We start from the raw sequence: 144,179 nt of genomic DNA, 5'->3' as shown, positions 1-144,179 counted from the left end.
TTAGCTGAGCTAGCACAGCATATGCATAACGCTGCTGGGGAGAATGGAAAGTGCTGCATGGCTTCAGTGGAGTCCTGTTACATGCACAGCACTGACAACTGCAAAAAGAACATGGAGAGGGACTGAAGCAGGCAGGGTAGTGTTGTGGCTAGTGAACGTCACCTTCATGGTTAAAAAAGGCACTGCACTTACTGCTTGACCCTCTCAAATAGTTCCTAAGGTGTGCCATCTCCCTGGCAATTTTACATGCTTGCTATGAAAAAGGCAACTCTTGTGAATACTTTCAACAACTTCTAATTGCCAGCTTTTGAAAAAAGCAGTGTTAATTTCATAGATTTCATATTGACCCAGTTGAGTGCCAGTCCGTGCCATACCACAAGACTCAGACTTTTCCAAAGAGGATGTCCCATCTTCTCTACATCTCCTTGTTGGTGAAGACAATATATCTCATATAGGCCATCTGGAGCACCTTCTGGTGCAGAGACACTGTCACAGGCACTGCAGCAGTAACAGAAAACACTTAAGTCTTTTAATCTTTCAGTCACAAAAGCTATCTTAACCAAAATTAACAAGAAGATCCCTATGGATTAATTAAGATAAAATCAACCTGAATGGATGCTGATGTATTCCCTGTCTGTGGCAGGGGATTTACAACTAGATGATCTTTGAGGTCCCTTCCAACCCTACACATTCTGTGATTCTATGATTCTACTCGGTGATGTAACTGGTGACAAGATAGTCAACTTTTGTGATACCTACCTGTGCCTGCTTTTCTTAACGTAAAGAAGTTGGTTCAAATTAAAAGGTGGTGGTTGTCGTTGTTATTACTGTTATTGTTAGATTGGTTGGCATACTAAATTGGTCTCCTAGGCTTATGAAAAAAAAAAGAAAGGAAAAGATTAAGGACAATGAAAAATTAAGTTGATCACTTCGAGAACACAAGCAAAATACACTGATGTCAGATACAGTTTATACAGATCCACACACATGTACATTAGCACATATAGAAGATATATACATTCTGTTTACACAAACCCAGTAAAATTTCTATTACCTAGATTTTTTTAAGGAATCTAAGAAAACCAATGCAGATTAATTTACTCAGTATTTGTGTTGCTAATTCCAAATGCCCACATGTTCTCAGCAGATTGTAAGCAAAATAAAAGTAAAAATAAAACACAGAAATTAATAAAATATTACCTTTGGTTAACAAAAAATTAAACATAGTTCACATTCTGATGTGCTGCTAAAGATGTGCTTCTCAGGATGTGGACTTTTCTTGAGGAATGTTTGACCTTGTAGCTGGGATTTTTGCACAAAAAAGACAACAATCATGAGAACAACTTCAGTCAAAATGCTCATAATCATCATACCAGTCATGAAAATGTGGAGAGCTCCAAAAGCAAAGACCAATATCTTCCTCTGAAGAAGAACCAAAAGTCCATGCAATTCCTGGAGATCAAAACTTGGAAAGTAGCCCAAAAAAAGATCTATTGCATTAGGGTACTGTACTGGTTGGTACATGTGGCACAGGCCAGAGGTAGCTGAGTAAAACGGTAACTATGAAAGTTTAAATATCTTGAAGTCAGCAGATCTGCCTAGCTTGCAGTCAAAGGGTTTTTAAAGTGGATCGGGGAACCTTCTGAGATACTGGATGTAATTTCTCAAGTTTTGAAGAACTGTAATGATTCCAGTGAAATATTAGGAAGCTAGTCTGCTGATATTTCAATGTGATAAATGGCATAAGAGGGGAAGTTAAAGGTCACCTATGGGTGATATTGATGCTGGGGAAAAATAATAGTGGGACACAATCAATAAACTGTTAAAGTACAGGAATTTAACAAGTGTTTGTTAGTCAATGAAGTTTCATGTAAAAGGGATTCTATGAAAATAACTTCACATTGTTCATTGAAAAGATTTCTTTCCTGGCTGACAAAGCTAATCCTGTTCATGTTGGGTTCAATTTCTTCAAAATGTGATTTAAAAATATTTTGAGTTCCGCTTAAAAATTAGTATTGTGCCAAGACACTATTGCACGTATTAAACAAATTAGAAACCAGCTAAATGACTGAAAAGTATTTGCTAACAGGGAATCTTCTGTAAAGAGGGCTGTGTCTAAAGCAGTCCTATAGAGGTCTGCTTCTGGTCTACCACTGTTGGGTGTTTTAACTGATAATCTGAAAGCAAGTATGAAAAGTATGTCTAATTGAGTTAGTTGATCACACAAGATTTATGGCATAGTAAGTGAAGATGGGAGCATTTGATGGATATAAGGAAAACTGGATTACTGGTAAGTCTGAAAATAGTTCGACATATATATGAAGAGATACACAGTGCATATACAGCAACAAAAAAGTGCAGATGACTTTTACAAGATGGGAACCTCATTTAGAAAGCAAAACCAGACAAAAACACTATGAAAGGACAGTAGAAGTGAAGAGATTGAGAAATATGACCAGATGAGAAGGCCTGCACTTGGGGGAGTGCAGTCGTGGGGGTGGGAAGAGGGTAGCACAGAGGAGTCAATTGGTGCATTATTACTTTCAGAGGGTGTTTTAGAATTATACCTCTGGGGAAACCGCTAAGATGGGAAAGTTCCTCTGTTGTACAGAAATCCCATATCCCTGAAATAAGCTCTTGAACTTCTCTGCTTTGAGCCTTATTACTCCTGGTAGGCTGACAAGGACTCTGTCCAGACTGGTTGGGAAGACAGCTGTAAGAATGCCTCCCTTGAGAGAGGTGGTGATAACACCACCAGAAGGTTTTTTCCTTGATATTTCTTTAAGAGGAAAGTGGCCTTTGGATGCAGCTCATGCAAAATAGACATCAGATTTATGGAAGAGAAAGGTTCCTTGCTGGCAAAGGTAATTCAATTTCTGATGGGGACCTGTGTTGTTGAAGGAAAATAAGATCATCTTTGTCTGAGAACCCAACATGAAGGGACACATTTTGAAAGCGACCTTGACCTGCCCTTGAAATTTGCAAGATCAGAGTTGCTGGCAGAGAGCAGAGATTTACTCTTTCCCATTTCTATAATTTGATTTTGTAGGCAGAGATAGAGTCAGTCCTTTAATACAAGTCAATACTAAGTTCACAAGCACATAGGCTATCCTGCTTATCTGCAAACAAGTTTACCATGTTTGAATTTTATGGCATTTGGACTTGTGATTTCAAAATAGATGATACCCTGTGCTTGCACATGGCTCAGGCGGGCAAGTGGAAATTCACAAGGCATTTTTGAAGCATCTTCCAATACTTGCATTTCATTCTCTCAAATAAATGGGACGAAAATTTGCTGGTAATCACACAGCCAGCAGAATAGCTGATCCAAATCCAGCAGGATGCTCCGAGTTTCACACTGCTATCCAGTTCTGTGGCCACACAGATGGAACTGACCAGGTAAAGAACAATTATGGCTAATTTTGGAAAGAGTTTGTGTCAGATGACAAAAATGTTTGTAAGCAAGACAGATTTCCAGATGAGTGAAGAGGCCAAATCTCTTCAGTGTAGAAAGGATAGATGGAGGAGAGGAAATGTTAGCAACAACAGAGGACATCTGTGAATTTGAGTGGTAGCATCAGATTTGAAAGTTAACCTAGGTGGATTTTTATTTTATTTTATTTTATTTTATTTTATTTTATTTTATTTTATTTTATTTTATTTTATTTTATTTTATTTCATTTCATTTCATTTCATTTTCACATAGATCCTATTGCACCCATAGTAGTCACAAAAATGTCTGAGGACATGTCAATAGTTATAAAAGGTTAATATTAGACACGGTGGAAAAGAACAGCAAAGTTAGGGTGGAAAATAATGTTTCTAAAATTAATAGTATGAACCCCTTCTCTTCTGTTGGCAAAAATGAAGAATGAGCTTTTCCTGTTACTCCATTTCACAGACTTGGCTATAGAAAGGACACAGTTAATTCCCAGGTCAAGTATGACAATTGTTATGTCCCTTCAGAAGTAACTAGGAAAGAAACAGTTTTAGCATGCAATACTCAAATGTAATTTTGTGGGTCATCAAGATCCTCCTTTCTGAAGTCCCCTTTTGCAAACAATCAGAATTTTTGCTGCTTCTGCTTTAACCATATCGTTGGGAATGTCATCATATCCAAAGCTTTTGAAAATTGAACATGATCCCCATAGCTTTTATCATTCCAAACTAAAACCTACTACTCTCTTGCCTTTCACAGCAGTTCCCATCAGCCTTTTTGTGGCATAGCTTCAGATGTTGACTTTGTTGACTTCCCTTAGATTAGAGTTCTCAGGCATTCCTGGAGATCAGAGTTCTTTTTACAAAACAAACCCAATGCACCAAATACCTCACCAAATACTCAGCTACCACTTTGCACTTATAGAAAATAACAAAGTTTTTTTTTTTTTCTGGAAAGCAATCTTGTGTAATAAACAGTAGTCAAAAGCACAAGTGAGTGTCCTAATACTTTGGAAATGCTTATGAAGTAACATTACCCTTCTAGTTGCAAAGAGAACACAAAGGAATTGTGAGACCACTAAACTTTGTATGTGATTTAAATCTACTGCATGCTACATGTCACTGCAATGTCTGCTTAATTCAGTGGCCTTGTGAAGCCTGTTGATAGTTCACATTCTCTGCAAGCCCAGGATAATCGTGAAACATATGTGGACATCTTTTCTGAGTAGCCTGCCAGACCAAGCATAAAAATCAAACCAGACTAAAAAGTTGCTAGTGCTAATATATACCTGTGAACTATATGCAAGCTCAGAAGAGATCTTTGAGAAAATTATTTATGAAAGAAGTCACATCAAGCCTGCAATGATGGGCCTCTCCAAAGATGAAGATATGGTAAATTATGGTACTCTTACTGCCCAGACCTGTACGAGACACACAGACCCTGCAGGGTGATGTGTTTGAAGAGGATGAACCAAGGTCACCAGGAGTGCTAACAGAGCTATGTAGCAACAGACTAAACCAGCTCAAGTGTTTATGGGATGACAGATCAGGCTGTCATATGATAGTTTATTATTACTTAAGGTTACTATCAAGAAGTTGATCTTTGTACTTGGAAAGTAAAAATAAATTATGAGAATCTTATTTCTATAATTTTTTAATAAGCAACGTAAATGCAAAAATACAAGTGATATCTAGCACCATATATAACTGGATTTACACTATCTTGATATGAAACAGATTTTAGTAGGATTTCTTATTTGTAATGCTATCAATATCAAAAAGAGGAACAAAATATGGCAAGGGGTCTTTTCCTGTAGGGTAGAGCAAGCCAGAAAGTCTTTTGCATATGGACAGAACTTCAGGGAATAGGCTGTAGAACAGAAAGTATAAGACAAGGAAGAAAATATCTCAGTGCAAGGTAGGGAGGAAGCAATTTAATGTTGATAACTTTCCCAAGCATAGGAACAGTTTCAACAGTTTTGGAAAATGAGTGGAAGATATTTGTAACATCTCAGATGCCTATTGCTTGCCATGAATCTCTTTAGGTATCATAGATTGGAGGTGGCTTTCTGTGGATGCTGGAAATTAGAGTAGAAAATTAATTTGAAAATGGGAAGAACTAATGCCAGCTTATGCCCAAGATAATAGTCATAGTCATCATAACAACAGCACTTATTAAAAAATATATACAAAGCTGGTGATACTCAAAGCAGTTTCTCACCAAAACCTGCATAATTCAGACCACACACTCAAGACCTGTCATGAACAAGCTGCATGTCCTGGAGCTGTACTGCCCCACCCCAGTCAGCACCCCTTTGTGGTGAGCATGATGTCATATGGCATGGAATACCCCCTTTGGTTAGTTTGGGTCACCTGTCCTGGCTGTATCACATCTCAACTTCTGGTGAAAATTAACCCTATCCTAGCCAAACCTAGGACACTTGGTGATGAACCTACAGCAGGAAAGACATTTCTCCCCAGAAGACTGACTCATTGGATAGACAGTTGGACTCAATGATCTTGAAGGTCTTTTCCAACCAAAACCATTCTGTGATTCTATGATTCTATGAATGGTCTATTTCTAGCACCCTGAGAGAAGGAAGCATAGAACTGAGTGCTGTACCCCAGGTCAACCCTGGGAATTTGAAACTAAAAGTTGCAAGAATAGGGTTTCTTTCCTTAAAAGTGCATAAGCAGCTATGTGTTTACCCTGTGCTTACATGAGTGAACTTGCTTCATGAAGTCTAGGTGACAGCAGCCAGTAGTCTGAAAAACTCTGATATAGACTAGATGTGTTATGTGAGTTGATGTGATCTGGTTTTGGTGGCCTGTGGCCAATGAAAAGGTTATAGGCAAAAAGCTGACTTACAGTGATGTATTTTCTGTCATCCCCCATGAATATGCTATCCCTCTTCTTGGCCTTCTGGTGGCATAGAAGTATTGAAAACCTCTCATACAGATGAAGATCATTCCATGAGGGTACTAAAGCAAATGGGATGCCCACAGGGGTTTAACAGCACAGGTGGAGCAAGCTCTGAGCAATCTGATTTGTTCTCACCATCAGTTCTGCTTTGAGCAGGGTCTTGGTCCTGGAGAGACCTCCTTCAGGTTGGTAGGATCCTATGACTATAAGTCATGGCCATATCTTTATCAAGGGACCCCAGTTTACCACTCTCCAGCTCCTGACTCCTGAGCACGCTCTATGTCCTGCTTGCATGTGTGGAGGACAGCTGGTATTCAGCAACTCCTAACCAGCCTGGTTTCCTTTGGAACAAGGAAGATGTGGTGTGCTCTAGTAGGTCTTCTGCTCTAGATAATGCAGGAACTTTAGGCACATGGGATTCCTTTATGGGTGGAAGTAACCGGAAGTGCTCAGCAGCCTCAAAGGACCTTCAGAAAGATGTGGTGAGCAATTACTGCCTTCTCTGTGTGATGCCCCGTTATCTCCACAGCTGACTCACAGCAGTGAGGGTCACCTGCTGAGGCTCAGTCTGTCATCCTCAGCCATACTAGGTCCCCTGGCAGTTCAGCTGGGAAGCAACCTCCACCGATTTACCAGCAGCAGAAGACAATTGCTACCTGAGTGCTTGTGAAGATTCGGAAGGCCTCACACATCAAGTGGGAACTGACAACACTCTGTTCTTTTATCCAGCCCATACTCTCAGGTATCTGAGGCTTATCTCTAGCACATTTTCTTCTGCTCCTGAGCCACCTAACCCAGCTACCTCCCATCCTTTGGCTGCTGAGCTCCAGCACTCCTGTGGAAAGGTGCAGCCCATTTAAATCAATTCTGACACGCAACACCTCTCTGTTTTCTCAGCCTGCCTGCCCTAAATATTTCCCTCCAGCCCTGACAGAACGGGTATTCACAGGGCAGCTCAAGAATAACAACTTTCCATTTTTGAGGCGGTTGTATGGGGAGCTTTGTGGTGTGGCAGCTGGCCAACGGGTGATCATTTAGCCAGGGGAGCTCACTACCCGGTAGTTAATTTGACATGCAGAACACAGTGGTTAGGCTCTCTCCAAAGTCCAGTCAGACACTTCTGAGTTCCCAGTATTAAATTATACCTGACATGCAACGCCAAAATATTGGCAATTGAGTGCAAACCTTGACTTCGGTGAGACTGATCAGCCCAGCAGTGGCTCATTCGCTCTGACACAATCAATTTTCTCCAGCAGACTGTGGTATCATTAGCTGCTTTAGAGAGATAGGCGAGTTGCACTAGGCTCTCCACAAACTCTGCATCACCAAGCTAGGAAAAAAAATTTTATATATATATATATATATAAAGACATAGTAGTGAGAAATAGTGGTGATGAACCCACAGATATGAGGCTGGGAAGGGTAGACCCTCTTTCAGTGGTAACAGCTCAGGCCTCCTACAAATTCATCCCTAGCAAGTGTAGGAATGAAAATGTGGTTGTAGAGATGGATTCCCACTTTGCACATGCGCTTTCTCCATCTCATTTAGGACTTGGACTGAATAATCGTTATCACCACATGGTAGCTATCAGGGGCTAGCTGACACGTTATAAAAGCCTAATGTAGCCAATACGCATTAGAGTCTTAGCCAGCACCTGAATTGTTTGCCAGAACACTTTTGAGATAGACTGTTCTTGTGGTATTTGTATCACTGGCAAGAAGCAGAAGTAGAGGAAATCTGGAAAACATTTCTCAGGGAAAAAAAAAAAATAAATCCATGAAGTGTTGCAGAGTCTAGAGGCAGATAGATGGTACTGAAATTCTGATTTCTTATTCAAATGACTGTGGAGCTTTGGAGTCTTTCAGGCTCTCAGAGCAGTATTTCACACTTTCTGATTGTGTTAGCAGTTATTATTGGTTGGTTTGTTACTCATCTTGCCCAAAGCCTGCATTTTGACATTGCTTTCCCTCTAAATAAGGAAACAGAAGGATTGTGCCTATTGAATTTAGCTGCTTGGAAATAAGGGGAAAAATATTTAGACTATTAATAAAAAAATGCATTAGTCTATTTCATGTGGCAATGGCCTTTCCTGTTTCAGTACTGTCCCCAAACTGCATGCAGCATCCTGAGATCTTTTGGGAGCGTTTTCTATCTAATTAAGTAGTTGCATATTAGGATAACAACTGGAACATAAATGAAAATAGCCATAAGGGGAGCAGAAGAGTCCCTCAGATAGAAATTTCTATTGCCATTCATATGCCTCTCTCACACAGAGGTAATTGTGAGAAGGGCTACAGGTTAGCTACTAGAGCCCTTTAATGACAAATGGAGAAAAAAAGCTGACTGTACAGAAATGCAATTGTAATCTCTAGCACTCATTCACCAGAAAACTCTGATATTTCAAAATATTTTTTTAATCTGGTGACAAAACTATTATGGTTTTTCATCACACCAGGAGTACTGATGCATCCTGATTGACCTCTGCCTGACATTTCTTACTAAGATTAACTTTTTCAACAGACCAAAACCATAGCTGGTTTATGAAAAATTGAACTGGAATGCTTCAACAGCTAGGGCTGGTCCAGCTGTTTTTCCAAGTCCCCAGGAGGTGTAATGGACCTCCTGGGACCCTCTGTGCATCCTTTGTGGGCAAGGAACTGAGTTGAGCTTCCTCTTGCTGTTGCTCTACCATGATTCTCCCAAGATTTTTCATTTTGGTGGAAAAATACTTGATTGATTTTAATCATTCCTCTCAGTTTTGGGAATAATTGCAATTTCTCCCCTGCCCAGGAAAAGAGAAACTCACAGAAGATCTCAAGCAATCTTTGTGGGAAAGCTGATGTAAAATATTTTTAATCAGTTGTATGGAAAGGAGTGTATTTTTCATGTAGAACCCTGTGGTCAGATAATTTTCAATGAGAAATATGAGCCTAGGACTCTTTCAGTTCATGCTTGACAAAAAAAGGACTGAATGTATTTATTTTCTTAAAATTTTATTCACTTCATTAGAAGTTTACAGTAGAAAACTGCATATTTACACCTTTTGCCTCGAAAATCCAATGGACCGCTGGATAATTAGTAAGACTGTGCATTTACAAGCATGCAAAGAACCTGAGTAAGCAAGAATGGAAAAATGCTTGAGACCCAGGGGTAAGAGGATGGCAGACGGTGCATCCAGGCAGAAAATGCTAATGCATGTATTTTGCTAGAAGAACATCAGGTGCCATGCTGAGAATTCCTACCACTTTGTCTCTCCTGACTCCACAGAGCACACACAATTTGGCCACAGTGTCTGCAGTGATTTTGGATGTTTTGTTGACTTCCTGTAGCCATTTTAAGACTTCTTAATAATGTTGAGATCACAGCTGCATTAGTCTAAGGCCAATGTCTCTCATCATTGCAGGGAGACTGCTTCAGGACCAGTCTTTTTTTTTTCTTTGTCTCAGACATTTGAATGGTCATCTTCAGCTTTCTATGTTCACTTCCATTGAGAATATCTTGGGATCTTCCAGTTGCTATGAAGCCAGAACAGAACTGGACTCTCATCAGGAGAGTCACTACTTCTGTTGGTAACACAGCTGTACCTGTGAGGTAAGTAAAGAGTCAGAAAGTGTTTGGAAGCAAAACCCTTGTTCTTCTGCTATTTTAAGCTGTGGTGGCAGCTAAAAGAGTAATCAGAATGGACCTACATGTTCTATAGTATCTTCTCTTAGGATGCTAATTAAGTGCCAGTGTTGGTGGTAGTTGGGCTCTTGACTTGCAGGAAAACTGTTTGTGCTACTCTGCCTTACCAGGGCTGAAAAAAAAAAACCAAACCCAAAACTAACCACACTGCAGTGGTCAGAAAACCCAGAAGGGAAACAGCAACAACCTGTGCCCTAAATGACTGTCTGCATTGTGCCACATGCTGGGTGCTAAGTGACCACGGAAATGCACACCAAATGGGAGCTGAGAAGCTGAGGAGTGTTGTGCTGACATGGCCCTTACCCTGTGTGGCTGGAGGCATTCAACACCTACTCTTAAATCTTTTGTTTCTGGCAGATCACCTTTCCGGGGGGTTCCTTCATCACTGGTAAATATATGGGGACATGTTACCAAGGGGTAGGCCTCTGTTATCTTTTAATTCCCTGCAACATGTGTAAGTCTATCAAGTTATGGATTGTGGATGTTAGTAGAAGAGTTGGTGTTCAGAGAGCAGTGGAAAAGATGTCTGGTTTTGGATGAAGTGCTCTTAGTGAGAGATTTTTGGAGCTAACTCTTCTCGGTGTTTCCTATCACCTTATGACCTATCACTTTCCTTTTCACCCAGATTAGTTTAATTTGAACATTAGTGTTTGTACCTTAACCTCCCAGTCTGCAGGGAGTGGGCAGAGGACATGCATCTGAGTAGAACGCCAGCAGTGGCTGATGCCATAAATCAGAGGGATTTTAGAATCTGATGACAAACCAAATTCCTGTCAGAAAAGAGCAGAACTGACCCCTCCCAAACTGTCATCGAAGTCGGGTCATAAAAATCACAGCTGTCACCAAAGCATCCCAGGCCTCTGGGTGACATGCCATCCTGGGGACTCATCTGCTGCCTCCACAGCCAAATTCCAAGCCCTCAGGCACATTCCACTTGACATTTTGTCACATAGCTTGCTGGTGCATCTGTTCAGGGGCATTAACTCTTCCTAAATCACATTATTCCTATTCCTTTTTTTCTCAGAAAAAAACAAGGCTATGGGAGATGTAGAGGTCTGAGCAGTGGTTTGTGGCATGAAACAGTCAAAATGTTTAAAAATTGGCATCCTTTGGGGTAACTAATCCTGTAGGCTATGTAGTTACAGAAATAGCATCAGAAATAAAACCTGTGTTCATATAAACTTCAAAAAATTATTTTAACTCACATTCATACATTCAAAACCTATGTATCATAGGAAATCATCCCAGTCATGCCCCCTTGATCTTTGGCCACAGAGAGACCTGCTTCTGAAGGAGATGGGTGAGCATGAAGTCAGTCTGTGGTGGTTATGGTTGACCTGAAGTGACTGTACAATCAGTAGTGGCATGTAAAAGTAAAGATGTCGAGGCATCTTTCTCAAACCAGTTGATGGGGTCAAAGTTCTAAGATGCCTCCATTTGCATATAACCACACTGGGTGAAAACAATCCTAGAGCCAAAAACCTAGCAGACCTTATAACTAGGATGTGATAAGTCTTATGGAAAGGGCATTAAAATTCACAACTAGAACTTGTCCAGCTGGGATAGCAGCAGAGAGACTGTATTCCCAGGCATCAGAGAAGCTGTAATGTATTGAGGAATGAGTATTGTTTCTGATTCACAAAATTTGAATGCATGTGGGCTAAAGGTCTAACTAATTTCACTGAGGATGAGGAATGACAGACATCTGGCTGAGACGAACCTGGGAAGTATTTGCTGGGCTTCTTATGTTACTGGTGACAAAACTTCTAAGAGTTTCTAAAAATAATAGGTGGTAATTTTTTTACATGCAATATCCTGCATCCGGGTGGAGTAGCTCAGTATGAACTGTTGTGCTGGACGAGGAGTTAAGAACTTACCTAAGGGTCATTGGTAGCCTTAATACCAGCGATGGCAAAAGTCAAACAGAATTGCAGTAACTTGTTTGTTGTGTTGAGGCTTTTTTGCTGGTTTTTTTTTTTTCTTTTAAAAATCAAAAAAGCTTTAAAAAAAACCTTGTATGTTTGTAAGTATTTCTGACTGGAAAACTCAGGAAAGCTCAGTTAAGCCTGGGAGTCCTCTGTGGATTCCCTGCCGGATGAATGCTCACAACACATCATGTACATGTGTAGCATGCTATTTTGTTGGGTATGGATGGAAATACAGCTGAATGGAAATCATTGTGATTAAAAGGTTATCTGAAAGCAGTAATTAAATAACAAACTCTGAGATGAAAAATTAGATTAAGGGAAAATAGCAGGTGGTTAATATGATTTATAAATTAAAAATACATGTGTGAGAAGTCAAAATAAAGCAGCTTTTGAAATAAAAGTGACCAGTATGGCTTTAAAGAGAACAGTTTAAAATATATCAGGGGAAAAAAGTGCCTTGCTCTGATACAGGTAGCTTTAGCAGCAAAATTATAACATCAGAGATATTCAGCCCACATTGTATTTCATTTCTACAGACAAAATAAAGCAGGGGGGTTGGGATTATTATGTATGATACTATGGATGGAGTAAAAAGTTTGCAATCTGTAGCAAAGAAAGGTGCAAGATGGAAGCTTTTAAAAGGCAAAGTTTATTGAAGTAGAGAAGGGAACTTCCTGAATCATACTCTTTTCACGAATTTAGGAATCTGGGAAAATTTTGAAATTTTGGAGTATTTTTACTTTTGCTCTGGGAGTTAACAAGAGGTAGAGCTATGGTAAGATCCCGAGACTCACAAATGCTTGTTTGGTTTCAAACATGAAAGTCCACAGTTTGGAAAGCAATGGCTCAGAGAAAGTCACATGCATTACTTTGCCCTAAGTATGCTGAAAATCCCAGCTGAAACCAGAGTACCTCTGGTTCTGTCTAGCTCTCTAAATGAGCAGCAACTGAAAGCAAATACAGCTTGTCAGATTTCCTCTGGTTTGCTGCAGGTATCAGAAGGAAAGTTTTCTTCACTGTTTGGCTGACCAGACATGTTGTGGTGTGCTTTCTGGCTTTTGGGAAAAGAAGTAACACTTATTTTCTTGCTTTGCTTTTTTTCTGAAGACTGAGAGATCACATAAGAGTCAAAGACAGCTCTCTGAGTGGGAGCTGATCTGTGCTCCACAGTGCTTCTGCTGTAAGATGCCAGGGGATGATATCCTCTGGCACCTTGTTTGAGGTTACAATCCCCACCTTACCTGAGGTGCAGGATGGGGCTTCCCCCAAAGTCACACTGGCATAGGCTTGGAGAGGTTTTCACCTTCTTCTGCAGTACAGAGCACCCTTCATTTGTTGGGCTGTTGGTTGTATTCATGGATCACTTCCCTGCTCCTGAAGGGATATGGGCATAGGGCTTGTCAGAGGCTTTGGTTGTGCTTTCCCCTTGGCTTTGGTGAGGCTTTGGTCTTGGAACTCAATATAAAAGTAGCTGGGCAAGGTGTGTATCCTAAATCAGAGGTATGCAGAAGGTCTCACAGACAGTCTGGTGAGTGCTTCTTCCCTGTGAATGTCTGAAAATACTTTCAAGATTAGCTTGAGAAGGTTATGAGCAATAACTAAAATTAAACATTTTAAGGTCCACAAGCCAGGTGTATTTTACTAAAGAGCTTAAAAGAGACTTGCTGAGGAGCACTTTGAGCTATTCCTGTTGATATTTCACATGTCCTGGAACACTGTGAGAGTTCCAGATGACTGAAAAAAAGCTAGTTTTTGTTCCTGTGTTCAAGAGGATAAATGAGATTGCTCAAGCAAGCACAGGCACATTAGCCTGGCATCAATCCCAGGGAATATTTTAGAAAGACTCAAAGGAGACATGACTGGTAAAGAATTAAAGGATACTGATGAAATTAAAGACCATTGGTGCAATAATATGGAGAGCAGATCCTGTTGGGAAAAATTAAGTTCTCTTTTTAGAGAGTGATTACAATGTAACTGATAAAAGTATGCTTGCTGGCCAAAGCACTTGATTTTGTGCAATGACTTTCTTCAGTTTGTACAAATGTCTAGGTTGTGTTTGTTGGTAAAGAATCTTCCACTTAAGCTTTTGTTCTTTTTTCTTTTTTAGATGGGAGCTTGGTTTATATAGGATTTTTCCCATTTGGAGAATTGAAACCATATGTTTTGGGTTTGGGGTATATTGAAAAATTTCACTTTTCTAAACAGAAAGCAAGCTGTACTTGCCCATGATACAGCGAAGTCTAATCACAAATGTAACTGCTATTCCATCCTAGGTGTAGGCTTTTTGATGTGGTTACACATCCATGAAACTTTCTTATGCCCATCCTGGACTGATCGCAGCTCTGTCTGAAATCCCATTCTTAGTGGGGAAACCCTGAGGACTCTCAGCACTTCCCTGGACTATTTCAAATTTAATGATCTACAACCAAATCACACAGACGGTGGATTCACTCAGAAGGCCTCTGGAGTTAGAACAACAAATCTAAAGAGCTAATCAATAACTTTGAAAGCTCCAGACCTCTAAAGTTGGCTTTACCAAATGGAAAAAAGAAAAACAAGGCTTACAGGGAATTTCCCCCAGTAGCATCTTATCTGCAGAGCCTTCTGCTGCAAAAGTTTTTGAAAGCAGGTGGTTCAGGCAATCATTGGAAAAGTGAGACATGTTGCACTACAATAAGCTACAACAGAAGCGCACAATGTTTCTGTGGCTTTCATAGAATATCCTGAGTTGGAAGGAACCCATAAGGATCATCAAGTCCAACTCCTGGCTCCACACAGGGCCAACCAAGTCAAAGCATGTGACTGAGAGCATCATCCAGACACTTCTTGAACTCAGTCAAGCTCGGTGCTGTGACCACTTCCCTGGGGAGCCTGTTCCAGTGCCTGACCACCCTCGCAGTAAAGAACCTCTTCCTAATATCCTACATACAAGGATTTATAACATCCTCTTTGCTCACACCACAGATTTGTACTAGCTCAGGCAGCCTCTACCCTGCACACCTCTGGTAGTACATGCCATGTGGTGGACAGGTCAGAGTACTATGGTCCTACACAGCACAGTAGAAGGAGATCAGCACAGGCACCCTTCCACATTAGCTTGAAGTTTGGTCTTTAATTCCTTTACATTTTCTTGTTTGCGAAGGCAAAAAGAGAGCACAAGGGCCTTCATTCTTGTTTCTCCTCATTCCTCTCCTTGTCACCTCTGTAGCTTTCTCTGTCTTCTCCCTCTGTTCAGCAACCCCCAGCAGTTCTTTCTTCCCTGCTCCCTAAGGTTCCACCTTCCTTCTCTTCATTTGGTCCCTTTCTTTTCCTTTCTTAGCCACCAGTCTCTCTACTTCACAGACTCACAGCTGGCAGCTTTCCACATTCCTCATCCTTGCTCCTGCTAGCCACTGAGTTTTAATCTCTTGGAAACAATCTCTTCTCTCCCATATCCTTTAACCTGTTGCATCTGGAAGCTGGTGCTGACACAGCTGCAGCAGCAGAAGGGTCGGCTAGCAAACTGCCCACTCCCATAGCTACCACTGCAGTCTCACAGCTGTTTCTCTGCTTTGCAGCTTCAAGGTTAAAGGGTGGCTTTTTTTCTTTTGGGGGGGATAGGCTGGGGTTACATTGCATTTTGCATCAAATGCCATTCACTGGTTACTCCTGAACTGTTCCAATCCAAAGGGAAAGGAAATCAAATGCAACTGTGTTGATCCTGGATTTGCCACTTTTATTCTTCAAAAGAAATTTAAGAAGTCGCACGCATATGGCAACGAAGAACCATCACAGACAGGGATAGCATGTTACATAGTAAATATTGACAGATAGGCAGCAGATATCTGTCCCACTCTGTGCTTTTACTCTCTCCCTTCCTCTCTTCATTCTTATATCTCAACAGCCAGCTCTGTTTCTGCTTTCTTCCATCTGGCAGCTCTCAGAATAATCTCACCCACCTGTTAAATGAGAGAACGTCAAGTTAAATTTACAGCAGGGCCTGGAAACAGGATGCTACAGAAAAGTATTTTAATTAAAATCCTCTAATTGAATGCATGCTTCCTTGTGAAAAGGGAGCTGCCAAGAAGGGCCTGATGTCACCACCTCTACCCCCATTTGCTACGAAGGGAGGGCAATTGAAACCAGCTCTCAAGGTAGAAAGAGAAAAGGGCATTTCCAGGGAGTTTTCCAGGGTCATGCTTGGAATACTGTTAGATAGCTCATGGGAGGTTTGCCCCTTTACCAGAATCAGAGCAGATGATGGTACGATAGTTCTCCTACTTCTGGTCAGGCACTGCAGAGTAACAAGCTGCCTCATGTGAATAAGGATGGGGTAGTATCTATGTGAAACCTGAACTCTGGGTAGAAATCTCTTGTGGAGATCACCATCGTGCAAACTCTGCTGGCAACGCTTGACACTCCGCTTTGCTAGGCAATCAAGTGGGATTTTAAGATGTGTTTTACTGCAGCTGCTGGAATAGATGCAAGAATGGAGAGCAACGTTTTGGGATGGAAATAGACAGCAAGACACATAAATGTCTGTGGTTCCTGTTTGGAGGGTCTGGATGGCTCTGAGTGGCAATGTCTGATGCTTATGGCTGGGGCAGTGAACCCCCATCTGGATGCACTGTCAGCCTGAAATCTGCTGCAGAATATTAAATGCAGCATTAATATGATAAACTGCCATTGTCTGGTAACTTCACAGTGCTTGGAGAGAGGAATAACAGGCTGGGTATGTTCAAACAAACAAGAGTGGGAGCCAGGAGGAAGTATTTGGGGAGAAGAGGGAATTAGCAAGTGCTGTAGAACTGCGTCACTGCCATGTAACTCTAACTCTTCTAAATACTATGCAAATCCATCGACACTATATACTTCCTGTAAGCATGAAACCTCTGACTTTTCTTTCCTTGTTAGACAGTAGTTAACTGTTACGAAAAGAGTTACAGAGAATAAAATGCACTGTACATGCGTCTATCTAAAGACTTAGTAATATTACTAACAATTCATGACATTCTGCAATATTTACAGGTTTTTCCATTAAGCTGCCCACAACACACAAAGGAGAAGTTTGGCACCACCACATTCCTGCACCTCCTGGCTGGTAAAGGTCATTTCCCAAGGGACTCAGGTCACAGAGGAGAAAAGTTCCCGGTGCCCTCAGGTGTTTGCCAGCCCTCCTTCCTTGACAACAGAGAATCCTTTCATAAAACACATTCATTTTATGTTTCAATATTTTTATGCTTCATTGGCCTATTTAGAAATTGGAAAATCTTACATCCCCTCTTGAGAAATCTGGCAGGCATGTTTGGTTCATGCTGGGAAAGCAAAACCACTGGCAAACCCTCCAGCCTTTGCTGAAATTTAAAATGGACAGTCCAAATGCTAAAGACATTTTGAACACCATTTGGGAATGCTGGGGAATCAAGCATAAAGTAATTAAGACCTAGGGAAAGCTATTTTTTTTTCCACAGCAGATTCTGGGGTGCAGAAGTGACTTCAGACCAACAGTACAGCTCCCCAAAATAGTATGGAGGTCAGGTTTTTAGGGTAATGAAGAATAGTGAAGCCAAGACTTTTGTCCTTTCAGCTTTTTGAGTCTCACCTACATACTTGTCAAATGTAAGCTTACCAGCAGCTCTGAAAACGTGTTGTTGAGTGGAGTAACTACACACTAGGAGCAGTATATGCCGATTCTTTAGCAATTCCTGTCACCAAATGTGCTCTGGAAAATTCTCATGCTTTGCTTTGGTAATGAGGAGCAGAGCTGGTGGGCCAGGAGTGCAGGGCCAGTGCTGCAGATGTCAAGAATATGAGAAGAGGAATAGGGGTTGGAAAGATGCTCTTAGGGTGGTTTGGAAAACAACTGCTGCCAGCCAGAGCTGATAATGCCCATTTGTATACACCTAACATCTACTACAACCCAAGATAATTGAAATGACCCGTGAGATACTTATGGTCTTTAAAGAACACCTGGTGAAGATGGTCCACTGTCTGAAGAACAATTCCAGTGTTAAATTGGTGCATGAAAATGGATAAATGCCCTTAGGAGACTAAAAGTTTCTGTAATAGCATTGCTTTATAGCTGCATTAACCATATTTTACAACAAAGGGTATAAAATGAGAATAGAAGTAAGGTTCAGATGAAACCTTCCTGTAGTTTGCAAAATTTGCATTTTCCTTCCTGTTAAAAATCTCAGGAGTTTTCCAGCATACAATGAAATATTAAGATTCTACCTAAAATCCTTTAAGTAATCTACAGCATTGTGAATGTGCAGCCATAGACTTAATTTGGACCACATGAAGCTCATGAGTCATTTTCAAGCAATCAGAAGGTAACAGTTCAAGAGCAAGACAGCAAAATATAGCTAGTGCTGTCTTACAAGCCTTGCACAGTATATGCACAGAGTGCCAGGAATATCTAGTCCTGCCCAGTTGTTATCAGGCTGTTAAGCTGATATATAAAAGACAGTGAGAAGTGTTGTCACTTGCAGTGGGGATCAACAAAGCTGACTGAGCTCCAGAACAGTGACTATGAGTAGGAGAGCCAGTGTCCCTTTAAAGGGAGTTTTTAAAGCAAAATAGAAAATAGGAAAGAAAGAATGAAAGAAAAAAAAAAATGTGGAGGTTCAGAGACAGCAGGGCTGAAAGGAACTTCCATGCAACTATGTAGTCCTTCTCTGAGGTCTGTGGTAGGGAAAAGCTAAACGAGACCAGGTGGCTGTTTTGGTGAAGTAAGTCCTTACCTGGTTCAAGGAGTGCCCAACTGAGGCAAAGGTCTGCAAGGGGAGGTGGGTGAGGCCAAATGGATGGTTGTTCTGCGTCTCCTGCTAAAGCTCAACCCTATGCTGCAGTTGAGCTAGAAAACAGGGGGGTTGCAATCAAAGGGCTTCCAGTCAGTAGGTGCCCATAAGAGACAAGCCTTGCCAGCATGCTGTGATGCTAACTGGCTGCCTTCTTGTGGCTTTTGGCAGCCTCGGTAATTGCAGACAGTGTCTGAGAAGGTTATGGTGACTGAGCTCGCCATTCACTTCTCAGAGCTGTCACTCCAAGTTGGGTGTGAGGCCAAGCAGTGTAGCCAGAGACCAGTGTGGGTGTGAGAAGCTGGCCCTGTCTTTTGTCAGCCTACATCTGCTCTTTGGGGACACAGCTCCAATATTTAAGTCTGCTAGCCTGATTTGTCTCACTGCTACACTGACCATTTCAGAGGAAAATGTTAATCACATGTATTAGTTACAAAGAAAAGACTGTAAAATCCAAAACACTCAGGTTAGTAGCATTGTCACTGGCACACTCTAAAGCCCAAGACACAACTGAGTCATTGCCATCAGCTAAATGAGTGTAATATTTTTATTGAGGTGGTGCTGCATTTTGCAAATGTTAAGGCATTTAATGGAAGAACCCACCTAGTGTGAGTCTGATGATGGAGATACCCCATTGTCACATATGAACTGCAAACCAGAAAATCCTGGTGAGGCCCTGGAACTCACCAGTTTGCAAGCAATCTGTGTGAAACCACCAAAGGGCTGGTTTGAAGATGAAAGTCTCCAGGCTGCCTACAACCGCAACTGGCTTTCTGCCCACTGCTAGAAGGTATTGAAGTGCTTGAATACTTTGGGGTGCTTGAGGTCTGGAGAGTGCACAAGCACTTTCCACTGCTTAGCAGTTTCTTACCCTTCTCCCAAAAGTAGGTGGGAGCTCCAGAGGACTGTGTTGGACCCATCATTCCTACCCTGCAGTTGTACCCGTCCTTCCTTCTGCCTGTCCAGGACCATGTCCTGGAGAGACTAGTTTTGGAAATCTGATAATGTAATAGAGAATCCCAGGTGGTGTTCAGAGGATAAGTTTGTCTCTTTCCCTAGCAAACGAGACACAGAGCTGTAATGAAAGCCTGCCTGCACTGGAAATTTTATCACATACTGTAAGTTCCCAGTTTGCCTTGGTGACCGGCTGTCTGGAGTTGAGCTGTGTTGCTGGGTCCTGGGAACATTTTTGCTTTTCTTTGATAGGTGATGAAGAGCTGGGTGCTCCCAATCCCAGCGATGCCGTTATTGACTTGTTTTCCAAGTTGGCTGTGTGCTCTGCACCCAGGTTTGCTCCTTGAACAATTGTGGCCAAGAACAGGGAAGCAACATGACCCAGGGTGAGCTAAGCCTGCAACTGAGACAAACTGAATAATCCCAGCTCCTAGACTCGCACCGCTCTCAACCATCTCATTTCATTTCTCCAGTTCTCTCTTAGCTGGGCCTTACACCGACCCCAAAGAAAGGCATGAATGGCAATTCACCATATTTCAGAAGTGCTGTATAACTCTGAGGGACTGAATTGCATCCTCCACCACCAGTGATCCTTTTTTGCTATTTGCAATGATGATTTTTTGCTATTTGTCATAATCAGCTAGTAAGTGTGGTCAACCTTATTCCAAGCAGTCACATTGGAAAGGGTAGCTAAAAAGTCCTCCCCACTTTTAGTAGAGAGTTAATCCATTAAGACTTGGTGTACTCCAGAAAATGCATTCAAACTGGGTTTTCTGGGAAATCCTCACCCATACTGAAAAGCCAGTATGCACAGCCTGTCCCAAAACTCTGCTAAAACTTACCTGTCTTGAGCCATGCACTCAGTTGTTTGAGCCCCAGCTATTCAAAGGAAGGTATGAGATCTCCACCCAGGCACTACTGATCCGAGTCAGAACCACCCTTTCTCCAAATCCCCTTTGAATGAACATTGGCCTAAGCATCATGTAACTAAACATGTGGCTTTCATTGCTTTCACCTATTTCTTCATTTCAGTGCTCAAAGGGACGTTTGCCCAATTCTTGACTTATATGTGGTTGTTTCAAGTTTAAAATACAGCTGTCAATCTTATATTAAACATGGGCTCTATTTCCTGTTCTTCCCTGCCCCCACCCGAGAGGGAGTAGTTGCTGTTTGTCAGAGTGCTTTTCCTTCTCTCTCACTGCATCCCTCCCAACCTCTCCAAGGCTCTTCCCTTTCCTTTCTTCCAATTTTCTGTACTGCTGTGCTTCCCTCCTCTCCTCTGTAGACCTTTGCTGTTCACACCCTCACTCTGAACCACTCTGCTCTGCTTGTGGTGCCTTGCCTTTCTCTCTGCTCACTCATACTGTCTGTCTTGCTTTTGGCCTCCTCCTTCCTGCACCCTGGACTCTCTTGTGTGTCCCCAGTCTGTGACTTTAGCTAGCTGCAGCTCCCCACACCACTCTTACTCCCTGTCCCTACTCCCCAGTCTCTCCCAAATTCTCTGCCTGGCTTTCTGAGAAACTGTCCCTTCCCTCTGCTCTTCAAAGTTCATTCTTTTCTAGCTGTAAGTGGCCTGCCAGCCTCTCAGGGGCTTTCATTTCTAGGAGCATCCAGTTGGTGGAAGACTAGAAGGATCTGGGATTGACTGCTCTGTTGGCCCAGAGTCCACAGGAAAATGCTGGAAGATGAAGACATTTTGGATAATGTTGATTTGTGTCGTCCAATCCTGAGGGGAAAAACATCAGTATTGGGTAATTCAAGTCTCATTAGACATGGTTATTTGTTGCATTCTCTCTCTTGTTCTTTACTTGGGCTCCCTGCTTTCTCCTGAAGGCTGTTCATCCTTTCCTCTGTCCTCCATGACTTTTGCTTTTCCTTTTTCCTGCAATATCTTCTCCCTGATGTTTAGGTTATAATGAGGGCCAAATTAATTAAATCAAAAACAAAAGAAAAATAATGAGCCTCAAAAAAAGCCTCATGACAATGTCCAATCACATCTATAAAAAAAAATGATCTTGAACTCCCTGTACACATCATGGAGAAAGACTCAAAACCAAACTGCATGTGAAATTGCAAACAGGGTGGAAAGGGAGAGCAAAAGGAAAATGCATGACAAATCCACATGAAGTGTCCCAGACAGCTTTTGTCTGTACAGAAATGGTTTTATGTGATTCTCTGCAGAAAAAGGAACAAAAAATTAAGGAGCTGAGTTCAAAAGATCAAGTTGCATTTTCATTGATCTCAGACTTGTAAGAGCTGCCCCATCAATCACAGTTGCTTAAAAATCCCTATTAATGGCCTCAAATGCTGAGGCTGCCCATATGGTTCATCTTTGTAACATTTGGGCATCTCCCTGAGAGCAGTGTGAGATCTGTCAGTGTCAGAGCCAGACACTCTACGCTCATCCCTACATTCCCACAAGGAAAAATACTATCACTACAACACTGACAAGCTCCATATGATCCAGGACAAAAGTAGCAGCAGAGGACAAGATAGAATAAAACCAAAATAATTTGGCTTCAGAGATACTGGGGACATCTGCAGACCTGGGTAAAAATCCCAGTGTGCAGTCCAGGAGGTGTATGACACATCTTCAAGCCAAGGTGCTTCATGGCACTGCACAGAAATAGATGCCTGTTTGCTCTTAAGAAGCTGAGAAGAACATGGCTAGTGGAGACTTTCAGGCTGGAAAGGAGAATTCCTCAATGTTATGCAGACTGTCAGGTACAGCTTGAGCTCATCTCATCCAAAGCAACAAAGTCAGCATGGTGGTAAATCTCTGAATGGTGATTTTTAGAGAGTTTCGTAGACGTACAGGCAGAAGCAGTGGTCCTCACTGGTAGCTGACTCATATGCATGGTCAGCAGATACGCTTTTTACTGAGCTGAAGACTTTGGCTGCAGGCTTTGGCATATGGACATCTGTGTTAATATGGACAAAGTATTAGGAATGTGCTTGATGATGAGCACATGTTTAAGACTTTCCCCTATTTCAGAGGACTGTCTCATCTAGCCAAACTGACTCCATGGCTATAATGCCATCAGTTTTTCTTGGAGACAGTTCAGATCCACAGCCAAAATTCAACAATCAAATCATTCTCTCTAATGGGCACAATTTTTTCATTGTAGTAGGTTCTTTCTTGCATTAGGGAAATTGTCATATTTTTTAAATGGATCTTCAACTCAAGGCCACATTGAAGCAACAAAATAACTCAGAAATGTGCACTGAAAATAATTATTCTGCAGTCTAACTTTGGAAGAATTAGAGTATTTACATTACCACTGTCCCAGAAGTTGTGACAGAACAAGTAGGCACCATTAATTCACTCAGGAGTTTCTTTGAGTTTGCAGGGTCTTTCTGCAGAGAAATATGCAAGGGGAGAAGAATATGAACAATCTTTACTCCTCTCATGCTCTCTATTTGCCCCCAAATGAGTTACAGTTTATTAAGAAAGGGGAACTATCTGTAGCTAAACAAGGTCAATGCAGTGTCGAAGAGTGATCACTTCCTCTCCAGGTGGACCAAGAACTATGTGGGATCCAAAGCTTAGGTGCTGCTCACACTGGGCAAGGGCTGAACAAAGATCCAGCCCCTGAGGTCTGAGCAGAGGCAGTGCAAGTAATGCCATGAGAAAAATAATTGTCCACAGAAGCAGGAGCAGAGCTAGAATGTCAAAGGTGTCAGCCATCTTCAGAGAGCTACCCCGCTGCAACTAAGTCCTACCAACCAGGATTAAACTCATCAAACTGAGTTCTGCAGCATGTGGAGGGACACTCTCCACTTCTTAACTTCTGTACATGTGCACCCACACGCAGATGCACACTTCCTTCACAAGCAAGCTGTTAACAAGCAACAATGATGAACTTTGGTGCGTATTCAGTATTTCACACATTTTAATTTGATCTCCTTTTTCTCAAGCTCTTATGCATCAAGGTTTTGAGGGGATAATAAATGTTGTCTACATTTTCTGGACATCTTTTTCTTGCTGGTTCTACACAGTTTCTCTCTTTGTAGCTTCAATAAACCACTCTGATTTAAACCTGCTTAGTGCTCGCACTTTTTCTGGTATCTGCCTTGGGATTCCGGCAAGATGCCATAGTCTGAGAGATGAGAAATGGTGACCTCATGAATAGGGGGAGGGAAAAGAGGGGGCGAGAATGAATTTTTGGTTTTCTACATTTAAATCCCATCAGGTTTTGTGTTTTCATTTCAAATTCCTTCCAAAATACTGTATCTATTTTCCTCCAAGATACTATGACCGAAATGACTTTATGCTTTGCCTCCACTGATTATTTTTCTAAATAGAAAGAAATTATTTTTCTTCAAAAGGATTTAAAAACTCATCCAACAAAAAGCATCCAGAAATAAAGTAAAAAGTGGGAAGATGTGAGTGCTGTAGAAACAGCAAAGCCACAGAAGAGTTAAAGATTTTTACACATGGCCAAGTAAAATAAGACCTGGAGGGACACATGGTTCTCCCCCCAGCACCCCCTGAACTCTGGGGTGTGGGCTTATGAAATGCCTGGGAGGCAAAGTTGGCCCCCATTGCATCTTGTTTAATTTGGCTGCTTGAAGTACTTACTTTTTTTGTAATTTGGCTCTTCCTACAGCTCTCACACCTTCCTTTAACGTAAATGTCCTTTACATTTTCAACATGCCTTTTCCCCAGCCCTCCATACCATATTGTTTGGACAACTGTCTCTTTTTCTCTGTGCACCTACACAAGGCTGCTGGCACAGGGCTGTGTTTATCCACACACAGAGGGGATGTAAAACCAAACTGAAGAGCACCATCAGCACAAGCACTGTGTTTCCAAGGGTGCACTTTTCTGCTCTGCGTGCTAGTAAGAAGCCATCGATTGCGCCCTGGAGATTTCCGCTGGCCAGCAGCAGGACTGCTCCAGACCAGCACGCAATGGTCAAGTTTTCCTGCCTGCGCAACCCACAGCTGTTGCAGCCTCAACTGGAAACTCTTTCACCACCACCCTGCCATGGGTCAGTGGTAAAATACTAAGCTTGGTCCCACTACGCCTGCATGTCTGGGGGATGTTGCAACAGCAACGTGAGAAATATCACTCAGGCTACCTGTGCTTGGCGGTCTCAGTCATCACACAACACGCTCTCCCTCCTGCCTGACTTAAATGTTGGAAGTATAAGAGGAGAAACATTACCTTTAATGCGGTACCAAACTGGCAAAGATCACAGAATCACAGAATTGTAGGGGTTGGGAGGGACCTCAAGAGATCATCAAGTCCAACCCCCCTGCCAAAGAAGATTTCTTAGGACAGAATGGGGACTTTGTCATCACTTCTACCAGTAATTATATTTTTGCAATAAATGGAACGGAGACTAGTGTAGGGGTATGTACAGCCAAAGGCAAGCGCAGTTTACTGCTATGTAAAAATGTAGTGCCTTGACCAGAAAGGAAGGTACAAGGATTACTTAGTTAAACTCTCCAAGTGTCTTGGGCATGAAACCAGAGGGTAAATTTTCAAGTACTATCACAAAGAGGAGGTTGTAGTTGTCTTTCTGGCTATATAAACCAGCAAAATTTTCTTCAAAATTAATCAACGTGAAATAGGATTCCACGGAAAATCTGAAATTAGGGGATTTTGCTATGCAAAAGTCTTTATTTAGGCATAAATGTGCAACAACTGATGAAGAGCAGTCAACTTATTCTCACAGTGAAGGAGATTCAATCTGCACTTGCAGCATTAGAACTGTGTTCACCTAAAGTGTATACCTGTATGAAAGGGCAAGGCCCAAAGCAGGTGAGAAAAATGCAGGAATACAGGAAATGTCAGCTGTTGAGACCAGACCAGAAGGGTGTGGGAACAAATTTATCCATGCCTGTGCAGAATCTCTTTCAAGGGGCTGCTGGGTCAGGGGACACCATATCCATGCCTGGAGACAGCACTGAGGACAGAACTTATATTCTTCCCACTATATGCCACCAAAACAGTCCTAGAAGAGAGGCTCCTGCTTCTGTGCCCCTTCAGGAACTAAAGAACAGCAGCAAATAACATTTTTCTTTCTGCTATTGCTGGGGGGGGGGAGGGGGGGAAGAGAAAAAAAAAGGCTTCAGAAGGAAATCTGAAAAAGTGCAGTGAGAAGCCAGTGGGGCCAGGAAATGGAAATGGATGGCTGGACACTTTGGGATTGTTACAGGCAGCTCTGGTTCAGTGAGGTTTGCTGGGCTGCTCCTTTGCTGGCCTGGGAGATGCATTAGAAAATGATATTTAGAAATCATAAATAATCTCATTATATTGCAGCTGTTAGCGTTCTGGGAAACACAGATTAAAGTAGTGGAGAACGGAATTAAAGAACCCCCCAGTGACACAGTTCTAGCAACAGCTGAGGGGAGAAAAAAAACATAGATATTATGGATGGATGAACCTATAGAATTTTTTAGCTTTGGATTCAAGCTCAATTGAAATTATGTACACCCCACTTGCCTTGTAGGGGCAACTCATAGATGCTGTATATTGCTCCTTTTGTTGTATTTAGAACTGGAAAATAGCAGTAGCACTAGTCTGCAGCCCACCCAGGATGCTCCTGCAGGACTTTCCTAAGCTTTAGAACTGTCACTCTATTCCACAGCTAAATTCAACTTGTCAAGCTACTTTAATTGGTAGTCCCCTAGAATTTCCCTCTTCTTGATGTAACTTCTCTTCATAATTTGATGCATATGATGAAAAGTAAATAATTGTTGAAACTTGGTGTTAAGGGATGTCAAACTGACTTGAACAGACTTCACATTGATTTGTATATGGCTGTGGACCCATTTCATAGATATTACTCATTGATGCCAATACAATGAACACTGAATGGTCCACCAGCTTAGCCCTGAAACGGATGGGCATCAGCGGATCCCTTCACGTCCGGTATCACAGCACACTCGTACACTCACAAGGTGAAATGAGACATGGATATTAGAAAGGAGAAGGCAAAGGACTTGGGCCATATGACAGCTAAACCTTGCTTGCCCTCTCTGACTCTTTCACTTTTTACTATTTATAAGCCTTAGTTCACAGGTTGAAGTATGGTTACATTAGACCGATGTTTCAGCCTTATGTTTCTCCTATGGCATTACAGAACCTCCCCACCAGGTCCTGCAAGATGGCAAACACAGACCCCAGAATTATTTAGTTCCCCAATTTGGATTTGTGCATGAGTAGACCTGAGACGAGGACAGGGTTTTCACTTTTCAACAGAAAACGAGTATCAGAAATCAAGAATCACCTTTAAACAAGTTTTCAACTCTCAAAGTTGTTTGAGTCAAATTGTTTCCTTTCCATATCATGGAAAATGCTTCCCAAGTCCCCTGCTACACAGACAGCTGAGATGATAAATATTAATACCTCGTGGTGTTTGTATCACCCAAAATAAAGAACAATTAGGCATGGCATAGTACCATTTATGTTTGTGTATATATATACATGTATAATATACATAACAAATTTTAGCACTTTTAATTGTGAATGTTTAGTGATTGCCTGATACATTTAGTAGCTATAAACAATCTATACAACAGTGTATACAGTGTATGCAATAAATTTAATAAAACACATTTTATGTTTAAGGGGACAATGTTTCTTTTCAAAGGCTGATTTTTTGTTGATATGATTTTTATCTTTGTGGTCAAAAGCTAGAGCATCACAAAGTCCTTTGGACAACTTCAAATTCTCCATTCTAGAATAAGCATGGTTTATTATTCATTATCGGAAAATATCTGAGCTTTTCATAGCACATCTTTACAGACTTTATGTTGTCTCTTTTGCTACATGTGAATGGCCAGTTCTTTCATGTTTTGGATGTATGCACTTTATCTTTCTTTTTTATGTTGGTTTCTTCAGGCTACCTCAACTTCCTTTTGCATAATCTTTTTTTTTTTTTTACTTTTTCCCCCTCAGTTCACCAAATTTTTGTGTTGGTTTCCTCTGGTCTTCTGTAAAACTTGACTTTATAATGTTCAGAGGGTCTGGAGTTGGTACATTATATGGGTAATGCTGTGACTGTAGGAACTCAGATATAAAACAGTGCAAGACTGTATAGAAGTGGAAGTGACTTTTATTTAGTTTTCTGAAAACATGACACTGCCAGCACACATATGGGATGTACAAGCTGCAAAATGTATGTCTCCCAGAAGTCTGGCCAGAATCCTTCACTTCTGGCTTTCTTTTCACTGGGCTTTGGATGGGTCTTTTATATATTATAGGAGTCACAGGTATTGATTGAGCTTTCACCCTCAAATCTTGGTAAATTACCCATTGTAAATCTTGGGTGGCATTGCTGCACCTTCCTCACTCGCTGTAAGAACTTGACTTTTTGTTGGGGTTACAGGACAAGAAATGGCACACAGAGAGTGCTGTAGTCTTGCTGCCATTCTCCCATTTCTGGATTGCAGGTTTTCTGCCATCAGCTCATCTGCGGTCTGATTTTAGTGAAAACAACACATTCCTCAGTGTTCACCAATTTCACTACTGTTGATCATGTCCTCGGGTATCAGTACAGGCCATTCTTTGAATCCTTGCTCTTGTGTTCCTCTGGTGCTTTTACACACACACACACATCTGCATTCACACTTCTTTCTAACTAATCTTAATATTTCTGTATACAGACCTTTGCATAGCAACATAAAATAAACCACAGAGTACAGTGCTGGCCGTGGTTTGGATGGCTGTCAGGTTGTACATAAGTCTGTGCTGGGTTAATTGCACTGCAACTTGTTCCAGCTTTACTGGGCAAGGCAGATGCAGGTAATTACATCAGGGCTCCAATCAGTAGACTGCATTATTTATTTCATACAATAAACTGCATTTTTTTCCTTTGCACATGTTCCTGGGCCAGTTACACCAGCTTAAAATGCAACTCTATTAATGTGTGATTACCTGACTGCACATTAAGGGAAATGTTATAAACCAGAGCAGGTAAGAGGAACCCGAGGGCATGTCACCCCTCCAGCCATTCCCCAGACACTCTTGATTCTTACAAAAGAAATGCTGGGAAGGTAGTGTGCATGGCAGCATGTCCCCAGCATACCTTCAGGCAGCGCCCTTTCTGGCTGAACCAGCACCACCCTCTCTGCTGTCCTAAGAGAAAGGCTAATGCTCTCTACTCACAGCCTTCAGTACTGCTGCATCCAGTCAGCTGGAAAAGCGTGCCCTGACATGTGTATGGCACTGGGTGCTCAAGGAAAGACATGCCCTAGCAGAGCCCAGGACTATTAGTGAAAGCATCTGAGATGAGCCCACAGAAGTCACTCTGTCTCAGCAGAGAAGGGCATTATCCAGCTCAATGTCAGAGCTTCCAAAATGCCCCCAAAATTTAGAACATTGCTAGAATAAGAACAGGATCTGTAAGAACTTCAACCAGTGCAAAATTACACAGGCTCTTAATCTTTCTCCACCATAGCATGCAATGAGTTCCACATTGAGTCAGGAAAAAAAAAAAAAGAGATGAGCCCAGTGCTCCAGAGATAGACTATTGCACAATCAACCCAACTGTGGAGGCTGAATGCTCCTCCCTGAATCAGCCAGTGCCGAATACTATCCAGCACAGAAGCCACACTCATCACTTGGCTGCTGCAACATGACAGCCTACAGCCATGTGAACCGCTCTTTTCCAGCTCAGTACTTCGTTCAGACAGGCTAGGATTATTAGAGACTTTTATTGTGGGAAAGAGCTAATATTTAAAGAGTTGTGCTCCGTACACTGCTCCTGCCATTTGTGGTCATGTTTCTCTTCTGGGGTAATGAGCAAGAGTTATTGACTTGGGGAAAAAAGAAAAAAAAAAAAACTTGAAGAGTTCCAGAGATTTTAGCTGCATCCAATACAGTTTCCTAGATAGCAATTACAGGCAAATTAGAAGGAGCAGTCAGGAAAACGAGTGAGCCCTTTTCCAGAAGTGTTTTGAGTCAGCAGCAGGCTACACAAACCCCTCCCAGAAGAACAACTGACAAGCTCTCAGAAATGGTCCCATCAGCTGGGTTAAAGACCTGGCCAAAATGTCTTGTCCTGCAGGCTGGCTCTCTAAAGAAGAAAAAGTGGTGGAGTCAGGTGTTTCTTGGAAGGAAACTGGCTTATTTATAGCAAATTATACATTGGCCACACCGTCACCCTCCTCACCAAGTTCTGTCACTTCTTTCACAATGGCGTTCCTAGTGCATCTGCAGCACGTAATTGGCATGTTCAGGCATTTCTCTGCCCAGTCCTTGGGCAATTTCATGTTGTTACTCTTTTGTTTAGAATGATGCCCAGCAAGCACATCGAGCAAAACTCATCTGCTGGTGCTAGTCTAACATGGGATGTGTGCTCTACATCAATGTACCTCATTGTGTTCGGAAAAAAAAATCTGAACACTGGTTTGTTTGGGGTTTTTTGTGGCAAATGGCCTCACCTAAATCAGTAAAGCTTCACACAGTGTGCAGTAAATCAGCCACTCTAGCAGATCATCCACTGTAATTTTTGCTGTAGTATATTTAACTTAATATCACAGGTAGTGTACCTTAATTTGCATTTGTGTTCACGCCCTGAGCATTTTGCTTTAGCACACAGTATTTACATTCCCCCCAAGAACACTATGTTGTACTGGAGTGCAATGTCCCATGTTTGCTGAGCTGCAGTGACTGTGGTCACGCTAATATTTATGTCCCGTGCCTGCCAGTGTGTTAAGGAATGAAGCTAAATAAACTCTGCAAAGCTGACAAACCCTCTCTCATTATTTTTGCCCCCTCCTCTTCATAGGTGTAACAAGTTGTCAGTTTTGCATTTAGAACAGCCTGTGCTGCAAGACGAGGGATCTCCTATCAGCGAGATTTCCACTGTGCTTCCTAGCATTTGGATCGGGCTTTTAAAAAAGCGTGCTACTTCAAAGAGCTACATGGTGTTTCATCTTTTAAATCTGCAGCATCTAACTGGGACACAGTGAACCTTCTCCTGGACTGGAAGCCAGAAGCCTGCATGGGCTAAAAGCAAGTGGGTCAGCTCAGGAGCAGTTTCTGAAAATCCCCTGGTTTCTGCAGCTCTTGGTAAATCTTCTGGTGTCTAATAACATGCATATGCAAGAGGTAACTTGGGGTGGAGGGCATGCATGCAGGATAGCTGTTCCTTGTGTGGCTGCTTTGAATGAGTAGTCATGGTGGCCTTCCTCGCACTGGGAAAATTAACAAGGACCCTGTCCTCCTCCCCTGTCTCTTCTAAAGAAACATGTAACAGCTTACATCTTTGTGACTGTGACCACACTGTCACAGCTACTTAAAGTTACCCAAGGGGTTCAAACATTCGTGGCGAAGTAGGGAAAGAGGGAAGGGGAGAGGAAGCACGCAACTGCCATCACTGCCTGCCATGCACACACACTATGCAAACGAGCAATCAAAGGGCTCCTGTATGAGAGCATGACTGCACCAGGAGGACTCTCAAGCACTGTGGCTGGGGCAGTTACCAAAGGAAAGGGAGTCTTCCAAGAATGGCTGCTGTGTGTACTTCGACCCAGGCTGCCCACCAGGAAAGCTGGTAACAAGCAGATCTCCCAGCCTGGCCCTGGTGCCTGGGTCCCATTACTCATTGCCATTGCCTCTTCTCTGGGAAGACTCAGTAAAAAGTACCAAATGTCTCAGAGCTTTGCGTCCCTACAGGCTGGAAGGGGGAGAAGAGCCACTGCTGTAGACAATATGCCTCTGTTACACCTGGGTGCTCTTCAGATTCAATGCTCATTTTGTGTTTGGGGGGGCCGGGGTGGGAGGGTCAAGGCTTTATGCAGGCTGCCTGTGCAGGGGAGTGTTATCCTGGGAGGATTTCACCTCTGCATCCAACTGAATACTAAGTAAATAACTTTAACATGCATTAGCCTGTTATTTTCAATATTGCCCTCCAAGCGCTGTTCTTCTACTGCTTCGTACCGTGACAACCAAAGAAAAAGTTTACTATTTTTTTCTCATTTCACTGTTAGCTTGTTCTTAATCCTCACAGACTGTCAGTGTAACTTTCACACCAAGTCCTATTTCTGTACTTACAGCTTTCTATCTTGGAACAGGGAAGCCTCTCACAGTGGGTTTTTCTTCCCTGTCCTTTTTCAGTCTCGATGCTGAATTTTCTGATCCTGAACCAACAAAACTAAATGCTTAAATGTATGCTAAGATGAAAGAGTAGCTATCAAGCTAAGCTCTCTCATTTTATATATGTGCCACATCAGTGCTAAACAAATATTTCTATGAGTATGGTCAATAAGTATGGTAAATAATTGCTCACCCTAAGGTCAATAAGTTTCATAGTGTAGGCCATTGGTCAGAGTAACATTATCTCAGTATGCTGAAGAGCTTGTTTGGAGCACTTTGAAGAGGATGGGTGACAATTTCAAAGCTCGTCCCCAAGGATTCCAACTAAAATGCATGGAAACTGAGATTCTAGTTCTTTACACGAATATTGAAGGTTGAGCCCTGCATCTGTCTTTCTTTTGCTTCTTCAGCAACTCTTTCCAGTGATAATTTTTTTGTTTTATTCAAGACCAGAAACATATATTTTGCTATTGAGAATGACATTGGTTTTGTGGAATCACATTCTTTTCTTAGCTGAAATACAAAATGACTCATAAAGAATTAAATTGAATAGATAAGAAAGGGCAATCTAACGTAAATCGCCAGCAGAAGAAAATATTGGTTCACACCGTATACTATTAACCTGTAGAAATCATTGCCACAGGATTGAGTGAAATCCAAAAGCACAACAAACCTCAAAAAAGAGACTGAAAAGTATTTCTGTAAGATTCTGAAAGGAATTCAGAAAAGCTATAAAGCTCCCTATTTCAAGATTAAACAAAGAATCAATTATTAGGGGTGAAAAGAAGGGCTTGATGATGGTAACAATAGCGTTGAATGGTAAAATGGGCAAGAACCAGGGGAAAAGCCAGCAAGTCTTATGTTACTGACCACCCAACCAGGACAAAGAAGCAGAAAATATGTTCAGCAATAATAGCAGCCAGGAAAAGTCTAGGTTCAACTAGGCCAAGTGTCGCAACAACCCCGTGCAACACTACAGGCTTGGGGAAGAGTGGCAGGAAAGTTGCTCAGTGGAAAAGGACCTGAGGGTATCAGTTGTCACCAACTGAATATGAGCTGGCAGTGTGCGCAAGTACCCAAGAAGGCCAAGAACATCCTGGCTTGTATAAGAAACAGTGTGATCAGCAGGACTTGGGGAAGTGACTGTCCCTCTGTGCTTGGCACTGGCAAGGCCACACTTCAAGTACTGTGTTCAGTTCTGGGCCCCTCACTACAAGAAGGTAATGTGGGCATGGCAACAAGAGCAGTAGTGGTGAAAGCAATAACTGAGGTAAGGCCGGGGGCTCAGCAAGAGATTTTGCTATAAAAAACCACAGCTGAACTAGTGGAGGAAAAAGTGCCGGGACAGCGGGTGTCCCAGCACCCTCTCACACCTGATGTAACCCCACCACCTACCCCTGCTCTTAAAAGGCACGTAGGAGGAGAGCAACTAGTTGCAGCCCACCCACTCAGCATGGGCAGATAAGTGGTAAGCTCGCATCAGACAGTGTGCAGTGCAGGACACAGGAAGCTCTGCAACCTCCACAGGTGAGTTTTATTTTATCGGGGCTGTGTGTGATGTGAGCAGACAGGTGATCTCCTCAGTCGAGCAGCACAGCTGCAAGATGAGATAGAAAAGCTCAAAGATGAAACAGAACGACTTAGGAGCACTAGGGAGGCTGAAATGGAGATAGATCAGTGGAGCCAGTCTCTGCCCCCCCTGCAGTGGAAATGGGAGCACCCTCAAGGTAGCATCCAGGATCAAAGAGAACCTGTATCCTGCCCCAGGCAGGTGGAAGGCAGAAGCCTAAATGAAAGGGATGAGTGGAGGCAGGTTCATGGTAAGGGCATAAGGAGAGCACCTTCCTTGCCTGCCTCTCCTCCCCTGCTTCCATTGAGAAACAGATATGAGGCCCTGGTGGAAGGTGACCAGCCTGGTAATGAGGTGGCTGATAGGGAAACTACTTCTGAAGTCTTACTGCAAGCAGATTGCCCTTCCAGCCATATAACACCTTCTCCCAAAAGGAAGAAGAGTTATAGTTATTGGAGCCTTGCTTCTAAAGGGAACAGAGGGCCAATATGCCAAATTGACCCTCATCATAGGGAGGTCTGTATTCTTTCTGGAGCTCAAATCAGGGATATTACTGCGAAACTCCCCAGCTTGGTGTCATCAGACTATTACCCACTGCTCATCTTCCAGGCAGGGGGGAGGAAGCTGCATCCTGTAGCCTAAAGGGAATGAAGAGAGAAATCAAGGGCTTGGGATAGTTGATGAAAGACTCTGGGGCACAAGTTATTTTCCCTTCCTCCTTCCATTTCTGGGAGATGACATAGGATGTAACAGAAGGATCCAGTCTGTAAATACATGGCTCAGAGACTGGTGCTCCAGGGAGGGTTTTGGCTTCTTTGGTCATGGCTGGTTTTATAAGACAACAGGCCTGACAGGAGTATTTGGGAAGGGCTTATTGTCCACAGGAGTAGGGTTCTAGGAAGAGAATTATCTGGCCTCATCCACAGGGCTTTAAACTAGATTCAAAGGGGGATGGGGCTATTTCTGGGTTCCCATAAGTGGGGAAGTATTCTGCTAATAATGAGAACCAGAAGACCTCACACCTCCCTAAGGCAAAAATGGTGTGCTTGGTTTGCTCCCTGAAATGCCTATACACCAATGCACACAGTATGGGGAATAAACAGGAGGAATTGGAAATCTGCATGCAGTTAAGGGGTTCTGACCTAGTCACAATTGCAGAGACGTGGTGGGACAACTCACATGACTGGAGCATGGCCACGGATGGCTGTGTCATTTTTAGGAAAGACAGGCCAACAAGGAAAGGACTTGGAGTTTCTTTTTATGTGAAAGAACAACTAGAATGTATTGAGTTTTGTCTGGGGGTGGACGAGGAATGAGTTGAGAGTTTGTGGGTGAGAATTAAAGGACAGGTTAGCATGGGTGATACAGTTGTGGGTTTCTATTGCAGGCCTCCAGATCAAGAGGAGGAAGTCGATGAGGTCTTCTACAGGCAGCTGATGGTAGCCTCACAATTGCAGGCCCTGGTAGTTATGAGGGATTTTAACTACCCAGATATTTGCTGTAAGGCCTGCACAGCCAGCTGCTCACAGTCCAGGAGGTTCCTCCAGTGCATCAACGACAACTTCCTGATGCAAATAGTGGATGAGCCTACTAGAGAGGAGCACTGACGGATCTTGTACTCAATAGCAAGGAGAGTCTGGTTGAAGCAGTGAAGGTTGAGTGTAGACTTGGCTTCAGCAACCATGAGTTAGTGGAGTTCAGGATCTTATGTGGTAGGAAAAGAATATCAAGTAGGACTGCAACCATGGATTCCAGCAAGGCAAAGTTTGGCCTCTTCAAGTAATTACTGAGGGAAATCCCATGGGACAAGGTACTGGAAGGAAAAGGAGCCCAAGATAGTTGGTCCATATTCAATGACTTCTTCCAAGCTCAAGATCAGAGCATCCCAATGGGAAAGAAATTAAGAAAGGGAAGCAGAAGACCTGCATGGATAAACAGGGGACTTCTGGGCAAACTCAAATGGAAGGAGGGGATGGCCACTTGGGAGGAATATAAGACTGTTTTCAGGGCACAGAGGGTGGAAACTAGGAAAGCTAAGACATTTTGGAATTAAACCTTGCAAGGGAGGTCAAGGACAACAGAAAGGGCTTCTTCAAACACATTGCAGACAAAGCTAACACTAGAGGCAATGTAAGCCCCTCTGTTAAATGAGGTGGGTGCCCTGGTGACTGAGGATAGTAAGAAGGAGGAGTTACTGAATGCCTTCTTTGCCTCTGTCTGTACTGCTGGAGACTGTTTTCAGGAGCCCCAGATGGCTGAAGCTCCAGAGGAAGTCAGGATAAACAATGAGTCTTCCTTGGTTGATGAGGACTGAGTCAGGATCAATTAAGCCATCTGGACATCCATAAATAAATCCATGGTTCCTGATGGGATGCACCCAAGGGTGCTGAGGGAGCTGCCAGAAGACATTGTTAGGCCACTATCTTTGCTAAATCCTGGGAAATGGGAGGGGTGCCTGAGGACTGGAGAAAAGCAAATGTTACTCCGGTCCTCAAAAAGGGCTAGAAGGAGGACCCAAGTAACTACAGACCAGTCAGCCTCACTTCCATCCCTGGAAAGGTGATGGAAAGACTTATCCTTGTTGCCGTTCCCATGCACATCAAGGATAAGAGGGTTGTTAGGAGAAGTCAACATGATTTTGCCAAGGGAAAGTCAGGTTTGACTAATCTAATAGCCTTTTATTAGGATATAACCAGATGGACAAATGATGGTAGATAGTTTACCTTGACTTCAGTAAAGCATTTGACACCATCTCCCACAGCATCCTCATGGCTAAACTGAGGCAGTGTGGTCTGGAAGGTCAAGTAGTGAGGTGGATGGAGAGCTGGTTGAATGGAAGAAGCCAACAAGGTTTGATCAACAGGGCAGAGTCTAGCTGGAGGCCTGTCTCTATTGGAGTCCCTCAGGGGTCAGTACTGGGACCAGTACTGTTCAATATAGATGAGGGAATAGAGTGTAACAATTAGGAAGCTGCTGATGTGACAAAACTGGGAGGGGTGGCTGACACACCAGAGGCTGTGCCTCTGTCTTCAGGAAGACTTAGACAGGCTGGAGAGTTGGACAGGGAGAAGTTTAATGAGATTTAACAAGGGCAAGTGTAAGGTCTTGCATCTAGGGAAGAACAACCCCAGGTACTAGTATAGGTTGGGGACTGGCCTGTTGGAGAGCAGTGTAGGTGAGAGTGACCTGGGTGTCCTGGTGGACAGCAGGATGACCATGAACCAGCAATGTGCCCTCATGGCTAAAAAGGCCAATGGCATCCTGGAGTGTGGTTAGTAGTTCAAGAGAGGACCTTCTCCCCCTCTACTCTGCCCTGGTGAGACCGCACATGGAATATTGTCTCCAGTTCTGGGCCCCTTGGTTCAAGAAGGACACAGAACTCCTTGAAAGAGTCTAGCACAGGGCCACCAAGATGATAAAGGGAGTGGAACACCTTCCTTATGAGGAAAGGCTGAGGGGGCTGGGTCTCTTTAACTTGGAGGAGACTGAGGGGTGACATTATTAATGTTTATAAATATGTAAAGGGAGAGAGCCAGGAGGACAGAACCAGGCTCTTCTCAGTGATGGCCAGGGATAGGACAAGGGGCAAGGAGTGGAAGCTGGAGCATAGGAAGTTCCATGTGTATGTAAGGAGAAACTTTTTCACTATGAGGGTGATGGAGCACTGGCACAGGCTGCCCAGAGGGGTTGTGGAGTCTCCTTCTCTGGAGACATTCAAAACCCACCTGGACGCGGTCCTGTGTGACCTAATCTAGGTGATCCTGCTCTGGCAGGGGGGTTGGACTAGATGATCTTTCAAGGTCCCTTCGAACTCCTAACATTCTGTGATTCTGTGATTGTGATTAAGGTGCTGGAGCATGTCCAGAGAAGGACAAGGAGGCTGGTAAAGGGTCTAGAGCACAAGTCTTATGAGGAGCAGCTGAGGGAACTGGGATTATTTGGTCTGGAGAAAAGGACACTCAGACAATATCTTCTTGATCTTTAAAACTACAAAAGGAAGTTGTAGCCAGGTGAGTGTTGGTCAGTTCTATCAAGTAACAAGCAATAGGACAAAAGGAAATGGCCTCAAGTTTCTCCAGGGAAGGCTGAGACTGAATTTTAGGGAAAATGTCTACATTGAAAGGGTTGTCGGTCACTGGAGGAGGCTCCTGAGGGAAGTTGTTGAGTCACCACCCTTGGAGGTATTTAAAAGACCCCTGGAGGTGTTTAAAAAATGTGTAATGTGGTGCTTAGAGACAGGATTTAGTGGTGGACTTGGCAGCGCTAGGTTAAGGGTTGGACTTAATGATCTTAAAGGTCTTTTCCAACCTAAACAGTTTTATGGTTCTATGAGAATGGGAAAGACAGGTTCTCTCCCACCTCTAGTACCTCCAGCACTTCTAAGCAGCATCCACAGCCAGACACAGTAAAAGCCAGAATACAGGCAGGTAGACTGGGTACAGAACTGGTAGTAGTACTGATCTATTTATCTTCCCCTGTAAAAATAAAAATTAAGAAATGCTTGCAGAATTTCTCTTTCAAAGTCTTTCTACTTTACTGGTGTTTTGTTCAATTCAGGAAAAAAAGTCTGTTGACACAAGAAAAGCTGTAAACTCTGCAGCCATAACTTCAATCTAGATTTGGGGGTGGTGGTGCTTCAGTTTCCCCACTGCTCTCAGAGCTAATGTCTTAATCTCATATTAGAAATGTAGCACAAATGAAAAATTGACACATACCCAAAAAATACATTTAAAAATGAGAAACAGATTATACTGATATTTTTAAACATTATTTTCTATATTGATTGAAAATAATTATTCTGAAGAGCTTTTTATTAGACTTTAACAACAAAAATAACAAGTCTAGCTATCCATAAGACACAATTCATGTGAAGGCAGGCATCTTGCAGATCCTAAGCACTCAATTTTCAAAATTTCTTGAGAAGAACAGAATTTCGATTTTTATTTTAATATTGCATGTACTCCACAATTTATCACTATGTCCTCATTTCCTCTGTTGTGCAAACACACATGGCAGTATTTTAAAAATGTCTGTCTCTAGAAGACCATTGAGGGAGCCTCACAGACAGAGAAAAACACAGAGGGAACAATTGCAAAGATTTATTTAGCGCATTCTGTGCTTGGCACTTAGAAACAGAGTTCCGTGCATAGGGCAAATCTCTATACACCTTTTTCTTCATACATATTTTACATACCATTTTTATTGCCCTCTTTTATATTCATAATATTGAATCCCCCACTAGGCATATAAATACATTTATCTACAACACCTCACAACAAATCTCAATATCTGTATTCTGTTACTCGGTATTTGCATTTTCACACAACTTAAATGCATAGCTTGCACCAAGCTACAATTGTTTTCTTATTTTTAAAGGATTTGAAGAAAAAAAAAAGAGAGAAGAAAAAAACAGAAAAGAAAGATGTCAAAAGGCAATTGATTAAACAGAGATCACGTGGCAGGCGGGAGGTTGGTGAATACTCAACCTCACTGTTACTGAAATGCTAATGGCAACTCTTGCATGCAAGGTGGGGGAGGCTTGGCTGCATTTCTGTAGATCAGGGATCTTTTCTCATTGCTCTTCCCCATGCGCTCAGTCTGGAGAGTTTCATCCCATTGGGTTGAGTGCTACAGGACACACGTTCCCCACAAAGGCTATTGTCTGTTTGGTTTGGGTGCATCATTTCAGATGACATCAAAAGGAGCTGAGCCCCCTCTCCCTCATGCATCTTTCTGAAGATCAGTCCCCACTAATGTCTGAAGCTCACTTGTGGATTAAAACTTTTTTCTCTTCACTCTCTCCCATCTCTGTCTGCAGGCTGGGTGCTGGTAAGCTCGACCCTCACAAAGAAACCGCCAGTCAGAAAGAGCCATGGTGAAAACACAGAAACCTCTTTGGGAGGAGAAGCTCCAGGCCAGCAGCACCATTCCTGTTCTACAGTGGGAGAAGGAGCCACGGGCCACTGTTGGCTTCAAAAACAGGCTGAACCGCTCCACGAATGAGGAACAGTCTGGAAGGGGGGAGGTCTTTAAAGCTATGGGCAGTGCAGCTTCAAAGGATGAAGCTTTGGGAGACTGCCTTTCTTCAACACTCAGAGGACACAGCACAGGGGCATGGATTTCTCCATGCCAAGAGCTCACACTAGCTGATAGTTAATGCATAAACGGTATATTCAGCTGCTTCTTTCCAGGTTCTCATGAAAATCATGCCCTTCTCTCTGTAATGTCCAGAAAGAGCAGCTGCTCCACACCGGGTCTTGTAGCCCTGGGTGCAGCAAGCTGCAATGGCTGTCAGTTGAGGCTTTCCACAAGGTTCGGTGGCACATACCTAGGTGGCTTGTGTTCTTATTTATCATTACAATACTAGTTCCACTATAAGTTTGAAGGCAAAAATGTACTGAGATGGGTTTTCCCACAGAAACGGTGAAGGTCCATCTACCTTCAATGCCAAGGAGAGGCATGGCTTGTTAGACCATGTGCACAGACATCTGTGATGAGGAGCCCTGAACTGCACCGTACTGTCTGTTGTCACAGGCATTGGCCGTCTGCTGGTTGCCAGAGGGAGGGCTGATCATATGCATCCCATGATCCATCCCTGTGGAAAGGTATTGCCTCTCTCCGAAGGCCCCACCGGATGGGGAAGAGCAGAGTAAAGTGCTTTGGGAGGTGGTGAGTTTCTCCGGGCTTGCTGCCAGCCTAGGGGAAGCAGGAAAATTGTATCCATAGAGGTTGTAGGGATTGTGCAGGGAGAAGGCATTGTAGGAGCTCTGCTGCATGTGGCCACCACCAAACATGTGTGAAGAGGAGGAGGTGGAGGCAGGGTTGCCTGCTTGCATAACATACTGAAACTGGGAACTGGGGAAGGACCCCAGCTGGCCGCTGTATGCCTCCATCTTGCTGTTGCTGGGCAGGGAGGAAGGAGTCGGCATTCCTGAGATCAAGGATGGAGTCCTCTGAGGCATGAAGGTTTCAGAAGGCTGTGACGCGGAAGCAGTACCGCTCTGCAGCCGGTTGTAACCACCGTCACTCAGCCCTGGGTAGCTCTGCAAGGCAGCCATGTTGCTTCTGGCACACGGGGGATAATCAGACAGGTTGAGGTTGCAAAGCTGACTCTCCCGGCAGCCAACGTTGAAAGTGTTTGGGGCCAGATGAAAGGCTGGAGGGGAGCAGGATGGAGAGAGAAGATGAGAGGAAGCAGAGGGTGACGGGGTCCCCGTGCTGGAGGTGGTCGGGGAGGTGCCTGTGCTGCCTCCTGCAAAACAAAACACATTGGGGGATGTTCAGACCCTGGGATCACATCTGCAAAACGAGATGGTCTCATTAAAAAACAGCTCAGTTTAATAAAGAAACAAGGGTGGTAAAATGGCCGCTGGAAAACTCAGCCTTTCTTGGCAAGGGCCCTCACTTTATTAATAGCATCCCTTGGTCTTTCCTGCTGCTTTTTTGTTATGATTTTATTTTTCAACAGAGGTTTTCTTCTGTTTTAAAATATGTGAGGGAAGCAAGCCTGCCACAGAGCAATCCAAAGCAATAGGAAAACCTACAAGAAAGCACTGCTCCGTCAAGATGGGGCATGCCATTTCTGGGCATGTTTAAAAAACCCGAAGGTTTTTTATCTCGTCTCTCCTGGCCTGCACGAGGATCACCAGTCAATGGGCTGTATGGCCCCACTGCAAACATGCTTTATTATGTGCTCAGGGGGCCTTTGCAGTTGGAAGTGGCTGAAAGCATGTTGGACTTCTGCACCATTCAACATTTTTTTCAGATGACTTCTGGTGAAGATGTTCTGGTTTAAGCCAGAAGCAACCCTGAAATAAAGGGACACAGTTTCAAGCTGTAGCCTGTTCTACAGAGTGGAGAAAAGGGTGTCAGGATTTTCAATCATGTGCTTGACTTTAGAAGGGATTCCATATGTTGCATCACTGGTTTTAGCAAAATATTAATATATATGAATGCCCATAGTATCAATGCATCACTTTAAGATATTAATAATATTTGAGATTTTTAAAAATTTATTTTAAAACAAGATATAAAAAAAAAAAAAAGATGAAAAACAGCCTTGGGTAAGCACAGCCTCGAATGACTGTGGTTGATAAAAGCAACATCAAGAAATGTATGTGTCTGATGGTAAGTCAAAGTAGTCAGTCCCATTACCAGCTATGGAGATGAATGCTTATTTCTAAGACAATGACTCCTTTTGTCTTTCATTCATAAGCCTAAAATAGAAGCGTTGTGTCAAATCGCAATTACAGTTAAAGAGAATTTTCAAATGGCATCATGTACTCCTCCCTTGACAACATTGAAATGCTCAAGCTATCTCCAGAGTTCAAAAAACTTTTCCGTGAATTTGTAATTCTGTGTTGATTTTAAGAGTTACACTTCCCTGCTTCGTTTAAAGCCTCTGACAGACAAACTCTGGTTAATTTTGTTGTGATAAATTAATATGGTCCCTCTTCCAGCTTTTCTCTCTCTCTCTGCTACAGGTTGTCAACATTGCAGGGCGATTGGCAGAAGGGAACATCTGTCTTTACTCGAGTAGCTTCATTGCAAAGTCTATTTTAGTTGAAACTGCTGATAAAGGTGAGACTGAACTGAGGTGCACAACTACAGACACAAATTTTCCTGCTAGCCATGCACTAAATAGGATAACCTCTGACAGAGAGGGCAGGCAAACAACTGAGTTCGTATATCATCACTTAGCTATTAAAGCCCAAATTAAAGAGGTCACATAATCACAGAACAAATACAGCACAAAGTATTTAACCCACAGTAATCCCACACTTGATCCTTTACACCACATATTTCATGAATGAACTTCAGACAATGACTTTCTTGCTGACAGTGTTTGGAGAATGAGTAAAAATACATATGTATATACGTATGAGAATTTAATGATCTATTTGAAATAAAATATGTAGAATAAATTATTAACTGCAATGTCTTCATTTCAGTCTTCCTTTACCCCAGAGTTAACCTTTAAAAACTATGCAGGAGAAGAGCACACACACCGGTTACCTCAAGCATTAGGCTTTAAACATCTGCTAAGGAGTTATGATCAAGGCATACCCATAACTGAGGCTTTAGGTCCACAGAGTAAGTGGAGGTCTCTGATTAGCAATGGCAAGGGTTGTTTAATGGTTCCAAAACTGAGAATTGCACATTTCAGGTTACCCCTAAAGAGGGATTGAAGTGATTCTGCTCTGAATTATCCCTGTTTTCAGGCCAAGATAAAAACCCTGAAGGGACAACAGAGCAATTAGGAAACAATGTCGGATTTTTTGTCTTTTTTCTCCATGACTTTAAAATGATGAGGACTTGAGCGATCCATCAGCAAGACTAAGTGCCAGAGCTGATGACTCTCAAGAATGCCTTGCTGCCGGTGCCAACCACAAGCACGGGGCACAGCACACTTCTGCTGCAATGAAGCATAACACTGAAGCCTGAAGTTCCTGATCATCTGCAGAATAATCTTTACACCTTTAAGTGGAACAGCAAATGATACAAAGCAAGGCCCATCTCAGCTCCCTCTCTTCAGAAGGCAAACAACTCTACTCTGCTGTGAATGATATTACTGATCCATCTTTGCTGGCAGCACTAAGTATGGGCCAAACACAACCTGGACTTTTGTGAAGTTATAGCTTGGACTGTAGTTGCTACAAAGTCAGCCAAATAGCCCTAGAGATGGCAGCAAGCCCAGCAAATATATCCACACCATACTACGGTCTCCGATACACAGATGTGTATATCATTTTAATGGAAGGCATGGATACAAACCAATCTAGTTAAACTGATACACAAGGCTATGTTTAGGTCTGGTTCAAGTCAAGTAAAGCCACATTTAAACAAGAATAGAAAGAACTCCTCAATAATTCTTCTCTGTTCTTTTCTCTACCCACCGTTGCCCCTAGAAATAGCTGCCAACACCAACAGCATTTACCAGTAATGTCGCAGTATCTCTCACCTCCACCCTTATGATGATTCCAAAGTGATTAATTATTATTGTGACCGGTCTCCAGAAGATAATTTCTGGCCCTGCATACATCAGTCACACATATGTGCAGTTAGCAAGTCACAGTGCTATAAAATACAAGGAACCTGCTCTCTTTCTGGGCATACAAGTGATAACTAGGTTGGCCTTATCAAAAGGATAGGAGCATTTCCAAAGAGGGAGAGCAGAGAATGTTCTAGTGCAAGAAATATTAGAACTGGCAAACTGGACCAAGAAGCAAGAAAGGTAAGGAGGGGAGGCAGGAAAAAGAATAATGAAATCATGGTGGAAGACAGAGAGACCCTGTGGAGACGGTAGAATGTAAAGGCTAACCTTCTTTCCCAAATCAGTGTTCCCTCTTCTGACACCCTATGGAAGTGCTGCCTGTGCATCAGTGTCAAATACCTGCCCATAAAGTGTAGGGAAGAAACTAGAGCTTCTTATCTGGATACAGCTTCTTATCTGGATACAGATAAGAACTGCTGTTAAAATTTCATCTCAAGTAGTGTATAACCAGCCTTTCCTTCCTGTTGTGTGTGCCCTTCTAAGCCATGGTAACAGTGCTGGCTCTATATATGTTCCAAATAGACCCTTGATATTGCTTTTACCTAGATTGAGGTTGTGTTAAGACAATTTCAGGATAAACTGCAAGACTAAACATACTCAGCCCAAGGGTAAGATGTGCCCTAAGAGGAGGAACTAGAGTATTCTTGAAGATCTTACTATGCCAGGGTGTCTGAAAGGCAAAGAGGACCTCTTTCACACAGGGCAGGTCACGTAGAGAACTTCTAACACTGCAGTATAGATGGAAAACACATCTGCCAGCATCCAGTGTTAGCCAAGGGAGCTTTCTGGCAACAGGGAGATAGCAGGGGGAGCATCCATGCCAAGGGAGCCTGAAGCAATTGTGCATGGAAAAATTTCTGGGATCTCTCTTATAAATGACACCACACTAGCCAGTTGACCACAACTTATCCCAACCTCCTTTATCTGAAAGGTGGACATAAATCACGCTTTGGACTCAACCACAGCCCACTTTCCTTGCTAATCTTTTCAGGCATCAGTTGCTACCATCACCTGCAGTGCCTCCGTACAAACCTCTTGGTCCTTGAAGTCCTTGCTTAGTGCAGAGGAGGAGAGCAGGCACAAGCTGAAGCTGCAGTGTGCTACCTGAATGCAAGGGCCATGCCCTGTAAAACAGCAGAGTCTCATCCAACAGGTGCATGCAAGAGCTTTAGAGTAGTTTGGGCAAATTGATCACTGCCATTATCCAACCACCTGGCAGCCTCCAGCTCTTGGTGTCATTGGGTTCAGACAGAGATAACCTGGCATTCACTGTCTTGTTAAGAATAGATGTGGCTGAGGGTCCTCAGAGCTTGTGCCTCGACTTTCTAACAAGGATGGGAACTGCAAGGTGATTTAAGATCTCACATTTTTATGTTTCAGTCAGCACAAAGTTATTATCCTTTGATTGCAAACACTTCTTAAACAGCTCAGCCAACTTTCACCTACAAGCTAGTTGAGCTTATCATGGCTACAGATATGGGCTGCAGGTCAGTATGGCAAGTCTCTGGGCTGTACTCAGCCCAACAGGACAGTGTCTGGCCCACAGCCTTAGCAGAACCATCCTCTCCCCCTACATGTGAGCAGGACCTGTCTCAAAGGCCAGATGCTTGGGAGTGGTATGTCCACAGCCTCATTGATCCGTCTCATGGAGGAGCCACATCCTCTCTTCTGACACGTGCCCAACACTTTGGCATCTCCACCGTGTAATAGGCATGTTTTCAAGGACCTGAGGGTGCAGGAAAGAGGGGGTGTAGCCACTAGTCATTCATTTGGCTTACAGCTCTCCTCTTGGCACTTAACTTAAGCTAGTAAGCCCTCCTGAGAGGCAGTTCATATTCACTTGGGCAGAGAGCCATGCTTAATGCAGCTCTCCAGCTTTCCAAATGGATCTGGCCAGGACTTGGCATGAGTTTGGCCAGCGTGGAGCACAGACAGAAGAGCCTGTCCATGCAGATGTACTCTTAAGTCACTCCTGAAAAGTCTGTTTTTTTATGAAGATGCTACAAACAGGTACACATATATGCAGGAACTTTCCAAAGTATGGGAGAGATCAACCCTTCACAGTTTTTTGCAGTGTTCTCCCCTTGGACACAACAGTAAAAAAATGTAATGACATGCAAGCAGGAAAAGAAATTTGAACTAAAAGGTAAAAACCCTTTCCTATTCTCACGTATACACCCTAAGCATGGCCTATGAAATTTAGTCCCTGTCTTCCAATTTGCTGCACCTTTTGCCACAGAACAAAAATTAAGCACTTGCCTAATGAGGAAAATCTGAGACAATAATGAAGGAGAATTTGTGCTGACTGTCAGGTGATAGGATTAAATGCCAGAGGGTGCCACTGTAATCATCTGATATCATGTCCTTTAAGAGCCAGGCCTTGCACAAACCTAGATTCATTCTTTCTTCAGGCAGCACACGTCCCAGCCCTGCTCAATGCCTTCTTGCATCTTAAGGCATCTAGATGTCACAAAATCACATGTCACTCCTGCTCCTACATAGCATGACAACTTTTGCCTTGTACTATGACTGACAGGCTGAAGTCTCTCTGCCTGTTCCTAGATTTCCAAAACTCAAACCTAAAACCTTCAGGACTGAAAGATTCTTCATCACGTCCCTCTTGCACCACCACTACCCCTCTTGAGCTGCCTCTTAATCACCTTGGAAAACTAAACTGCTTTGATGCTTCTTCCTCATCCTCTCATCATGCAAGGGCAGGAACAGCTGATCTGTGATGTGCTGGGCTCTCTCTTGGCTCTTTCCCCATTTCTAGGGATGAAAACTTTGCTTTTTCATGGGAACGAGAGCCATTTCTGTCTCCATAAAGCATAGCTGCCTGTTTTTTCTCTAGAGCCCTTGGCCAATTATCAAATTATGAATCCGCTGGTAAAGTCTTTAAAGGGCCCAAATGAGACCCAAAATCTACTGCATGCCAAGTTGCTGGGTTTGTAGGGGAAATATAAAGAGAGCTTTGTAGTTTTTTGAGATACAGTTCACAGAGCAGAAGAATGGCTACAGCAACAGATTTAAAGGGGAAAGTATGAAGAATGAAAGGAAAATTTATTTAAGAGAAGGATCTTTTATATAAGTTTGCCTCAAATCATAAGAATCACTGGAATTAATGGTAAATCTAGAACAACTCAGAATTACTCTCTCCTTTAGCTGTTACAGACTTCTGCAACACAAACTGAGCAAGTTAGAGATGAAACTTAAATCGGTCATCTTCATATCATAAAATATTTTCAAGTCCTACAAAAATTGTACGTTTAAGGACTTCTGCTTTCAACACCCACCTATATTCAGAGCACCAAGAGAGCCTTCCCAAAAGAGACATTATCCCCTATCCATACAAATACTCTTTAATGTAAGGGGTTCTGCTCCTCATAGGAACACACAGTATTCTTGAGCCAGCTCCATGCTGCCTCAGGACAAGGCCTGTTGGGTGTGATTTTGTGTCTTGGGTACAGACAGTTGTGACATGGCGTATGCACCACTTTGGTGAGATGTACACCAGCTCCTACAGAAAACTTTCCCTTCTTCAAGTACAGTCAGGTCAAATCACCTCAGGCTTGGAAGATGATGAGCACCCCACTTCAGTGGAGAAAATTGCTTGTCAGTTATAATTATGCACTTACCCTCAGATGTACAACTATCAGGGGCTCACAGTAATGGACAAGAGGGTCATATAACGACAGCTACCCCAGGAAATGACACTGAATGAAAAAAGATGCAGAGAAGGACTGTGTGTGGCACAAATCCTTCAGAAAGTCACAACAGAAGCTGCTTCAACTTTGTGTCTGGGATTAACTTGATTTGTGATTATTTCTTTAGTGGTGGCAAAAGCAAACTAAATTGCAAACCTCTCCTGCCAGTCTTGATGGAGTAATCTTTGGGCCAACACAGGCCCTGAAAGTTCCAACATGTTACATGATTAAAAAAAAAATACAATAAACAACTATAAAACCCCAGAGGTACTGTGGTTCATAAATTCTGAACTGAGAAAAATGTCTTAATATTGTGGCAAACTCAAAGTACATGCCACTATACTCCTGACAAAAATGTTTCTCTGAGGAAACTGAAAATCTTCAAAGTACTCAGTGTCTCCCTCAATTCATTCATGTGAAATCTGATCACCACCCATGAGATAACGGCGATTCAAGCTTCAGTAATTAGACTTCAGAGTAAACACCTCCCTGCACTGAGTGCTTAGGGCTCCTTTCAGGAGCTCCTTTCAACCCACATCTGCAAGGATGTGTTAGCTTTTCACTGTGAATCGCTTGGAGAACCAGAAGCACCCCTTCCCTAAAGAAAAACTGCAGCTCAACAAAGAAGCTGGAACAGTTTGTACCCTGTTGTTTCGCTTACATGAGGCAATCTACTAGCCATTTTAAGTATGCAGCAGAAACCAGCCCTTGATCCCAGTAACTGTGGCAACAACTCCTCTGTTTCCAATCTCCTCTTCAAGGTCAAAAGAATCAGGAAGATAATTGCGACCAAACCCTGATATCTGACCTTTGCCAATAGCCTAGACAGTTCACAATTGATTTTGAAAGGAAAGCAGCATCCGGATTATCCTGGTGGCATTGCTGAGAGAACCGATGGCTGCCATCAGGAGGCAAGTGGCCAAGCAGATGTTTGTAGGTTGTTCAGCCTCCTTTGACATAAGATCTTTTGGGAAGTGCTCTTTTTGGTATCTGGGAACTCAGAGAAAGCCAAAAGGATCTTAAGAGCTATTTGTTTCTTTCTGCTTCAAAGGCCCCTCTCATGCCTTCAGCTGAAGTTCTGGAGGGCTCAGTCTTGACACCAATGCACATTTTTGCATTCACAATATTGTTGTCAGATGGATGCAATCAGGACAGCTCTCTGAGCACCCTGACACGGAGAAGAGTGTTATACCAAAGAAGACATAAGTAACAAGCAGTACAGATAAACTTTGGCAAAACAGAGGTGATGACTGCCGGAAAAGGGTAAGTCTACTGGCAGGGAAGTTGGAAAAGCAGCAACACCTCAGCTCAGGGTATGTTTCCCATCTGCTCATATATCACGCAGCCTTAAGGTCTGCCTGGACTCATTGCTACTATAAGAAAACATTGTTTCATTCCAGCAGTACACGAGCAGGTTGAACCTCTTCCACCCAGGAGAGAGGGAGCCTTTTTGTGTCCTTGGTGACACAAGAGGACTGCAGCACTATGATGTTCCCTCTTAGAGGAAAACAGTAGGAGCTGTACACTATTGCCAGTTTGCACATGCATGCTGCTCTAGATATAGCATTTCTGTGCCTACCAGAGATACCTGATGATACCAGAGACAGTAAAAGCTGCCTTACTAGTAAGAAGCACACCCCCCTCTGCCTCTGGTACCATTTTAACTTCAAACTCTTGATGCGAATGTCAACAAGCATTAAAGACAACTTTGCAGACTCTAACAGGTGACCTGCCTACCCCAGATCTCTGGCCCAAGATCAACATAGATGTTCAAGTTGATGGAGAATGGGTTGAATCTGCTGAAAGTAATCGGTAGAGTCCTCAGCAAAGGCACTTGTTTAAGCAAAGAAACAAGTATTTGAAAGGAAAGCCGCCTTGAGAACTTACCAGTCAAAGCTACAATGTTTGACTCTTGCAGACATGGTATGCATGTATCAAAACAGTAATTTAATGGTGATGTAGAATTTAACATGCTGCAAATCTGCCGATATACCACAACATGTGATTCTCGTCCTGGTCCTGAAATTCTGCTTAGGAGGTAATTCTTTTAATCAGCTGCCAGGATACCTTCAATTTTACCTTTGCATAAATCATCAGATTTTATAGGAAAGATCAGATACCGATCACTGTTCTAGTATTTTCACAGTGCCTTTCTAGTCTCAATGTCCTGGCAAAACTTAAGAGTCAGTGATAGCAATCTGCTCATCTCATATCTTGTGGGAAACTGTGTATTGTAGGAGCCAGCAATGGCTCTTTATTCTTGGAAAATGACACAACCCAGAGTTACTGAAACTCTTATTTTCTTTCTTCCTCCCCCCCCCCCCGCCTTTTTTTTTTTAATGTTCCTTGTTAAAATCAAGAAACTGAGCCACATATTTCTAATAATGAGAATCTGGCTGAGGTTCAATCTAAATTTTGACAATATATTCCAATTAAAGACTTTAATAGATTCTTGGCTTTCCGTACATCTCATCACCATGTGCATTCAATAATCCCAAGCCCCCTTTTTCCCTAGTAATAAGTAGACTGCAGAGTGGGTGACATCATTCTCCAGAAGGTCAGCCTTCCCTGGACTGCCATTTTCTGAGCTTTTCTTGCAAAGTTTTTGTTCGGGGAGGACTTTTTGGGTTTTTTCAAACTGGATGCAGATCTGCAGGGATTGTGTCAAACATGGTGCTTGCCCTTGTAAAGCTGAGATGACCTTTTGACTTTTTGATTGCATGCTACAAAAGAGAGGTTTTGTAGTCAGGTCAGAGTGTTTCACTGATAGAAAGGTCATGTTCTTCTCCTGGCCACTCAGGTGAGAGACCTGCAGAGACTTAATGATGCTCTTTACTTCCACAGCAGCATGTGCAAATAAAGCTTGTGGACCACCAGTGTCAGCCGCACCAGGCATCTGTGTGACTAGTCATGATATCTGGCTCTCCAGTTTGTGTGGCAGCTGAAACCTGTCATTGTGTAGATTAGAAAGTTATTTAATCCCTGTATGAAACAGCTGCATCCAGCGCGCCGAGTATCAATTCGGTGTGTCACCGTGGCCCTTGCTCAACATACAGCTTGGGCCAAATGAATGAGCAAAGCACTGGGATGCGTGTTGAATGGGAGAAAGGGTAATGTGGAAAAAATTATAATACCTTTAGATAATTGTATCATGTGGATGCATCTGGAATACTCTATGCAGACTTGTTTTTTAAAGAAACGATTAAGGATCTGGAAAAATTCCCACTTGAAGAGAAAATAAATGACTGGCGCTATTCACTGTGAGAAGCATGGAAGGACATAAAAACCTGTAAAATAATCATAGGAAGGAGGTGGATGAGGGGAAAATTCTGTTCTCCTTATCTTGTAATATTCCACAAAAAAGGATGAACGTTTGGTAGGATTAGAAAAATCAGAGCCACTGTAATGAAGCATGCTCCACACAGCTGTGTTATAAAAACAGGGACATCACAGCCACAAGAGTTTATCAAGGAGTGACATGAAACTACTATGTATTCTTTTCTGCTAAATTCTATAGGCCATAAAGATTCAGTACTTGATCTTCTTTTTGATTAACATTTTGATTTCACTTTCAAGCATCTTCTTAACAAATCATTCCATGTTTTCTTCCCTGAATCCTCTTTGATATTTTTCCACTCTTTAAAAATATTTACATATATTTTAATGCCTATTTGCAGCTATAAAATTGTCTCCCCACTGCTTACCACTGCTTTTTTTCTACACCAAAGATTGCACGCCACTTTTTATCACAGGATTACATGCGCTGTCCATTGCCTATGCAGTGGCTTATCTACTGAGACTCCCAAATTTTTGTCAGTGCCAACACTTTCCATCACACTCAGTGAGTATGTATGTCCTATGTTTTGTTTCCAGACACTCAGTAATCCAGCTGAACTAAAAGCCATACTTTGTTTGAATGCCTGCAAGTGACCAAACAATCTTTATTGCCCTTTGTGTTTGCCTCCATCGCCACTGACCACTTTACAGTCTTTATGAGATTTGGAGCTATTAGCAACTGGATGGGTTCATTTTGTTCTGAACAAGTTCGTACTGGGACCAGTCTCTGCAGAGCAGCATTGGGACTGTCCTTACTGAGTGGTGTTTTCACATTAATCACATCAGTTTTGAGATCAGTCAGCTACTCATTTCTTAACACATGATAATTCTAAATTTCCAAGCTGGCACATATGGCAATAAGTTAAATGGTCTTCAAAAATCCATCACATACTTATTCAGTCAGATTTCTTTGGACTGAAGTGTTTTGGAAAAGGAAAGTATCATTTATTTAATGAAAAATTACTAAGTGACAATATAATAGCTAAGAATCCATAGCAATACTTAGCACATGAAAATCCAGCTGGAAATCAGCAAAGGCATCATATTTGTACCACTGAAGTCTCAAGCATCTGCCCCAGAAAGCATAACTCTTCCTACCGTTGTAAGGGGGACTCATCCCTCAAAAATCAGGGCTGAATTCCACAGTTCCTACAGGTGACCTGTTCCATTGCTTTGCTGGATTTCATTTAACTGGAGTCTATTGCTTTTGTCCTATCCACCACAGGCAGTATCTTATTTCAGAACTATTATGTCCTCTTTCCCCTCCAGGCTGAACAAACATAAGTCATTCTTCATCAGTGATGTTTCTTTCCAGGTATGTGTCCATTTTTACTACTCACACCTTGTCTCTGCAGTAAGTGTGCCCTCCTCTTAAGTTGCAGTGAGACCATCTAGGCTTCATGTAGAGCCACAGCAGAGATGAGAAGTGTGGAATAATAGTTTACACATCCCAAAAGTCTCCTGTAGCCCCAGACCAGTTTTCCAGAGCCAGACACATAGCACTCTTTCCTGATAACAGCTCCCAAGAGTTGCTTTGCTTCTCATCCTTAGCCATAATTAGAAATATGCATTTTGGTGTCAATCCCGAAAAACTTAATCCTAAACCAGATGCAACCTATGCCAAACAATTCAAGGGATAACAGGGGGGCTTGCAATTTGTTTATTTGGAAATGCCACATATTCACCCAGCTTTGGGGACAACAGCATTATATAGAATTAAAGAGTCTGTTCATTAAGTTAGTACCCTAAAAACTTCTAATTCATTGATATGCAAGGGTATGGGATGCAACTCAGGGCACTGAAGCTTTAAAGTGGGAAAGAGGAGTAGTGTCCCACTTAAAGTCCCTTTCATGAAAAGGCTGGCTAAGGCTCAGAGGATCTGAGGTGCAATAGCTTATGCTGAAGTCAGCTGTTAAACACCAATGATTTACTCACCTGTCACATCACACAGCTCATATGCTTGAAAGAAAGGAGATGAAAAAGTATGGACACTGTAGATCCTGGTCATCTTAGGTTTGGTGGGAAGAATCCCATGTAGCTTAAAGCCACCTGAGCATTTCTTGCTCTTTCTGCCAGCAATTCCGGGACCTCCAGACTGTACATTTGGCTGGCTTTTGGGAGCTTTTCCAGCAGCCAGAAATTAAAACAGAGTGTGTTTGTACCTTGGCTTTGCACCTACCCCTAAGACCAAGGGTCAGCTTGTTACAGCTACCACTAAAGATGTGAAGACTATGATGGAAAGAGTATTTCTGATTCATTGTCTTGAGGTCATTTGCATGGCTAAACACAGAGCTCGAGAGCACTGCTTTGTAAACAGTTATTAAGTTTTGAGACCAACCTGTGAACAAAACTTTAGCTAACAGCTGCCTTAAACCTAGTGGTCTGTGGGGCCGTGGTCTGCACAGAGAGTCTGGTCACAGGGTACTGGCTTGCTTCCTGGTTTTTCAGCTGCCAAACTATATTAAAACAAGCTAAAAATACATTAAATATTTTCCTTTCCTAATATTACCTTACCACGTAAGCAATTGCTGGACTTGCCACTAGGATGTTATCTGATAACCAAGGGGAGGGGAGGGGAGGTGTGCAAGCCCAAGTAGGGGGTGAGACAGGGGAGGGAGGCTGCTTCAGCAACTGTGACTAGGAGAAGAGGCTGTCTATTTAGGTGGGTGATGAAAACACTTGTGAATCCCTGCTTTAACCCATCTCTGACCACACACCTCACTGTAAGTGCTCCTCGAGACAAACCCCCGAGCTTTTGTAAAACCTCTCCTGTCTGGTGATAGGCATCCCTGCAGGCACTGCAGTTTCCCTCCCTTTGGGGGAGACCATGCCATCAGCAGATGGATTCAAGGTCCAGAGGGAAATTCTGGGGTGATGTCTAGCTTATATGTGAGAGGCTGGAGAATCTGCTACATAGGGCATGCATTTGGTTTTTATTAACTTCACAGGTGCCACGTTTGAGCACAGCTTTGGATCGTTTATTTTCTTGCATTTATGCTGGAATTAAAAACGTACCAGGTCACCCTAATACCTCTCTTCCCAGTAATCACTGTGTTCTTAACTAGAAATAGCTGCAACGAAGTAAATGGGGAAGTCCTATTAATGGAGAGAAAAAAAAAAAGGTAACACAGACTGAAACTGGAGATGAAAGCCCTACTTAACAAATGAGAGATGTAAAGGGCAGAAGCTATGAAAAGACACAGCATGAACAGGCGGAAAACACTTGGCCTGCCCAGTTATTCCTCCCAGACTTGCACTGACAATCTCTCCAGCAAGGCCACCATGTTTTGAAAGCTAGGCAGTGTGATCCTGGTGGGGGGGGGAGGGGAGACATTTCTGGTCTCCTAAAGCTTGCAGAGGGCATACACCCACTTTTGTTTCCACACAAATGGCAAGCACTAACTGTAGACAGAGAACATGGCTGACATGCCAGATCATTTCCTCCACATTCTCTATACTTTCTTCATACTCAGCTTATGCCATGTACTTGGGCCGATTCTCCCAACCCTGCGCTCCTTCCTGCTCCTTCTAATATTTACATGCACTGGGGACACCAGGGAGATGAAGTGGCTGCATTGCACCTCATAAGGCAATGTTTGTCCACCATTTCATTGATCCTTTCTGCTTGGTGTCCATTCAGAGCAGTCAAGAGCTCAGCAAGGTGCATGAACACCACATATTCCCCCAGCCACTGGACACACAGCAATGTGCACTTGGTCTTACACCCTCTTTTGGTCTTTCTACAGTCCTTTGCATGCCCTTGGTACTCTCACCTTGCTGCTTCTGCATGGTAGTGAAGTCTTCAAAGGTGAGAGTGCGCACGGGGGGCCTCCAGAAGGCGTAGGTCTCCATAATGGCCTCCAGCCCTGTCCTGTGCAATGAAAATAAAACAAGGAGAGAAGAAGAACGTCAATCAGCTGGCAAGGGCATCAGTGCCAGGGAACGAAGGTGCTGATCTCACTTGACAGGCTGCCAGTGGCCACCAAAAAAAGTGACCTTGGCATCTGTGAATTCCTCAAGCGAGCCTTCCCTCACAGGTGCTGGGCACTAGAGTAAAATGAGATTTCCCCAACCCAGGATTTCAAAAACTCCTAACAGTCTCCCAATACCTTTTTCTTTCTTCAACAAGGATCCCAAAATTTCTCTGTGCTTTGCAGGGGACACGTGACCATCAGCTCAAGACATGCTTGATTGTAGAGCTGACTGCTACACTTGGTCAATGCAAGCTGTCATGCAAACATGGGAGGTCTGGGATTCAGCCTACAGAGTCAGAGAGGTTTTGTGATTGCCTTCCCCTGCCACCTCCCAGTTCTGGACACTGTCCTGAAGTACTACAGGAAGCCATCAAAAAGGAAATCTCCTTGGTTTTGAACTTCAACTAGAAATTTATAAGAGCCTTTTTATTAAAAGGTGAGTGGCCCCTCTGCTTTGGGTCCTTAACTCACTGCAAATACAGTACCAAAGAGAAAAGCCAAAACGCAAGTGAGAGCAGCTTTTCCTCTTGAAGGACTGGGGTCTCAGATTTGGTTTTATTTTCATTATAGAATGCTAGCACTGTTGACAGTCTCTAACTCCACAGGCTCAGTGATGACATAGGTGCATTATCAGGAAATTACTCTCGTGCTCTTTACAAGACAATCCCCTGGATTCTTTCACAGGAACACTTCCCTTCTGTGGAAGCTGCATCTTACTTTGTTCCCCATTCCTCACCCTCCCCTGCCTCTTTTCCAGCAGTAAGTTATAGCCCTCACACTGACCGTACATGACTAGAGACATTTCTTCAAACATGAGGACATATCCCCTTTCAACGCAAAAGGCTCTAACATCCCCAGAGCCTCTCATCAGATGTTGAGCTGATACTGGAGCTGCCTTTTGCTTCTGAAAATGTCTTTCTGCACGTGCCTCCACTCACTCAGTTAACTTTCCAAAGTCTCCCCGGAAGCTCAGATGCTTTAAATACATCGGAGTTGGCAAACCAAACTCTATATTTTAAGAGGAGGTTTAGAAGAGAGGTTGTTGCATGGTGTTTATTAGCTGCTAAGCTGTTAGAAGTAGAAACAGAAGACATCTCTGCATAGCAGTCTCACACTAGTGCTGAGCACATTACAACAAAACTATTTGGTTAATACAGTGGCCTCTGCCAGCTCATGGGGCTCAGAGACAACGAGGCAGCACAGAATGTGAACCCATCTGCTAAGCCGGACTCTGCGTGCAAAAGCAGCTCTTCGACTATCGTTACCACCCCCAGGATTTCCTCCACTCCGTCTCCGAGAAAGCCACACACGTTCAGCCTCTGTCTGGTTCCCGACACACACCATCAGAAAGAGAACAGTGCCTTTTTGCACTCTTATTAAATCTAGCCCAAAGATCGAGGGAGGACTTTCTGGTACTGCTCATCCAACAGACATAAAATGCCCCGAGCAGGTTGCAATGCAGCAAGACCTGCTGCTGAAAGGACTTGCCTTGATGATTAAAACTCAGTAATACATCCAGAAAGGCAGACTGAAAGTTCCAGCTGTGCTAATCCAGCTACTCTCTGTCTGCCACAAGGATTGTAGGGAGGCCAGCTCACTAAAACCAGTGTTCACACAGTCTGGCTCAGTCGTTAGATCCCCACTCCACACAAGCATCTCACTCCTAGCTCTGATCTCACAACTCCCTTCCAGTAAACCCCAACCCCTAACAGGAGGGGGCCCAGGGAAACTGTGAAGACAGGTTAAAGCTGTTTGCTCTGCCTGGAGCCTGCATCACTCTCAGCTCAGCTTGATTCACAGTTCAGTTTCTTGCCCTCTGTCTACTGCTTTCCCCTGCATCAATACAGTTCTTGCAAGTACCATATAATTTGTATATCTAAAAGAAAAGGGTAAAAGGGAAAAATCAGGAGATTAAATAACATAGTAAATTAGAAATAACATATTGCTTTCAGGGGTTGGGCCCCACCGTGCCTGTGAGGTCACAGAGGATAAATGGCACCACTGAGTGTACTAGAGCAGCTTGTGAAGATGTTCTATTCCTGCAACAAAGACCAGAGAAAGAAGCTCCCCCACCCAGGACCCACCTCTAGAGCTGGTCTAGACCAGCCTCTTTGCTACAGACAGGGCTCCTGTCACCCTCCTCTTTCCACACTGCAACTGCTGACAGCAACATCACAGATAGTCATGTAATGCTCCAGGCAGCACTGCAGCCACATGTTGTGGGTGTTTCTGAACTAGCATGTAAGTAGAACACCTCCTTACTGAACTTCCAGATTCTCCCATGCATAAGACAACACCCATGAGACAGCAGCCTCTTGTGCTAACCTGCTAGGCACCTACCACACCATGTATGGAGTATTGCAGAAAACCAGCATGCAGCCATACAAAAAACAGCTTGGGTCAGTACGTACACCACCTTTGTGTGACGGGTTTTACAAGCTGATCCCTAACCTTTAAATATAATTTTTTTCTTCTACTTCCTGTGATGTGTTCTTATTTTTGAAAAACAATGGTGGGGTGAAGGTGTGAGGATCAAGAAACTCCATTGCTGTCAACTTTAGCGACACTCTCTCCCACAGCAGTTTGTGACGTTAGTGTGGTACCAAGCTGTCCAGAGCCACATCACAGACCACCACCACAGGACAGTGGTGCTCTCCTTGTCAGCAGAAATAGTGGAGTTCTAGCCCCTAACAGGGAAAACAAATCTAGCTTGGGCAATGAAGAGACATTTTGTGACAGCAGTAAATGCTGACCAGGAAAAATTTTTCTTTTTTAGCATTTCGGAAATCTCAGCAACTTCTTCTAGGCTTTGGTGAGGGCTGGTGGAACCAAGTATGGTAAAAATTATCCATGTGGCATCCACTTTCTCTTCCAAAAGAAAGGCATTGAAAAATTTACTTCAAACTGTCTATCAGGCCATAAACCCTCCCCTCTCACACCATCTTTATGAAGTAAAAAAAAAAAAAAAAAGTATCAGAAGAGGACTCACTGCCAGCTTTATTTAATAAGGTCAGTCCTTTAAAAGGTATCCAAAATTCACTCGCTCTTTTTCATTCATTTTTTTTTATTTTTAGTGCTATAAAGTTTTAATAATAGGCAATAAATGAAACCGTTCCATTGTCTGAAAAATGAAAAAAGATGTACGAGCTATCTGTGCACCACCATAATCCATCCCATATGGCCGACCTTGCCATTCCTGCTGCACACAAGATTCAGGTCATCGTTTCATTGTTCGGTGGGGGATCTAAGCACCCTCCTCATTCTCTTACCCTAAACAAAAGCTCAAAGAGCATTTCCAACACAAACAACTCTTATCTACCTCAGCTGCCCACATCTGAAAGGAAAGTGCTGTTGCTTGCCCTCAGCTTAGGTTGTTTTTCCTTTCCTCGCCCTGCTGAGTTTCCTGACTGTTGCCCCCTCTAGCTTCCTCCTAGATAAGGAGCTCCCCCAAGCATCCCACTGTCAAATGAACTTTACTCAGTCTCCAAAAATAGGCTCTGTGGCATTAAACCTGCACCCTCGCTACACAAACATTTGGTCAGCTGAGCTCCGTATGTCAAAACTCTGGTTCTCAGTCTCTTGAAGTTCAGGAAAACAACCAAGTAAATACCTGCCCTGCATGTACGTTACATAGGTACCCTTTCACCGTCAGAACCAGTTCTCTTGTTTCACTTCTACAAATACTTCATGTACTTTCACAGACAAAGCAAAGAGGGACCAAAACTCAGATAGAGGGAACCTCTAATAAGAGGGAACTGGGACTCAGCCTTCTAGCACAGGCTAGTTCCCTAACTCATCGAGGCTGATAGCTAGATTTTCTAGTTGACACAGTTTGAGAGCTCCCAGACTGCAAAACAATGTCCAGCTGCTGAGATGTTCGCATCCTTCCTGCTGAGATACCTCACTGCTTGTTCCCCCGGGACAAGGACTGAGACAATCAGATGAGAAGGGAGACAACCATGCAAGCAACTGAAGGAGATCCAAGAAGGGATCCATGAAAAGATCACACCCCATGTGGATACAGATGGTTACACCGTGATGGCTGTGTTCCCAGGGCAGCAGGATTTTGGTCATCTCTCATATTAATGAAGGCAGAGCACAATGATAAAGAAATATATGGGAATCTTGTGAGCTGGTAGAAGTGAAAGATTTTGAAGGGAAACTGGTTTTAAAAAGTCAATCCCATAATTTCTGCAACAGGCAACAGAAATAAACGCAGTAAAAACATCCATCTCCATTTCATGGAAAAACCTCAGCACAAAGCAGAAAGGAAATGTCCTAGGGAAGAAGTGAGCCAGGAGTTCCTCTTCTCCCATCATGCCTTGTTTTTTTCATTAGTGTTGGGGTCTTTAACTCCATCATTTGCTGGCAAACTTGAACCACGACTCTGGTTCAGTGTCCCGATGTCACTGCCCTGAAGCAGCCTCAGAGATTCTGTGGTCCCTGACGCTGCCATGCCTTTTTTATTTTTCTCCTCTTGTAAGACTTTACACAGAAAACCTCTTGGATGCTATCTACACTTGCCTGCTTCACAAACAGACCCTTTCACAAATTACCCTGTTTCCTTTTCAAAGGAGGCCTGCATTGTCAGTGGGATATTCTCCAGCTACAGCCTGATGCACTGTAGCTGACCAAAGTTGTTGTGGGGATGTGGGAAACCGCAGAGCATCCCAGTCATCACTCCAGTGGACCAGTGGTCCTGACAAGATTAGAAAGCCCTGAGGGGAAGAGGAGCCAACCAGCATAGTTAAGTCCCATTTGGAGAGTCCTTTTCACACACAGCTTGGACCTTTTCTCCCTCCTGTATCTACATCTATGTCCTCTTTAAAGGCAGCAGCTGAGCATTAGTGTCCCCTTGACTAGTTGACAACAGCAGCGCAACCTTAGCCAGACCACTGCTTGTGAGGCAGGCGCCTGACTGCTATATATGCTTGCAAATACCTTTGCCTGTTTCTTCTTCCTAAAGCCTCAGGCTGCTCTCTTTGATGTGTAATACCTTAAAGATTTTAATTCCTCTTTACATCAGCAGAGAGCCTTACTGAGCCCTCCCCACAGCTGCAGCCGTGTAGCAATTTCCTGCCCTTTCTTAAATCAATGAGCTACAAAGATCAGTAATTCCCAACCTTTTCAGGAAACTGTCCAAATTCACTGGGCTAGGACCTTATTAATGCCTTCCACGTTAATCCAGCCCACCATGTACCTGGAACTGCATCAATCCCCATTCTAAGCCCAGCCCCCAGTGCAGCTGCATCTCTGCACACAGGGAAGACCTTGTACTCAGAGCACGTACTACTTCCCACACAGGGTAGAGGAGAGCAGAGAAGTCACATATGCCTGAAGCACCAGAACAAGTGCTCACAGAGAGAATTAAAAAAGGGTAGTAACATCTTTTCACAGAGCTAAGTTAAGGTGAGGACAGAGGAGCTGAGCTAGGAAGTCACTAGGTCAGTCACGTCTTTTGTGTGATTGTGGAGCATGCAGCTTCTACACGGGCAGTGGGAAACACAGTGCAGTTGCCTATTCACCAAATAGATCCCATACCAAACCATGAATGAGGTACCAGTCCTGGTGAACACACACAAGAGGAGCACACAAATGAAAACTGGATTATGGTGCCCACGGGGTCAGCAAATGGGGGCTATGCACACAACTTTCACTCTGGTCTACACGACTGGGATTCCTGCACCGTGGTCTTATATGTCTAATTCTATGAATAGTTTAACATTGAAAGCCTTTGCCATGCCAAATTAAAGGATACCCATATTGTTTAGAACTGGAATATTTATATTTGCTGCATACTGTGCTGGATTCATGAATGGCAGAAAAAGTTGAAACTTTTTGTTTAGACTTTCTTACTCTGTAATGTCTTTTGCTAATACAAAAGGTGTTCCTGGTTTACTATTTGTGCTGTTAAAATATAATGTATTCTAAAAAAAGTTTAAGGTGTTCTACTTGGTCTTTTCATGGAAATACTCACAAAATTAGGCGACAGTCAAAGCAAAATAATTTTTTACATCATTGGAGAAAAACTGAAATTATTTGAAACTAGAACATTTTTGCACTTTTAGCCTAAAAACCTAATCAGAAACTTTTTTTTTTTAATGTAAAGCCATAACTTGTGCTCCTTCTGCCAGCTCTACATGTAAGAAAGAACAAGCAAAAGCGTATTGGTCACCACTCCTGCAACTTTCATTACTTTGCTGAATTTTAGCCTGTGATCTATTTGTCTGTTTTACAATTAGCAATCCTCCATTTTTCTATCTCTTTTCTTCATTTTAGTTACAAAAGTGGTTGTGTTTTTTTTAAAGAAAGGCTACAATAAATTTAGAAGCTTGCTTATTTTACCTAATTTATTGGATATCATAGCACCATATCAGTAATACATGAACAGTTTACTAATAACTTATCAGAGATGCTAAAGAACATTTTAATTGTTTTTCTCAACAACAAATGGAAAAGCTCAGAGAAATGTGAAAATAATAAATGACCATAACAAAACTAATTATCCACCAGGGAAAAAAAAAAACATATGTACAGAAGAAAACAGCCTTGAAAGTAGTGGTAACAAAAGGGGTACTAAGGTGGCAGCGAACAGGTAATTTTTAAAATCATGACAGCAAAAATATACAGTGATAGAAAAAATGCTGTCAAGGAGGACAGTGATAAACTGTCTTTACAAATATGTTGTCTAAGAATATCTAAAATCCTCTGTCAGAGTCTGGGACTGCAGGATCCAGGCAGAGATGAGAGTAGCACTGAACAAGACTTCCAAAAATAATCAGAATCAGTCTAGCTGGCTAACCTGGGAAGTATTTAGTAAGGAAGTCATTGTTATACGTTGGATTTGTTTAGGCAAAGTAAAACAGTCCTAATTCCTCTAAGAACTAGTCTACAGCAAACCTCTATAAAAAATAATCAGGGTCACAAAATGCCTTCCTCAGCTTGAGACACATGCCTTGTGCACTCATCAGGGGAAGAAGAAAGGAGATCAGTGAGGAAACACAAACAAGCTCCTGTTACCTGTTTCTTCCAGAATCTCTGAAACCTTTAGCGAAGGGGTTCCTGTCAATTTTTAATCTGGTGATCTACAAAGGAAAAAAAAAAAGAGAATTAGTTGATCTTCTGAATAGTGCCAGAGGCAGAAGCCTAACAGCATTGGGAATCATGGCACAGCTGGGCCTGAGAAGCTGTTCCTGAAGAAGCAGCACACCTTGGACTCAAGTGCTATAACTCATCAGTGGCCATGTGGTTGGGGAAGCTAGACCACTTGGTCCTGTGTGCAAGGTGTTGCTGTTCTGATCAGCGTATGGGTGGCCCTGCAGGGGTTTTCTGGTCTGGAAACTATTTTTTTCCCCTTTTTATTAATTTTAATATTGAGATTTTGACCTTGCAGCCCATGATTTCATTCTCCTTGTCAGCTATTTCCCAACCTGGTGGGTTGGGAAGAGCTTCCCTCTGCCAGCCTCACCTTGTCCCAGATATTATGTCTCTGGAGTGAGAAAGAGTGAGACCTCCAGATCCTACCAAATTTTATGGGTTTTTTTGCTGAAACGTCTCAAAAAGAACTAGTTTAATACAGAATGATCTGAGGTGGATTTGCAGGTGTTTTGCTTCTGTCAGAACCAAGTCCTTACTCTGGATATTAACCTCAGATCTGGAATGCAGCTCCTATTTTTGCAGAAGCTTAATTTGTGAACTTAATTTCCGCTAGCCTGACTTTGCAGCTGTCCTGGGACTTGTGTGTACAGAGACAGATATGTTCTGCGGAGGATGCAATTACAGCAGAGGGAATCCCTGGGGTGGATTTGCTAATATTTTACAATTGTTTCCAGAGACGCTTCTCCCAGTAAGGCAAAGTTTTACAGCCACTGGAAGGTACACAGGCAGATTCAGGGTATTTAAATCTATTTTTAATTAAAAGGTTTCTCCAACCGACCAGAATTTCCTTTATTGGTATCATTAAAACATCCCACCTCCATAAAACAAACCAAAACAAACAACAACAACAACAATAAAAAAGCTGAAATATTTGGAATTCAGAGAGACAAGAAGAATTTTCAGTGCTTCTTTACATTGAGGTGACTTACAGAGCCAGTGCCTGACAGAGATCCGTCCCTTAGTACCTCGCACTTCTCTTACCTGTGTAATCATGTCTTATAGGTATGGTCGTTAGGGAAGAATGACGGGCTTATTTCCTGTCAATTTTTCTCCATTATCTTCTTTCTATGCTTGGTCTACAGTTAAATGTTTGTGGAGTATATGGATTTGAGTGAGGGGGAACAGGAAGTTTTCAGTGCTGCAGTGACAGCAAAGCTATCATTGCGTTGTGATATTTTTTTCTGCTGGAAATAGTCAACCCACTTTGGATCCTGATTTAAGTCAATTCAAGGGACCAGACTGAGAAATGTTGCAAAATAAAAATTCTGTAACAATTCACAAAATTGTTACAATTCACAATTTTTATAAATTGGCTTCAGTATTTCAATTTACCCTAAGCTGGTTTGACATGGGTCTATCCCTCAGTCCAAGAATAGTAAGTATAATGACATCCACCAAGTTCATGAAGTCATTATCCAGAAACACAGATGTTGTACACGAACAAGAGAAGAGGAGCACACTGAGCCCAATTCATGACAGAGGTTTTGTGAAGACTAATAGGAATCCCTTAGGATTCTGGCTGATGAGTGATACATAAGGAGACTACGAAGGTAGATATAAGGAGCTCTCAATGTGTGCCTGCAGAAGCGAACCAGCAGGTCACCTCCTCAAAGACTAGAACACCAGCTTTCACTAGCCACTGAAGGAGAAGGGAAGAGAAAACATGTAATCCACAGCAACCCTTTTCCAGAACTCCTTTCTTTGCTGGTGCCTCAAATGCTCATGTTTCCTAGCAATTAGTTTCTTCTAAAATATATCATATCTTTGAGGAATGTAGGGATAGACAGGGAATTCTAGAATCAAATGCTAGTGTAGACTGAAATTACATTTCTTAGTGCCATGAAGTCTAGTTTGAGAGAAAGGGCAGCTTGGTAACAAAGCTCAGTAGTCAAAGCTCCTGCAGATAGGATCCCACTGTGGCAATATATTTCCTTATGATATCTGGGGCCAGTAGTAACACTCTCCACTAGGAACTGTGCAAGATCTGAATTAAATGCAAATTATGCATGAGAATTTTAGTTCATATACTATACACGGACTGCTATTGCTTATGGTTTTTATTCACTAACAGTAAATAAAATCCCTATGTGTTTGTGAGAGAACAGATCTGCATTAGTTGTAGTGCCTTAAAATTACACTGGGGACAGGACAAGGTAGTTTGTACTGCAAGGCAGCAAGAAAAAGCGGGCACAAACCATCTCTTTATGGTTGATCTCACCTATTTCCTTACAGTAAAATCCAGACCTGTAAGATGGTTTTCTGGATAGACACCTCATGTCTACACACAACCCCATAGTATGCATTTTCTTTTGGTGCAAGAAAAAAAAAATAGTGAACCTGTAAAGCGTACACTCTTCTTGAGCTGCCTCTCTTAAATAAGAATGTCTCAAACACAAAAAGCTCACTAGTATTTTTATGAACACCCAACACAAAAGGACCCTGAAGGCACGCAGCTTTACCTGTTGATTTTGGTAGGCTGTCACTGTGGTGAAGACAGTCTCAGGGAAGTTGAAGGTTTTCACCCCATCTCCTGAAGGGACTGGCTTTGTAGGAGAAAGGTCACTGCTGAAATCCTTGCGGATGACATGAACACGAGGCTGGTACTTATGCATTGAATGCAAGATTATCTGAAGAGAAAACAAAAGAAGGAAAAGATTTCTTCCTTTTTTTTTTGTTTCAAATATTCTACACTACATTCAGATGAAGCAGAGGCAGAGTTAGGCTAACATGAAAAAAAGCACCCTTTTCTTACCCAAACACATATAACGTGAAGTATGTGCTGTGTACAGGAAGAAAGCTGCTTTATCAGGTCACATAAAATTTTGAAAAAAAGCACTGAAGACTGAAGTTTGGAGGTAAAAAAGCGCTCCCTAGATCTGGAGAGTGGCAATAAGCAACAGAGGAGCAGCAACATCACCCTTTTAAGTCTGAGTTCAGTGAATCTGAGGCAGCAGGCACCAGAATTAGCTTCTAACTTACGTGGCCTTGATCATCAAGCTCGTTGTTGGTCAGCTTGAGCTTGTCAAAGCTGACCACCTGCCTCATCCAGGTGTCTCCAGAAGCCAGTGAGTCTGGGTGGATGTAAACCCTCGGGGGCACTGGGGAGTCAGCATTGCCAGCCACCATCCACTTGGAGCTGTGATACACATATCTAAAAGAGGAAGGGGAGATGTCTGAGGGAAATTGTCACTCACTGGAGGAACATTTCCAGGGCTCCCCCTCACCTGCCACCCTACCGCATGCACCCCAAGCTCTCATTTGCAGTCAGGGGAGAACGTGCTTTATTGCAACCGCCTACCTCCTAAATGAAAGCCAGATTACCCCTGAGCCACTTGTTCAGACTTGATTCCTTATTGAAACCACCTTTGCAGTTATTTTCCCTGTAAAACTCTACCACATGTGCCTTCTCAACTCCTTAACCCTCTCTGAGCCAGAATAAGAGGCTAGAAAATACAGATAAACACAGCCCTCTCGGAAAATGCTAATAAATGCCCTGTAATTTCTGGAAATTTGCACTGGCTGCCTTGCCAGACTGTGCAAAACACATGTGTCTTAATCCTGAAAGGGCAAAATCCAATGGATACCACTAGAAGAACTGATTAAAACAGAATCCTTGTTTGAAATGTTGTAAAATAGAAAATTCCACATAGTGTTACAAATGTTTGGATCAGAGGAAAAAAAATAATTTTTGTGTTCCTGACCTTTGGTGGCCTTTTGTGTTCCTGATCTAGCCATCCTACATATGCCATAAATTTCTCTACCACAGCTTTGTCTAGACACCTTTTTTTTAATTCTGTCCTGTGGCTATTTCAGCCTCAGGCATTCCACAGACCGTCCTGCTAGAACCTCTGAGTTCTGCCCTGTGCTGCCCTTCATTGGAGCTTTATTGCCCTTCATTGAGCTTTACTCAGGTCTGCTAAGCTATTGTAGTCCTTACCTACAAACAGTCATTCATTTAATGTATTTTCAAAAGAAATTTAATATTTTTTTAAAAAAAATCATTCCTTTCACTGCCAGTTTGCTTTATGTGGCAGCACAAGCTAACAAGGACAGAAACAAAGTCTAAGAGAGTATGTTTATTTTTTACATAAATTCTGTTAGAATCACGCTCTAAAAAGGGGACAAAACATCTAGTTGAATATCAGAAACTACCTTGATGCTTTCCAGGGAAAGCATTTTCCTGAGAAACACTCTGCACAACCTGAGACCAAAACTGTAATGTTTAGCATTGAAGCAGAGGATCAATTCTTGAATCCTTTAAATGTGGTGTGATCAAGACTTCTGGGGTTTTGTCTGATGATTGTGGTCAAATCAGCTATGTTGGTTTAAATGAACATGCTCCCCCCAAGCATACCTTTGTAATACTGTGTAATGGCACCTGTCTTTCCTAGGCTTTCAGTGGCACTAAATTATCATGATGTTCCTTCTTCTGCACCTAAGAAGCTTACCTGTATCTCTTATTATCCACAGGGACAATGTCCATGGCAATATAATACTGCTGGTGGGGATCCAAGCCTGTAATTTTCACTCTCATGGCTGGGAACATTCTCCTAGGAAAAGAAGAGTAGAAATAAGGAAGAAAATGGTAAATAAGGAAGCTGAAAGGTCTCCTTAGACCCCTCTCTGCCACCAAGAGCACATTACTTTACACAGTCCAGTTCTTGGTATGGCTCCTCTGGGCTTAGTGTCAGTAGCAAAGGCTGTGGTTTAAATCTCAATTATTTTTTTCCACTTAAGAAAAGGGGTAACAGGATAACCTGCAACCTGTGGGTAACAATCATAGAATCATAAAATTCTCTTGACTGGAAGGGATCCTTTAGATCATCAAGTCCAACCATCACCCTAACCTTCCAACCATCACTAAACCATGTGCCTAAGCACCACATCTAACCCTCCCTTAAATACTTCCAGGGATGGAGACCCACCACTTCCTTGGGCAGCCTGTTCCAATGCCGAACAATGAAACACTCCCATTTGAGCACTCTCTCTGTTCCCAGTTCCTAGCAAGTTCTGTCATGCTCACAAATTTTTCGCTCCAGGCATTTCAGTACTCAGATGTGCAGCATACCCTCTTTCTGCTGTTTTTCCCATTGGTTCTCCATCTAGAAGCATTCTCTCATATCACGTTAAATGCAGGATCACTTTAGTTCTCTTTTTTGATAAAATCACATTTCATTATGGAGTTTGATAGTAATGGGGTCATATTTAAAGCAAATCCATTATTCTGAAAGATCCTTTTGCTCTTATGTTTCTATTTATTTAAGGAAGAATTTCTTTCACATTAATCTGCTTATTAGTCATATACTTCACATTTAACAGAACTGCTGACATTACTGTCATGGTTTTCTTGAAATCTAGGCAGCATTTAGTAAGTGTTGTCTTTTCTACAACAGATGATCCAGATTTGACTTAAGCATTTTCTCCTGATAAGCAAGTTACAAAACTCTACATGAGCAAGAGTCAATTCCCACCCTTTATTTTTTTGTCTAAGCACGAGCTTAGCTCTGGTGTAGAAAAGTGTACAAGGAATGTTTGCCTACTGGTTCTTGGACCATCCCTAGAAACCATTGTGACACTTCTGTCTGATGAAGGTTAGTGAAATGTCAGAGAAGAATATGTAAATCTCATCCCAAAATTTCTGTTTCTCAAAATACTACCAGTTGACATAGGCTAGAGGAGGATGAAAACAGGAAAGTTCACATCAATGTCTCAAAACAAGTCTCTAAACATTTACACTGAAGGGATGTGGCTATGAGAAACTATATTGTTCTTTCCTATCCAGGCCACATATACCCACTTGCAGAAAAGGGTGTGAAGGAGGAGGTCAGTGCTCTACCTTCGTTCTACCTGCAGCTCTTCCATTTAAGGCCACTGAGATGAATAGCTGTGGGGACTAGGGAGAGTGCCACCCCACACCTGTCAGGGTGCAACTAACCAGAGCTATGAGAGACCTAAAACTGTCAGAAAAATTGTCTGCAGAAATTCTTCAAGGAGAGAGCAGATTTGTGCAATGGATGGTGTGAATTTGCTGGTTGAACAAACTGGGGAGGAGAAAAAGGAGTAATGGATTAATCTTTGGTAGCTTGAGGGCATTACCTTGTTTCTACCACAATGGCTCATTAAATCTGCCAAGCCAAATGGGTACAGCATGTGGCATTTTACAATCCAGCCCTCCTTAATTGGAGAGAGGTGGGTTGGGAGCAGCTTAAGAGGTAGGTCATGTTTCAGAGGGTTGATGAGAAACCCAGAACTAGCCCCAAGTCTCCTTGGGTCTAAGTCTTCTCATGGTATTGGGAAAACCGAATGCTGTGTGTTCCAAGTAGCTCTCTCCAAATCTGTAGCCCTGTGTAAAGTTGCAGTATAGCCTATGGGGCTGTTTGCTTATGCAATACCTTGTAAAAGATTACCACAGACCATTCAACAGGCTTAGAGGCTAATCTCTAAAATGATCAGAGAGCGCTCAGCTGATCCCACTGCTTTGTTTAAGTGTACTTCTAAAGTTTTGTAAATTACTACTGTTTTTTTACATTTTCTGTGGGTGCAAAAGTAACTCAGGTTTCTCTGCCATAAGGATGTGGCCTGGAACTGTCACAGCAGGTCTCCAGCAGCACTGCTGCATGGGAAAGGGAAAATGGAAAAGGCAACCACTAGCAACTTTGGGAGGTATCAGGTGGAATCCTGGTTAAGTCTCTGTGTTCTGTGTTCCTCTTGGTGGGCTCTTGGCTCCCCAGAGGCATCAACCCTATAGAAAACTGGAGGTTCAAAGGTTTGGAAGGAACTCAGGCCATTTGGATATTGCTATAACTAATATACAGTCAAGAGCCTTTCATCTAGAAAGATATCGGCTAGTGTTATAGTCAGCAGATACAGCCACAGAGGCCGTCTGTTTTCACAGGGAGCACGTGATGACATCTGATATAGTTTAGGAGAAGATTTTATATCAACAACAGTTTGGGATGATTAAGTTATTTATATGTTAGCTTTACCACTCAGCAGGAAAACAGTGTTCCTAAATTTAGACTGTGAACTTACACACAGTACCCTTTTAGGGGAAATATGATGTGAGATGAAATAAGTTATTACAGTTATTTTAGGACCACTTAGAAGTGTCTTGAAAAGCATTTTTGTAACAACCTCGTGCCTCAGTCTACTCAGTTCCTCCCTCCTTCAATAAGAAGAATGAGGTTTATGAAACTCTGAATGTGAAGAAAGTGTCCAAACCAGGACATCCAGGCAGCAGTTTGGTAGCTGTAGCTTGCCAGCTGTCACTCTGAAAAGTCCTCTCCACATGACCCTTCAGCATCTACAGATCTTCCCAACAAAATCCCTGCTGCTGTTTCTAACTGAAAAGCACTGTGGGGCCCTTCCTTCCTTCAACTGGAAATTAAAAAATACATATCAGTAATGTAAACAGTCTTAAATACACATTTCAAACAATTCAGACTCAGTGTTTCAGGGAAGCAAAGAAACTCCAGACAAAATACAATTTACCCTATCAGGAGGCACAGAGGAGTCAAGAGAGGACAAGTTCTCCTGTACCACTCACTGTTGGGTTTTTCCCATTGTTATTACTGAGCTCTGCCTCAGCACCCAGGTTTGAGCCATGCCACTGTGCAGCTGTGAAAAGTACGATACAACAGGTGAGATTATTTCCCTCATTGTTGAGAAGAAATGATGGGTCTGTGGCAGGTAGAAGCTGGGCCCTCAGAGGAATACCTCCTGGCTGTGTTTCTGTGCTTGATTACCCTTGTATAACCACTTCCATGAACAGTAGGCAGCGCTTTCCTTCAAGACAGGACTCAAATCACTCTTTATAGGGTGCCACTAGTAATTAATGCAGATTGCTTTCACCTTTGGGCAGCACTTCTATGCAGTGTTACCCCTGCAACTCAGGTGAATGTGGACTTTAGCCAAATTTCAAATTCCTCTGCTGATGTTACCAAGGTAGATGAGTGACCACCATCAGTGAAGGAAACTAGAGGAAAAAAAGTTAAGTATGGTTTTGGGACTAGTTGCTTAGATCAGTATGACCTGGGAATTAAGTTGAATTTATTCTGTTTTGTGTAGAGTCTAAGGTTAAACTTCAAACAAAAAGGAGGTAAAGGGGATTACAGATTTGAATGCACTGCAGCTGACAGAAACCCATTTACATCTTTTGCACAAAGAACAAAGGAATGTTATTATAAGCATTTTATTGAATTCTGAATAATGATGTTCTGATGGAAAAGAAGAAAGGAAAAATTCTAAGAGGACTGAAGTAGCTTTATGGAAACATACAAAAAAGGCATCTATAAATATAGCACAAAGGAAAAAAAAAAACAAAGCAGAATTAAATGGGAGTGGGAGTCTGAAATTTGAAAAGTGTAGTAGGCCTTCCATAGGCAGGATATGGCTTCAGAAGTACGTTTGAAATGAGAACTTAGGTTAGAAGCTAGCATTATGAAGTAAGAGCAAAAGGAGATTGTGGTGTCAGGCAGGAACCAAACAGTGCCTTACAAGTCATAGAAAACTAAAGAGCAGATGTAGTTATAGGCAACTGAGCCTGTAATTATAAGAGGTTTCCAAACAAGAAGGCCTTGCAGGACTCAAAGAAGATTTCCAAAGTGAAAGCAATAAGAAGAGCAAAATCTTCCCTGGGGAATGAAGAAGTTATAAATGACACTGTGCATCCTTTACTATTTCAATAAGTAGTAGGAAACCCTCAGTAAATAGCACCAGTTCTGCTATTTTTTTGCCAGAAATAATACAATCTAATCTATGAGAGACCTCATATATCATGGATTCTTTATGGAGAAACAGGACTGCTGGCCTCAGCTCACATCCATCATAGACACATCCTCTCCAAAACAAAAATGTTTCATCTGAGGGTATAAATATTTATTTTGTGACTTTTATTATATCTATAAGATGTGCTACCAAAAGAAACTGACCAGGTCTTCATTACACTTTGCAATGCTCAATCTAGACATGAAGTCATCACATAAAACCCCCAAACTCACTAACCCATGCACCCCCCATCCCTTCCCGCCACCCCTCCCCCCCCCCCCCCCTCAAAAAATACCAAAACCAAAAAAATTTCCCATATTTTTAACATCACTTCTGGAGAGGAATATCATCAAGCAGAATAGACTTTGAGTGGACTGCCAATGATGAGCCAGTTGGCCCTTCCTTTCAGTGAGGAAGAATATTATTTCAGTTTATAAAGAATATATGATTTGCACAGTAAGTTATGACTTGTGTTGTGGTACACAGTGTCTCCTAAGTGGAATGTCCTGGCTTTGGCTAGGATAGAGCTAATTTTCTTTCTAGCAGCTGGTGTAATGGTATTTAGGAGTTAGGGTGAGAGCAGTGCTGATAACACCCTGATGGTTTAGTTGTTGCCAAGCAGTCAAGGACTGTTCATATTTCCCTGTTAATGAGAAGGTGGGAGGACACCCAGGAAGCTGGGAGGGGGGACAGCCAGGACAGGTGCCCCAAACTAGCCAAAGAGGGTATTCCATGCCAATTATGTCATGCTCAGCATAAAGGGGGACTTGTGGAGGGGGGAGAGTGCATGGCTTCAGGACATGTGTGTCTTGGGACAGTCCAGCTTTGGGAAAGCTCTGAGCTATACAGCCTGAGTTGCACAGTTTGGTGAGAAACTGTGCTGTGTATCAGCAGTTTCATATATTTTGCTATAAAATTCCTATTATTGTTATTTCTCTCTCTGCTGTCCTAGTAAACTATCCTTATCCCAACCCACAAGGTTAGCCTTTGGGTATTTTTTTTCTTTTCCCCTTCCCTTTTTCCCCCACCAGAGTGAGTGGGGGAAACCCACCATGACAAAAAAATTACCAAGCCTGGAGCTTACAAAGGCATTTGAGAATGCTATTAATGGTGTTACAGCAAAAAAATCTTGGAACGATAAGTATCCTTTACAATCCTGGCAGGTTTCCCTACCTCTATCCCTTACTAAAAAGTATGAATATACTTTTTTTTCTTACTCCTTATAATAAATTTAGGCTGTCTGTCTTTCTTAATGTGTTGTTAGACATGTCTAAGAGTTGCATTAACAGGGAAAGAGATATTTCTTCAGAAAATGCAGATCAACCAAGGTTTTCCTCAGAGCACAGTGATCTCCTCAAAATATCTGACCAAAATCTTAGAAAATCAATTTTTTTTTTTTTTGGGGGGGGGGGGGAAGGGGACCTGCTTTGCAGGTAGAAGCAAAGAAAAAAAGCAGACCAATGAAGTGAGCCTGAATGTTTTGGTTTGGGATACTACTTTACTAAATGGGGTTCACTTTTCCTGGCATGATGCTGGAAATGTAGTTCAGCTGCATCAGGCACATACATGGAAGTAACTATGTACATCTCACAATAATTCTTCATCAGTTTCCTTTTTTTACAGTGTAATCAGGGATATATATCTCCTGTTTGTTATGATGATGCATGATGAAGGAAGCTGTATTTATCAGAAAGGCAATGCAAATGGCAATTCCGTGAACAATTGATGAAATACAACATTTCAATTCATCAATTTCAGAACAATAGTTTTGTATCAAAAATGTCAAAATGCATACATCAGACAATTCCAAGCCACAAACAAAATTTATAGCTTGAAGACAGCAGGTGATATTTTTTAAGTATTTTTTTTTTTAAAAACTGCAATGTTTTCAATGCTGTAATTTCCTTAAAAACCTCCAAGAAACTACAGAATCTTCTTTGGATGTGTCAGTCTGACCAAATAGAACTTTTTCAATTTTTCGACTGATAAGGTATTTAATTTTATTATGTTATATATCTCCAGAATATTTCACTGTAGTGTTTTTCCATGAACACTTCCTTCTCCAGGACCCTTGCCAATACTATCAAGGCTTTTGTGAGAAGTTGTGTTGAACTACTGTGTTGCAGTGGCAATGATCTTGCCAATTTTTTTCATAATTTCTTTTAAGAAACCCTATAATCGTGGTATGGTGTTTTAAGGTCACAGAAAGGTCAGCTTCTTTAATCAGAAATGTGTGAGCTGCAAATATATTCTTCATAGCACTAAGTTCTGGGCATTTTAGTGTGCATTGGTGTTGGTGGGCTTTGAGATATTTATGCTGCTAAATCTACTCCATGTATCATAAGAAAATTAATCATAGATAATCCAACAGATATCAATATATTATTTTAATTTTCTGAGACAGCATGGCCCAGGGCAAGAGAGTCAGAAGCGAGAAACTAGGTTCTTCCAGTGTTGTATTTAACGATGCTGAGCAGATCACTTGATATCTCTAGAGCAAAGTTGTTGCATAATAGCAAGTGCTATAATTCCAGTTACTTTGCCTCTTTTGTTTGTGACAAAGGCAGAAACAGCAGCTCACTCTGTACTGGTGCAAAGCAAGATGCTTCCTGTGCCAGTGAGATTGTATATCTAAAATCAGGAGCTAATCTGATTCTGATAATCTTCTTCATGGTTTATCAGCCTTGTTTGTCCAATACAACTTTTCTTAAATTGTCTGGACTCCCTGGGGCTACAGAGCAATCATGCCCACTTCACAAGAACATGAGATAACAATTCTAGCTGTTCTGGCAATTTCTAAGAACATGGAGATGTAACAAAATTACAAACTATACATATACTACACCATGGGGTTTGGGGGGGGGGGGGGGGGGGGGGTGGGGGTGGAGCTCCCCCCAAAAAAACGGAAATTATCACTTCTGACTGCCCAGGGAAGGGATAGAACAGCTCCCGGGACGGTCACGAGGCTCTTTCGCTTTAATTGGCTCTGTCCGTGGTGCTGACATTCTTGTCCGCGGCATTAATCAGAATTAAAATATCATTAGGTGGAAATAAGAAACATTACGTCAATGCAAACGTCTAAAAAAAATCTGGGATCGTTTATAGTTTGAGGGATTTGGAAATTTACAGCTAGTTTCAAGTTGCATTTCCAGTGAACAGATTTCTAGCCATTTTTTAATAGCAGGCAGTAATGAAGATCTTACGCTGGGCTAACAGCAGGCCAGTGTGAGTGTTTAATTCTTAAAAACTCTTGCTTATTACTGACTCCTCCTAACGTTAACTGACACGGTGTTGGCTGCAACAGCAGAGAGAAACATTCAGCCTGCACATTTTTTATGCAGAATCGTCACTAACATTTTGTCTATTCAGAATTGCAGGAACAGATCCATTTGTTGCAAAGGTGAGTTTGAGTTTCACTATATTTGAGATTAAATCAACTGCCTTATGAAGTGCTATTGGAACTTGAAAGGAAACTCAAATGACTCATGCCCAAATTCATAACTTGTCTTAAATTCACTACAGCTAACAGCACAATAATTTCCTGATTTATTTGCTCAAAGAAACAGTTTCCTGCAGCTGCCAGTTTTCCTTTGGAGCTACTGATTCAAGCAGTAATATGAAAAAAACTTTACCTGTCTTAAGAAACCTATCAGGATATACAGCTGTGAAATTCTGAAAGATATTTGATTTTCCCTGCATGTTTATTCATTTGGCTTGTCAAGAAGAAGGAGGGAAAAAAAAAAACACACTTTTTCTTAAAAAAAAATCATGTATTCTGTTATGATCTGGGTTTTTAACTAGACAGAAAGCAGATATCTTACCTGCCTGCTTTTGTGATGATCATCTCTGTCCCAATGTCATGAAATCTTTTCCAGAGGTCAGCGCACTGCAGCTCTACTTGGATCTCTTCCATGGATGAAGGTGGAGGAGGCTGAGGCCCTGAGCCACCAGATGTAAGGTCAGAATGGGAGCCAAATGAGCAGGACGTCCTTTCTGCCAGCACCTCTGTGTCTGACCCAGTGCTCTGCTCTGAGTCTGCAAAGTAAACACAACAGGTAAGACACTTCAGTTCTACCTGCTGTGAGTGGTAAAGGGAGGGAAGAGGGAATCGATACTACATGTATGTATATAAAATACATGCACACACACATATATATGTACAGACATATATATTTATGGTTTATTGTGATTTATGGCCTGATTTGGGGCTTTGGGTTTCCAACATGACATCTGATGTTTATGTAAAGCTTTAGGAACAGCTAGGAAAAGGTCCATAGACACAAATAGTAACAAACATCACCATAATGCTGGGGATGGAGTACAAAATATAGATGAAAAAATGGAAATATAAAATATATAATTCAGCCCATAATTTCAATACAAGATTAGACAGTCATACTGAAAAACTGCATTCCATTTAATTGAATATCCTCCCACACTACTATTGAAGACTAGGTTATTTTTAAACAACACATTTTTTTTCTTTTAATGTTCTTGTCATCAAAAATAATGAGTACTTTTTTATTTTGTTTTTTGGCAACACTATTTTGCAAATGTGTTTTATTTGTTCCTATAATATCTTTTTTGGAACAATGATACTTCCTGTGAAAATAAACTTGCTGCTTTTGGTGAGGAAAATGCTCTAGGCTACTGAAGGACAAAAAGGGAGATAGTAAACATATGGAATATATTACCAAGGAAAGCAATTGAAGCAAACTACAGAAAAGAGCACATGAAACAATTAACTCTATGGAGAAGAAGAAGAAGAAGGCTTGTTCAAAAATAAGCAAGCCAACAAACTGAGGTTCAATTAGTTTAAAAGTCCAGGATGACTTGCTGAGTCTGATGGCCATTTCTTTGAAAAAATAGATATCTCATGTATGGATTAGGGAGATAGGATATATATGTGGCCTCAGCTCTCATATGATAGGCCTAAGATGGAATTTTGCAAATAGCATGCTACACCCACATTACATCAACATAATTTAATGCGTTTACGTTTTGAATGTGTTTTTTAACAAATTCACACTAGTATTATGTAGATGATTGACAGAGCAATAAAATTATGTGAGGCACTTGGTCAAATGGCTCAAGAAGAGCTTTGTATATTTCAGAGATGGTACAGAAATGTTGTCATTGATCACCTAAATACCAGCATCCCAGTGAAGGAAAAAAATGGCGATTCATATGTATTCTCTGCACTTTAAGAAAGAGATATCTCTGTCTCAAGGGGAAATTTAAGAAGTAAAAAAGTAACAATCTACAATAAAAATGTGATGAAATCACTCCAGCTAAAATTCCTTCCATACCAAGCAAGTGCCAGAAGCTTTTTCATAACCCTGAGGTCATGCAGACTGAGTCTCAGATTTACAGTGTTGCCAAGAGATAGTGTCTCATGGAGCAGCTTGTACTCCAGTGCAGAGGGCCACAATTAGGAAGAGGCTAGAAGTGAAGATGACACATGCAGAGCCCCAACTCCTGCCCCATGGAAACATGTCTGGAAAAATCCATGCTGCTGCGGTGGCATCAACATAAACTGGCTGATAGTGTTTGAGAATCTTACACCCCCGGTGCAATCAAGAAGCCTTTATCTTCTGTGCAAACTCTAGGTGAACATGTCATGGGATAGTGGACTTTCTTGAAGGATGTTTTCAGTAATCTTTGTGAACAATTTAGACAATCTGCCCGTAACAACGTAGAAACTCTGTAGGAAAGTTTTTGTATTATTACTCACAGTCACTTTGAATATGGAGTCCTTTACGCCTCCCACTGACTTACAAGTTGGGCTGAAGCACTAACGGGTCCACCTCCCTAAAGGAGTACCACAAACCTACAAACAGGATTGTTAAATAGAGAAATACTACACCGAAAACTGAGATCCTAGACATGAGCTGATTTAAGGTAATACGAGGTAACCTGCTGGGATTCTCTGACAGAGAATCAATCCGAGCGTACAGAGGGGCTGAGACATTTTCTTCCTGCTTCCAGAGCTCAGTGATGCAGGGGCAAAGTGATGCTTATCTCCTTCCTCTAGCTCAAATTATTCCACCTGAAAATGTTGGAGCACATAAGCCTGAATGAGGATCATTATGTTTACAATATTTGTTTTCCCAGTGATGGTTAATCACTTTATACTTTAAAAAAAAAAAGCCAAATTGTGCTTGACAATTCACAGTAAGTGGGGTTTTTTGCTTCTCTTCATATGCTGAACAATTAACCAAATCTTCTCTGAGGTCCTAAGAAGGTATATGTAAACTACTCTGGGGGTCTGAAGAGGCTGGACCTAGGGAAAACCATTCGTTATGGAGTCCTCCTCCCCAAATGAGATACTAACCTGCAAGTATGCATCTAAAGAGACTTTTAGGTCACACCATCTGTGTTTGGTTCAGGCAGTCACCATCAAAATGTGTGCATTCTCTGAAGCACTATGGTAAATGGCCAATAGATGGCACTTGGCTAGGTGCTGTCCCCACATCATTCCAGCATTTTTTGGACAGCCTTTCTAACTGGACATGTGGCTGTAGTCTTGAAGATCTATGGGAACTGACTGGAATTATATGCAGCAGAAAATTAAATACTAGAGGCTGAAGCCCTCTGTCCCTGATTTTATGTCAATGTTATTCCACTAACTTTAGCAGAGTTTCTTGGGGGGTTCTTAACAATGATGCAAGTAGGACAGCCACATCTTTGGGTATAATTTGGCTTGCTGGTGCAAATAAAAAATTACCAAAAGAATTCAGCAATTACTGATACGTCAGTATCTACCTAGCCATGCAGCACCACACACAGGAGGAAAAAAATACTTCTTTTCTTCTAAGGACTATTATTTTGTGCCCTGTATTATGACCTGTAATTACCCCCAAATTAGTGCACAGAACAGCAAGTACCTTTTCTTCCTCCAATTTTGGAAATGGGAGAGGGGGAAGTCACAAGTGTTGCTGATCTTAGTTCAGGTTCAGTAGTCACCGTGATGTTTTTTGGTGTTCATCGGCCTTTTCTGACCTAAGCCCTCCTGAATGGTGTCATCCAGATGGAGACAGTCAGTTTATTCCAGATCCAGGGAGTTGAGAGGAAGTTAAGTGCATCTGATGTTTTAAAATCATCCACAGTGACATCTCTGTAAGACTGTGGCTCTTAGCTAGTTGTCTACATGTATTAGGAGTTTGGATTCTTCAAGAGACAGGTGTCAACATCTGTAAGTAAGCAACCTACAGAGGGGTGCAGAGTGAACCACTTTCACTATGTAGTAATGAATTGTGGCACCTGGCAGCTAGCACAGCTCAAGCCACTCTGCTGCACGTACTTGCTCATAATGAAACAAGACAGGAAGAAGATTTGAGTTTTCTTCTGACGTTCAGACTGGGAGCTGTTATCTTCATGTGCAGGACTTCTCAGGAACATGAGCTTCCCATAATTTCTTCTATGTTCAAAGTGGCAAAATTATACTCTTTGCCTTTTCTTAAAGAGTTGCCTTGTACAAAAGCTCATATGCTGAATCTAAGGTCCAGCCAGAGGGAAATGCAGATGACACCATCCCGCTCCCCGCACTCCCCCATGCAGTGGCTTCCTTTCAGATTTAGGGGATATTCTCATACTGCCATAGGAATGCTGGTCTCTGGTGCCATGTTAGATTTCAATCTACACCACTTTTGGAGTATGTTAGGCAAGCAGCAATTAAAACAGTTTTATGGTTTTGTCTTCCTAGGGTAATGTATAGTAGTCCTTGAGAAAGGATACTTCAAGCTACTCCATTTCTGGCAACTAGCAAAAGTAAGAGCAGATGCAACTGAGGTTTCTAAACCTACAGTACTCCACTGGACTTGCAGTTGAGACAATCTCGGGTCAAAATGTCCCTCATTACTCTTACACACGTCCGTGAACTTGCATCTTCTGATCTTACCTACTTTTCTTTACAAGATCCTCATCTTTCCCTGTTTGCTTAAAGAAGAGTCCTTCCATTTCCACTCTCACTTGTTGCTTACATTCTATTTTTCTAATGTTTCCCCTGATCATTTCTGCTGTTGTATGGAGTGATGTGTACTCAGAAGAAAACACAGCCCTTTTGGTCTGCGTGAATGACCCACTGACCACAGGGGAATGTCAATGGTTAGCCCCTCCAGCATAATACTCTCAACAGCCACAATACAGAGAAAAGTTCTTAAAATACTGTCCCTTCTTACAGATAGTTTGCTGGACAAACAAGCTGACAGGTTTTTGGCCATGAGACTTGGCCTGATCTGTAGAAAAGAGACAGGCTTTTGTAAGCATTGCATTCCAAGGGTCTTGAAAACATCTGATGGAACACTACTGAAAAGTTCACAGGGAAGACCCACAGGTTCAATGTGAAAAAAAAGAACCTCTCAGGCCTGAAGGACAGCTCTCTTTCTCTGCCACTGTGCAGAAAGCCTGTTCCCTTTCTACTCTCTCATTGGATGGCTTCCTATCTTCCCTTCTTACCGCACTGACCAAGTATCCAGCTACTGCTGTTTAACAGTGTTGGACCTGGAGAAGAAGAAATTTCTCGGCACTTTTAGCAACATTTGAGCCAACCAAGAAGACTACAGGGACACTTTGAGAGCTCCCAAGAATACCGTGGCCATTGCTGAGATTACAGAGGAACATTAAACTAGTTCAGATTTTTTATTTAATCCCTTTCCCATTTCTACTGTCTCCAGATCACCCTAGAAATCTTCAGCCCATAATTTCTTTTGATCCACAAATTCCCAGGCTTCCTGTTGGCAGATAGGAAGGAAAACACCATTCTCACAAGCGTGTTGACTCTGAGGTCAGCATCCCCACTGAGTGCCCCACAATGATGGAAAATAACCCCCAACAGCTTCCTGCATCAGCACTATGTGTCCCGGGATTGGTGCCCTTTTACACAGACCAGCAAGCTGCTACTGTGGGACTTCATTCCACAACTCAGCTGCCTGGTATTCTTCACGTATATTCCCTGCTTTTTCACCAGTGCAGTACAAGAGGCAAACTGGTATGTGTGACATTAGAAGACATTAATTTTCTAAGCAACTTCATACAGGCATCTTCAGCAGAATTTTCTCTGCAGCTGGAGCACAGCAGGGATACTACAGTCCATATTTTACCACTAAAACAAAAAGAGCTCAGTTTAGTCCTTGGACATATCATGCAGCTCATGTACTTAACATTTTTTACTCCAAGGTATCAAAGAATGTAAAGTCCAGGAGTGAGAACAATGACCAAAAAAATTATATACGTAAAACAACTACCCAGAGGAGCCCAAAAGATTTATCTATTTATCTTTTTTTTTAATTTTTTTATTTTTATTTGCATACATACAGCTATCTAATGTAGATCCTGTCAGATTTCATTAGCATAAAGATTTCTCTTGGGTGGAATGTGACAGCTGTTACAAGCTGTTAGGGTGCGTTTTTTAACTGTTTATTTTTGTTTGTGAGGTTTGTGAACATCCAGTGCAACAGGTGGTCCTTCCCTCTACCCTGCAGTTGATTTACTGGCAATTAGGGTCTTCAGACTACAAAGAAGGTACAAAAACCCTGTACATGCAAGGGCAGAGAAAATTTGGGGTATATCTCTTTTTTTCTTTCTTCTATGAACTCATCTGAAATTAAGACAGAGCTGACACCTTGCTTTTGCTGCTGGTTGCAGACAGATCTCATGGTTCTCTAGATTTCTCATTTTCAAACTGGCTACTTCCATCCCATAAAATTGGCAGCATGAGAACAATGTGACACTGACATGTGGCAGCATTGGTAGTACTGTGACGTTACTAGAATCCAGATACAAAATGTCATAGCCCTATGAAAGAACAGAAACTTGTTAAGTCTGAACAGTTCGGAAGAATGGAAGGTCACTTGGCCATGGTGTGGTGGCAGCTGGTGCAACTATTTCAGGTACATTTTCCCTTGGTAACTAAAACTTGGGCAGAAACTAAAACAAAGACCTCAGTAACTTCAAAATTATACGAGAAGTCCAGCTATGGCAAAGGCAGGGGTTACAGTGGAGGTGAGGCAGGTTGGACTTCAACAGAGCCATTCAGACTAGCTTGGTTGTGTTTCACACAGCAGACGTAGCAATTGCTCTCACTCCTGCCAAGGTTTCTAAATACTTCCTGGGTGACTGTAGCCATATACACATGCTGCACACAACAAATAAGACAAAGGTAGTTCTGCAGGTTTTCTTATGTATTGTCTTATTTCCCTGAACTGTTTTCCATTCATTCATGTGCCCTACTATATTGTGCCTTCTTCCAGCGTTAGGCCCATTATCAACTACATGCAGCTAGAATTTGTGACATGTTTATTACAGAGTTATTAAATTGTTTGGGTTGGAAGAGACCTTTTAAAGATCATCTACTCTTATCCCAAATAATACTTATTACATTAGTGACTACAAATTGTAACCAATATTCAAGCTCATACAATCCCAGAACTTCATCAATACTAATGCAGCATTGCAATCTCAGACAGCCCGAGGAAGCACTCAAGTAATTTCCAGGCTAAGACCTTTTTATGATACTGCAGCAGAACAAAATGGCATTAATACCAGCAAGGCTCAAAAAGACAAAACTATACGATGTTGCATAGATGGGGAAATGTGGCACAGACAAATAAAGAGACCTGACAGTCACAAGGGAAATCAATGAGAGACAAGCTGATTCTGAAGTGAAGAATTCCTCTGGCATTTTAAACTGAAATACTTCTTCATCCTCCTAAATTATACTTTTATATGGTGTTTTTATAAGATTACTCAAGCCAGCAAAGCTTGTAAAATCCACTCAAGCTGATGGCTGCTTTTATCAAAACAAAGACTGAGTGAATATAAGGCCAGTACGACATGGAAATACTACACATCGATATCCCCATGACAAACACAAGTAGGAGAACATAAAAGCAAGCACAAAGACAAAAAGCACAGTGTCTTTGGCTTTAAATGCAAGTCTTGCATCAACCTGACTGTGCACTGCCAAGAGATGACTGCCTCTGCCTTGTCTTATGCCATGTTAAAAGTCAACAAAGGGACACAAGACCCAGCAAAGAAAAAAATCACCGTGATTCACTGGTATGCTCCAGCTGCTCTGCTCCACTCCAGCAATGCAAAACAGCTGTAAACCTGGTTTAACCAGCAAGTTAAATTAGGTTTATGGATTCTTAGCATTAGCAATGTAGAAGAAAGCAGCTGGAGTTTACTGGTATACTTAGCCTTGGGTTTGCCCTCAAAAGTTAAATCTTACTCCAGCCAGGAGAAAGAATATCAGTTATAGTTTAAAGTGTTTGGGCTTGGGATTTTTTTAAATCTCAGAGTCTATTGTCTTTTTAAAGGATACTGAGGAAAACAGAAACTTACAGATTTTGTCCACATAGGGTTTTGGACCAGACATTCAAGAGGCCAGCTCCATTTTCAAGCTGGTGGCTGCTTGGGTCTGAAGTCATCCTTGGCAAATACAAATTCTCATTACAGAGGTGTAAGCTAGGTAACCTAGTGTTCTGAGTAGTGTCACAGCATAGGATTTCTTTGTAGAATTCATACCCGATCCCAACACATCCTATAAAGAAAACTGCCTGCAACTCATCAGTCTGCTTCAGACTGTTCATCACAATTAAAAATACCCCATCAAATGGATGTCAGCCAAAACCCTGTTCTATATAGTCTCCCATCTCTGGATTGAGGTAACTTTTCTGCTTTAAAGAATTTTATAAGCATAACCTTTCCTCAGCAGAGGCTTCTGGAAATCATATTTCAGGAGAATAAACCCCACCGAAGTACCAAAACTTGGACTCAACATTTGATGTTGTGGTATTGTCTTCCAGAAAGTAAAAAATAGCTCAGGTCTTCAGTGTCTCAGACTAGCTTCGAGGAAAATGCAATTTGAAATTTCAGTAGACAAGAAACCAAGATATCCCTAAAATTCCCTGAGGAGATTCTCTGCAGCTATCAGTCAGCATTGCCTTAGGATGAGGAATCATCATCACAAAATACCTCTCAGTAGCAAATATTCAGAGAACCCATACTTAAAATGACAAAGAGCTTAGAAAGACCATGTAGAATAATAAGATTCAGTTAAATCAGTATAAAAATTAACACAGAGAATGGCAGCCTTTAAAAACATGAGAAGTACCAAGGAGAAAGTGGGATGTTATTAAAAGAAGAGGGAGTTGAAATTGCTGACAACTTTAATCTGGCCAAGATCCTGAACTGTACAGACTACAAAGAATTTGTCTGGCCAATGTCCAAGAGTTTGTGTAAAATTAAAGAGTGGAAATGCACTTGAAAGTTAGGGAAAGCTAAAAAAAAAATAAGAGACCAGGCATTAGATGCATTATATGCTGTACCCGGTAAACATAGAGTCATTATTCTTATAAATAAAGCCATACAACAAATATTTAGAGACCAGGCTAAACCAAAATGTTGGCTCTAAATAACCACAAATTGTGCAGGAGTTTGAAACTAGATCATAGTTCTGTGGCAGGCCCTTCCCCAGTGGAGCAGGCACAAGCTCTGGGACAGTCTGTGTCTGGATTTGGTGGCTTGGACAGTTCTCTGCCAGCCAGAAAAAAAAAAACATTCTTAAAAAAGGAAAACATGACACAAGATTAATGCTGCAGAGGTATCTGTTCTCTCTGAGACCAATGTGAAATCACCAAGAAATTTTAAATTATTGTAAAATATGGAAAAGATTGCTCTGTTTTTGTAGGTATGAACACAGCAACAAATGAAGATTAACGTTTCAAATATCTGCAAGCTGAAGATATTCGGTGGCCTACAAACCACAGGGAAAGAGACATTATGTTTCCCTATACCATGGTGGTTATCATGAACAGCAGTATCAGGGAGCCAGCTGGCATCTTTAAAATAAGAAATGTCCAACTCTTTCTGGAGCCCTGCAGAGTTCTTTGAGCTGCTATCACACAGCAGTGAGTTCCACAGTGTAACCATGCACACAAGAAGAGTCCTTTTTCCACTTTAAAATGTGTTGCCTTTTTAGTTTTAGTTTGCACTCATTTGCTGCATTGTTGTAAGAAGATAAATACAACTCTACGCATTTTTTATTTCCTTTGTAAACGAAGCTATTTCAAAAGGCAATAGTTAGGAAATTTCCATGGGAAGGGTTTAAACTGGTCATTTTGTTCACAGTTCACAATTTTGTTATGGGAAAGCAATAATTGTAAGGCTAGTCCTGTTGAACTGATATTTGGATTTGTAACAGTTAAAAAAATCATTGAACTACATTAATTTTGTCTACATGCTACATTATCCAAGCTGTTGTCCAGAACCCCACACCCCTTTCTGAACCAGACTTTGGAAGACTATCTAGACTATCTACCCTAGTGAATTTTGATTGCTCTCTATCTAAACTTCTTGATTGTAACCCAAATCCTTTTGGATTTGTTTTTCGTAACAGTTCTGCTCCTTGGTATGATCTGCTCCTAAATATTTTAATTGTTCACTCTCTGAATCTGTTCTATTTTTATTACATACATGAGTGCTCACACACACACAAAGACACATAAGTATCTGCACATGATTTAATTCTTAAAAACGTATTTGGCTTTTAAATCAGTGATCCATCACTGGCTTACATAGCAGAAATCAGAAATTTCAATGGTACTTTCCACCAGGAAGTTTATTGCAACTTAACGTTCTGTTTGCTGTTTCGATCACCTCTGCAGAGTGACCAGATGTTTTTACAAAACAATGACCCTGAGGTATTTTTCACAAGTGATAAACATATTCTTCCTTTCATCTGCTTCACAGCCAACAGACTTGCATTCAAGCCAAACAATTTTCCTGCCTCTGACTATGCAGGTAGGGTTGAGAGAGAAGATTGTCCAGAAGCACCTGAGCATGGTGCTGATTTTTTAATTCCTAGTGTTTCAACACTGAGCAAGGAGCATAAAATATTACTTTTAAAAGTGAGAAAACGGGATGGGGTTGATGTGAGTTCATGGGCTACAGAAGCACAAGAGACTCAATAGTCACAGTGCTGCATTAAAAGAGTAGGGTGTATGGACTTGGAAATGATGTATTAGGGCCTTTGATCCAACCTGTGCTATGAAAGACAACACTGTCATATAAAACAAATTTAATTTGAAGTCTGAAATCTGAAATGCACGTGCCAAGCCATAAATACAATCCCCCCTTCAACTACAACCTCATATCAATTTGAATCTGTTATCTTAGCAACTTTAAAATAATCAGGGAACTTGCAAAATTGAACAGTACTTAAGATTAGGTTATTCACAGAAAGCATTAAAGGAGTAAAAAGTTTTCAAAGTTCAAGACTTGGTGCTTCACTCAACATCCAGATAGTGATACCAGGCATTGATGTTTAAGAACATCTTAATAACTAAAGTACTGCCCAGATAAGCTTAAAAAATGAGATAGACAGCACATGAATAGCAGCTGTAGTTGACAGAAGACAAGGAAGGGGATTCTGGAGGAGACGTAGGGGTAAGAAAGGACAGATGAGTGAACTTCCATGCTATGTCATTTGACCGGACAGAATAACCCTGTGCAATTCTGGGCAGCACTTACAGACAATACTTCAGTGAGAGCCAGGCTGTGGCTGCATTTAGCAACCAGGGCAGAAGGAAACCCTGAAGCTAGAGACTCCCATTTCACACACGGTAGAGGAAGGAAGTACTGAGTTAGGTTCCTTCTCAATCTCACAGGCAGGCAGGATGAGGAAGGGATGGGGACAGAGGAGAACAAGCTTCATGTCCATGCCCAGAGGTGGCACAAAAGCGGGTATAAGCTGTTAGCAGCACAAAAAGGAATGAGTTCATGGCTGAGAGAGACTCCAGGCCCTCCCCAGCTCCAGAGCAGCAATTAAATTACATTAACCCTACTCAAAAGACAGTCTGAACAATCTGGACATCAGCTCTTGAACCCCAACCATTTTGCCCTTCAGATCTGCTCCTGTCAGTCTGCGTGACTCATCAATGCAGATAATGACAGCAACTTAATTATCTGAAGATCAGTACTCTAAAATCCTACAGCTTCCATGTGCTTCCACAGAGAAATAGCAGCATAAAACTGGTGATTTAGGCTGGAGTATAAGTCTCAGTGTACATAGCCTTTCCTTTTCCCTTAACATCCGTGCTCCCTGGATGTGTATTTGTGGCTTGGCTTTTTCTCTTTTCTCTTACAGTCTTCATCTCAAGCTCCCAAAGTCACATCCTGACATACTCTGCCAACCACAATCCCACACGTCAAAATCCCTCCATGCAGTCACACATCTGATTGCAGGAAGTGCACACTGCTGGACTTTGTTGACTTCCACTGAGCCACCCTGATTTACGCCTGCTGAAGCTATGGTCCCGAGTGTAATAACACCTACACTGCACAGTTGTCGCACATGTGTGTATCCTATTATCCAAACAACAGATGCACCAGCATGCATGCACATACATACTCCAACATCTGGAGATCACAAGCTAACTGTAATAACTCCATGAACTCCATTCATCTTTACAAAACTCACAAACACTTCATCTATACTTCCACTGAAGAGGTGTATAACCTTTTCCACTTCACTCAAAGAAGTATGTGCTCTTAACCTAGCATTCAGAGTCACATGGGCAGAAATACGTCCAAGCACTTGCACTTAAGTCTTAAAGCACACGCTTAGTCCCTTCTGAATAACAGTGCATGAATGGCTTTTAACATAAACACTTCACAGATGTTGCACATAATATGTGTATACATATACACCTCTCTACTGCTCAGTTGTACCTGTACATGTTTCTATTTGCCCTGATGTGCTGTGAGACTCAATTTTCCACATTCTGGCTAGAAACCATGTCAGAATACAACTGGTAAAAGGGGATTGAAGAATCACATCCAAATACCTGTTTACTTAAAAACATCCCACTGCTTGATACTAAAAACTGATACTTGCACAATCCAGCATTTCTGGATTTTGGAAATGTCCTTTCTTTCTCTTATCCACATCTAATATAAAAGATAAATTCAAGGAGTATATGGGGGAAAAAAATTCTGATATTTTATGTTTGGCATATTATGAAAAAAATTTTTAATTCAGAAAGATTATGCCTGCCTGGCACTCAGTTTAGTGCACTGGAAACAATGGATGGGATGCCCCCTGTGATGCTCTCAGCAAACTCTACGTGACAGCAAAATATGCTGGAAAAAACACAGTCTGGAAATACTGAGGTTGCAAATGTCTCAGATTTGCCTGATTGCCCAACCACTCATGTCAACACATCAGTGATGACTTCAGAAAATGCGTCAGTGGTGACCTCAGAAACCTGTGACCTCAGAGAGCATCCTTTATGGAAGTCAAAAACAGGGGTAGTCATACGCTGTGTGTACAAATGCCCACATATTTTCAACTATGGAGAACTAAATTATTTCATAAACCCTTCTTTTAAAACCTTCCAAAATCACATACTACACTTGGAAAATTATATGCATATTTTAAGTCTATTGAGGTGGGGTTTTTCAACCATTTTTTTCTCTAAAAAAGTTAGGGGGTTTTGACAGTAGGAGGAATGGCTTGCTGTATCTTACCGCAGGTGAGAAGAAATGTGATGCATTCTACTGAATTACTGGAGAACTTATGGTTAGAAAACAAAGGTGAAAATTTTCATGTGGGAACAAAATCTGCAAAGTTCTAAATATTTTTATTCTCAACATTTTCACTCTCAACTACAGATAAACAGGAGAATATTCCTGTAGTAGAATATATTTGAAGTAGAAAACAAGAATTTACTTCGCCATTAACTTCTACCTTAGCCTTCAGGATACAAATTTAAAATAATCAACTTTCCAGATCTCAAGTGTGGAAAAATCCCTGACAGTTAAATTAATATACTTTAATATAACAGCATCTTCTTGGGACTCTGGATATCTTGGATTATAAACTCTGAACGATGTGGTTTGTTCCACATATTTCACTGTGCTATTAACTATGAAAATGAAGGGTAAGTGTAAAAACATCATTAACCATTGCATTAATAAACAGAAAAATAAATAACCCACTGATTTTGCAGTCCCAAAAAGCCCTGTTCAATCTCACTTGCCATCCAGCATTGCATACTGAGAATCCCCTCCTGCAGTCAGGGGTTTCCATCACAAACAACTGTGGCACAGAAAAAGCAGAAATTACACAGAATGGAAAGTCAAAAGCATTCACACTGGAGCCCAGAGATGGAAAGACATCCGTGGACACTGGTACAGCAAGAATCTCGGTGTCTAGGAGTGTTTGTTACCATTTACTATGTTCCACATGAAACGTCTTAATGAAAAAGCACATGACTTTTGTGATATACTGAAGGTCAGTCACATCCTTCCCAGATGTCACGGTAGACTTATCTTGCTAGTGAGCTCAAAAGTCTCTCAGAAGAACAGAGAGACACAGCAGAGTTTTAACTGTCCCTGGGGTTTCTTTATGAGTAGACTAGAAGTGCGTAATTAACATATCACTTATTGGACCCCTACACATATTCTATCACATAATTTATTCTCTCTGGTGGTTTTGTCCACCCTCCTATGCCCTCCTGAATACCAAAATGCTGCCATATGTGCCTCAAAAGTTCCTTTCAATCTTTCCCATCCTTCGTCATGCAGTGGTCAAAGAGAAGCACAAAACTAATAGGAAATCCATGATTTTTCATGGGGGAAAAGGGAAATACAGTTTCAAAAAAACATACTTTCCTCACCATCTCTTCACCTTCCCTTCAATCATACTTCTGTCACTTTCTTGTGTGGTAAAATTTGATGAGAAAAGCAGCCCAAGCTTGTCTCTAATGTTGCTGATCTTGACCATGTGGCCACAGAGGGAGGCAGCAATTTCCTCTCATAGTACAGTTGCAAAGTCCCACAGTGATGGTTCAAAGCAAAACTGTGACCCACCTCTTCCAGCCTGGAACCCAGCAGGGTCTGAGAAGCAGCTGGGCTGCCCTTCCCTGAGATGTGTTGTGGAAGGCAGGGAAAGAGAGGGAGGGAAGGGAAGAAAACAGGGGTAAAACGCGAGTTAAATGTACAAAGCTAGAAATGGGAAGAAAGAGACTGGGGATTAGGCCATCTTAACGGAATTGGCGCCACGACACCAGTAAGAAGAGGACAGTCCAGCAAGCATTACAACCCACACCTTACACCTTTTCACAAAACACCTCAGAGGTGCAGCAGGTGAAGGAATGACAGCGAGCCAGGTGAACGCCCTAATGCTATACAGTTCTTTCCCTCCCCTCCCACAGCTTTTGTCAGTCAGTCTTGCTTTCTGTTGCTGGCTGCAGGTCTGATCTGCTCAGAGCAGAGCAGATGATTTCTTCCACTGTATGCCAGGTAAGTACGGACCTCTTAATCCATCTCAGCAGCTTGCTTGCCCACTATCTAGTTCATGTTGGAGGAAAATATGAACATAATAAAGACATGTGGGGCTGCTTCAACTGAATACCTTTTGTCATGTGAGGCTCCCAGAACTCTAGCTGGAGAGTCCTTTCTTTGTTTAAACCTTAGGGTGTTGAGGTGTAAAGAAGCAAGTACTAAAAGCCTTTCACCCATCTGCAGACTCCTTCTCCCAGCTCTGAGCAGACAGCACGTCTCACGACACTCCTCACTAACAACATGGTACAGTTGTAGGCAAGTTCCACTGAGGCATAGAGGAAAAAAAATAAAAGAAAATAGAAGTGTCTGGCTGAAATTAAATGGTTATTTCCATGGCTGAATCTCAAGGTGTCTTTGCAAAATGCCAGTTTTGCAGCCACAGGTATCTTTTTACTGCTAAAACAAGTTAGGATATTTACAGAAAGGTAAACTAATGCACTTTGGCAGCCTCACTGGAAAGTAGGAGCAATGAGTTTTCCCCAGAAGGTAGCAAAGCAAATCCAACATTACATCTGTTACATCCCCTGACTTTCCACTACTTTCTCTGCAACAGGGGTAGACCCCTCACAAGCTCATTATATTAAGTATTTTTCAGCTAAGTCCCTGTTATGTATCTTACTCTAAAAAATATGTCTTTCTTGGAAGGAAGACACAGCTAGACAATAATTGATTCCACTGTTTACTGAGTGGGAGGAACAGAGAAGGTCACATCCATGAGACATGCTTTGTGTAATAACTCTGGTGTTTCTAAATCCAGCAAGGCATCTCCACGTGGACTTACAGGCCACAGATACTTTCGGGTTACGTAGACAGCAAGCATGATGCTGGTTTGGTTCTTTTCTTGAGTAAAGAGTATCTTACACTGATAGGCAATCAAAAAAAACCTAGTCAGAACCTCCTATGCTGAGAAGACCTCAAGAGCACAAGGCAAGTGTCCTGTGTGGGATATTGCTAGGGCAACCTATGGCATCTCACCCATCTCCATCCCACCCACCACTGCCTGCACTCATCTGCCCTCACACCCCCAAAATACACACTGGTCGGGTCCCTTGTGTTTCAAGCAGCAAGTGGCCATGCAGCCCTCCTTGGAGGGACAGATGGCAGAGTGCTTCCCATTCCTTTGCACAGCCAGGAGGCACACGCTGTCCCCATCACTGGGGGGACAGGTTGTCTCCTGCACAAAACATAGGGCACATGCATCAGCACACTCCTCCTCCAACCAGCCAGCTGTGCTGCCCCTCTGAATGTCACATTATGCTGTTCCCTTGCTACACTTCACCTAACACATTATACAGTAATAATGTTGTCAGCTACACATACAGAAAAGGAGAATGCATATTAAACAGGGCTACAAGACAGCTGCTCCTACCACTAAGTAAAGGCACTGTTTATTTGTTGTTTTGAAAAGCTCCCCCTCCTCTATGAAGTTCATGCAACTCAAATTTTGGTCTTTCTCATCACAATACTTCATCCAAAAGTCCACCACAAGCCTTCTCAGCAGCATCTTCGCCCTGACCCTCAACAAGTGTCCAACCCTACCCACAAGGTATCAAGGGGAAATCTGACTGGAAGAAAGTTATTAAAAATTCACCTCTAGAAATCACACTCCAAAGCTTTTCCCTGACATAGTTTGCCTAGCCTACCTCACAAAATATTCATTATGCACCAGGCCAGAGATTCAAATGCTGTAAAATGACTGATGTGAATAGCTTTCTGTAAGCATCACATCTGCCATGGAGCAATTTTGGCCCTGGTAGGAGCTCTTATGTCATGGTCTACCTGGACTTAGGCAATCATTATGCTAAAGCCACAAGACACAGAGGAAGAGGCCATCTCTGCTGCAGATGACAAGTCTGAGCAGCCAGTTTGTGCAGCAGGAGGAAGAACTGAGATTTACCAAGCTCATCTTAAAGAGGGACAGTTGTGCATCCATGAAGTGGGGGATAACTGTTATACACCACAAGCTGGGCTTAATCCAGATTCTGGACTGGTGCTGAAAGAGTCTGTAAACCACTAGCTTCCCTAAAGGCCTGGCAAGTGCTAATATTACATCTTCAAAACTGAGACTATTTTTCTGGAAAGAAATTAACTGAACCAAATCTGCAATCTTAATAGCCTACCCAAATGGTCTTCTATTCTCTCTGCATGACAGACAGCATCACCTTCAGGCCGACATGCTCTGTTTGCCACCCCCCTAGCCTTAAATTAAAACTGCACACTTGCAAGTAAAACACCTAGCATAGCTTTCACAAGTGTATGACACAATAACATGGTATTAATTACCATAGGAACATTGCACTTCATTCTTTTTTTTTTCTCCCAGCAAAATATACATCATTACTGAACTCAGGAGGATGGAAAGAGTAGCAGGGCTTTAAACCAAAATGTTTATACTTGCACCTACTTTTATCCAACTCTTCGGGCAAAGCATACAGGGGAGCAAGTAATAGGTAAGACGTATGTTGAGCTGGCCAGTGCTGTATTTTGCAGTGACCAAAACACTAATCTACTAGTTAAAAAATAGTGACCGTCAAGTTTTTAGCTTCTACCACAGGACTAGCACTTAACTAGCACATGAGCAAACATAATAAAGTTCTATGAAGACTGCTAGTCAAGAGTTCAAGGGAAAGCTGGAGAATTGTGGAAAAATTGTCTCAGGCCATATCTGGCCTAAAGAATAAATCACTTTTCATGTAGCACTGATAGAAGCATCAAGAAGAACTATGTGTAGGTCATCTTGTAGAGGCTGATACATGGTCCTAACAACTATTAGACAAGATAATTAAGCAAAAGGAAATCATCTTCTCAGAACTTCTTACTGTGGAACACTGCATTTAAAAAAAAAAAAAAAAAAGAGAGAGAGAGAGACTTAACTTTGCCAGGACAAACATCTCAATTTCCAGCTGTGAGAGGTACCCACCCTGCCTGTGGATATGCGAGGAGCCGTTATCAGAGATTACCCATACCTGGAGGCTTGAGACCCAGGCTCATAAGGAGAGCTGGAGCTTCCTCTGGGTTTCCTGCATAACACATTTCTTCACAAGCCTCTGAGAAGTCCTTTGTCTTTGACTTGATTGCTTAAAAACCATGTGCAGCCAGTAGCCTGTCTCTGCATTGTGAACTGATGCAGCATGAGATCAGTGAGGTTTCTCACCACCAGTATTCATAAGATTTGTCAGTACTGGCATCTTGCTCACTGCAAAATCATTTTTTTCTGGGACCCAAAAGAGTCTTGTCATGGCTACACTTGTGGAAAAATAACATTTTGAAGATAAACTTCCTGTCTTGTCACTTGACCCCTCTGCTGTATCACATCCCTCCGCTCTCTTCCCTTTTCCTATTAAAGCACACAAAAATGAAAATTCCTCTCTTTTCAAGGACCTGCTCAACCTTTTCTGTTCTCCTCCCATATGCACAGAAGACACGGAAAGGCTCTCAGTGCCAGCAGTTATTCCCAACTACAAAGGGGTTACAAACCTCAGCAAGCACCTTTGTGACTTCTCCTGTGGCACTTCTCACACATAGCAGGGAACATTTACACACCTCATAATTCTTCTCCCTCCAATCCTTGCCCCCACCAGACCCCTGTGAGAGCCCTGGGAAGAGTTACAGCACAGCTGAGCTCACCACTGTCACCCACTGATCTGATCAATGTCATGTCACGAGGAAAAAGCTCTGGCATAAATGATGCCCCTGTAATTAGACTCCTACAGTCTAGTTTAAGCATAATTTCCATGAACACACACGCACACCAGCAACTGTGAGTGAAGGAGATCATCTGCAAAAAAATACGTCACTGTCTCATTAATTAACAGACTAGGTACAGTTGTTCTGGGGCCACACTGTAGCATACAGGCTCCAGAGGCTGGAGGGCAGAGCTGAGACTGATCTTATAAACTTTTCCCCTGCATTTTTTGCCTGTAATGCTAATTTTCTGTGAAATTCCACTAATGCATGAACACCAATATTTGCTTGCAGGAGGCACTGTATTTAAAAGGATAACTCCCAGTTGCCTCAGTTGAGTCAGGAGATGCTCCACAGACTTCAGTATCCCTCTGTGGTCCCCCCACTCTTGCAGGACCGGGCAGAGTTGCTTGGAAACTGGCAGGGAACTAGGCAGGAACTCCAAACATGAAAACCTTAACACAGTGAATACTGCTTCTGTCCCAGCCCCACACACTGACCCACTGAATGAGTCCTGCAGAAAGCTGATGCAAGGACTGTGTGCTACTATTTCACCCTCACAGTGAGAGTGGCACAGCACTCAACTTCAGAGGAACTAAAGTATGTGCACCTCCAGCTATAAAGTGTTTCTGTAACTGCTATATTGAGCTGCTGGAGTGGAGCTAAGCAGCCTTCAGGCTGCTTAGCACCTGACCCACTGTTTTTTCTGATTTTATTATATCTCTTTTACAGTATCATTGCTATTTCACACTTTATTTCTTTCACAATCCTTAGACTGTCTGTGCACTCCTGGTGATTTACTGCATGTGATTTCCACCCATTTATTTATGCACTCAAATACTCCACCACATTTTATTTCAAAGGTTTGCAAAGTACTCGAAAGAATCTGCCAGAAATGTACAGCTCTTGAGCAAAAAGCACATTGCAGTTCATACAAATCAGTCACACAGGCCAGTACAGTCTGCCAAAGAATGAACAGAGCTTTCAAACTTCCTAAGGCAGCATGGTTGTCTTGGTAGTACAAACCTCCAGCACGCAAAAACCTCTGGGTAGCACAGACTGTTTTAGAGAAGAACCCAATAAATGCTTTAATTTCTGCATAAAATGTAAAGGAATTCTATGCAGAATTTGTCAACAAAAAAAATTGTATATTCCAGTTTCATTCGTAATATGCAAATATTATATTCCAGCTTCTTCAATTAATTCAATAAATTCCTTACTTATTTTAGAAGCAAGGTTGATTTTTACACAAGGGTTACACATGGCCAAGAGCACAGACACACACCTCTACAATGTCCTCAAAGACCTGACAGGACTATTTTCCTGTGCTTAGCTGTGCTAGATGCCTCCCGGGGAAGTCCCAGCTGCGTCACACTTAGCAGACTTTCTCAGATCTGGGCCATTCCCTTACAAGGGCTGTGATTAATTCACAGTTGCTGCCTCAAATTAACAGTAAATCCATTTACATTCACCATGCACCAGACTGCCTTCCAGTATGAACACGAAGGCAGTGTTGGGCTCACTGATAGTGCCTGAGGACTTGCATAAACCATGTCAAATTATTGCTTACAGCCGTGCTACCAGCTTTATAGCAGATAGATCCACCACAGATTCTTAAAACTGTACCACGTTGTTAATGCTAGCACAAGCTCAATAGCTTCCAACCCACATGTTTCACTGTGAAAGGATGTCTCTCCCAGGTGTGGAAGGAAGAAGCCAGGCTCCAAGGCAAAAGAGATCTGAAAGCCACCATGGGCAGGAGGAGCCTGGGCGGTAGATCCTTCTCCCAGTGTGTATCCCTTCACACTCTCCCCTACTTCCTTGCCATAGGCAATGGCAAGTGGCAGCTGCTGATGCTCTCTAAGGCCATGTGTTACCTGAGCACATAGCAAAGAAAACCACCACATCAGGCAGCTTGCTTTCCCTACTCCCAAAGTCAGAGCATCCAGCAGGGTCTGTTACGGGAGCAACGCAGGTTAATTTGAGGTCAAACTCATTTACTGTCTCAGGAACTGTAACCTTCAGGCATCCTAAGATGAACACTCCAAACTTTAATTTCTAATATGATAAAAACCTGTTCTGTAAAGGCATGTGTCTCTCTTCGCTCAGTAGCTTTAAATGGAGCAAGCAAAGTATGACAGGGACAATAGGAGCAAGAAGAATACAAGGAGGAAAAGAGTGGAAGCAGCCAGATGAAAAGGACCTGGAAGGACACAGAGGGTAGAAATAGATGATGTGGTGACATTATGGGGAGAAAAATAATTTAAGGGGTGGGAAAAGAAAAGTAAACCAAAAAAAACCACTCAAACCCCAAAGACGTAATGAAATAAAGGAAAAGGGGAAAAACCAATAAGAGAAAATCTGCCCCCACACAAAATAATTTAGTGACTGCAGACTTAAAAAGCAACCAATTAAGTCACTGAAACCATTCTCAAGAATTTCATATGTGTCTGGGAAGTCAATGCAAAGCAAACAGTCAGGAGCCACCACTCCTGCCACAGGGAAGGGTACAATGCTTTTTACTGAAATTAAGGCTTTGATTGTAGGATTTTCAGAAAGACCTGTTGGTTCATATTCCCTCCCAAAACTCTTAGGACTGTCCCGAGTTCAAGTATTTTCAGAGGAAACAGGTAGAAACTTTGCAAGTAGGAAAGGGGAGAAAGCAGTGGAAAAGAATAAGAGAAACCTAAAGAAACTGGTGCGAGAAGAGATTAGAAGAAAAGACAGTAAAGAACTGTAACAGCACAGCTTTGAAAAAGCATAGAACAATATCATAAAGCAAAATAAGCATAAAGACATTAAAAGAACATTAGAAAGACATAAAAACATGAAAGAAAAATATAAACCGAAAAGAGACTACGGAAAATGCAAGTCAAGCTGAAATTCAGAAATTACTCTGACACTGCTAAATGGTTTGAACAGCTTCCCAGTGCTCCCTAGGTGTAGTTTCTATACCTCTGTATAATTCCCACAGTGCATGAAACACACAACCACATTCAGGTAGGCACAAAGCCACATACACTGGATTTTGGAGGAAATCTAAGAAACTCCTGTAATATTGAACCTTAAGCCGCCACAATATTTCTTTGTGTGCATTTAACTCAGTGCAAAGAAATTCCATTTCTCAGTCACAACAGTTACATCTACTGACATCAGTAGCATTTCTCCTCATTTGCAGTGATACTAGAGATTTCTAATTATTCTCCATTGTGCTCTCTTTCTGCACAGGTACAGCTCAGGCAGCAAACTAAAGGAGAATCAGCTCTCCAGTGTAGTATATTGGAGAAAACATTTCTACATAGAATGATGGAATGGTTTGGGTTGGCAGGGACCTTAAATATCACCCAGTTCCAACCCACTGCAATGGGTTGGAACACCCTTCACTTGCCCAAAGCCCCATCCAACCTTGCCTTAAGAACTTACAGGGAGGGGGAAGCCACAGCTTCTCTGGGCAACCTGTTCCAGTGCCTCACCAACCTCACAGTAAAGAATTTTCTTCCTAATAGCTAATCTAAATCTTCCCTCTCAATTCAAAACCACTATCCCTTTTCCTATCACTGCATGCTCTCATAAAAGGTCCCTCTTTGGCTTTCATCAACTCAGCTACTTGAGCCGAGCCTTCAGTGCCTCTCCAGCTTTCAACTGTTCCAGCCACTCACACAGCCAAAGCTTGGGTAGAAGCTTTTATGGATTTAATTGGAAACCACGCAAAGACAATTTGTAAGAGAACAGATGATAGCATGAAACCAGTGATATCATTTGGCACCAAACTGAGGTATCACCTCTCTTCTCCACCAGCAGAAGCCTCCAAGAACACAGGAGTTAAAAATGCTCAGCTGCCCCAGCTTTTGCAGCTGTTAATCCAGCAGAGGAACAGGAGAAAACATTTTACACAGCCTTCAATATTCCTCTTCAAAAGAGAGTGGTTCACACCGCCTTATACAAAATGAACAGTAACAATAGAATTTATTGAGGTCCACATTATTTCTCCCTTGCTTCCTCATCCACTACTACCTCTTGGTCAAAGGAGATTAAGTAAATGCGAACAGAAGGTTTAACTTAGTCTCATGGTCCTTTGACATCAGTCTCTAGAGGGGAAGCCTGTAATCAGGGTGCCTTACAAGGATGCACACACGATAAGGTAGAGATAGAAGTAGATGGACCATGACACAAATCTCATGTCATCAAGACCAGAAGTTGGGTGGCTGCCCACTGCCCAGTCACAGGGATGAGCATGCAGGTATGCATGGGAGTATGTGTGCATCTGTACCTGCAGCAAAAGATCCACTGAGATAAGAAAGGCAGCAAAGAGGCTGCAAGTTCATGAACTAATACAAGATACCAGAATTTTTTTTCACTGTATGTTGTTCTAGTCCACTTGAGAAAGTGATTGCTAGTGAAACTATGACTGAATCTGATCAAAGAATAATGACGATTATATAGTTTTTCTTCAGAAAGTATAAGTTTGCAAAGAGATTTTATCAGAGGAATTGTTTTTTGTAATTTAAATCATGTCTAATTCCAGTTTCATTTTGATGAGTTTTGTACTGATATTTGTAAAAATCTCAATGTTATCACATCCATATATTTTGCTGAAAAGTCTTTCATATTCCAATTTACTAAACTATTTTAATCTGATCTATACACAGTGATACAGGAAACAGAAAAATAAGGTAGATACCAGGCTGAATGGTAGAGCGAGAACAGATGCTGACTGCTGAAAAAGTAAAATGTCAGCAAGACATTTGTGGTCCCCACTCTTCAACCATTCCTAGGTTAAATCCATGCAATTGCTCAATTTACAAACAGGTTTGGGGTGGGAGGGTTTTGTCTGTTACTATTTCTCTTGGTTTTGCAGGGACTCTAGCCTTACAGGCTGGCCTGGGATTTGAGACCCAACCTTAGCTCCTTCCAAGAGATTTCCCTCCACTGAAATAGATTTTGTTCTTGTAACTGCAGCAACACCTTTCCTGGTGGAAAGCAATCTCACTACTCTAGCTACTCTGGCTCTACTTCAGCATCACAAATAGGAGGTTGTAAAAATATTTTTTTTTTCTTTTTTTAAAGCAGAAATTACTCTGAGAGCAGCCCACCACAAAATACACAAAATAGAAGTATTTGCACACAGTGCTGCTAAGAGTACAAGAGAATTTTATTTTTAGCATGGGTTTTTGTTTATTTGTTTGCTTATTTGCGGAGGTACAATTTATAAGCAGCAGCTCTGGCCTCTGACTAAGAATCACTCTTAAATGACCTTCAGGACATAACCACAGAAGTAAACAATGTTTTAGAAAGTACTAACTCATTACTCTTCAATTCCTCAAAAAACCTGCACTGCAGCATGATCTTAAAACCTACACAGTGCTCTCTGTAAGTGTACCATAATGCAAAGCAAAGGCTAAAGGAAAGCATTTTCTTTGCCGTTAACAGGGAAGATCAATGTTTTGGTGCCATTCACAGCCATTTCTTCAGCATTCCCTCTGCATATCCAGCTTCTTAAAACTCCTTCTATGGAGCAGGCAGCTGACAGTTGTCTGCAGCGACCTCCTGTCCTGCTGCCTTATTTTTCTTTGAGTTTAGTGAGGGTTTCTTTTTCTTTTTTTTTTTTTTTAGCATGAGATTTCGACGAAACTGAAAATATCTCGTAGCAGAAACACCACAGCGTGCTGTGAGTAATTTACAGCTGCCAAAACCATCTAAATCAAATCCCAGGAGGGATTCTTCTTTCTTCAACCCATGCATGTTAGAAAACAAAAATGGCCAGCAGCCATCCTCCTTCTCCTCCTCCTCTTTCTCTAAGCAGATTCCTGCAGCTGGAGCAGTGTCATTAGAAGCTGTACTTACAGACTCCAGGGCAGAAGCAAGGCACAGTTTAGATATGCAATACAAGCTGTTTGATTCATAACAACAGCCTTGCCTTTCCTTTCCCCTTTCCCCCTTCCTTTCCCCTTTCCCCCTTCCTTTCTCCTTTCCCCCTTGTTTCCCTTTTCCCCCTTCTATTCCCCTCTCCCCCTTCCATTCCCCTTCCCCTTTTCTCCCCCTTTCCTTTCTTCTCCTCTTTCTTTTTTCCTTTTCCTTTCCCTTTCCCTTCCCCCTTTTGTTTCCCTCCTCTCTCCCCTTTCCTTTTCCTTCCCCCTTTCCTCTTACCAAATTGGGGAGTGGAAGGAATTCAGAAGTGAGCCCTGTAGTTTGAGTTCCCAGCATTGTCCAGTGTGCTGGCCATAAAATTATTTACCATTGCTGTACATCTGACATCATGGGAAGGCAGTTTGGGCATAAATGAGGATTTTGTGTCTAACTGGTGTTCTGCCTGTATGGTTTTTGTCATTGTGCTCAATTGAAACAGGTTTTTAAGGCAAACACTGAGAAATCTATAAAACATCATGCAAACAGAATAAGCACACATAGAAATTTGGGGTTTTCCTCAAAAAGAAAACCCCTACCCCATCAGTGGTTTTGAGAAAAGTGTGCTTTGATTTATTGTTTGAGGAATCTGTTTCTAAGGAGATTTTTTTCCCTTCGTTTTTCAATTTTTAAGCTCCAGGGAGAAGCCTCAGGGCTTCACACGAAGGCTAACATGCAAGGAAAATGCTGGATAACATCTGATTGAAAACCAGCAGAAGACTCAAAGGATTGGGTGAAGTCCTGGACCATACAGAAGAAAGAGAAAGCAATGGCTAGGCAGGCTGACAGAACACTGCTTGACATGCGTTACCAAATGAAAACAGCAAAGCAAGCAGCAAAAAGAAACAATATTAAAAGAGGTTTCCAGGGAAGGGGGGAATCTAATTGCAAAACGACTCAAGGAATTTTAAACTTCATGTTTCATGACTTCAGGGCAAAATTCCCCATCCTGTATCATCACTGTACTTGCTCAGTGCAAAGGGCTGGGGGCATGACCTGGGGCTGTGTTGGGCCCTGAAGAGTGGGCAAAGGTGGCAAGAAGGACAAACAGAGAGGTTGCTGCCGGCTGCACCTGCTCAGGTGCTGCTTGGCCCAAAAGAGACTGGGGGCACTCTGTGGAGAAGGTTCAGAGCAGTCCCCAGGTTTTTCCTTCCCCCACTCCTCCCACCCCACTTCCCTGTTCACCACTTGGCACTACTGCTGGGGCCAGGTGCTGAAGTAATTTTGGTTTCTGTACAGTAGTTATTCCAAACAGCTTTTGCTCTCTGTTAAAAGCCAATAACAGTTATTCTGTAAATGCTGGCAAAATAAATGTTCTCCTCTGAAAATCTATATGGGCGTGCTATGAAAATCTACTCTGCAGCCTGGCTATAAACCACTGGGTTGGTTGTTGGGTTGGGGTTTTTTCAGCATCACACTCTTTTCCTCAGCTGCAAAGCAACAGGCAAGCTTTCCTTTGAGTTTGTCCTCCTTTAGAGGACAGAAGGATCCCAGCCTTTTACTTTTTCTTGGAAAACTGAAGCAGTGAAGCTGTTCTCCTCCTGCAGACCAGTATGTGATACATTTCTTATTCTCCATCAACACTGCAGAAAATATTGATGCTTCTTCCACTGCACAAATCAATAAGTCCCGTGGACCACTCCACAATGAAATGCAAACTAGATTGTTTTGGGGTTTTTTTTAAAGCAGCTTCTCATTGTTTTCTGTGTCTCCCAAGCCAAAAGCAATTTTCTCCAGCATTCTTCATACCACTGCCTGCATGAGTTGTGGTAAGAGTTCTTATATTTGTAAGGTCCTATTCAGACATATTTTCAGCACAGCAGAAAATGAAAAACGTTTTAACAGAGAAGGAAAAAATTATCAACATATTAACTAAAACTGACTTCAAATTTAGAGCAATCAGCAACCACTGGTATGGTTAGTACAGAATACCTTTCCAGTTAAGGTTTGGTTTTGCATTGTAATTTACTCTTACATATCAATGTGACCTGAATTATGACTTCCTGATGACTCCCTTATGCAGGAGTATTTTTGCTTTTCAATCTTCCCAACCCTGTGTTTTCCATTATTTTTATGATTAAGTTCTTTTTTGTAACACTTTTCTCTCTATGATGACTTTTATTTCATCATGAAAACTTCTGTACATGTTAATTACAGTGATTTTCATGCCTCTACTGCTTTATCAGGACAGCAAACTGCAATTCCAAAAGAAAAGCTTTCTGCAGAACATCTCATTTAGCCTCCTCCCTCCAGCCTTCTACAGCCTGAAGACGTTTCCATCTTGCGTATATTATCCCCTCTTTTATCACCAGAAGCTTGCCTGGATGTAATCTGTATGTGAAAAACTCTTTAGCTTCAGAAACATTCCATTAGAAAGATTTTTTTAACAAAGTTACTAAGAAAGCCAACACTAAGCCATACAGGAAACTCTCCAAGCTAGGTAAAGAATAGATTGTTCACTTTTCCTTAAGTCACTTCTTTATTTTCTTAAATCAATCTCAAGAAAACTGGGGAGGAAAAATAGTCATGCCATTCACCATTACATGAATTCTTCTTCAGGGAACTGCCTACACAAAAGCATTCAGGGAAACTACAGTAAATCAATGAAGTTTGTAACCTGAAATGGATTTGCTAAACTGCATCAGGTCTCTGAAGTGGAAATGCCTACTGAGAATTAAGATTACTCTGATGTGATTTTACTTATTTCATCTCTAGGGTATAGCTGCTCAGCATTTCCACATAAATTAGCCAATACATTAAAAATTAATTCATATTAACTTTCTCACATATGCCTCTTTATCTAAGCCCTTAATTAATGTACTTCCAGTATTACCATTCAAGTTCAAAAGTTTTCAGGAGCTCCTGAGTGACAGTTTGAGTGCCTAGCCACTGTGTCAATGAAGACAAACTGTAATAGACTAAATTTGCTCTCTTAACCATGACGATTTAAGAGTCCTTAAACCCTGCCATCTGTGGCGGTGACTTCCCAATTATTCAGCAGATCAGAAAGCCCATAGTCACATGAGATAAATGCATAGGATGGAGACAATAGGAAGACAGGTCCAACAAGAAGACTGCAAGTGGTAAGTGGCCAAAACAGCTCTTTTCACCTGAACCCCGTTCACTGTCCAAGTCATGGGGGGTCATTGGAAAAACAGCAGCAGAGAGGAATTTTCATGCAGAATCTTTAATTGTTCTGAAGGTCCAGGCATACACTCTATAACTAGGTTACCACTTCTGCACTCCCACACACTCCCCTACAGTCTGCTAGGGGATGCTCTGTGCCTGCATGTTTTCTGCAGGAAAGGCATCAGACCCCTCCAGCCATGTATCCCTGTATGTCCACATCTAGAGTTTTGGTCCTTCTGTCCCACACTCCTGATATTTGGATATTATTTTTTTCCCTGACTTATCTTTTAATATTTTTTGTTTTATTTTCACCATCTCTTACCATCATGTTACAAATGTAATACATACAAAGTTGTCTATATACCAACAGTGTGTACAGAAAGGATTGGGATAATATTTAAGTTCTGGGTGCTTTGGAGGTGGAAGATCAATGTTTGCTTGTGAAAAATCTCAGTCTTTCTTGCTGTCCTCATTCATTGCCTGCTGTTACTTACTCTGGCAGACTCAGAAATCCTTACGTTTTTCTTGGTAATATAAGGATTTTCAGCCTCTTAACACTCTAAGTACCTCTAAGACGAGAAAAGATCTTGTTTGTGCTGCCTTTCATGATTTATGAGGTAATGTGGGTGTGTGTTGTGAAAACCTTACATTTTGGATCTGGTTTAGGGTATGCTGTTTTCTTAAGTGAAATGAGTGAATTTGAGCAGAATGCATGCCTGTTTCTAAAGACAATGTGGGGTTTGGGGATGTGTTTTACGTGGAAGAACCATGTTCCAACCTACAGGCCTGCAGGAAAGGAGGGAGATTTCTGTTCTAGGATGTGTAAACTGCTCACTGGACCCCCACCTTGCCTCTGCAAACAGCTGGACCGTTTTTATTCCAGTTTTCAAAAGTAAAGAAAAATCACCCCTGAGCAAGGAGCAAGCACCATAGATTTCAGAACAGCTCCCTAAGATTGCAGTAGAGACCATGGTGCTACCTATATATGTATTTATATATAATATTTCACAGTCACATTTTGAGCCTTTACAAACAATTTCACTGTGGGGAAAAAATACAAATATTCTGTAGTTTATACATGTTTTACATTTTTTTACTGCAGACATACCTGGAGTCCTCAGTTTGCTTGTGATCCCTGCTGCTTGTACCAGGCACCTTGTTCTTAAACCTGTCTCCCTGTTTTTGCATAACTAGAGTCACAAATGTACCTTCTGTCTCCTATTCATCAGATGGAATTTACCTTTTCGTTTTATACTGAGTAGTTGCAAATTTTCAATCACAGAATCATAGAGGTTGGAAGGGACCTCGAGAGATCATCGGGTACAACCCCCCTGCCAAAGCAGCTCCCTAGGACAGATCACTCAGACAAGCATCCAGACGAGACTTGAATATCTCCAGAGAAGGAGACTCCACCACCTCCCTGGGCAGCCTGTCCCAGGGCTCTGTCACCCTCACTGGGAAAAAGTTCTTCTGCATGTTGGTGTGGAACTTCCTGTGCTCCAACTTGCAGCCATTGCCCCTTGTTCTGTCCCCACAGACCACTGAAAAGGGGCTGGCCAATTCCCCATGCATCCCATGTCTAAGATATTTATAAACACTAATTAGGTCCTCCCTAAGTCTTCTTTTCTCGAGACTAAACAGTCCCAGTTCACTCAGCCTGTCCTCATAGGGCAGATGTTCCAGGCCCCTAATCATCTTCGTAGCCCTTCGCTGGACTCTCTCCAGGAGGTCCCTGTCTTTTTTATACCAGGGAGCCCAGAACTGGACACAGTAATCCAGGTGGGGCCTGACCAAGGTAGAGTAGAGGGGGAGGATAACCTCCTTCGACCTGCTGGACACACTCTTCCTAATGCATCCCATGATCCCATTGGCTCTCTTAGCGACCAGTGCAGACTGCTGGTTCCCTCCTGTATGTGTTTAAATCTATACACTTAGAGTGGTACTGATTCCCAATTGCTCGTAAGAAGAGCAGGTTTGGGAAGAAATCAAGCCTATGGAAATGATGTTTCATTCTCTCAACTATGCAAACATCATGATCTCCTCCAGATTTGAAGATGGAGGAAGCACTCTGCCATACAACAGGGATGACTTGGTAGCCACCAACCCTAGGTCCCAGGACTAAAAAATGAAAGTTCTGTATCCACGTGAACAGCAGCAGGACCAAGACCCTAGCCCAGAAGCAGCTGCAATTCTAGTATTACAGCAAACTATTAGCACACACCAAAGCTTCCTGACAGCAAGTGTGAGAGCTTCCATTGAGATCATCATGTTCATAAAAATAGTTTTCTTGGTGGAGGGGGGCAGAAGATTAACACTTTGTGTGGTTAACAGTTTAAGGGTCAAATTGTGTTCTCAAGCCTGACCTGAAAGTTGGTTAAAAGTGCACAGTCATTTGTATTTAGAAAGAATGCATTTTGATTTTTCAAAACAATTTGGATTTCCAGAAGAAAAATATTTGGGGTGCGTAGGAACCCATAGCATGAGGGAGGCAATGGGCAAGAGAGGCAATTTTGGCTAGGGCTTTAAATTACCCATGACTCATTCAGATAAATTATCCAAAACCAGCAAGGAAGTCTGTTTTAGTAAGTATTAAGTGTATCAGAGAATTTACAGGCATAGCATTCTTCATCAGAAAACCACAATAAATATTAGCTTGTAGCCCATAAAACAAAGAATGCTAAATTAATATGATCAAATCAATATAATACACCAGTAAAAATGCAAAGTAACAAATACTCATGCCTGGGACTCAGAAGCAAGCCAACACCATATAAGAATAATGAAGAATATTTATTAGCAACAGAGGAGGATGCTAGATAAATTCAGATCAGTCCCCTAGGAGTAAGTATATTCAACTTGGCAGGCCGAGACCACTTGTGCACAACAGTTCTAAGACACTTGGCTGAAGAGATCTCTGGCCTGCTGTGATGGTCTTGAACACATCTTGGAAATTCAGGGGAATACTGAAAGACTGAAAGAGTGTCAGTATGAAGTGAGATGAGCAGAGGAGCTTTGCTGATGAGCCTGGTATTCCTTCTGGGCAAGAAAGACTTGAAAGCCAAGAATGGATCCATTCATAAAATAACCAAGCCATAAAGATATAAATAATTATATGGAACATAAATCTTGTTAAACAGGGCATGTTAAAGCAGGCAACTCCAAAGACGTATACTTAGGAACAAAGAATTGGAGCCAAACCTACAAAGTGAGGGCTGTGTTTTAAACAGTGGTGTGTCTAAAAAAGGAGAGGGGGTGGGCCACAGTGACAAGCAACACATGAATACTCAGTGCGATGCGCTGGGAAAAACAAGTAACTGTGTTTAAACTGGGAAGCATAAGTGGGTCTTGAGGTAGTTTTAATCTAGATTTTTAAAGCTTCTTAAAGTAATGGTACTACTGTACACAGTCCTACACATGCCTTTTCTAAACATTGTTTAAAAAGCTTAATGGAGTAGAGAAAAGAAACAGCAAAATTAGTTCTAGGCTCAAGAAAAGTGTGTTAAAGATATCAAGAACTCTGTCTGCTCCGTATACTGAAGGAAGCTAGGGTGAGTTTATTATAATGTAGTGCTATGCTTACAACATAAAACATAAAAAACAAGAGAATTCTTTAGTTTCCTAGAGGAAGCAATGACAAGAACCAATGCTGGAAGATGCAACCCTTTTCTGAAGAAAAGAGAACACATGTTCTTAGCAGTGCAATGATATTTCCTGCAGCAGGCAGCACTGAATCCTCCGGCTTCTGAACATTGCCAGTAAAGCTTGTGTGCTTTCCTAAAACATACTCTTTAGCCAAATAGACGGGTGACCAAGTAAGATGCTACAATCTGTGACAGATGGAAGTGTAACGGTCTCTTTGGTCCTTAAACATCAAATATCTAAACTCGTTACTGATATCATTATTAGAAGGTAGTTAGGTCTCCATGGATTTTCATCAAAGTAACCAAAAACATTGTTAGGGCCCATGGTGGTCCAGCCCCAAGCAGCAGCTGAGCACGACATGCCACTTGCTCACCCCCAGAGGAGGAGAGACAGAGCCTCCGTGGGTTAGGATAAAGACAGTTTACTGACAAAAGCACCATAAAAGTAGAACAGTAACAACCAACTACACTCACACCCAGTGATAACTCAGAGTACCTTATTGACCAGATGATTACAGAGTGCTGCACACACAAGGACCAGCCCAAATCCTGGCCACATTCAGACTGCCCTGGAGGCACCCAGGAACACTCTTCCCCAGTCAGCCTCTTTTATGGAGGAGTGATGTCAGGTGGTATGGAAACATCCCAGGCTAACTCAGCTCACCTGGCCTGGCCAGAACCAGGACAGGGCCAAAGACTATTTCTGCCTCCATACAAGGATAACATAAAGCTACAAGCATCACAGATTATTTCCTCATGCTCATTGAATTTAGAGGCTTTTTGTATAAAAGCATTGAAAAACAAAGAAGCTGTTGGCTTTGGATAATAATGATGATGATTTCAGGGGGCTTCATGGCCCATTTACTGTGTGAGGCTTTGACTATCTTAATACTGAAAGAAAAAAAACTAAACAGAAGTTCAACATTTTTCCTAATAACATATGACAGCAAATGTAGAAAAGGTGAATATTGCTTTGCATTGTAAATGAAACATGCAAGCTGCTAATGGTATTTATTGGTAGAAAACAGTAAAGTACTATAGCTAATCAGCATAATACCAGAGAAATCCTATAAAGGCCACTAGAAGCCATCAGTAGGCCATTCAGTCTATGTTGTTTGTGGCCTGCACCATATCCCAGCTGCTAGTGGAGACTGGTTGACGTGCAGTGTTAAAGTACCTAATGTACTTGTGTTTACTCGTATTAAAAGTAAAAAGCCACTATTGTGAAAGAAAGTTATTAAAGCTAGAAAGCCAAAAGTTCTCTTTGAGTTTCACTATGGAAAGGATGCAGACATCACAGGAGTGATCAGTTATCTACCCTCTTCAACTCCTCTGAGCTTCGAAACCAGCAGGAGTTTGAATCAGAAATGAAGATGAAAAAACATAACCGGAGAGGTAAAGCAAGTTCCTTTTCCTCCAATGCAGACCGACCTTTGCAATACCCTTCACCTTCCCCCACCCACGGCACAGATCCAAAGGATCTCTGTCGACAAAAGAGGTATTATTGGGACTGCACATCTGCACCAGCTTTCATGCTAAAGACAGCCCTCAAATACATCAATATGACAGTAAAATTGCAGCAAAGCCTGTAATAGTAATTTAATGTTTGCATTAGGTCCTAAATTAGGTTGATTTGCTTATTTCCCTTTGCCTCCAGAAGCATTTCCTGTTGTTCTAGCTTATCCTACACACTCCTCTGTAGGCTCGCATGGAAAGAACAGGGAGAGGTACTTTTCTGCTTGCACATTTGTCAGACTTTACATCTTGCAATGTTTATGGCTTTGATGTGACTTTTTAAGGAAAAGCTTACACTTGGCTTTGCGTGGGTAAATTTGCCACATTCTCCCACTTCACGATTTCATCCAAACCATACTCCAGAAGCTCTGGTTTTAATAACCTAATGCATTTCTTTAGTTCAGAATCACAGAAAAATCAATACACAGGAAAGCAACACCCTCAAACTATATAGAGTTCCCCTGTTAAATTAACATCTTCAAGCTCTCTTGATCAGGTCTGATTTCCCTTTTAAAGTCCTTTAAAATCTCTTATGAGCCCTGGAGATCACTGTAGAGCACATCCTGCTTCCAAACATGCATTCACAACTGCTCACAGTTTCAGAGACTTAATAACAAGCAGCATTTTCCCCGTCTGGGCAGCAGAAATCTCTGTAGCGAGGCAGGGTGCCTTCCTTGCCTTGATTTTCAAAGAGAGCAAAAGCTTTGGGGACACCCAAAGTCTGCAGTGCTGCCAAGTTACCCCGGATGCTGAGGCCCTCTCCATCTGTACAAAATAAAACTCCTAGCAGACACCATCCTCTTGGTAGCAGGCATGCAATGCACAGTCACCATCTCCAATGGGGCACACTGCTGCTCCACTTCAGACAGCTTCTTAAACCCTGTCCTTATCTTGTTTTGAATGATCTGCCACAGATGGGCAGGTGAACAGACACTTTTTGTGTAGGCTGTCAGGCAGGTTAGCAATCAAACCCTGCTGCCCAGGTCATTAAACTAATGATGCCATCCCTTCCCTACTTTCTCAGCATCTCTCTCCATTTGCAAGCGCCTTCCACTTTATTGGTTGGTACCTCCTGTTAATGAGTAGTTTCTGGTCACTGGGATTTACAGTTGTGCTCCAAAGGGCACAGGACACAGCAGTGTTGGAAACCCAGAAAAGTACCAATAAAAGATTTAAGAGAAGAGAAATTCAGGGTGGCTAAAATTAACTGAATGAATGTTAGTGCAGCAATATAGAGTATAAAATGCAGGAAAAGCAAGGAAGCAAACTGAGTGCAAGAAGCTGCCTGAAAAGTTATCTGAAGATTTGTCATGTCCTCTGTCAATAAAAGGGGATACTTGCTATTGCAACAGGCAGCACTGAATCGTTTATGAAAGTATCAGCTGAAAGGAGTAGAATAACAGCCTTTAAGTGTTAGAAAAGCAACAGCTGGAAAGCCAGTAGAACAGATGAACCAATTCAAATGATGCCTTTAAATGTTAAACGGTTGACCAGCTTAGGTCAACAAGTTTTACAAGCAATAAAATATATATATTATAAAAACATGACTGTACAATGACAAGAAGCTCCTTTGCAGACGAACAATGAAAGCTGCTTGATATGCAATACGAGAACAGACATCATACTGCTCTTCAAGCCATCAAAAGGAAAAGAGATGGCAGTTTTATTAGTCAAATACCTTCTTTTCATCCTAAAAGCCTGGTGTTTGAAGATGGCAGATACATTCTGATCAAAGAGCCTTAAAAGAGCAACTTAAAAGTGTGCATATTCCATACTGTTCCATCCAGGGACAAGCCTCTTTCATTTCACTTTCCTTCTTTTGTTTTTAAGAATTTTTAATAAAATTCAGGACAGGAGAGAGAATTATAGTCAGTGCATTAACCCAGACATGGATAGACCAAGGTGATCAGGATTTGCAGGTAAGAAGGTAACTTAAAGCTAGTCACCTTGTTAGATGCTGTTAATGTCTGAAAGACGGTAAGCTCTTAACTCAGTGGATGCTTTTAGTGTTGTCAACCATGCGATACATATTCAGACACTGATGTCTTCCCTGTCACTAGTAGCTTGTTAAATCCTGTTACTTTGATCTCTCTGGATGTAATCAGTCAGTATCCTCATGACCCCACACCTAATTTTAAAAGACTGAAATTTAAAACAAATTATATTGATGACAACTGGATGGAAGTCCACTTATAGCTTATGGCAAAATAAATATCTAAGGCTTTTTCAGAGTTATCTAAAAGAAAACAGTAAGCTCATTGAGGTAAGAAAACTCTGTGAGATGCTTTTAAGGCAAGGATAATTGGTAAAGTTACCAGGAAAGCTTTCCATCTTAACAAAAAAAATCAAGAACCAGTGAAGAAAAAGGCCTGGTGGATCTGTTTCTGTCCAAGATAAGCAGAAAGGTGCTAAAAAGTTTTGTAAAAAAATTGCTTAAGTCCACAGGGATTGGAGGGACTGGATTTCTTGAGAATATGTTAAACAGAACCAGTCTAAAAATGCATAAACCAAAACATTATATATGGGAAAGATGGGGGACAGGCTTTTTAAAAAACAGATGATATGGCAGTTTCTTTAAAAGGGACAGCAAGGGACATCTGGTAACATGTTGAGAAGAAATGCTGGGTGATTTGAGACCAAAAGGGTTTATTGATTGCTGGTCAACTCTCCAAAAGCCAACAACTTTTAGAATGCTTTAAGGATTTCTTTCCCACAGAGCCACAAGGAAAATACAGAATTCTTGGATAACCCACTTAAAAGGCAAGAGTGACTACTACCAATGAAAGCCTGAATGCAAATAAGGCAGCAGGAACAGATGGGTTTATGACCAAATATGGTGTCATCAGACCTATTTATCAAGATCATGCAAAGAAGTAGTATTTTATCTTCCAGAAGAAACAATTAAGCTAAAATTTTAAAACCCAGATAGTTGCAAAGCTTGAAAATTAGACAGGTTGGATTTGTCTCGATATAGAAATATATTTGATTAACAGGAATTTATAATCAGGCACTAGAAGTATGATTTTGAAGATATGTTGAGGTCTAGCACTTATGTTCTATACAGATCCTACAGCTCGTTAGTGGGCTGAATGTCTTCAATGGGAAGATGGTTGACAAGGCCCTGCTGACAGCTGTTGGCTGTCCATTTTGGCCAACAGGAATTAAGCACAATTCTCAAAGTAAAGCAACTGTTGGACAGATCTGAGACAAGACCTGCAATAACCTCTGTGAAACCTTCAGCACAAGGTGCCTCATAAGCAGTGTTGTTCCAAACATGCAGATACAGCTTGGCTTCTATACATGAAGTTGTTTGATAAAAGGAAATTGTTGATTTTCTGCATTTCCCTGAAAAAAGCTTGGATACAAAACTAATGCAGATTAAAGATTCAGTGAGATACCTGGATGTGTCATGTCTTTAAATATGTTCACAGTCTATTGATCTGGTCCAAAATGGAAAAAAAAAAAAAAAGAAAATAATAAAATTTAAAGAGACATGATGGGCTAATAAAAAAAACCTAAAAATATATATACTCCCTTGCATTCTTTTCCTGTTTCACCACTTGTATGTGTACCAGACCGCCCTTTAAAGACTTGAAAAGCTGTTGTCATGAATTTCATCTGGCAATAGGCAGAGCCAAAACCAAACAGCTCTGTACTGTTGAGGCCTCCCACAAAGGGAAACCTTACAGGGCTGAAAGAAAAAAAACCCAACCATAACACGTCTTTGTATGTCTTTCCTTGATATACAAAGATAAACAGGAAAAAAATCTTTTTCTTTCATCTTTCCTTGTTTACCCTCTTCATTAAAAATGAATTCTCTCAATGTAATGTATAATTCCGTTTGCATTATGACAGCTTTCACGTGTTTAGATTAACTCTTTCTGAGGAGGATATTAAAATCTTATTAAAAGACTTGTGATCATAAAGTAAGAAATTCTCTCTTCTATCAGCAATAGCAATCAGCAAGAATCAAACAAGAGCTCTCATCTGACCTTTTTTCCCTTTTGAGCAATTGATGTAGATGAACTCAAGGAAAAATGGAGTAATTTCTAAAATAATGTGCAATTTTAATGGAGAAATAGATACAGCAGCATGAGAGAGAAAAAACATAAGCTACTCATCTTCCATATTCAGTTTCCTCAAAAGCAATTTTAATAAACAGTATTTCTATCTCTGTATCTCTCTCAGTAGCAATTCAATGTATGTTCTGTGGCAGTGACTTTTCCCACTGAAGAATCTTGCATCTGAGATGCAAGCTCATTTTTTGTCATCCTGGGTTGCTCCAGGGACCCAAATATTCTGAGTGGACCTAATCAGAGCCCTAGCCATTGCAGCAGGCAGCAATATCCTCTCAGACGCGCTGGGTTGCCTACTGCTTGCTTAGAGTTCACTTGGTGCAGAAGGAAGAGAGGATGTCCTTCTTGCTGTGGGACCTTAAGTGTGAAATAATCAAATGTGGAAGACACCAAGTCACCTCCTTGAACCGCCCCCCTCCTTTCCTCCTTAAAGATGCAGCCTTTAAAGCCTTAAAAAACTGCTAATTTGGGGATGCCTTGGTAACAGAGGGAGAACTCTATCAGGTTGCATCTCTAGAAATTAATCAGAAGAGGAAAAAGTTTGTAAATCCACATTCTGGTCTTTTCTTTCACAAAAGGTAAAAATTCACCAGGTAATAAGCCCAAGTCACTAGCCATTATATTTTAATATAAATACATATTTTTATTATTCACATGCTACTTTACATTTGTTAACAGGCATAATTCTTCCATTATGTGCATTGCAGCATGTTAATGTGTGAATCCTGAATATCTTATTTTGCAATTTTTGCATGTTCTAGCTGTGTTTTAGTCTGGGTTTTTTAGTTGTCTAAACAGAAAACTGTCTTTGGTTTTGGCTTTGGGTTTTTTTTTTTTCTTTAATAGAAGGTAAATAGCTTTGAAAGTGCCTGTCCTGATGGTTATGTGCCAGACAACATCTGGAGAGAATTATCAGCAATGTTGCTGTAGGCAAGATGGTCTAAGAGTATGAGCATGGTGAATTTTGTAGGGAAATGCAAAGAAAGAGGATTCTGAAACAAAAGGGGAAAGCAGGATGGTTGGGGAAGAGATAGTATGAAATAAGATGGACAGAAAGTAGCTTAAAACACCTAGGAAGAAGCAAGGAGTAGAGTCGATGTACCCAAATAATCTATCTGTTCTAATGATGGATACTTCTTCCTAGCCATGCAAGTACATCCTTGACAGAAAAGGTGTGTCTGGCCAGAAACCTTCTTCTGTGTATCTCATCCCATTGTGCTTCTCTGCAAAACCCCAGAGCGAGGAGAAGAGATCCTACAGTGCACTGAGGAAGTAAAAGGCGGTAGGTGTGCAAGGTCATATTAAAGCCTCGAACCCACGCCTCATGTTCCTGTAGATTACTGACAGGCGGTCACAGGCACACAGAAGAGATGCAGCCCAGCCTGACCTCATCTGTATGACTTGCACTGTGTATTTCTTAATATTATTGAACAAAAATAAAAGGAATTTGTCTCAGATTACACAGATAATGCCTATCTCGCTGCTGTTCTGCCCAATCGGCTACCGTATTCAGCGTTGTCTCTTTCTGGGTCATCCTCATATAGTATCAACAAGGAAAAATTCACTCAGGTCACTGGAACTGATTTATAGCCACAAGAATGTGGATTTTGTCTTTGTTTTCCTTTATGCTATTTCCCTTTTTGTCTATGGTATTTTTTTTTGTAAGATTTTTCCCCTATATCATTCTTGGGTTTCATGTGCCTGATATTGCAAGGGCAGATACAGCTAACTTCAAAGACCAGTCCAACTGCTGTCATGGCTTGCATGGTATGGGTCTGGCCTGCTGAGCTCATGAAAGCAAAGTTTCATCTGTTTTGTGGATCGGGCTCTTGACCTGCCATAAAAATGAATGCTATCTTCTACAGTTATTGAATGGTAGACTGTTTCTTGTTACTACTGTGGTATATGTGTCTCTTCCATATGCCTGTCATTAAAAATAATAAATTGGGTTCCTTTATCTTATGGAAATCTCTTCTTTCCCTCCCTGCCCCATCCCCTCCCTGCCCCTCCCCCCCCAGATTTGGTCTGTTCATTTCCACATAGTCCTTGCTGACAGACTTCAGATGAAAATGAAATGCAGTGGTCTTTTTTCCTCTGACAGTAGAGATGCTAGCAGTTCACACCTTCATCTGGTGTTCCCCTTAACCAACAACACTCTTTGAACATGTAAGGGAAGCAAGGTAAAAGATCCTGCACAATATAAGAGGAAGCTGCATGCAAAGATGCTATTCCCACTACTCTTCAACACTGTTAAAAAGTTAATTGATTGTTTAATATGCTGCCATTTTGTGTTGCTCCTTGTTAATTAACTCTCCACATACTCTTCCTATGCCATGAAAGTGCAAGAGTATATTTGCATTGTCCAAATGCTGAGCAGGATCTTGAGTCTTTTAGAGATGGAACACTTCGCCAATAACAGCGTTGCTGCTCTGAAATGAACAGTTACCTGTTATCACTAATATTTTCCACATAGTCGTTTAATTGACATACAGGTGACATAGTAACAGTCCTCCAGGTTTTATTCATTATGCTTCCTCCAGCAAGTGTTACACTTCACAGTGATTGCATCACAAGACACTGCCTAGTTATTCACCAAATAGTTGCACCAAACTCATCAAACCTCCTTCTACTTCTGTATGCAAATAGATTACAGTAAGATTATTTTTTGACATATGAGAATCCATGGATTTTGCTGCACCAGAGGAGATGTCCTTTGCCCTATCCCACACCAAGCACATAAAATGTCCTATTGATTTTACACCATTGCACATGGTCACTCATGCACTTTTCAGTGCATCCAAAGGCACCTTCTGTGTTGAGAATTTCTCCTTTTTACCCTTTCATTACAGCTAGCTTACTTCCCCAGTCCTAAATTACTCTTCTGTGAAAAAGGCGGTTTTTAAAGCCCTTAGTTTCTTCCTGTTCAAAAAAAACACACCATCCTACATTTCAGACGGTCTCCTTAAAGTCTTAGACTATTTTTTAAATCAAAGCAGCATCCAAACATGAAAAGCAAAGCCTCTTAACTTACAGTACTAATCACTGCGATTGTATTTTTCTTTCTTTCATACTGGCCACCACAATCTTATTTTCACAGCAGAAATCACACTATGTCTGAAGCTCTGCTAGTCAAACGCATGAAAATGTGTTAAGTTGTGCTGCTCAATATGAATTCATCAGACATGTGAGTGTGCCAAGAAATTATCCAGGAACTTTTCTCATCTTTTTCTCTACAATTGGCCACCCAAACTCTTTGAAAAAGGAACAACTCATGGACCAAAACAGATGATGTTGCCACAATGGTTTTCCCTTACAATAAAAAAAAAATTAAAAAAGCAAACATTTAATGTTTATTTATTACTTTCATTTTCACATCTTGTTTTCCAAACACAACTATACTTGTGTTTTCAGGATGTTTCATACATGACCCATCGGTTCAAAATCACTGCTATCAAACATAGCGACTGCTCCCATTTACTGTCATCCTGCTACCATTAACTCATAGGTGTAGAAGATGGCTCAGTTGCAATTACATGGAGAGTCATTTGAGCAATGTATGAATTAACATTATCAGCGATTTTAACTCTGTTTATATTGGACTCATCGTCTGAGCATCTCTTTACATCCCCTCCATGGCATTTCCATGCATTGTTCCCCTCTCTCCCCAGTGTTCAGCTAGAAGGACAATGGGAGAAAGTAGTTCCACATTTCCATCTATCTATACACAGAGTCAGCCCATGCATTCTTTTTTCTTATTCTTTTTTTTTTAAAAAAAAAAAAGCTCCCAGGGCAGGAAAGGAATGCTGGATCAGGCCTGTCCATAGTCATGTGTTCCCTAGCATCCCACAGAGGGATGTTGTTGCTATTATTTTAACAGCAGATCTCTGCTGTTGTTGCTATTTTAATGGCAGATTTTAAAGCTTCCGCTGACATTGGTACAGACCCTGAAGCTCAGCTAGAGAAACAGAGGTGGCGAGCAGATGGTGATACAAAGGAGGAATGTTGTATCTATAAATATTCTGGTGAAATTCATATCCAGTGTTCCACACGAGAACCAACAAACTATACTAAACCCTTCATACGGGGTTTAAATGAGTCTTATGTGGTAAACAGGTTCTTAATCTGGGTTTCTCTGCAAGAGATTTTCAATCAGAAGATGGAACTATTTATTTAAAAAAATTATGGAATGTTAATTATGTATTAATTATAGTTAGAAAAATGTTAACATTTTCCAAATAAGGGGAGATGCTTCCTTTTGAGTTGCCAGGCCATCTAAAACAGCCCAAGGGAAGGGGCAGTGGTGCAGGCACACCAATCTCTGGGAAAATGCTGCTGAATGGTTTGTCAGAGTCAGCGTTAAGGTAGTGTTACAACATCAACTGAATGTGTAACAACTCAAATCTCCTTCCAGAAGAACCAAGGAAGTGAAATGACATTCATAAAACCCTAAAATGTTTTAATAACGCAGTTTAATACACTGAACTTCTCAAAACAGGAGTTAAGACTGAAGTTTTGTATTCAAATGGTAATCTTTATTTCACCACATTTGAGTGTGCGTTAGGTATCAGGTAATGGTCTCACACACACGGAGGTTTATTTACCATTGACTGTATACCCAAACAGCAGCTAAAACAAAGTGAATAGGAACAAAACCAGTATGTCTGAAGTCTGGTTTAGTAGCAGGTAAGTAGCAGGAGTTGGTACTGAGATCAGGTCCCCACTGTCCACACCATCGAGCAGCACAGTATCCTTTAAACCGAGATACCAAGCCAGCATGCAAACCACCTTACGGACATCGGCATGAACCTGCAGAGCCTCTAAACCAATTGTTTTGAGTTTAGACATTCTGTTCATATCACCAGGTGCTACTTTGTTTGCTCATTGTGATATACTGAAATGTTATCTATCTCTCTCCTTACCGCATATCGTGGGAAAGGAGAGGAAATGTGTTTGAAAGACCTGTGGCAGTAGTAAAAGGACGCAGAGAATCAAAGCATTTTAGCAGCATGTTCATAAGCATTGTGCAGTAGGTTTTGTTTCCTAAAGTGGCACTCTGATCTGGAAGTTGAAAAATGAAGCTACACAGATAAAAACTGTGTGAAAGCATGGAACATAATTTTTCCATAAGCACAAAAAAAAATAACTTTATTCTAAAGCATCTCCTTTGAACACTAGGCTATAAAATGTAAGGGGGTGTTTTTTTCTGTCTCTGTATCAAACATTATATATATATTTCACTGGAAATTAGCCTCAGAGGAGGTTTTCCCTGTCCCCTTAATATTCTTGACTCACTGATCCCAACTGATTCACTGACAAGATTCAACCAACTTTGACAAGGGGATAGAGGTCTCAAAGAAATTAAATTTCAACACATTATATGAAAATCAATGATTAAACAAATTGACACCCTCAACTAAGGGGCTCTTTTTTAGGCTACTTGTTCTATGTGTTCATCCAGGCAGAATATCCCAAGACAGGAGTCAGATGGAGAAAATAGTGCCCTATGCCTGGCTATTGTAGAGGAGTTGAAACTGAAATTGGGACACTATGGTGGGTTTTGGGAAAAATATGGGTAGCTGAAAATGTTGGTAAACAACAGGATACAACCATTGGAGAGGGGACAGGAGGAACTAACATTTCTGTGATGGGGACATCAGGACATCATGCAAGTCATTTGTCCAGCTGCTTGCAAGAAACTTGCTTCTTTCACTGAAATACTCTTTAAAAGTCATGAAAAGTTCAGGGCCCAGTAGAACAACAAAACTGCGTCTTTGGAGTGGAAAATGCTTATAAAATCTTCCTGAAATGCTGCTGTGCAGTTGTTCATATTGTATTTTACAAGATCTAAATGTTAACAACTCACCCATGCTCTGCAAATGTCTCTTGGTAAAATAGCTGCACTGGTGTGCGAGAGAACAAGAAATAGATTGCCTCTCTTCTCAATCACTTTCCTGCAGCTGAAGTCCAGATACTTAGTAATAGAGAAACACTTTTCCTCAATTTCATCTCAAGCTAATACTGCAAAAGAAAGAGAATTTCTCACCTAACAACTCAACCTACTATCATTCCCACTCCTCATTTTGGGTCTGATAGAGGTTTGCGCAAGGACTTTACGTAGCTCTGTAAGATGACATCAGGTTTGCAGTCTTTAGCTCAATCAGCTCTAGGATAAGTTAAATGTAGCATACTACAGCTAGACTAGACTTTTCAGTTATGGTCATGCATGCCAGTATCATACTTTAAATCTTCATAGCATCTTTAAAAGTATGTAAATGATTTAAGCACACTTGGTTTGGGTTTTTTCAATTTGAAATGCACTTTAATCTTTTAGGTTCAAGTAAATGTTCAAATCACATCTGGTGTATTTTCCAGCTTCCAGTGACCTTAGTGAGACTATTTTTCTGAATAAGGACATATAAGGAGTCACAGTTTCATTTTGTTTAACATTCTGTATTGTGTTTCCACCATAAAAAGTTACTTTAATAAATACTGCAATTTCTGAATGGACTTATCTTGAGTTCCATCATCAGATCTGCTAAGTATGCAAAACAAGATCGCGCACCAGGGAAATAAAATCCAAGTCCCACTGGAGTTCAATGGCAAGCAACAAAAGGGCTTGACAGTTTCACATAAAAAAGGAAAATATAGAATGAAAATAAAGAACCTGATTCTTCACCTCACAACTGCACCAATTTCAATGCATACTATTTTAATAACTATTTCTGCTTAAAACGATATATTTGTAACATGAAAAATTACATTCTTCTCTGAAAGGTCTGAGCCTTACTAGAGTTACACATGGCACCTCGCATTTCTATAATTGAAGTATTAAATAAATATCTTTTACTCCACATTCCGTATTGTTTGCTTTGTGCCACGGACAGAACTGCACAGTTTCCATTTCCCATACAATTAGGCACTGATCCTACAAACACATAAAAGCAAGCTCACCTTTCCTGCTGGGAGGGATTTCGATGGGAGTCTCGCCGCAATAAAGGACATGAATACCTTTTGGCAGGATCAGGGCCTCAGATAGCAAAGAGGAAACTAGCTAACAGAAACCACCTTTGCAAACACAAAGACGAAATAGCCCAGGAACAAAAATTAAAGTTTTATACACTTCTAAATGCCAGTCAGAGTATTTAAAAGGGAGCAGAAACTGGAAAAGTTCAGAACTGTTCACTTTTTTAAAAAAAATCCAAGTTGAGAGTGTCCTTTTAAGGATTTATGGCATGGCACAGCCCAGGGTTTGCTTAGTTTGGCTTTTACTAAACCATTATTTGCTTCTGCTAAGAGATTCAGCAACTGAAAGTGCAGCTTTTTCTTCCTCACAGCTGTTTGCTCCCATGCTTCCAAGTATTTTCCCTCCAGCTTTTGCCCTTGCCTTGCTCACAGGGTGTAAATGATGCAGGAATTTCGGCTGTTCTGCTTCAGTTTAGCGGAGTGATAATCTTAGGCAAACGCTCACAATCTGTCTTTCATTAAAAGAGTTTTTTGCACTTCTGTTTAACACGGGAATTTTTTGAATTGCCCTTCTAAAAGAGGATTTCACCTCCACTTTTGCTTGGGGGAAAACTCTGGCTGCCACAAATATATCTGCTGGATAGATGGGAATGTTCTTCTTGTTGAGTAGTTCTCACCAAAAGCAGCAGACAGTTCTACCTTCAGCTCCTGAACATTAGGTACTTGTTGTAAACTTAATTGGGTAACTTTATGCATAAAGCAAGACACATTTTTTTCCCTACCCTATACAAAAAATGGTGTTTAGCCATCAAATATAACACTAGTATGTAGCATTTGTTGCCACAACAAACTGTAAGTGTGAAACAGGAACAGAAAATATTTTAATTTCTAATATACTTCATATACATTAAATGTTTTCAGTTCAGCGTTTTAGAGGTGCCTAGAAAAAGATTAGACTGTAGTCTTGTTAATATATATGTATTTAAAATGTAAGTAGTATTATATATGCATGTGCATATTTTAATCTGTATAGAAAGGCTTATACATGCACACACTGGGAGAAAGCGTACAGCAAGCAAGATGGGATTTGGATCTAAATTCATCGCTGTTGAGTATCAGACAGTCACTTTTTCTGAACTGGTAAGAGCTGGAATTTCTTCCATGCAAAAAATCCACAATCCTTAAAAAAAAAGAAATCGGGGGAGGAGGGAGTGGGGTGTGTAAGAAAGAAGAAAAAAATAAAAAAAGTGGGAGAACTGCGTTCACTAAAAGTGGGGAATATTAGATTATTTTGCACAAGTCACTATCAAGTTTTTGTTTAAATACGATGACAGGATGGGCTAGAATTCTCAGCTGCCTGCTGAATCTGGCTCCAAATAGGTATCTAGAGAGTCTTCTGAAGACAAACAAGGAAACAAATATTTTAAAATAACTTTTGAAAGTCATGTCATCATAAAAATAACCTTTATATATGTGGAAGGGTAGCCAAAATTTAATTGAAGAGCATTAAACCATTAGATCTCCAAATTTACAAATCCCTTGTGTGAGGGACATAATCACTGACTGATTCCTCTGCTTTCCCTACTAAATCAGGATACATTTCAAGCCAGCAGTTTGAATTGTGAATCCTGATATTTTTAATTTCTCTGCAAACTCTGCAAGCTAAGTCTTCAACTTCAGCTTCAGGTTGCTCTCTGCACCCACAAGCAAGAAATTACTGCTTTCTATTCCCTTGCTTAACTTTTAGATACAAGAACAAAGAGGGGGTTCCCAATGTCTTAGAGAAATAGGGAACATATCTCAGGAATTTCTGATTTTTTTTTTTCCCAAAAAAATATTCCTTTATAACGTAGAGATTTCAACTGTAATTCTTTGTGCACTGAAACAGCACAAGACCTCTGCTCTGCTTCACAAAACCCTCACATTATTCCTTTATTTAGGTTCTTCATTTAGGGTTTCTGCTGTATTGAGATTTGAGTTCCTACTCAATTATCATTAAGCATCCCTTTGAATTTGTTATTAAACGATCTCAAACTCAGACCACAAGTAAAACAACGGCAAATCCTGGTTGAAAGTCCATGTTTTCCTAATGACAGAGATACTAGTGAAGAGTTAAGAGCATGTGACTTGCTGCACTTCAAGAAGCAAAATCTGGCATACAAAATGAAGATCACATTTTAGTACACACATGGGAAAAAAATTTAGCCAGCCACAGTGTAAATGGCTGGTGTGAATGTTGACTTATTAAAGGAAGGTGACTAAAGAACAACACCTTCTAAATATTATTTGTTGTATAACTGTAATACCCCAAAGCCCCTGGTGAGGATTGACACCCCACTGTACTGTTAGGTAAGAAAAGGAGATCATCAGAATACCAAAAAGGGTCAACAATCTCTGTGCAACAGCCCAAGTGCTGACAGAAACAAAGCTAGATAAGCATCCTGATTTAAAGCAGAGAAGGCATGACTCAGATGAGTCAAAAACACTACAACTGTGAATCTGGAGCAAAGAAAAAAGGCAGAGAAAGCAGAGGAAAAAGAGACTGAAAAGGACACACTTATTTTTCAGGAAATAAATACAAAATAACTAGTATACACTTCATTAGATGACAAGAAGAAGCAGCAAGTTTTTTTCCTCCCATTTATCTGCACAGCAAACATCATGGTGTAAATGCTACAGTGAATAGCAACTACATGAGATGTAATTATATATTAATTCAGGACTGTCAAGCTGTTTCATGAATACTCATCAATTGTCCAAATATTAATAAATAAAATTATTAAGGGTCAGTTCACAAATAAATATTCTAATTCAACTACAAGTAATTGTAATATGAAAATACTATTATTCGTAATTCTTCACTTAAACTACATAGCCCTGCACAGAGCGACATTTCCAAAAAATTTTGCTGCCATGCAGAAAAGCTACTTTCCCCTTCCCTCCACTTCCACCCCCAAGAAAAACACATAAAATAAACAAAATAACAAATAGAAATTGTGAGTAGAGGGGGAAGGCTGAATTATCTGTAGTAGTTGATTATCATAAGTCAAGTTTAATTGTTTTCTTAGCAATAAGAAATGTGGTATGTGTAAATTAATTTGCATTAGAAATTGCCTCAAGGTATACCTATAGAATAAATAAGTACACTCATTGCAATAATGACTAACGTTCTCTCAGGCACATAAAAGGACCTGTGTATACTGACAATTTAAATTTTAATAATATAAAGCACTGAAATGTTTGATTTTTATATACAATGGAAAACAATAAGTTACAGCCAATGAAACCGTGCAATAAAATAAACTTAAAACAACTCTGTGTGTAATATCTATTGATTATAAATGGGCTGCAGGCCCGAATAAAAGTAGCAAGAGTAACAAATAGGTTTTAAAATATTATTCCAGAAAATCCTGTGGAGTCCACTGCAAGAGAAGATATTTCCTCTAGAAGAGTCTTTAAAATTTTTCCTGAAGTTCATGATTTTTTTACAAAAAGCCATGGAAGAACAAAGACCACAGCAAGAAACCTTTTTCATTTTCCTGAAAGCTTCCATTTATTTGAGAGGTTTTCCCCTTTTTTATCCCCAGGCCTCTTAAATATCTAAAATACACCAAATTATTCCATTTGGTTGTTGTAATGTACGGAGTTGCCTTCATAAACTATTTTGAACAGATATTTCATTTATAGGAACAATGCCATTCATTATTTGGGGGAAAAACAAAACAAAATTAAACAAAAAGCACAGGAGGGTACCCAGATGCTGGGAGAAAGTCTGAAAATAGTTTCTAATTCCTCCTCGTGCCACAAGCAGCCGGTGGGTAGGAAATGAAGTCCTGAACTGCTCCCCTTCCTTCCTTGTTCTTCTCTTCCTTTCCCCAGGATTATCCCCCTTTCTGCGTGTTTTCTACTCCTTTGCCCCTGTCAACTCTTCTCTCCCTGATTTCACCATCGTTCCATCCCCAGGAGGATCACTTACACGTGAAACTCAACATTAAAATGAAGTTAATGGGACGGTGACCGGGTCCGTTCACCAGTGCATTATGTCCTTCATCCCCTCCAAGTGAGCCACTCAGAGCAGTATGGGGCAACCAGTCCTCATCCGGGCTGAGCTACAGTACTTGTAGTCTTGATTTGTCATTCCTCTAGCATTTCTCAGCCCAAGGACTACCAAAGCCCAGGGACAACCCAGTCCAGCGTGTGTCTGAGAGCACAACAAGGAGCAGAGTATCTGACATGGCGAAAAGGACAGAAGCAACAAACGCCGCGGACATTTTCCACCCTGTTTTAGGGCTGAACTGCTTTTCTCTTAAAGGCTGTAACCGTACTGGATTACCTGTTTGCATGCCCCACATGTACTCCATCAAGCCTCTCTCCATTTTTTTCTAAGTCAATTATTTGGGAGTTACCCTGGATAAATGATGCTCACCGCCTTAGCGTAACAGGAGCGATCAGTCCTGAAACAGCCCTAACAAACAGCCACTCCACAATCGAGTCTTTCATCCCAAGAAGCAGAATGAGGTTGGGTTTCTTTAGGTTTTTTTCCTGAAGCTGCATTATGGCTCTATTTTCACAAAAGCTATTAATTATTGCCCGTTTCTATACCAGCGTACTGCTAGGCGCTTCCACAGCTGCCCTCCCTTTTCCCCAGCCCAGGCACAATTTCCTGAGTTATGGAAAACAGAATCACTGTGTACAGAATAATCCAAGCAGCCTGTAATGGGGCTCTCTGCTGCTCCAACAGCATTGCGGGGTCCTGCACAGCAGAACTGTGATGTTGCAGTCCTACATGGGCAACACTCCCGAGCACTGAAGTGAGTATAATGCGACTGGCTTGCTGCTGGGCAGATGGAGACTTTGCTAGGGTTGTTTGATGGTAAATGAAGACTTTTATGTATTTGCTCCAAGGAGCCCGGCACAGGAAACCCCCAAATCCTACAATAATAAATCTTCCGTTTATCTTTTAAATTCTGGAGCAAAATAAGAACCATTAGGCACCCACTGCCACGCGCTGTGCTCTGTGTTTTCCCAGCTTCATACAACCTTCTGGCACAAGAACATTAAGCTTTCTGAAGTAAAAAACAACTTCTCAGTCTAAAAATAACAGCATCATTGCCTTTTATGGCACACTGTTTTATTACATTACACAATAAAAAGGCAGGGGCACTTAGAAATTGCAAAGAAGGGCATAATCCGGAAACCTGTGTCTGGTCCACACTGGTAATTTTCACACTACCAGGCATTTGCAGGAAAACTGAAGAGTAGAGGAAAATATGATCCTTCCGTAGCATAAAAGTGATCACCCAAGCATTAACCTCACTGTCATGATTATTTCGTTCATACAGGCTGACACAGTATTCTAGTAGACAAAAAAAAAAATCCCCATACATCCGTCAAAATTATTCCAATCCTGGCAATCGTACTTGGGGACACAGGGACACAGGGACACACACACACACAGAGGCATGCTACTTTCTGGCTATCACTGTTCAGGGCATCTCAGAGCGGAAATTAAGCAAGAGGTCAAGATCTCTGTGGCAATTACTCGTTCTTAGCACCACTGAAAATAAGGTCACAAAAGCTGTGCCCTTGAAAATCAGCCCCACAAAGTCCTTTCAAACGCAGGTGCTCAGCACCTGGCAGAATCAGGCCTTCCTTCAGCAGAGCCCCCACTCTGCCTTGGCTGCGCTGTATTTTGCAATGTCACAGGACACTTCCAGCGTCTTTGTTTCCTAATTTTTCAGACACCTGGTAAATAAAAGAGGAAACTCAGGGGCAATGCACAGCTTTGCAAGAGGGTTTTTCAACTAAAAATTTAGGATTGCCAATCCCCATTATTGCCTGGTATTTTATTACAGGATGAGGCAGCAGCAGAGTCCAGTCCAACCTTGAGGCTGAAGTCTGCTTTCCAAAAAAGCCAGCAGGAGTGTTTCCATTAAGGGGATATGAGGGAATGCTCGACAGCTCATCTACTGTTTATTCACGTGGATAGGAAAGACTGGCTTTTGCTTTTTTCCTCTGCAAAGTGCATGTACAAGCACAAAGCTGGACAAGGGATGCCAGGGCAGCGCTGGGATTGTTTCTTCATCAAATTAAGGGATGCGTGTAGAAGTGATGACAATAATAACTGACCTTTTAATAGGCTCCTCTGAGAGGGATTGAGGACAATCCAGTGTAGCAAGCAGGTGGGGGAAAAAAGAGTCTATCAGTGAATGTCTCCATTTATTCCCTTCTTCCTCAGCAGGCGCAAACATAGAACTGATCAGCAGGCATTTCAGGGATAGAGCAAGAACCTATTTCTGAAGACTCATTGTATGCACCATACATTTCTAAATGTCACGTGTTCTCTCCCTAGAATTATTTGCTGTCCAAAAGCATCCACACAATCAGTCAGCACTTTAGGTATCTTATTTAAGGCAACTGCTATTAACTGGTGCAGGTTCTTAAGAAGCCTACAATGCACAGTTCTTCTCTTTCATTTAAAGCAAAGACATTCTGGTGTCCTCAGTTTTGCCCTTTGTTTTGGGGTAGATTTCTGACAGGGGAGTTTTCTATTTCCTGAAGATCCTTAAAGTAGAGGATTGGTTTTCTTAATTCATTGGTCACGGGAAAAATGTTAACACTGGCCAAGAGTGCATTGAGTCAAAGAACTGTAAATCATTCATAATTATTCTGTGTGCCCCAGCCCACTGATTTTCGAACAATTTTTGCTATGGCTGCATTCATATAAATGTGCAGATTATTAATATGGTCTGTGGCAGTTCTTAACCAGTTGGTTAAGTCCCTTTTAGAAACTGTAAATCATTTCTTTTAAAGGTGGTTGGCAGTCATTTCTTCCCAAGCTCCATTCCAAGAGCTACAAATGTGGACATTGCTGAAAATGTCCATTGAACAAGACTAGAAGATTTCCTTCCCAAAGAGCAAAGGCCTTAAGAAGAATGACCAGGTGCAGATATAGTCCAGTGAAACTGTACTATGTCAGGGATTGAATTCTACCATGCAAAAGTTTAGCTCAACTTACAATATAGAGAGAGTGAATTGACCAAGAAAACACAGCTTCATGGAAATGAAAATTTATTTATGAAATGCTACAGAATTTGGCAAATAACTTTGTTACAAGTACAAAGATTGGGAAGCAATTTTGAATGTCCAAATGCTTTATTTAATTACTATCTAATTTGAAATGTTTTCTTTTTTTTTAAATTGCAAATAAATTGTATAATTTGTTTTAAAATTATTTTCAAATTAATTTAAACAAGGAGGTTTTGGGATCCATTTTTTAAATGGTTGTGCAACTTTAAAATCTGAGGTGTTCTAATGATACAAGAATAAACATTTAAAGGATGGCCAAAATCTAAATTTTACTGTCTCTCAATAAAGTTAAAAAAAGAATCTTTTATTCAGCCAAACCCAAAATCTTGAAAGCTTCCTTGACATCTTTTTTTCTTTTTCTGCTCAATCCCCAGGTAAAAAAACTCTCCTCAGAATTCCTCTGTTGCTAGGTGCAGTCTTCCCTCTAGCAGCTGCAAATATAGGGTGAACATTGAACCCACTGTCACAGGGGTTTGACTGGGACAATCCTTTCACCATCTTCACAATACTTCCAGATCTATGGCTTAACTGAGCAAATGGCATATGGAAATATTCTTGTAAATATTATTGTAACGAACGCTTTTGTCATTTCTTGGATTGATTTACTGATCCATTGTTTTCTGATCTTGCAGAATACACAATTAAAAGATGTCCCTGGCATGAATGTTGTTGCTAGAACTTGAGTTAGCATTTCATTTCCTCTCAGAACTTTGAAATTTCCTAATCTGCTTTCAAAGATATTTCTATTTAATTTTGCCATTGCACCATGTTACCTTCTCCCTAGCCCTTCTCACCAAAGGGTGCTACAGCTTTCTCCACAAGAAGTGCACTGTCACGGTATTTTGAGACAGCAGGTACTTCTCAGCCAGGAAGGCTGGAACCATAACCTATGGAAATAAACAACAAAAAGCTACACCAGGACTTTTTCCTCTGAAATTAGAAACATCTCAATGTCGCTGCACAGTACTTTCTACCTGTGGAAACTCTCATCAGAATAATAAGCTGGAAAATCCAAATCTTTCACGGCCCTGCTACACAGAGCTGCTCTGGGCAGGGTTGGGTACCAGAGCACTGGGAAGTCCCCAGCCGGCCACGTTTCCCTTTGCACCCACGTGCCCACTGCTGCTCTCCTAACTGCGCCACACAGCTCCCAGGCTGGCAGATACTGACCGTACCCACCCCACTATCAGGATTTAAACATCACGTCCCCTCCTGTTGCTGTGAAGTAGTTGTACTGCTCAGGTAGACATCAGAGAGCCAAGGGCTGAAATCCTGTAATTCCATCAACAAGCCCCAGCGATCTCGGCCTCTCCAGGCAAGTCTATTGATCTCCGAAACACTGTCAGGTTTAGAAAACTTAAGCTTCTTTCATTAAACTTGATTTTACATCACCAGTGTAAGCTACAGATCTCAATATGGACGCTTGGGGTGATTTAAATCACACTTGAATAGATTTTACTTGCAACAGGAACTGATGTAAATGCCATATGAGCCGGTCTCAATATATCCAGGAATTTTCCAAGTGCTCTCAGACTGGTTTTAGTACATTTTTTAAACTAATGTAAGCTTATTAATCTAGATCAGAAGGCAGAAAAAAAGAAAAGTTTTAAAAAAAAGAAAACCAACAACACCACGCTTTGACCTTTGAAGGCACAAGTCTGCCAGCAAAGATTCATATGGGAATCCAACTGATTAAAATAGGAACAGTGATCTGTGTGAATAGAGGTGACTTAAGTGACACCAACTGTGTTGTAAAACCATGCAAATGCTCCTTCCTGAATGTAGCACTCTTGGAAGACATCTTTCAACTTTTCCATCTGAAAAAAGCATCAGTTTTCCTTAAAGACAGATACAGATAAAGCAGGACGCTTCTGCCTGAGGAGAGGCTAGCTGGGCTGATATTTGATATAAGTGTTCAGTCCCAAGTGAGAGGAGGGAGAAGTGATTGATGGTTTGTAAGGAATTACTTGACTTTTGCTTGTAACAGAAGCTTTTTGGATTCCCCCAAAGTTCTTGTCAAAGGCAAGAAACCTCTTTTGAAACAGCAGCGTTCCCCTTCCCAGCAGATGGGATCAACCTGCATAAAATACGCTGCAGAATGAAAATGCATATAAAAGAGAAGGCAACATTGTTTGACACGCTGACTTTTTTTCTAGCACTCCTCTGCTCTGTAAGACTCGTCTCTACTCTCGTATCACCTGCGTTCTCCAAGCCGCGCAGCAATCCGCCCCCCCGCAGGAAGAGCTCCCCACAAGCCCCGCAGCAGGAGCTCAACGATTCGGCAAGACGCGCGTTACCGCAGAGACAAATCGTCTCGCTCTCTGCCTCCTCTGTCTCCAAGGGTCAGAGTTGCATGAACCTGACCTAGGCAACCCCTTTCCCAAGCGCCCACAGGGCTCCCCTGGCTCTCATCTGGACAGCTCCGCTTGCCCCCTGCGACTGTCTCCTCTGGGAAGGGTGAGAGCACTACCACTGCGGACAGAGTATGGGGAGGGAGAGCAAAGGCATTGTGAGGGTCAGATTTTCGCGTTTCCTTCCATCGTATGCACAAGGGAGCAATGGATTTGAGCTCGGCATCCACTCTTTAGGAAGCAAGCTGATGCTCCAACAGGTGGGATGAATTCATATAACCCGGCCACGCACACATTTGTTAGGAAAAAACTCACATCAGCAAACCCCAGCCCTAAGCCCTTCTGCGAAAGGCAACGCTGACACTCTGTCTGACACCTTGCTACTACAGAACACTGCTTCTCTGTGAGCCTCAAGCACCGTGAGAAGGACAGGGTACACCAACTCACCCTACCTCAGGAAAGAGACAAGAAAAAGTCCTCTGCCAGCTCTTGAAATCCTAGTCCCGTCCGCGGAGCGCTCAAACAAAAGCTGAAGTGAGAAAACTACATCTGGAGTCAAATTAAGTCACTCCCTACGCACGGGTTTAACTGCCACTGCCTAAAAAACAGGACTTCATCAATATGAAAATGCAGAAGCAGTGGGTGGGGTTGTGTGTACATATATACATATATTAAAAGCATATCACGTATTATCAATGAAATTTCTCATGCTCTTAAATTAAATCTGTTTGCCTGCCAGCGAGTTGCATGGCTCCCGCACCCCCGCGGGGCGGTGGGGGTTTGCCCCGGGGGCAAGGACGGGCAGGTACCCTTGCGGCCGAGAGGGATGAGGCTGGATATTCGTGCAACCTTCCAGAGCCGGCAGGAGAACCGTGGTAAAATAGATGGAGGTTTTACTCTTGCCAGCCACGGAAGGCTTTGTCAGGCTATCGGATCTTAATCTTATGGATAAGCAGCTGTAATAAACACGTTGTAGGACTCAAAATGTGCCGTTCGGTTCTCTCTCATTGCAAAGCTTCGCAGTAGTTCAGTAACGTAGCTTTAGAAAAAATATATGGAACGAAAACCAGCTTGAAATGCTATGTATTCGCAGGTTGACCAAATTGAGACTTTCAAAGAGGGTTTTGGGGTGGGTTGGGTTTTTTTGTTGTTGGCGGGGGGGGGAGTGGACAGTTTTCTTTTAACTGATGTGTGCGTTTTTAATGTATGTAATCAAATATACCAATGGGATTTGTGAGATGAAGAGGGCACGGGAGAAATTCGTTTGCAACCTCGCTGGCGTGTCGCTGTGCGAGGAGCAGGACCTTTCCATCTCCGAGAAATTATAAAGTTTTAAGCCGACGCATTTTTCTCGGCCCTCGAAGCGCCTGTGAGGGGTCTCTCCGTGAGGCGACCCCCGACCGCCTAAGGGAGCAGCCGTGTTTTTCAAGGGGGAAACCCTCCGAGAGACGAGCACTCACCCCACCCCGCCCCGAAAGAAAAAAAAAAAAGAAAAAAGAAAACGAAAAAAAACCCCAAGCTCCCCACCAAAAAAAAACCCAAAACGAACCCGCCTTAAACTTCGGAAGCGCTGGGAGCGCACTCGGCTCTGCCTCGGTCCGTCCCTGCGCCCCTGGGGTGGCAGAGGGAAAGGCCGACGAAAGCCACCGCTGTAAACGATGGTAAATAATATATACATCAAGGGAGGCAACGCCTGGGGCCCCGTGACCTTTCCGCTGCTCAGGTTTAATCTATAAATACCCAGAAGACATCCGAGCCCATTGTTTTGCTGCCCTCTGAAACCGAACCTGCCAAGGGGACGGAGGGACGCCCGCCGCAGCCTGCGCCCCGACACCCTCCTCCTCTCCGCAGCAGCGGCGAGAGCCGAAGGCCGGCGGAGGGTGCCGGGCGGCCCGGCCCGGCGGCGGGGCAGCAGCGGGGGTCGCTCCGCCGAACCCCGGGGCGAGCCGAGCCCGGCCGCGGCCCCACGCGCGGCGCGGCGCGCCCCGAGTAGACGAGGAGGGGGGAGGAAAGCGGGTGAGAGCTTTGTAATCCCGAATTCCTTCTCACAACTTCGTGATTAAAAACCCGCACGTGATTAAAATCCGGTTTTATCCCCCTTTTAAATGAGTCTCGTAAAACAGCACATTAACTCTGGCGACAAGATTCATGGCTGAGACATAAATAACTCGGATGCTCGGGAGCTGGTGGGGTTTTGGGGGGGCGGGAGGGGGTGTTGGGATTTTTACAAACCTGGGAGATTTATCCGTTGGCTTTTCTCACCTTCCCCCACGCCACCCCCCGACCCAGCACCTCCCAGCCTGCCACCTCGCCTCTGGCTCCCGGGAAGACGCGGCCGCGGAGAGGGTCTCTCGGGCACTCGAGGCGACTCGGGATCGCCGATATTGTCGCAGAAGGGTTTGGGCACGGCAGGAAAATCGCACATAAGGGGGTCAGGATTTTCGCCAAAACGAGGAAACGAGAAGCGCTGCCTCCCACCCACCCTCATCCACACACACATACACACCCCTACATACACACACACACCCGCCCCCCAAGGCTGGATGTTCAGCGCAGAGCCGCACCGAGAACGGCCAAGTCCCCACGCCGAGAGCGGAGAGGGGCCGCCCCGCCACAAGCTCCCCGCTCCCCCGGGGTGTGCCGAGCGCCATTCGCGATGGGGACGGGGAGGAAAATCCCCGCGAGACGTGGCCAGCGCGTGGGAGGGGGATCCCGATGTCCGCCGGCACGGCAAAGACCTGCGGAAGCTGCACGGAGCCTTACTCTTCCGTGGCGCGGTTTGTTTCCCGGAGGCGAACCAGACTTTCAGTCCCTCCTGAGCCGAAGGGGGTCTGTGTCTGTGTGTGTGTGTGTAGGTGGGGGGGTTATGCGAAAAGATTAATAATTAGGGCTAGACCGATCTGCGTTATCGCACGCGAAATCGACATATCATTTCCCAGCGCATACTCGAGTGTTTGGGGCCTCCGTTGTAAGCACACCCGCACCCGTAGTATCTCCAGCAGAAGGAGCAACCCTGTGTTACTCGCTGCGCTACTCGGAGGCAGCGACTTTGAGTTTTGAACCTTTGGGACGCTATAAAAACTCCCCGTTTCTAATTTTTTTTTCCTTATATCGCCGGAGATTTGGCAAGTTTAAAATACTTTAGGTGTAAAGTTTTTTTCTTAATTGGGTCTTGTAAAGATGGAATTTGGTGGCCATTATACAGCCGCTAATCAATTTTCACCCAGCAGCAAAGGTATACCGCGGAGGATTTAGGTTTAATGAAGTGACTGTGCAAATTACAGTCGTGGACTTTATTTAAAGTCTATCAACCTCCTAAAAATGATTTCTCAAACTGTTCTTGATTTCCTTTGCTTTATGAAAAACATCACGTTTGCTTTCTAAGGTTTCAGGCACTAGCAGCCATCCTCTCGCGCTCTCCAGTCTGGCACAAGGGGAATTTTCCAGCTTTTTTTATTTCGAAATCATGGAGAAATGGGCAAATTAAACTTCTAGACCGTCCAAAAATGTATCCTATTGTAGCTAAAAATTAATGAGAAACAGTTCTAAAAATTAAGGTTGATGCACATATACGCTCTGTTATTGGAAAGCGGCTTTTTTTGTCGTTTCGTTCACGGATTTATTATTTTGAACGGGGGAAACTCAGAAACCGTGAGCAATCTTTTTTCCTGCTTTTTTCTTTTTTTTTTTCTTTTATTGGTATTTTGATCGCTTCTATCCCCTCTCCTTAAAGGGGGCCCGTCGCCCCGCTAAGATAGAGGTGTCAGCAGCATATTTTACCTACTTCTTTCCAGGATTCGCACCGGGAAGGGCTATTGCTGCTACAAGCAAATTGAAATGCAGTTCCTTGGGAGCGGAGCAGACCGGAGTTCCCCGTCTTTCCGTCCTTTCCCAAACACTCAACAGATTTATTCGCAGCAGATATTTTGGATCTCTAATCCTTTCTCTTTGCTTGCTTGTTTTATGCTGGGTTTTAAGCAGCTGATGGTTATTGATAGCGCGGGGAACATCACGCAAATAAAATAAAAACAAATTTAAAAGGTGTTTTCTTCTCCAAGTGCAGCGAATTGGTGGAAATTTCTGCGCACAGAAATCGCTTCACCTCTTCCCCCCACCCGAATATTAAAAGGAAAAGTAAAGAGAGATTACCTAAAATTCGCTTTCTCCGCGCACTACAATTGTGAGAGCGGGGCCGCCCGCTCCGTCCCATTTTAAGGCGCGGGGGGGTGGCGAGAAGGGCGCGGAGGCAGCGGGGGCGCGGAGGGCAGAGCCTCGCAGCCCTCGGGGGTCCCAGCGGGTCCACGGCGGCTTTCGCGGGACCGTCGTTTTAGGCCGGAGAGAAACGACCCGGGGGAACAAGAGCAGACCGAGGGTTTCGCTTGAGCCAAGCGGTCACTCCAAGCTAAAGGCTCCCTTTTAAATAAAAATAAGTCATCAAATAAAAGCTTAACATAAAGGTCAAATAAAAAAGCACGAGGGAAGTCTAACGCTCGCCCTCTCTCGCTCGCTCTCCCCAAATACCCTGCAGCCGACCGAGGGGCGCTGCCTCAAACTCCCCAGTTCCCAGGAGGTGCCAATCTCAGCTGGGGGAGCCGGGCTCCGAGGAGCCCCTCTCACCCGCTGCCCCTGGCGCTGGCCGAGGCCCTTTTCCCCTCCGGGAGCAGCGTCCCTGAGAAAGGGGGTGGGGGGCACCTCCCTCACCCGCTCCCCCCACGCCGCCGACGCTGTTTGCGCGCTCTGTCCAGGGAGCGGGGCGAAGCTGCGGTGCTGAGCCCCGGCGGGCCCATCCCCGGCGGGCCCGACCCCGGCGGAAGGGTCAGATCTCTCGCCCCTCGCTGCAGGAATGAGCCCGGCCCGTGGAGATCTCGGGTGGGAGCTTGCCTCGGGGGCGTGGGTGCGTGTGCAGCCGGCCCCTGCCGTTCCGCGGAGCCGGCTGCCCTCGCCGCGGCGCAACGCTGATCTGGGGCGCCCGCCTCCTCCTCCACCGAAACCTCCGGTTAAGGTGGCACCGTCTCCCCGGGGCAGACTCGGGGTGGTGGACCGTGTCTCGGAAAGGTGCACGGAAGAGGAGAGGGGTGATCCCTCCTTGCCGGGATGCCCCACTCCTTTGCCCCCGACCCCCCGCGGCGCTCCCCATTACGGTCGGGAACCTTCGGGGCAAGGTGAAACGCGTGTCCCGAGACATCCGGGAAGGACTATCGCGACCGGGAGGCGCGGAGAGGGAGGAGAGAGGGAGAAGGAGGAAGCGGGACACACACTCGCCGTTCCCTCCCGGGAAATCATAGAGTTGAGGAAGAGGGGTGGGGGAGGAAGAGCCGCAGTAGGTAGGAGAAAAGTCCCCATAAGCCGGGAAAAAAAATTAAAAAAATCTAAAGAATCTCTGCAAAATCCGTTCTGTCGTTCCCCGTCCCCGTCGTCCCCCTCCTCCACGGTATTTTCCTCTATCCCCGATCCCGGGTGCTTTCCGGGACGCGCTGCCTCCCCTGCCCGGCGCCGCTCTCTCGGCGGGCACCTCCCGGCCGGGCTCAGAGGCGGCGAGCAGCAGGGAGGAAGCGGGGCTGGGGGATTCCCGAAGAGAAAGGAGTTGCACTAACCGGGATTGAGGTCCAGGCACTGAGTCGGGTCTTCATTGTCCCCTAGCTGACCGTTGGGGCTGAGGCTTTCCATGGACAAATCCAGCCCCTTGTCCTCCCAGTCTCGCAGTTTCCTCTTTTTATTTGTCCCAATCAAGGCTTCTACCGAGAAAGCGTGAGCTCGGGAGCTGAGAGCCACCGCCGATCTTCGCCTCTCACTCATCTTATCCCCCAGCCCAGACCCTTGGGCAGATGAGCGGCCAGCGGCTGGGAGCGCAGAGCTCGGGGACCAGAGGCAGAGCCTCTAGACTCTTTCTCCCCCCACCCCTCCCCAACTGCACCCCCAGAAGAACCAGCCCTCAGTCTCCTGAAGGCACTACATGAGGCTGCAGATACTCCGTAGGCAGAGCCGGGAGGGTGTGCTCAGCCCAGGTCCCCAGCACTTGCTCAGAGGGGCTGCAGGCTGGATTTCATCTTTTTTTTTTTTTTTTTTCCTTCTCCCCTTTCCTTCTTGTCTCTCTCTGATTGATCCAAACTTCTGGGATTTTTTTTTTTTTTCCTCCAAGAGTTTAGCAGCCTGCGTGCGCCTGTCAACCCCCCCACCCCCCCCCCCCCCCAAAAAAAAAAAAAAACCAACCCAAAAAAACCCCCAACAACCCTCTAACTGTCCCCGGCCAATAGGAGGGAGCGGTCGGGAGAGACCCAAAAGCTGCGATCCAATGGGCAGGGGCGGGAGACTGGGGCTTCAGGGCGAGGAATTTTGGCCATCTGAGTCCTGGAGCACCGGCCGAGAGAATTAACTGTTTGAAGAACGGGGAGCCTTTAGGAAACCCGTAGCTCTAAATGCAGAGAGGTAACAACCCCCGCACTTCCCTTCGCAGCACCCACCTTCCCCGGGGGCCGCCGCTGCCTGGTCCCCACGCAGAGGACCCGAGAGGGGCTTTTTACCACCACCCGCGGGTGCCGGGTGCGGGGGTGTTTTGAAAAACGTCATTCGTGCCATGCGTTACTTGCGGATTCGGGGCTTGGCCCGGCAACGGCAGCGTCTCGCGGGGGGGTGAGGGGTGGGCGAAGTTTTACTTCAGAACGTTGCGCGTCCGCGGAGCGGCGCGGGGTGACGGGGCGGCCTGCGCTGGGCTGGCGCCGGCAGCGGCGCGGCAAGACCCGGGCGCCCCGCGCGAGGGAACCGCCTTCTTTTGGGGAAGGGGGATTATTGTTATTATTATTATTATTATTACTATTATTTTTTCCGGGTTCTTTTTGCCACCGTCGCTGCGGCGCGGGCAGACCCGCTAGGCACAGACTCCGCCGGCTGCCTGGGTGACATTCAGCGCTGTATTCCTGCTCGCTCGCCCGCTCTGCCCTGAAGCCCCTTCCAGGCTGGGGCGGGTCCGCAGCTGTTCCCACACTCCTCGGTCGCGCGTGGTGCGGGCTCCCCACCCCCCACACGTGTCCCGTCCCGTCCCCCTGTCGTGTGTCCGTCCCCCCCCCCCCTCCCCCAGTTGAAAGGGAACAAGGACTGCATTTGAGAAGGTGAAGGAAGTACCGGGTGTTTTCACTAGCTGATGGGACCACGGAAAAATAGGGGAAGTCAAGAGAAACACCGTCTAGGGAAAATACAGAGGGGAAAGCCCCCGGGGGTGGGTGTGCGTGTCGTATATGAGGGGATGATAATTCGAAAAAAAAACCCAATGAATACTTATAAAGTAAGGGAGGGAAATAATATGGATCGAGCCACGATGGAAAAGCGGACGAGGATACACAGCAAATTTCAGGAAGGGACTGTATTTTGGGCTCCGATACTCCCCAAAGGCACAGAGCTGCTCCGGGGGACAAGCGATATGTTTCTTAGGCGCGGTTTTAAGATGGGGCTGCGCACAAGTGAAGGGGACAGGAGAGGGGAGGGGGGGAAACTTCCTTTATCTATCAAAATGACCTCACGGTGCCCACGTCTCCGTGGTACGGCGAAGCCCTTCAGCCCCCTCTCCCCGGCCTAAAGCGGTGGCTTTCGCTGGCGTGGCAACAGCCCGCCGGGGTTCACACGCACGGAAAGGGATTTCGGATTAAAAGCGAGAAATAAACTGTTTCATCGGGAAATCACGGACAAACTAAGCCCTGCTATCCAGACCGAGGAGAAAGTTTTGTGCGTCCCCATCACCCGCAACCTCACACCCACACATCCCACCCCACTCCGCCGCCGGTATTTTTCCCTCCCCTCTTGTACATCGCTTTTGCCAGGTCACTGTCCGAGGGCTCAGGAACGGGCACACCGGCACTGCCACACGGGGTGTCCCTTCTCAGCGCTGCCCCACTTCGCAGGGACTTGGAGGGAGCCGGCAACAAGACTGACCGGGGAGCAGGGACCCGGAGGGAAACATGCGCTTCCAACGGTTCCCCCAGATGTGTGTCCTTCCCGTGGCGAAGGGGTGTCTCCCATAAAAACAAACGAATAAATAAATAAATAAATAAAAATACGTTTCCCTATTTCCGAAAACCTCGGAAACACTCATCTGGGAGACAGACACCGAGGAAGACTTTTAAAGAAGCTGGAGGGAAATTTTAGAAAGAGAGCCCAAGAAAACAGAGGAATATTTATAGCGCTTTAGCGAGAGGAAATGGTGTTGGAAAGGCAGGGCGATTTAAACGAAACTCGGGGGCTGATGTAAGAGCTCAAAAAATACGTTTTCCACAAGGTTAAGTGTGGTTTTACGGGTCGACAGTTTAAAGCATCCCCGACCACTTTTTGGGTCTCATACCTAGGGGCTCTTCAGGCTGCCGCTCGAGGTCTCTAAGCCGCGTCGGACCACCCGGCGCCCGGCCCTGGCAGCGGGACACAGCCTTCGCCGCAGCAAGCAGAAAGACGGCGAAGTTTCCATGCCAATAGCGCTCGTAATTGACGGACCCCAAGGGACGATACCCTTTTGCCAGGGACTGGAGAGCAGCTCCCCGCGGTCCCGGGAGCCGTGTCCGGGTGTGCAGGGACAGACAGCCGCCGTCGGCCGCTCCTCTTCTCCCTGTCGCTGCGACAATGCCCGGGAGATTTATCCCAGCTCACAGCTCGCCCTACATCTGCCCGTCTGCACCGGGCGGTCCAAAAAGCGATAAACACGAAGGCGTTGCAGCTTCTTAGGGCGACCGGAGGGAAAGGGCAGCCCCTGCAGCGACCCTGCGGTTCCGCGCACACGACGATGTGTCGGGGGGAAAAGGGGAGGGATGGGGATGGGAATGGGGATTGGAGGGGGGGGGAGGGAGGCAGTGAGCCAGCGCTGCCCCCTCGCAGGCATCTCTGCCCCCTGCGCTCAGGGGGCTCGCCCGCAGAGAAACCCGCGCTCCTCAAAGCGGGAATGGGATTTCCATTCAGCCGTTGCACCAAAAATGTCCCTGAGCAAAACGCATCCGCTCTGCGCCGCCGGCACCCGGTTCCTGGGGCTCTTCCCAGCCCGAGCCGTGTTAGGGACCGGGGTCCCCGCTCCCGCGGCAAACGGCGTAAACCTGGAATTGGCCTGGGCTTAACAATCTGGATTCATTTGCTGAGGTCCGACTCTGACCCCCGGCAGCCAGAGATGAATGTGTCCCTTTGCCAGGTCTTTATTCCAGACCCTTATTCGCAGGGGTAGATCCCATTAAATCCAGGAAACTGCTCCCTGGAATAAAGTGGCAGGAACAAGGGTCGCAGGGCCAGGCCCCGGGGTTTAGAAAGAAGTCATTCACGCCTGCTTTCCAGTTGTCGCGGAGCGAGCCTGAAAATATTTGTTTATATGTGGATATTTGGGAAAATGAGAAATAAGGGGAGCCGGCTGTGGGGCGGGAGTGCTATCCAGATGTGTTGCTCGCAAGGGCTGAGCCCAGCTTGTTCCAAATCCTGCTCTACAGCAAGGACACCCGTACCGACGGTCCTTTACCCAGACCTCGCCCGGGGATCTCTTTTTTTTTTTTAACTTTTTTTTTTTTAAGTTAGCAATTGAAAACAATGTTAAAATGAGTCAGCGGGTGCGGGCTGAAGGCTGTCTGCTAACGTGAGCGAGTGATTTACTGGAGTTTAATGCAACGTCGATTGTCTTTTCAAACGGGCCGGAGGATTTCGATCCGGGCGCGCTTGTGAGAAGCGAGTTTGACGTGAACTCAAGTCGCCGCTTGGAAACTCGAGCGAGGTGATGTTCCCGGGCTACACGGGGTCAGTTATTGTGACTGCGGAAAAAATACGCCTGCAATTTATTTTTATGGTCGGCACAAACGGTATTGTTGCGTGTTATTAACTAATTCATAATTATATCCCTATTATGCCGTCGATTCGTTCCCCCCCTCCCCTTCCACCCGGTTTTCTCGGGCTTTGAGAATTGAACCACCGCAAAATATTTACAGTCTCAAGTGTTTTTAAATGGGCTTTGTTTGTGTTTTACAGAATAAAAATCTCTATTAGTGTTTAAACAAACACCATGCCAGTCTCTTAAGCCTTCCAGATGTTTGCAATAAAATGTCAGGTTTTGCCTTTGGGACTCGAAATAAAATTTAACTACCTTCACCCTGTAATTATTCTTTTAGCTCTCCCTTCATAAATTTATCTGCTTTCTATCAGGAGAGAAAAAAAATCCGATTATACACTTGGACTATAAAAAACAGCCACTACTTTCCCTCCATTTTACCAGGACTTCTCCCCCACTTGTTTCGGCACCGCAGACCAACGCGCGTACATAATTTCTGGCTCTCCTGTTTTCGGGACGGCAGAAGGAGACCAGGCAAAGCAGAAACGCATCAGCAGGTTTCCTGGGTTTAAGGCAACAAAATACCTCGTGTTCCCGGGCCTGCCCCCACCCCCTCCATCCCTCACCCCTCCAGTCCCATCCCGGCCTCAAGGTTCCCGGAGGGGAGGCGAATTGAGAACTTAAATTGTCCCTGAACTTCCTCCAGCGTCTCTTCTTCGCCGGCACTAATCAGACCTGATTGCATTTCGGAGCCTCCCCGTGGAGCTGTTTGGAAATAGGCGATTATGATGAATAATTCAAACAAAGCAGGTTCCCCTCGCAAACAAAGACAAAAGTCCCAGCTAGACACCCTCCTGCCTTCTCAGCTACTAACTTGGAACAACACTGGCAGGGTTAAAAGCCGTGCATTTCGTATTTACCACGCCAAACTTCAGAACAACCCGGAGCGATAAGCGAGGGTCTAGACGATCTCTTTTTTCGTTTGCCGCACACAACCCCCCTCCGCCTGGCTACAAGCAGGGCGGCCGTGTTTCTGCAGCTTTCAGCCTTCCCCGCACGCAGACAGCCCGCAGACGCGCAGGGGCGCGCCCGGTGCCCTCCGCTCCCTGCGCGCTGCAGCCCCCGGGCACAGCCTGGGGGGGCGCCCGCCCGGGACACCCCGCTTCGCACCCGCGGGCGCCCCGGGACCCACTCCTGGACTGATGCTGCTCCTGTCACCTCTTTGCTTATGATTTGTTGTTGTTTTCTTCTCCTCGGAGGAGGAAAACCTTTCTCCCTGCCTTGTGCTGAGGTCTCTGCTGACAGGTGAATTCACGTGGCTGCTGCTCTCGGGTGGCGGGAGCTCCACGAAGGTCAGAGGCCAGCGAGCCCGCTGCAGAGCAGGGGTGTCCCCAGTAAGACGGTGCTGCGCTCGGTGCCTCCTAGCAGGAAAGGGACGCGGAGGGAAACCGGGAAACCGGCCATGCCAGCCGCCCGCCACGTTACCTTCCTGACAGCCGTACCTGACCCCCACCGAGAAGAGGTGGCAAAGCGACACGAGGTCGCTCACGGTGGCGAGGGGAAGGGGGGCGGGGGGAGGAGGGGGGAGAAAGCTGGGCTCCTCTGCCCCCCGGCCCGCTCCTCCGGCCCCATCTGCAGTGGAGTCGCTGAGGTTTCTGCTCGGCCTCCTTTTTCCCGCTCCTTCCCCCGTTTGCAGGGGGACTCCGGGGTGGTGGTAAGCCGGCAGGAAGGGAATGAGATGTCAAAGCGGTTCTTGGGCCTGTGGGGTTTTTGTTTGTTTGTTTGGGGTTTTTTTTTCCAAGCAATAAGCCTCCTTCACGGGATTTCAGAGGCGATCTAGAAGGTTAGGGGGCCTCGGAAAGAGCAGGCAGCGTTTCTGAATCTAGGCAAGCTCTAGGACAAGAGCTTTAAGCAGAGTGTCATAGCCAGGGCCTGAGGGAGGTGAGGAGCACCGAGAAAGCCAGACAGGATCCAGGCGTGGGGCAGCCCACGTGCTGCTCCCGGGGGGAAGATTTTGTTCTCAAAGATTACTGTTCTCAGCCGGGCGCCCGGCTGTACGTTTCTACCGGTAAAGAAAGACAAATCCTTTTCACGCCGGTAGTAAGCAGCATTTACAGGGCGGCGCGTTGGAGAGCTACTTCTTCGCAGGTTATTGCCGCTATTTTGGTTAGACGGAGGTTTTTGAAGTTTGGGGTTTGTTTTTGTTGTTTTGTTTGGATTGACTTTTTTACACCAACCTCCTCCCTCCTCCCCTCCCCAGCCCCAATACAAGCCTCATATCCCAAAACTGCAGGACTAAGTGTGATGGCTGAGGAGACCTGGGGTTTCACCCGTGCGATCTCACGGGGCTCGCCCTACCTTGCAGCCCCCCCCAGCTGAAGCTGCCGGGCGGGGAGGAGGAACGGGAGCGGCCAAGCCTGCCTTCACCTCCCCCGGGTTCAGGCTGGGCCCACCTGGCAGCCACGCTCCCGCCTTTCCTCCCCTCCCTCGCTCCCCCCCTTTGTCCCCACACCTCGCAAACGCCGAAAAAGCGGCGTCCTCCAGAAAGCGCTGCGGGTCTTGCACACAATGGTTCTCGTATGGGGCGCTGCAGGCGGACAACCGGGCCCTTGTTACCGAGACGGGTTCTCAAGTCCGCTTTTCCAGGGAAGAAAGCCGAGCTGCGCACAGCATTTCAGTATGTGTTCAGCCAAAAAAATAAATAGAAGGGGATTTTTTCTCTCCCTCTCTTCAAGGCACAGCTCTTTGAACCAAGAGAGGTCTGTGCGCTCCCTTACCTCATACATGATGTGTTACACTGTAAAGAATCCGGTCTAGGGCCTATCCCAAAAAGCCGCGGACTTTAACGGGACTATTCAAAAGAGTGCTGGCTGTGGGATGCCATGAGTTTGCTATCGAAAATAGGCGCCTATCCCGCCGCACTCTCAGTGCCAGGCAGGACCACAAAAGCAGGAGGGCGATCCCCGGCCCCTACGACGGGTAATGTACGTGGCACGACCCCGGGAACTTCAAACACGGCTTATTTCGCCCCATGTGAACCGCGACTGCCGTGTGAAGCAGGCGCGCCAGATACCCGGCTCCGGTACCCATGAGATGGACACTGCCCGTCAGGACCCGGACGGGGCTTCCTTTCTTTCCCTTTCGTTTCCCATCGCAAACGTCGCCAGCTCTTGTTCCGCCCCCAGAGTTTACCCAGATTTATCATGAAATTACTTTTCTTCTAGTTTCTAATTCTGGTTATGCTAGCTGCTAGTAACCAAAACGCCATTAGGGATTGGGCTGTCCCAAGGCTACATTTTGGGCTGTTCTGGGAGCATTGGCTTCTAGTGTTTGCGGTCTCTCGTTTGCCCTGAGCCCTGCTCTTCTCGCAGGACTTTTTGCCGGCTGGAAGACAGAAACCTTGGGAGCGAACGGAGGCCGATGGGCGATGCCGCCGTGAGGCACCCCGTGACGCACCCGCACCCTTATCCGTTCCTCGGCGCAGGTCTTTCGTCTCCTCACAGCTCATCCCGGTAATTCCCAGCAAACGCGCGGAAACCTACAAAGATTCCACCACCACCTTCTCCCCCACCCCCCCGCTGCCGTTTTGGTGTTGGCAGCTTTCCTGTCGGGGTCACTTTCTACCGAGATATTGGTATTACGAGTGAACTTATCCTCTCTCTCCGGCGTGTGAGATGCTCCCCCGCCGCCAGGCCTCTCCCTGCCCCCATGTCGTGCACACCCACCACCTCCACACCCCCCCCCCACCTTTCTCCCGGAGCGACCCCCGGCGCCCAGGGTCAAGAGAGCGGCGTGTGGAGTCCCCGGAGGAGGAGCCCGAGGGCCGAGCTTACAGCCGACGCCGGGGAGCTGAGGGCACGCTCCCGAGCGCTTTCGGGGCTGGGGCCGTGGTGCAGCCGAAGCGAAGCCGGGCCGGGGCAGGCGGGGTGTGGGGGGCCGGTGGGACCGAGGGGTGTCGGGGGCAGGCGGGAGCGGGACGCCGGTGCCGCAAGGCGCCGGCCGGCCTGCCCAGCCCGCCCCATGACACCACCTCCCCCCCGCCCCGCCTTCTCCCGCAATGCCGCCTTTCAGGCTTTCGAACAATATTTTGCGGGCGAAGGGCGGGTTGCAGCAGCCAGCTCCTGTCCTCAGGGGCCGATTCGCAGGGGCACCTCGGCAGCAGGGGAGAGCGGAGCCCCCCGGCCGAGGGCAGGCAGCCCGGCAGCCCTTTCCGAGGCTGCCCGAGGTGGGCGCAGCAGCGGGGAGGTTTCGTATAAAACCAGCGCGGGCGGTTCAGCCGCAGCGGCCTCTCCGTCTTTAGGAAAGGGCTCTTGGTCTGGCGCGGCCGGCTGGCTGCGGCGGAGCTCGGGCGGGTGAGGTGGGAGAAGGGGTAGCAGGTGGCCCGCGAGAGAAGGTGCGACAAAGCCAAGTGAGAGCACGATCTGGCCGTTCGGCGCAGATCGGGGCGCAGAGGGGCTTCATCCCCTCGGGGGTGAGCAGCCAGCGAGGGACGGGGATCCGCTGCAGGGCTGGGGGCCGCTGTCCGTGCAGGGGGGTATTCGGCCGCCTGCGCCCGGCGGTTCCGGGTGTGTGGGTGGCGGGCGGCTAAATAGGTACTCCTGACTTTGGGCTTCCGTCTGGCGGGACCAGCGTGCCGAGAGCGGCCGCGCAGCAACCAGACAAAGCCAGCCTGTGCCACACTGCAGCCGCGCTCGGGGGAATAGGGGTTCTGCCTTTGAAAAACAAAAACACAATAGCAATTAAGTGCTGATCTGAGTGTGACTGCTTGCTTGGCAGAGACTGACCGGAAACTGGAGGCTTTCTCCTCGCCAGCACGCACATTTGCCCCCGTTTCCCTCCCTCCCCATCAGTGAGAGAGGTGTCCCGCACCGGGAAGTCCCGCACCGGGACGTCCCGCACCGGGAAAGCTCTCCAGCGACCGGGACGAGCCGCAGGCTGTGGGTGCCCCCACATCTCTTCCCGGGGGAGGGGACGCATGCGCAAGGGGGCCAAGTGTGGCCTCTCTTAAACTAGCAGGGCCGAACAATAGCCTCAGAGTCAAAAATACCCCCTTAGCAATCCTGACTGGAATCTATGCACCTCTTGTTGCAGATCTGTCCATTTGTTAATGTTGCAGATCGGTCCTTTTGCCTTGATTATCCTGCCCTGCCGCGTTTCCTCGCACTGCGTTGATGTGGTTTCTCCTCTTGCCTTTCAGGATTATAAAAATATCTTCCTTCCTCTTTTCCCTCTAAAGCCAGGTTTCAGAGGAATGTTGGCTAAACCTCCTCATCTGCTGCTTTCTTTCCCCTGTGATGGCAAATTCGGCGTCATTTGTGGACTTGCCCAATGCAAACATTGCATTAAGAAGTATTTCAAGGCATTTTATTGTTGCTCTGCAGTCCTTTGATGTGGTCTATAGGCACCAATTGTTGATGTCTCCCTGCGACTCCTCAGTGTCAGCATCTCGTTTCTGTCTCTTCTCCTCTCTTCCTCACTCCTCCCATTTCTCCCCTTTTAAAAACACGGGTTTTGAACGGTCGAGACAGATCCCGTCACCTCGACAGCGGGGCCCTGCGTCCTGTTTCCCAAGGGAGGGCCACTTCTAGCCGTACCGGCTTGTCCCTTCCCCTGGAGACCACAGATTTTCCCGCTCGCGGCTCCCGACCCGAGGCTGCGGCGGGAGGCGGCTGTGTGCCTCACCGCCAGCCCCCAGCTCTCCTGCTCTCCCCCACGGGCAACTCGCTTTCCCGCTGGCGTGTGCTCGCCCCGCACCCCTGCTCTGCCGTACCCGGGCTGCGGGGCTCACTACAGGGGAGGCAGAAAGCGGTTCACACCGCGCAGGGGAGCGGGAGGTTGCGGCAGCGCCGGCCCATCGCTCCCGGGCTGCGCATCCTTCTCAGTGACACCTTAGCCCACACGGGGACCCAGCCTGCGGGGATGTATCTGCCCTGCTCTGCCTGGGCGATTTCGCCAGCGGGATCGGAGCCAAGGCTTTGTAGTGCTTCCGTGTGTCCAGGCGGCCTTACACCGAGATCCTGCTCGCAGGCGGTTGCTGTGGGTCCGTCTCCACCCGCGCCGAGGGAGGGAGGGGGAAGGGCGCATCCTCCGCGCACCCCGAGCGGCGCTCCCAGGCACGGCAGGCGCAGAGCCCGGCCCGAGCTGCCTCCTGTGCGGGTACCCGGTGGGGCAAGTTCTGAAAATATCCCCACGGGGGCACCACGGGTTCCCGAGAAAGCTACTTCACGTTTTCCGTGGGCTGTAGGAACAGAGGGCTGACCCGACTCGGTACGTTCGGGATGGAAGAGCCAGGCAGCGGCAGCAATTGCCCAGCAAGAAAATTCACCCGCGTTTCAACAAAACCCACGCCAGGGCCACGGGGTTGTTTGTTTTTCAGTGAGAGAGTAATGAGTTTGGTGCCTCGGGTGCGTCTCCTTCCTCTCACCTCCACCCCCACCCCCCCCCTCCTCTCATTTTATTGCCTTGGTATGATAAACTCCCGACCTCTGCACGGGTGAGTCTCTCCCGGGATTCGAGCACTTAGGCAGGTGACTGTGAGTCGGTCAGGGAGGGGGATTGCCCGAGGAGGCAGCTGGCATCCCCCTCCTCCTGTCCGGGCGCTCTTAGCACTGCCCCTGCCGCCACCACGGGCACGGCGGAGGCCGCGGCCGTGGCGGTAGGGACCAGGATGCCACTCCAGGCCCCCCTGGCAGGAGGGAGTTGTCTCCACCCCGACGGGCTCAGGCACCGGGTCAGACTGACTTTGGTAACGTCATCCCACGCATCCCTGATCTGGGTGCGTTGCAAGAGACTCGAGGCTCGTGGTTTAGTCTGGGGCGACCCGTTTTTGAGGAGCGCTCAGAGGCCACGCACCAACGAAAGCAGAGAGCTCCCCCCACCTCCCCCGTCTGCTCTGGCCCTCGCCATGTCCCCAGCCGGGCTTTTAACCGCTCCCGGGCTCCTCACAGCCCCACGCGTGCGCGCCTCTCCTCGTGGCATCACACCCCTCCGCCAGTCCCAGGCAGGCGCAGGGGAGGGGGGGGTGGGGGGGTGGGGAAGGTCCCTCCGCACGCTCCAGCCAGCCCCGTGTGCGCTGGCAGAGACTTTCCCCCTGTGAACGAGCGGGGATGTAAATCTGGCCCCGAGCAGATGTGCCTGCGACCAGGCTCGCTTGGCGAGAGAGCCCCTTTCCCCGCCACCTCATTCCTGTGCTCTCGGCGTTCGCTCCCCCCCGCCCCGGGCCCTCCCCGCGCTGCCCGATGACCTCATTCCCGGCATGTTTGCCATTACGCTCCGAGTTACCCAACCAATTTTTTTTTTCTAAAAAAAATTTACAAAAAAAATTTAAAAATATAAATTGCTGCTTTGTGAGATCAAAGTAACGATTTCTGGTGCATCTGG

General features: G+C 43.5%; 1 protein-coding gene across 1 annotated transcript; it reads right to left on the bottom strand.

Annotated features, from left to right (window-relative positions):
- Positions 1-38,131: 38,131 nt before the first annotated feature.
- TBX15 (T-box transcription factor 15) lies at positions 38,132-132,906 on the bottom strand. Its single transcript, XM_084273079.1, has 8 exons — positions 132,619-132,906; positions 74,146-74,359; positions 66,007-66,108; positions 64,538-64,709; positions 64,018-64,185; positions 61,421-61,485; positions 54,200-54,297; positions 38,132-40,584 (listed from the first exon to the last, which is right to left on the bottom strand). The coding sequence occupies exons 1-8, from the start codon at positions 132,818-132,820 to the stop codon at positions 39,800-39,802; spliced, it is 1,806 nt and encodes a 601-aa protein (XP_084129205.1). The 5' UTR covers positions 132,821-132,906; the 3' UTR covers positions 38,132-39,799.
- Positions 132,907-144,179: the final 11,273 nt, after the last annotated feature.

Source organism: Gallinula chloropus (assembly GCF_964237585.1).
Source record: "Gallinula chloropus genome assembly, chromosome: 1".
In the NCBI taxonomy this organism is placed as follows: domain Eukaryota; kingdom Metazoa; phylum Chordata; class Aves; order Gruiformes; family Rallidae; genus Gallinula; species Gallinula chloropus.
Note: the sequence above shows the minus strand (reverse complement) of the source record. Positions and strands in the feature narration are given on the sequence as shown.

Excerpts from the sequence above, each read along its gene's own strand:
- TBX15 (XM_084273079.1), bottom strand. The coding sequence starts at position 132,820 with ATGAGTGAGAGGCGAAGATCGGCGGTGGCTCTCAGCTCCCGAGCTCAC. Across the intron at positions 64,710-66,006 it reads GTGGATAATAAGAGATACAG|ATATGTGTATCACAGCTCCA; the intron begins GTAAGCTTCTTA and ends TTCCTCTTTTAG. Across the intron at positions 61,486-64,017 it reads CAGCCTACCAAAATCAACAG|ATCACCAGATTAAAAATTGA; the intron begins GTAAAGCTGCGT and ends TTTCCTTTGTAG.